General features: G+C 43.6%; 1 protein-coding gene across 1 annotated transcript; it reads right to left on the reverse strand.

Moving 5' to 3' along the window:
• Positions 1-584: 584 nt before the first annotated feature.
• LOC140186499 (nuclear receptor subfamily 5 group A member 2-like) lies at positions 585-109958 on the reverse strand. Its single transcript, XM_072240853.1, has 7 exons — positions 109883-109958; positions 94785-94903; positions 94369-94510; positions 72226-72869; positions 26939-27058; positions 22173-22320; positions 585-1646 (listed from the first exon to the last, which is right to left on the reverse strand). The coding sequence occupies exons 1-7, from the start codon at positions 109944-109946 to the stop codon at positions 1399-1401; spliced, it is 1485 nt and encodes a 494-aa protein (XP_072096954.1). The 5' UTR covers positions 109947-109958; the 3' UTR covers positions 585-1398.
• Positions 109959-117201: the final 7243 nt, after the last annotated feature.

Consider the following 117201-nt stretch of genomic DNA (forward strand, 5'->3'; position numbering starts at 1 on the left):
AAAGATGTGACAGGCTGTATGGAAATACAGTTTTTTGTTTCACTTTCATTCTAAATTCTATTTGCTTACTTTTGTTGTTTGTACAATTTGTTTTTTTTCTCTCTCTGCACATTGGGTGTTTGTCATTTTTGTATGGGTTCTTTTGGGTTTCTTGTTCTGTGGCTGCCTGTAAGGAGACGAATCTCAAGGTTGTATAACCTTACTTTGATAATAAATGTACTTTGAACTTTGAGCTTCATGTAGGCTGCGAATGACATAAAAGTTCCCGTATCTACAGGTTTGGGTAACCTCAGATTTTAAGGCATCCTCAGATTTATGAATGGGAACAGCGCAGATGTAGAAATTTAATCAGTTTATTTCTCTAAAAGGTGAGCCAAACATGCAAAAGAGCAACATACAACTGTTTATGCAGTATAGCTGTTATGGCAAAAAATTTTAAATAGGAGAGAAATAGCAGTTGTTTACATGAAATATTAATTTCCATAAAACAGTTGTTTTATGTTGGTTTATTTTGTACAATTTACCATAATATTCAGAATAAAACAAATTCAAAGCATAAAAATGACAAACACAACTGCTGGCAACTCAATAAAAATACAAGTGCTTTCAATTTTCAAATATTAAATAAGGTACAGATGTGCAGTTCTAGGTACAGGTGTGTGAAGAGAGGATTACTGAAGGGAACACTGTAATTTCTAATATGGTTACAGTTTTCAATAGCAAAGACCTCTGAAAATATCAGAGAACTAACACATTTTATGTTCAGTCTGAACAAGGCGTTCCCTCTCACGCACAGTCATGGGATGATAGGAGTGGCGTGTGGAAAACCTTCACCTTAGGAACCTTTGGATTGTGTCTCTGTCGATGCAGGGCTGGATCAGAGGCCATACAGAGAGTCAAGGTGGGGGAACGCATTTCAAACAACGATTCTACCCTGACCTTTGTCAGCAAAAGCAGAGGTTCAGGGAAACACACGGCCAAACTCCTTCTAAGCTTCTAACCCTCTCCTGTTTCCAACCTTCTAATGTACATCTCTAAAGAATCAAGTGTAAACTCTGACCGCTCATTGCGCTCACAGTGAACAGAAGTGCCCGTTACGCTGCTCGACTTCATGTAAACTCCATTCTTTACACGCTGGCAGTTTCGCAGCCCCGTTGAAGATTGGTTTACCAAAATAAAGCCAACATTTTTACAATGATAGGAAAAACATGGTCAACATCTGAAAATATTGTTCTCAGGTATTCCAAGATTACATAGATCCTGTATACTTAAAAATCATTTTATTACTATCAAATTACAGTGATTTTAGTAATAATATAAAGTAATATAATATATATTTATATATATAAAATGGAATCCACAACCTGCCTTTGGGAGTCTGGAGATCGAGGCTTGGTTCTAAGCTCGCTTGGCATGAAGCATCTCAATCAGCAGGTTGTTACATGGTACCTCACCACCCAGGTGTTTATAGTACAGGTATTCTTCTGCCTGCTTACTGATGGCATGGATTTCGGGTAACCGCAGCAACAGCTGTCCAAACTTTTCTCCGTGCTGGGGGTAGTTGCACATGGTGTAGTCGAGGAGAGCGGCGTGTACCTGCTCCTGAACGCTCTCGATCAAGTGCCGGTTTTCCAGAATCTTCACATCTGTGGGGAGCAAGGGTCAGAGGCACTTTCAATAACATCCGTTCACACAGCCCTCAGCATGGTCAAGGGCTCCTCCCGTCCATCCCACACTCCCACCGTCAGGCAGAAGGTACCGCAGTATTAGAACAAGGACTGTCAGTCTGGGTAACAGCTTCTTCCCCAGGCTGTGAGACTTCCGAACACCCTGTACATATTATTTATGACAGCACCAGTAACAGCAATCCTGCTGCATATTTCACTACCTGTCGTAAATGCACTTGACGTCAATTTGTACATCTACAGAATTTTTTATCTGTTAATAATATTATGTTCATGTTCTTTTACGTGCTGTATTTGAGAAACAATACTGAACAAAAATTTAGGCACATATATATAGCTAGGGTGTCTAAGACTTTTGCACTGTTCTGAAGTAATTTTATGTATTGTACTGTACTGCTGCCACAAAAAAAAACAAACTTCATGACATGTGTGAGTGATGATAAACCTGATTCTGATATGGGTCTCTGTTGTGGACTGAGACCGAGAAGGGGGCAGGGAGAGGGGAATCGTGGTTGGGAAAAGGGGAAAGGAGAGGGGAGGGAGCGGGAAGCACCAGAGAGACAGACTGTAATGATCAATAAACTAATTGTTTGGAATTGAGTCACTTTGCCTTGTGTCTCAGGGCTGGGTGTGTCTGTATCCACACCAGACCCAACCCTGGCACTCCTTCTCTGCCACCTGGTCACACCCCTCCCACAGTACTCCACCCTCACCATTCCCAACATCCTTTTATCCCGCCAGATTTACAAACTCACTCTCTGCTCCTCGTTGACAAATACAGTACTGTGCAAAAGTCTCAGTCTCCCTAGCTATATACTGTATACGTACCGCAGACTTTTGAACAGTACTGTATGTATTGTGTTTGGCACCTTAGTCCTGAGGAACAGCGTTTTATTTAGCTGGATATATGTGTACAGTTGAATGACAATAAACTTGAACTTGCACATCACTTGGTCTTGATGACCTGAGACCGGTTTATGGCCCTGTCACCTCACTCAGAGTAACGCGGACTAACGTATCCATGGTGCCCCCCAAGGTAGTCCCATCCTGCCCATGTTCAGCCCTAATCCCGCTAAACATATCCTATCCGTGTACCTCTCCTGTCTTATAAACCTTGTTTTTATAAGACGATAAGAGATAGAAGCAGAATTGGGCCATTTCGTCACGGACAAGTTATTATCCCCTCAACCCCATTCTCCTGCCTTCTCCCTGTAACGTAGTATGAGCTATCGGTTATAACTGCCTCGACTACATCCTTTGGCAGCTCATTCCATACCAGCCTCTGTGTGAAGTTGCCCCTCAAATCATTTTTAAATCTTTCATGTTTCCTCTCCAACCTATGAACCTTGACTCCCCACCCCTGGCAAAAAGGCTGAGTGTATTCACCCTATCTATACCCACATGATGTTATACACCTCTATAATGACACCCCTCAGTCCCCGCGGAATACAATCCTAGCCTGTTTAACCTCTCCCTATAACTCAGGCCCTTATGTCCTGGCAGTATCCTCATTAATGTTCTCTTCACATTTCCCAGTTTAATGGCGTCTTTCCTACAGCGGGATCGTAAAGTGCAGAAACAAGCCATTCAGCCCCTTGAGACCGTGCTGACCATCAACCACTCATTGACACCAATCACATACCGCTGCATGTTTCCTGGCAAAGAAAGGGGTCTGTTTGACAAACCAAGAGAATGCCAGTTCATGCCATAACCTATCCTCCGCCCTAGATTCCACCCCTCACCCTCAAACAAGATGCAAGATGTTCACGGGAGAGGAGCTTTATGTGACTGGTGGAAGGATTAGAGGGCAGGTGAAGGCCTTTCTCTCCCACATAGCCCTCTGTTTTTCTATCATCCATGTACCTGTCTAACAGTCTTTTAAATGCCCCTAATGTATCTGACATTTCCACCACCCCTAGCGTGAGTTCCATGCACTCACTGCTTTCTGTGTAAAAAACCTATCTCTACCATCCTCCTATACAAAGTTCAAAGTAGATATATGTCACCATATACAACCCTGAGATCCATTGTCTTACATAGAAACATAGAAACATAGAAAATAGGTGCAGGAGTAGACCATTCAGCCCTTCGAGCCTGCACCGCCATTTATTATGATCATGGCTGATCATCCAACTCAGAACCCCGCCCCAGCCTTCCCTCCATACCTCCTGACCCCCGTAGCCACAAGGGCCATATCTAATTCCCTCTTAAATATAGCCAATGAACTGGCCTCAACTGTTTCCTGTGGCAGAGAATTCCACAGATTCACCACTCTCTGTGTGAAGAAGTTTTTCCTAATCTCAGTCCTAAAAGGCTTCCCCTTTATCCTCAAACTGTGACCCCTCGTTCTGGACTTCCCCAACATCGGGAACAATCTTCCTGCATCTAGCCTGTCCAATCCCTTTAGGATTTTATACGTTTCAATCAGATCCCCCCTCAATCTCCTAAATTCCAACGAGTACAAGCCCAGTTCATCCAGTCTTTCTTCATATTGTCTTGCGGGCATACTCAATAAATCCATAGAATAATAACCATGACTGAATCAATGAAAGACCGCACCAACCTGGGTGTTCAGTGCGCAAAAGACAACAGACTGTGCAAATACAAAAACAAATAAATAATAATAATAAATAAACAATAATTATGAAGAACATGAGATGAAGAATCTGAGAAAGTGAACCCATAGGTTGTGGGAACATTTCAATGATGGGGCGAGTGAAGTTGAGTGAAGTTGGTTCAAGGGCATGGTGGTTGAGAGGTAATAGCTGTTCTTGAACCTGCTGGTGTGAGTCCTGAGGCTCCTGTACCTCCTCCCTGATGGCAGCAGCGAGAAGAGAGCATCTCCTGGGAGGTGGGGGTCCCTGACGATGGCTGCTGCTTTCCTGCGACAGCATGCAGATGTGCTCAATGGCGGGGAGGACTTGACCTGTGATGGACTGGGCCGTATCCACTACTTTTTGTGGGATTTCCATTCAAGAGCATTGGTGTTTCCATACCAGGCTGTGGTGCAGCCAGTCAATATATTCTCCACTACACATCTATAGAAGTTAGTCAAAGTTTTTAGATGTCATGCCAAATCTTTGCAAAATCCTAAGAAAGTTTTCCTTAGAAATTTTTTAGGAGCTTTCCTCCAATTACCTTAGAATTGTGGCCCCTGGTATTAGTCATTTCCACCCTGGTGAAGAAGTCTCTGGCTGCCCACTTTATGCATCTTATGCACGTCTAGCAAGTCACCTCTCATCCTCCTTTGCCCTGGTTCACTCAACCAAGCCTCATAAAACAGCGGTCCCCAACCACCAGGCTGCAAAGCATGTGCTACCGGGCCGTGAGGAAACGATATGAGTCAGCTGCACCTTTCCTCATTCCCTGTCACGCACTGTTGAACTTGAACACAGGGTTGCCAACTGTCCTGTATTTGCCGGGACATCCCGTATATTGGGCTAAATTGGTTTGTCCCATATTTCCCCTGCTAAGATAGAGCATTCCTATGAAACCTTTCGTGCCAAAATGGCGTGAAGCGAAAAAGCAATTACCATTAATTTATATGGGAAAATTTTTTGAGCGTTCCCAGACCCAAAAAATAACCTACCAAATCATACCAAATAACACATAAAACCAAAAATAAATAACACTAACATATAGGAAAAGCAGGAATGATATGATAAATACACAGCCTATATAAAGTAGAAATAATGTATGTACAGTGTAGTCGGGAAGATGAAGGCAAAACTGATTTGTGGGGGGAAAATCAGCACGTACGCGCATGCACACATAGGTGCCCGCACAAGGCTTCATGGTCATAGTAGTCCTTCCTGGGTAAGGTGTCCTGGGATTTGACTGCTACTTTTGTCCCTTATTTAGGAGTGAAGAAGTTGGCAACCCTGACTGTAAAAGACATATTCAGGTGAGTTTAACCATACTTGAATACCCCCTCCCCCCGGTCAGCCGGTCCGCAAGAATATCGTCAACATTAAATCGGTCCGCAGTGCAAAAAAGGTCGGGGACCCCTGTCATAAAACATGTTCTCCAATCGGGGCAGTATCCTGGTAAATCTTGAATTAAATTGAAGGACAGTCCAGAACTCCTCCGAGGGGACTACAACCCTGTCATAGGGTTCAGAGACTTGTGCACATCAATGACCCGGAGAGCGAAGCTGGCTGGAGTCAGGGCCTTGTGCTTTGTCTATCGGTACGGACAGACACAGATGGGGGGTCTTCGTTGCTGCCCTGACCACCAGCGGCATAAAGGGCAGTAAGTAATTAAGCAGTCAAAAGCTGGAATTGGACAAGCTCTGTGCTCTGGCAATGTTACATGAATGGAGGAGATGGCAAGGACAGGGAGGGAGGCAAGGCCGGAGGGAGACTGGAACAGGGTATGGATTTTAAAGTCCATTTCTTAATGGAGGACCAAAATGAAGATGTGCTTTTATATCTAGGGGCAGCACAGTAGCGTGGCGGTTAGCGCCGGTAACCCAGGTCCACTTCTGCTGCTGTCCGTAAGGAGTTTGAACGCTCTCACTGTGACCGCGTGGGTTTCCTCCGGGTGCTCCGGTTTCCCCCCACATTCTGAAGGTAGATGGGTTAGTTGGTTAATTGATCACATGAGTGTAATTGGGCATTCCGGGCTCGTTGGGCCAGAAGAACCTGTTACCGTGCTGTATCGCTCAATAAATTAGATTATGAGAACACTCAGTCCTCGTTTATTGTCATTTAGAAATGCATGCATGCATTAAGAAATGATACAATGTTCCTCCAGAGTGATATCACAGAAAAACAGGACAAACCAAAGACTAACACTGACAGAACCACATAATTATAACATATAGTTACAGCAGTGCAAAGCAATACCATAATTTGAAAAAGAGCAGACCATGGGCACGATAAAAAAAAGTCTCAAAGTCCTGATCGACTCCAGAGTCCCCGATAGCAGGCGGGAAAAGGGAGAAACTCCCTGCCATAAACCTCCAGGTACTGACAACTGCTGACGCACTGGAAGCACCCGACCACAGCCGATACTAAGTCCACCCGTCCGAAAACTTCGAGCCTCCGACCAGCCCCTCCAATACAGCCTAACAAGCACCATCCTCTGCCGAGCACCTTCGACCTCACCCCAACCGCAATACTCCACATTTCAAAGACGTACGCATTAGGAATGCTAAGTTGGAAGCTTGGTGACACTTGAAGTCTTCATCCAGAAGATAAAATCATTAGACCATAAGACATAGAAGCAGAATTAGGCCATTCGGCCTATTGAGAATGCTCCACCATTCCATCAAGGCTGATTTATTATCCGTCTCAACCCCATTCTCCTGCCTTCTCCATTTAACACCCTGACTAATCAAGAATATATCAACAGCTGCTTTAAATATACCCAATGACTTGGCCTCCACAGTCGTCTGTGGCAATGAATTCCACAGATTCACCAGCCTCTGGCTAAAGAAATTTCTCCTCATCTCTGTTCTAAATGGGCATCCTTATATTCTGAGACTGTACCCTCTGGTCTAGACTCCCCCACTATAGGAAACATCCTCTCCACATCCACTCTATCTATGCCTTTCAGCATTCGATAGACTTCAATCAGATCTCACGCCCTCCCTCATTCTTTTAAACTCCAGTGAGCACAGGCCCAGAGCCATCAAATGCTCCTCATATGGTAATCTTTCCATTCCTGGAATCATTCTTGTGAACATCCTCTCCAATGCCAGCACATCTTTTCTCAGAAAAGGGACCCAAAACTGCTCACAATACTCTATAGTCGACGTTTCAGGCCAAGACCCTTCGTCCTGACGAAGGGTCTCAGCCCGAAATGTCGACTGTACCTCTTCCTAGAGATGCTGCCTGGCCTGCTGTGTTCACCAGCAACTTTTAAGTGTGTTGCTTAAAATTCCAGCATCTGCAGGTTTCCTCGTGTTTGCACAATACTCCATGTGCAGTCTGACCAATGGCTTATAAAGCCTCAGTATTACATCCTTCTCGGACTATCTTAGTCCTCTCATACTGAATGCTAACATTGTATTTGCGTTCCTTACCAACAACCCAACCTGCTAGTTAACCTTTAGGAAATCCTTACCAAGGATTCCCAATTCCCTTTGCATCTCTGATTTCGGAATTTTCTCCTTATTTCACGCCCTCAGACTGTGTCGATCGTTGATGCAAGTGACACATTTCACTACATGTTTCGACGTACATGCAACAAATAAAACTATTTTTTTTTCTTTCTGTGATCTTGTTAAATTCTATGTTCAACTAGGGATTGCGTCTTTCTGAAGATACGTGTAGCTCCCCAGCACAGTGGTGAAAGTGAATTCACACAAGCCTCCAAACCAGATGGACTCTTCTTCGACGATTCTGTGGCACAGCACCAACCCTAACATTTGTTGACCTGCTTTAAGTTGCTACCTTGTTTTTTTTTGCACCATTCTCGTTGTTGGAGGCTGTCTTTGTTCGCAGGAGAGCTTCTGCTAAATTGCAATCGCTTAAGGGAATGTGTGTGATAAAAGCCATTCCAAGCAAAGGATCTGCGTGATTGAAAGGCAGCATAGGTCAATTTGTTGCAGCTCTATTAAATGCTTCTTTAGAATAAAGCGACTGCATATCCTCTTCACAACCACTGCTTTTTTTTTTGCAAAATTCTAATTTTAATTAAAACTCTTTACCTGCTCAGGAGGAAAATCAATATGGACAATAAATGTCACTCTCTTTTGTAAATATTTTGCTTTGTGTGCCTGTGATCAGTTGAATGCAAAATCCATGCTCTCCTGAAGGTAATTAAACCTCAGAAGCAACATAAAAACCTGCTTCTATGGAAAGCACAAAACGCCTTGGCACAATGTTTTCACATTTTGAAATGGGTGAAATCCGGTGAAAGTGACCCTGAAGGGAAGAGGTGTTGGGGAGGGGGTTGAACGGCATTGTGATAAATGGAACATGGGTAGTGCGCCTTTGGAATAAAGCCATATATCTGCTCTGAAAGGAGATTTCTTGACGTGTATCTTAAGAATAGTTTTTTTTTGCTTGCAATTAGCATTGCCATAATACAGCATAACGGCTTTGCAAATCAAACTTCTGAATTGTTATAGAAAATCCGAATTAAAAACCTACTTGATTTAGGTGAATGATGGTGGGCAACACCCTATTTCTACTCCAAAGAGTAGATTTTGAAATCCATGTTTTGTACAATGATGAGAATAGGGGTTCTTATTTGGGATTAGTCCATTGCTGACATGGTGCTTGACACGTTACAACTGAGAGAGACCTCCCAGGATGCGGAATTGACATCAATCATTCCTACACCCAATGGCTAATTTATTTTGTACCTTCTGTACCTAATAAAGTGGCCACTGAGCATATCTTTGTCTTCTGCTGCTGTAGCCCATCCACTTCAAAGTTCAACACATTCTGCGTTCAGAGATGCTCTTCTTCACACTGCTGGTTATTTGAGTTACTGTTGCCTTCCTGTCAGCTTGAACCAGTCTGGCCGTTCTCCTTTGACCTGCTTCATTAACAAGGCATTTTCGCCCGTGGAACTGCCGCTCACTGGATTTTCTTTTTGTTTGTTTTTGCACTATTCTCTGCAAACTCTAGACTGATACGTGTGAAAATTCCAGGTGATCAGCAGTTTCTGAGATACTCAAACCACCCCATCTGGCACCAACAATCGTTCCACAGTCAAAGTCACTTAGACCACGTTTCTTCCCATTCTGATGTTTGGTCTGAACAACAACTGAATCTCTTGACCATGTCTGCATGCTTTTATGCAGTGAGTTGTTGCTACATGGAATTAAGGTTTATAGGGAAAAGGCAGGTAGGTGGAGATGAGTCCATGGCCAGATCAGCCATGATCTTATTGAATGGCGGAACAAGCACGATGGGCCAGGTGGCCGACTCCTGCTCCTATTTCTTATGTTCTTATATTCTTATGTATGTGATTGGCTGATTAGATATTTGCATTAACGAGCAGGTGTATAGGTGTACCTAATGAAGTGGCCACTGTGTGTACGTCAGTAACGATGTGTCTCTGATTTTGTTTTCAGGTTGGAGAGACAGATTAGGGACTGATAACCCTGACCACTCCCTCCCACCTGATTATTTTCTGGAATATTGTTGGGAATGCTCAGTCTCTGTACATCCTGAGCCAGGGAATGTTCTGTAGCCGAGGGAAGAAAGAACAAATTGAAGATGAAAAACAGTAGTTTGGGACTGAAACATCAACTGGTTATTCCCCTCCCACAGATGCTGCCTGATTTCCTGAGTTCCTCCACCATTTTTTGTGTTTTGTGCAAGTGAGTCTATTCACCTGCGATTTGCAAAGTCGTTTCATGACACACTTTGACGTGTCCTCATGAGCCACTTGTATCCCAACAGGGTAGCAATCAGGTTCACCAGACTCAAAAACAGTGACTTTCCCCAATCAGTAAGGCTGGTCAACACCTCCACCCACTAACGCACCCCTCCACAGCCCCAGCCACCATTACTTCATCATTTCCTGTCAGTCACCTTATGTACAGACACTCCTGTGCCAAGTGTCACTTTATGGACATACAATCAATCTATGTACATAAACTATCCTATCTATGTATACAGTTTTATATACAATACTCTGCAAAGGTCTTAGGCACACATAAACACACGCATATATATGTGTATATGTGTGTGTATATATATAACTAGGCTGCCTAAGACTTTTGCACAGTACTGTAGTAATTTTATGTATGGCACTGTACTGCTGGCGCAATAAAAACAAATTTCATGGAATCTATGTGTGACAATGATTCTGATATGGGTCTCTGTTCTGGACTGAGAGTGGGAAGGGAGCAGGGAGAGGGGAGTCACCATTGGGAAAAGGGGAAGGGAGAGGGGAGGGAGCAGGAAGCACCTGAGAGACATTCTGTAATGACCTATAATCCAATTGTTTGGAATCAAATGACCTTGCCTGGTGTCTCAGAGCTGGGTGTGTCTGCACCCACACCATCCCCACCCCTGGCACCCCTTCTCTGCCACCTGCCCCACACCCCTCCTCACCATTTCCAACATCCTTTGCTCCTACCCAGTTTACAAACCCACTCTCCACTCCACGTTGACACACACAGTACTGTGTAAAACTCTTAGGCACCCTTGCTATCGATATGTGCCAAAGACCATTGGACAGTACTGTAAATTGTACTTATGTTATGATTTTCTAAAAGTTGTTATTGTGTTCTTTATCTTACTGAGCTTTTTTTGTGCTGAATCGGACCTGGAATAATAATGATTTTGTTCTCCTTTTCACTTGTGTACAGATGGTGCCACAGGTTTTGTACAGATCTGGGCGATTTCTTCCAGTTCATCCACATCCTGTTCTCGTGACTCTTTCTCCCTTTTCTCAGGGTGGCTGGGGTCCTGTTGGATCCGTGATCTACAGCTGCACTCGGACTATGTTCTTCAGGGGTGGTGGGTTCTCGCTCTCAGGATCCGACAAGTGGCCTGGCGTTTTGGTATCTCCAGGAGCAACTTGTGGACGACCCGACTCCTCACCAACGTCGCTGATTGAAGCGTCGCGGGAGATCGAAACATCGAGACAGCCACAGTAGGCGGTGTGCGCCACTGTCGGGGGCCTCTGCACTCGAGCGATCTCTCTCTCGATGGTGAGTGAGCATGTGTTGGCCTTTGAGTTGGGGCGGGGGGCTCGGACAAGCAACGTTACATGGAAACAGTGAGCTGTGGGCCTCCCCTCTTACTGTGGCAGGAGTGACATCTCTCTCTACCTCATTAGTGAGACAGAGAACTTTTTGAGATGTTGAGGTGTTGGGAAGGATGGACTCTGGGCCATGGTCTTGGTGGGGAGGGGCTTTGCTATTGCTTGCATGGTGGGTGGTGGGGATTGATGCTTTTGCTGGAGCAGGTGAAGGAGGGTTGCTTCTTCTGCTGCTGCTTGTGTGTGGGAGGGGAGGGGGGCTTCAGGGTTTTAACATTTTTTCTGTCATTCATTCTTTGTGTCTTTTTCTCCGTGTTTCATGGATGTCTGCAAAGAGCCACAATTTCTGCAAAGAGCCATGATTTCTGCAAAAAGTTAGGATTTTTGCAAAGAATTAGGATGTCTGTAAAGAGTTAGGATTTCTGGTTGTATACTGTATACCTTCTCCGCAATTAAATTGAACCATTGAAATGACATTAAACAATACTGAATCTTGAATCACATGTATCTCAAAACATACAGTGAAATACATCATTCACGTTAACAGCCAACACACCCAAGGATGTGCCATGGGCAGCCTGGCCTGCAAGTGTCACCACACAACCCAGCGCCAACAGAACTTACCCACAATGCTTCGCAGAACCACACAGAAACAACAATCTGTCAGAATAGGGTGGGACCCATTCCAGTGGCATGTGCTGAAGGTTCAGAGTGAGATACCGCACCTCACTCAGGAGCGCGTAAACCATTCCCACTTTGAGAAGGACCAATGATGGCGTGAGATGTGCTTCTGTCGGCTAACACTACGACTGCATCTGATGGGCGAAGCTGCAGTTCTTTCAAACGTTCTTAGCCGAGTCCACGGCAGAATGGCCATTCTGTTCAGGGATTCACACCAGCCAAGCAATTTGAGAATCAGACAACCAGAAGTTCTACGCATTGGCTCGGCTCCTCGAAAAACTACAGGAGCAGTACAGTAGCGTAGCAGCTAGCGTTACGCTTTACCACGCCACTGATCGGGGTGCAATCCCCGCCATTGTCTGTACGTTCTCCACCATGACCCCATGGGTTTCCTCCGGGTGCTCCGGTTTCCTCCCACGGTCTAAATCCATACGGGTTAGGGTAGTGAGTTGTGGGCACGCCATGTTGGCACCGGAAGTGAGATGACTCTTGCAGTCTGCCCCCAGCACATCCTCAAACTGTGTTGATCATTGACACATTTCACTGCATGTTTGATGCTTCAATGACAAATAAAGGTAATCTTTAATCTTTAGGAACTTTGATCATCACCTTCCCACCATTCAGATGAATGACAATAACGAAGATGACTGTTCACTACTGAGGATCCCACACGTGGCAGGGTGGAAAATCAGCTTTGAGGGGCTGGAGATATCAAATGTGGAACCACCTGCCTGATTTTGATATCTAAAGTCAACATCTCTTGCCCAATTCTGTTGAAATGGATAGCTACATGGGTGGGAAGGGTTAGATCAAGGGCTCCCAACCATTTTTAATACCTTGGACCCCTACCATTAACTGAGGGGTCCGTGAACTCCGGGCTGGGAACCCCTGGGTTAGAGTGATCCTAGAATAGGTTAAAGAGTTGGCACAACATCATGTGGTACAGTTTTAAATCTAATGTAAGGAAAGTTGGGAAGAAATTAAAAAGCTTAAAAAGATAACTCTATTTGTCATATGTGCATCAAAACATTTAGTAAAATGCGTCATTCGTGTCAAATCAAATCCATGAGGTTGTGCTGGGGGCAGGCAACGTGAGTCACCACACTTCCAGTGCTAACATAATATGCCCGCAACTCACAAACCCTAATCCATACATCTTTGGAATGTGGGAGGAAACCAGAGCACCCAGAGGAAAACCACACGGCCACTCGGAAAATGTAGAAACTCCTTTCAGACAGTGGTGGGAATCGAACTCCGATCGCTGGCAGTGTAAAGCAGTTGCACTAACTGCTACGCTATCATGAGATACTAAACCTGCTGTCACTCAGCCCACACCCCTCTCAGAGCTGAAACTCACTCCCAACCCACCCTCGTGTTGGCGTTGAACTGGTGGATCAAGAGAGATGAAACCCGGTTCAGGGGGACTGAACTGTTTCAATTTTCCAGAGATAAGCCAGCAAAAGTAAAAAATATGTAAATGATGTCAGTCAAAGTCCAAAGTAAATTTTACCATATAATACCTTGAAAGTCATTCACTTGTAGGTACTCACAAGAAAATAAAGAAAACCTACACATAAATAATGACTGATAGCAAATGCGCAAAAGAAGACAAATTGTGCAAAATGTATATATAATATATATTTGCTTTATTTTTCATGTAAGCAAAACTAATATTATTTATATATTGGTTTATTGAGATACAGTGTGGAATCGGCCCTTTGAGCTACGCTGCCCAGCAACCCCACAACTTAATCCTGGCCTAATCACAGGACAATTTACAATGACTAAATAACCGACCAGCCAGGATGCCTTTGGACTGTGGGAGGAAACTGGAGCACCCGGAGGAAACCCACACGGTCACAGGGAGAATGTAGAGGCATCAGTGGGAATTGAACCGGGATTGCCTGTCCTGCGAAGTGATGGGATACACACTACACTACAATGCCGCCTAAAATATATATTTAAGCAAGGCTGAGAGCATGAGTTGTGGAGGCCTTTTGGGTTGAGGATCCAGATGGCTGAAGGGTAATAACAGCTCCTAAACTGGTGGAGTGGGTCCTAAGGCTCCTATCCAATGGCAATAGCAAGAAGAGAGCGTGGCCTCGATGGTGGAGGGGGGGAGCCTTAATGACAGATGCTGCTTTGGTTATTGTAGAGGAGCTCAATGCATTTTGGGGAGAGTTTTTCTTGTGATGAACTGGGCAGCATACACCATTTTTTGTTGTCTTTTCCATACCTCGCCATTGGCGCTCCCATACCAGGTTGTGATGCAAGCACGCTAAGAGAGTAAAGGAGCTGTTGTGCCTCCAAGGTCCTTATGGAGCATCACCTCCTCTCCCCAAAAGAGTTCTGTTTGTTTATTGTATAATATCTTTGGAGAAATGGGTAAATTTACTGTGTCTCTTTACCCTTCTTGTCCATTTGTCCCTCCCCACTAATCTCCCCCCTCCTGGCACTTATCACTGCAAGCAGCCTAGGTGCTACACCTGCCCATTCACCCCCTCCCTCTCCTCCTTTCAGAGCCCCAAACAGTCCTTACAGGAATCTTGCTGCAGCCGTCTATTGCATCTGGTGCTCCTGATGCAGCCTCCTCCACACTGGTGAGACTCGTCATAAGTGTGGGGACCGCTTCGTCGAGCATCTCCCCTCCATCCACCAAAAGCAGGACTTCCGGGTGGTCCAACATTTTAATGCCAACTCCTAGTCCCGTTCCAACATGTCGGTCCATGGTCTCCTCCTGTGCCAAGGTGAGACCACCCTCGGGGTGGAGGAGGAACACCTTATATTCTATCTGGGTAGCATCACACCTGATGGCAAGAATATCGATTTCTCCTTCCAGTAAACAAATTTCCTCCCCCCACTTCCTCTTTTCTCCATTCTGACTTTTTCCCCTTCTCGCCTGCCTATTACTTCCCCCCGTGTCCCCTCCTATTTTCCTTTCTGCTATGGTCCATGCTCCTCTCAAGTCGCATTTTTCCTCTCCAGCCCCTTACCTTTCCTACGCACCTGGCTTCACCTGCCACCTCCCAGCTCGCCTCCTTCCCCTCCACCCACCTTTTTATTCTGTTGTCTTCCCCCTTCTTTCTCCTCCTCCCACCTTTTTATTCTGTTGTCTTCCCCCTTCTTTCTCAGTCCTGAAGAAGGGTCTTGGCCCAAAACGTCGATGGTTTATTCATTTCAATCGACCTGCTGAGTTTCTCCAGCATTTTGTGAGTGTCGGAAAGGACATTGTGTTTTATTCTGATTGTATTCAAGAACATCTTCGCCCTTTCATCCATTCAGTACTTGAATCCACTTGATCAACACCAATCACTACCTCAGTACTATGACCACTTTGCATTACAATAGATATTGTTAATTGTGTTCTTTCATTTATAATTTTGTATAATTTATGTTGTTAATTATCTTTCTCTCGTGAGTGCTCTGTTGCTGATGATCTCTGTCTCAGAGACCGACATCAGGCCCTCTTTCAAGAGAGTGAACCCTTGCACGGTGGCAGGCCCCAGTGGTGTACCTGGTGGAGCTCTGAAAAAGTGTGCCAACTAACTTGCGGAGGCACTCAAAGACATTTTCAATTGCTCATTGCTACAGTCGGAAGTTCCCACCTACTTCAGAAGGGCAAGAGTTATATCAGTTCCCAAGAAGAACAATACGAGCTGCCTTTATGACTGTCATCCAGTCACACTCACATCTCCAGTGATGAAATGCTTTGAGAGGCTGGACATGGCGACAATTAACTCTTGTCTCAGCAAGGACCTGGACCCACGGCACTTTGCCTATCGCCACAATAGATCTACAGTGGACGCAATCCCATTGGCTCTCCACACAGCCTTGGATTGCCTGGACAGCACATACCTATGTCAGGATGCTGTTTAATGTTGCTATGTGTCCACAATGTGGCTGCAAGTAAGTTTTTCATTGCACCTTTGCAGACATTTACAGTACTGTAAAAAAGTTTTAGACACATATATATAGCTAGGGTGAGTAAGGTCTTTGCACAGACTTGTATTTGTCAATGTGGAGCAGGGAGCGAGTTTGTAAATCTGGCCGGAGCAAAGGATGTTGGGAATAGCGAGGGAGGAGCGCCGCGGGAGGGGTGTGGGACAGGTGGCAGAGAAGGAATGCTGGGGCAGGGGGAGGGGGGTGGTGATGCATTTGCAGACCCAGTCCCGAGACACCAGGCAGAGTCATTTGATTCCAAACAATTGGTTTACTGATCATTACAGAATGTCTCTCTGGTGCTCCACATTCCCTCCCCTCTCCCTTCCCCTTTTCCCAACCATGATTCCCCTCGCCCTGCCCCCCTTCTCATTCTTAGTCCACAGCAGGGACCCATATCAGAATCAGGTTTATCATCACTCTCATATGTCATGAAGTTTTTTTTTGTGGCAGCAGTACACTGCAATACATAAAATTACTACAGTACTGTGCAAAAGACTTAGACACCCTAGCTATATGCCTTACGAATTTTCCACAGTACTGTACTTGTCGATATGACAATAAATTTGACTTTTGAAGAGAATTCTTTGAAACATTAACTTCTGCTCAAAACTGCCGACCTTTCACACAGCACAGGTGACCAAACTTCAGCTCAACAGCTATGCAGAAGCAACTGAGACACTTCGTTTATTTTGTCTACGTGGATTAGCCAGGCACGGGAAGACAAAGCCAGTTTAACCAAGGAGTTCCGAGAAGTTGGTTATGCCAAGTCCTCATTCTCAAGACAAGCCTGCATTAGGAAAGCCACTGGGACAGCACAGCGCGACAGACATAATCATCCCCCCGAGGCCGAGCCTCAACAAAGCTGTTTGTTTGTGTTCCACTATCGCTCCCTGTGAACTGTGGTGTCTGGTCAGGTGCTTTGAAAGGGAAAACATGGCTTGCCTTTTAATTTAATTTCTCCATTGCAAAAAATTGTGGCGCTGAATCAGCCATTATTTAATTAAGTAACTGAGCATTTAATACAGAGATAATTACTGAGTTTTATAACTTATTTTAAAAATACAAATCATTTAGCAGCTGACAATTAATTTGCATGATACATATCAATTTTACACACTTTCTTAAATATTGAGGCAGCTGCTTTAGCTGATTGGGGTTATGCACAGACCCCACTGCATCTCTCCAGTAGCACATGGCAGCGCCGACGTGTAGCGGTCAGCGTAACGCTAACACAACGCAAGTGATATGGATTCAATTTCCCCCTTAGGAGCTGAAACAGGGTAAATGTTGGGATATACGGTAGTGTAGTGGTTAGCACAACGCTTGACGATAGCAGTGACCCAGTTTCAATTCCCGCCGCTGCCTGTAAGGTGTTCGCACGTTCTCTCCGTGGCTGTATGGGTTTCCTCCGGGTGCCCCAGTTTCCTCCCACAGTCCAAAGACGTACCGGTTGGTAGGTTAATTGGTCATTGTAAACTGTCCCGTGATTAGGCTGGGGTTAAATCAGGGACTACTGGCAGCATGGCTCGAAGGCCGGAAGGGGCTGTTCTGCACTGTATTTCAATAAATATATAAACGTCTCCACTAGCGGGAGAGTCCGGGCACAGCAGCGTAGCGGTTAGCATGATGCCTCACAGCACTAGCAATCGGGGTTCAATTCCCACTGCTGTCTGTAAGGAGTTTGTACGCTCTACCTGTGGCTGCGTGGGTTTCCTCTGGGTGCTGCAGTTTCCTCCCACATTCCACAGATGTACAGGTTAGAGTTAGTAAGTTGTGGGCATGCCGTGATGGCACTGGATATGTGGCAACACTCGAAGGCTTCCTCATGTACATTTTCGGATTGCGTTGGCCATTGATGCAAAACAACACATTTCACTGTATGTTTCAATGTTTCGATGTACATTTGATAAATAAAGCTAATCTTTAACCTTTAACTGGGTCATGGCTGCCACTAATGGTGCCACAGATTGTCTCCTCCTGTCCCCAACCATATTTACCAGGGGTGGGTACAAAGAGCCAGGGCATGGCCTGATCAGTGGCCTTGACCCTCACAACTGCATAAGGACTGGCAAAATCCTACCCCCAGCTTTGCCAACTGTCAAAGATGTAGGGAGATCTTAATTTCTCTTATTGTTCCTGACATCTTATAGGCCTTTAAAATGTATTAAAAATTAAGTAAATACTTCAGAAAAATGTAAAACCACTACAAATATAAATTTAAAATATTAAGCATAAATAATAAAATCAAAATATTATAAAGATTTTTATAAAGATTAGCTTTATTTGTCACATGTCTATCGAAACATACATTGGAATATATTGTTTTGTGTCAAATCAAATCAGCAGATATTGTGTGGGGGGAGGGGTCAGCCCATAAACGTCACAATACTTCCAGCACCAATACAGCATCCCTATAACAGAGGTCCCCAACCATCGGGTCGCAAAGCACGTGCTACCGGGCCGCGAGGAAACGATATGATTTGGTGATATGAGTCAGCTGCACCCTTCCTCATTCCCTGACACGCACTGTTGAACTTGAAATAACCTACCAAATCATACCAAATAACACATAAACCTAAAATAGCACTAACATATAGTAAAAGCAGGAATGATATGATAAATACACAGCCTATATAAAGTAGAAACAATGTATGTACAGTGTAGTTTCGCTTAACAGAATCGGGAAGATTAAGCCAAAACCGATTTGTAGGAAAAAAATTGGCACATACAGGCATGTGCACGTCATGCATGCGCACACAGGTGCCCGCGCAAGGCTACTTTTGTCCCTTATTTGGGAGTGCGAAAGTCGGCAACCCTACTTGAACCCTGCCAACCCCCCGCCGTCAGCCAGTCCGCAAGAATATTGTCAATATTAAACTGGTCCACGGTGCAAAAAACGGTTGACCCCTGTACCAACCTGTACTCAAATGTCTTTCGAATGTAAGAGGAAACTGTTGCACCTGGAGAAAACCACAGCGTCGCTGAGAGAACATGCAAATTCCTTACAGACAGCGGTGGAGTTTGAAACCTGGTCATTCAGTTGGCATGGCAAAGCATTTGCGCTAACCGCAACGCCACTGTGCCGCCTTAAATGAATCTACCTAAGTGAACAGAAGTATTTTCTTAAAAAAAAGCAGCTGACTTTTGCAATGCTGTCTATTCCACCTGCCTGTAAGCCCAATGGAGTCTTAGACCAGAGTCTAATCCAGCCCATGAATGGGAGCTGATTCCCGGCAGGGCTGCTGGGAATTCTAGCAGGCTGGAGTCATAACTACATGCTGTGTAGAATTCCTGGACGTCCTCCCACATAAATTGTTCAACACCGGCCTTGATCAGCAGGGCTGTGGGCCCCAAGGGCCGAAAGGGCCTACTCCGCACGGTATCGCTAAATAAGATAAATAAATGCACAAATGCTCACACTCTCCTCAAACTGAACGAAGACTGAAGCTAACGTATAACGAATAACACTGACATATATGAAGTGGACATATACACAGAAAGGTGCCAGAAAAGGTCCAGTAACATCGTGAAGGATCCCAGCCACTCTGCTCATGGATTGTTTGTGCCACTCCCATCAGGGAGGAGGCTACACAGCATCCTCGCTGGGACCACCAGACCCAAAAATAAGTTACTTTCCCCAAGCAGTACGGCTGATCAACACCTCCACCCACTAACCCACCCCTCCACACCCCCAACCAATACTACTTTATCATTTCCTGTCAGAGTCACCGTATGTACAGACACCCCTGTGTCTAGCGTCACTTTATGGACATACAAACAATCTATGTATATTAGCTATCTTGTGTATTTATATTTATTTTATTTTTGATTATTGTGTTCATTATCTTATGCTTTTTTGTGCTGAATCAGATCCAGGGTAACAATTATTTCATTCTCCCTTACATCTGAGTACTGGAAATAACAGTAACAGTCTTGTATTTAAATTTAAACATGGGGAGATTTCACCAGTTCTGGAAACCTTGGGCAACACCCACAAAATGCTGGAGGAACTCAGCTGGTCAGGCAGCGGATATGGAGGAGAATAATCAGCTGATGTTTCGGGCTGAGACCCTTCATCATTGAACTGTCTGCCTTGCTGATTTCCTCCAGCATTTTGTGTGTGTTATTGAAATAAAAAAGGTTTTTCAGCCAGTGGGCCAAATGGGACTGATGGCAGCTTTCCGTTAAACAAAATTCCCAGATATCTGTAGGGAATGAGTCAACAAGAAGTTCAGAACATGCTGAGGTTTCTCTGATGCAGAAGGGCCTGACACAGTTTGTATATTGGCCCCCGATCTTCGCCATCCAATGTAAATCCACTCTTCAAAATAAACGACTTCACAGTGGCCCTTAATATGTCACAGTGAATGGTGCAGAGGAAATTTACCAGGATGCTGCTTAGAGTAGCTTAGCAAACTACAGCTTTTCGTTTTGGAGAGAAGGAGGACGAGAGGTGACTTGACAGAGTTGCACAAGGTGGTAAGACTTGATGCTGAACTGACTCCACAATCTATGGACTCTCCTCCAAGGACTCGACAACTCACACTCTCAGTCTTATTTATTTATTTTTTATTTACACGATTTGTCTCCCTTTGCACATTGGTTGTTTGTCAATTTTTGCTTATGTTTAGTTTCTCATAAATTCTATTGTCTTTCTTTATTCTCCTGTTAATGTCTGCAAGAAAATGCATCTCGGAATCGGAATCAGGTTTAGTATTACTGGCATATGTCATGAAATTTGTTGTTTTGGCGCAGCAGTATGTTGCAATGCATAATAAAAACTATAAATTACAAGAAGGAGTGTATATATTTTTAAAAAATTAATTAAGTAGTGCAAAACAAGAGGGAAAAATATTGAGTTAGTATTTATGGGTTCATTGTCCATTCAGAAGTCTGATGTTGGAGTAGAAGAAACTGTTTCTGAAATGTTGAGCGTGTCTTCAGGCTCCTGTACCTCCTCCTAGATGGTAGCAGCGAGAAGAGGGCATGTTCTGGGTGATGAGGGTCCTTAGTGATGGATGTCGTCTTTTTGAGGCATTGAAGGTAGTATACCTCAAGGTACAGTTGTATATATGGTGACATATACCACCTTGACAATAAATTTCTTTGACTTTGACTTTGACTTTGAGATGGAGCCCTTTTCCTAGGGAAGAAACGGCTAATGAGAGGAGGCATAACTTTAAGGGTGATTGGAGGAAAATCCAGAGGGGATGTCGGAGGTAGATTTTTCGCACAGAGAGTGGTGGGTGTGTGGAATACACCACCAGCGGTGGTGATAAAGGCAGATACATTAGAGAGATTTAATAGATTCTTAGATAGGCACAAGGATGGAAGAAAAATGGAGGGCTATGTGGGAAAGAAGGGTTATATTAATTTTGGAGTAGGTTAAAGATCTGGCACAACATTGTGGGCTGAAGGGCCTGTATTATAATGTAGTGTTCTATGACCATGACTCGATGTGGTAGGACAGACAAATTCTGATCTGATCAACTGCTTGTGAGGTTGTTTAGACCCCTTTGTTGTTTTTTGTTGCTTAGTATTTTCTACGTTGCATGTTTCATGTCCCACATGTGACACACATTGGCCACTTTATTAGGAACACCTGTACTCCTGCTCTTTATTGCATATATCCAATCAGCCAATCATGTGGCAGCAACTCAATGCATAAAAGCATGCAGACATGGTCAAGAGGTTCAGTTGTTGTTCAGACCAATCATCAGAATGGGGAAGAAACGCGATCTGGGTGACTTTGACTGAGGAATGATTGTTGGGGCCAGACAGGGTGGATTGAGTTTCTCAGAAACTGCTGATATCCTGGGATTTTCACACACAACAGTCTCTAGAGTTTACAGAGCATGGTACAAAAAAACATCCAGAGAGTGACAGTTCTGTGGGCAAAAATGCCTTGTTGACGAGAGAGGTCAGAGGAGAATGGCCAGACTGGTTCAAGCTGACAGGAAGGCGACAGTAACTCAAAATAACCACACGTTACAACAGTAGTGTGCAGAGGAGCATCTCTGAATGTACACCACATTGAACCTGGAAGAGGATGGATTACAGCAGCAGAAGACCACGAACATACCCTCAGTGGTCACTGTGTTAGCCGCAGGAGGTACCGAATAAAGTAGCCGCTGAGTGTATGTTCTATGTTCTGTGTGTTCTGGTTTCGGGGGAACAAATGTGCTTGCTTACCGGGACTGAAGAGGAGGAGGAACTTGAAGCAGACCATGTCCCTCCGATCGAACTGTAGCGTCTGCAGCTTGGCCGACAGCTCCTGTGCCCGCAGCACCAGGTTAATGAGGGTCGAGCCCGCCTGGTTGGCGATTGTGGACAGCTCAACCTGAACGTGGAGAGGACAGGGTTTACCAACGTGAAGGTTAACTAAGCTTTTCACCTGTTATGCCGAGCAACATACTCCTGGTTTGTTGGGTCCAAAATGGGACAGTTCCTGACACTTCTTCATTGTTTAATAAAATCCTGCCCCTTTAAAAATGAGGAGAAAATTCAAAAATCAAAGCTACAAAGAGACTTAGGAGCCGTTGTGCATGTTTCTCTCAAGGTTAACTTGCAGGTTGAGTTGCTGGCAAGGAAGGCAAATAAAATGTTAACATTCATTTTGAGAGGAGAAGAATATAAAGGGAGGGATGTAATGCTGAGGCTTTATAGGGCATTGGTCAGACCCAGCATGAAGTATTGTGACCAATTTTGGTCTCCTTACCTAAGAATAGATGTGCTGGCATTGGAGCAGGTCAAAGGAGGTTCACAAGAATGATGTGGGGAATGAAAGGGTTAACATATGGGAAGTATTTGATGGCTCTGGCCTGTACTCATTGGAGTTTAGAAGAATGAGTTTGTGGGTGGGGGAGGGGGAAATCGCACTGAAAACCTATACAATATTGAAGGACCTGGATCGAGTGGATGTGGAGAGCATGCTACCTACAGTGGGAGAGTCTACGACCAGATGACACAGCCTCAGAATAGAGGAACGCCCAAGAGGAATTTCTTTGGCTAGAGGGGGCGGCGAATCCATGGAATTCATTGCCGGAGGCCAAGTCAGTGGGTCCGTTTTAAGCAGAGGTTGAAAGATTCTTGGTTAGTCAGGGCATCAAAGGTTATGGGGAGAAGGCAGAAAAATGGGGTCAAAAGGGATAATAAATCAGCCATGATTGAATGGCAGAGCAGACTTGATGGGCTGAATGGCCTAATTCTGCTCCTATATCTTATGTCTAAATAGGAACAGTCATCCTGTCAGACGGTCATCTTGATTCTTCATTTCACCTTTTATCACAAGCTCGGCAATAATTACTTCTGGCTAAAATTAACTGTAGCCTTGTGAACGATGAAAGCTCCTTCCTAAAACACCTGCTGTAAAGACCAGTGCCAAATGCATCCTCTGTGCGGGAAACTAAAAGTTCGCTGATGAAATCCATCACAACTGTGTCTGCCCGTGGTCTGTGGATATGCACTCCGTCTATCTGTAGATCAGTGCTTGCCCCACTACAGAAACAACTGCAGACACAGCACCAGCAACGGATAACCTGACTACTCTTCTCATCTGAGGAAAAGCTTTTAGTTTTGTCATTTCCCCATGTGTCTTTTCATAAATATGCAAAACTCTGAATGAAGCCTAGACACTGTTTACAATGAATCCAGACAATCTAGGTGACCTGTCTCAAAAACAGTTTGAGAAAATGGATAGTGTCTATAAGTTCAGAACAGAGTATGGCCAGAGGCACTGTACTGGAAAACTGGTAAGTTTTGGTTAGGTCTGCCTGGTGAGGTAGGGTCTTATGACCCTCTTAATCTCCACACTTAATCTTGCTCTTAATCTCCTAATTTTCTCCACAGATAAATTGGTAAGTAGGTTTATTATATATACTTGCGGGGGCATAACTTCCGATGCTGACAAGGATGTCAGAGGTAAGTTTTTTTACAGTATGTGGTGGGTGCGTGGAATGCCCTGCCGGGGGTGTTAGTAGAGGCAGATACATTAGGGATATTTGGGGGACTCTTAGATAGGCACATGGACGTCAGAAAAATGTAGGGCTATGTGGAAAGAAGGGGTAGATTGATCATGGAATACGTTAAAGGGCCAGAATGATGTTGTTTTTAGGGATACAGCATGGAGTAGGCTCATCCAGCCCCACGAGCCACATGGCACAGCAACCCCCCCCATTTAACCCCCTATTTAACCCCACTATTTAACCCCCTATTTAATCCCCCAATTTAACACCCCTATTTAACCCCCTATTTAACCCCCCTATTTAACCCCCTATTTAATCCCCCAATTTAACCCCACTATTTAACCCCCTATTTAATCCCCCTTTTTAACTCCCCAATTTAACCCCCCAATTTAATCCCCCCTATTTAACCTCCCCCAATTTACAATGACTCATTTTCCTACCAACTTGTACACCTTTGGAATGTGGGAGGAAATCGGAGCCCCTGCAGGAAAGCCACACACTTCATGGGAAGGACGTACAAACTTCTCAGAGATGACGTCGAAATTGAACTCTGAACTCTGACACACTGAGGTGTAATTGGGTCATGCTAATCGCTGGGCTACCGCGGCGCCCCAGGGCGGTGTGTACGGAGACAGGGACTTAATCAACATGAGCTTATGACTCACACTCACTGGGAATTCCTCATTCTTGGGAAATCACTGCAATTCCCAATCCCAATCACAAATAGAGTTCAATGAGTTACCCGCGCCTGGCGGCGTAGTGTAGACACATGATAATCCATTCAGTGTGGTGCACATGCGCCCCTGGACATATAAGGGGCAACACAGACTTGCGGCTCAATCTCATGTACACCATTTGCCCCTCTTGGGCTGAAGCGCCTGTACTGGGCTTTAGCGTTTGATGTTTGATGTACTGGTGCACTGTGAAAAACTTTGCTCTGCATGCTATCAATACAGAGCATCTCATCATGTTAGTACATTGAGGGAGAACAAGGGAAAAGCATGAACAAAATGCCGAAGGAAGTGTCACAGTTACAAGTGACGTCGGAAGAAAGTGCAGGGCAGGCAATAAGACACAGAGCAATAATAAGGTAGATTGTGAGACCACGAGTCCATCTTATTGTATAAGGGATCCATTCAATAGTTTATAAAAGTGAGGTAGAAACTGTCCAGGTCAGCCAGGGAAATCATTCAAGCTTAACACACTCACTAGAATTTGATACAGGGAAGCAAAATGGAGCCGTTGCAACTAGCAACCACCAATCTACCCGGCCTGTTGTCTCTATATCCCTTCCCAACCTCCACCAACAGGCAGACTTGGTCATAACCTGCCAGTGGTCACATTGTCCACTGCTGAGTCTTACCGATAACTCACTTCAGGGCTAGGCCCACACATCAAGAGACCACCAGGAGATAGCTGCTTAAGGCTATAAGACATAGGGGCATAATTAGGCCATTCGGCCCATCAAGTCTGCCTCTCTGATTTATTTTCCCTCTCAACCTCATCCTCCTGCCTCCTCCCTGTAACTGTTAATACCCTGACTAATCAAGAACCTATCAACCACCAATTTAAGTAATACCCAGTGACTTGGCCACCACAGTTGTCTGTGGCAATGAATTCCATAGATTCACCACCCTCTGGCTGAAGAAATTCCTCCTCATCTCTGTTTTAAAGGGATGTCCCTCTACTCTGAGGCTATACCCTCTGGTCATAGACTCTCCCACTATTGAAAATACCAAGCCCACATCTGCTCTATCAATATTCAGTAGGTTTCAATGAGATTCCCCCCTCATTCTTCTAAATTTCAGTGAGTATAGGCCCAGAGCCATCAACACACTGCTCATATGTTAACCCTTTCATTCCCAGGATCATTCTCATGAACCTCCTCTGGACCCTCTCCAATGCCAGCACGTCTTTTCTCAGATAAGGGGCCCAAAACTGCTCTCAATATTCTAAGTGTAGTCTGACCAATGCCTTATAAAGCCTCAGCATTACAACCTTGTTTTTATATTCTAGTTTTCTCAAAATGAACCCTAAAACTGCATTTGCCTCCCTTACTACCGACTCAACCTGCAAGTCAACCTTTAGGGAATCCTGCACTAGGACTCCCAAGTCTCTCTGTGCCTCTGACTTCTGAATTTGTTGTCCATTGAGAAAATATTCTACGCCTTTACTCCTACCAAAGTCCATGACCATTCATGACCAGCCACCGCCAAGTTGTCTATGAGAAAGACCACTTTAGCGTCCCTCTGCTTTTATAAACTGAGACGCTCGACCCAGGGTAAAACTCTACAAAGAGTTGGCTCCAGGAATGTCCAGAATAGAAAATCAATGTGAAGGTAATCACAACACGTAGATAGAATTATGTGCCTTGAACTTTGAATGATGACAGAGGAACGTATCATAGACACAAGAGTTACTTCAGAGACAGGAACCTATCTTTTACTTGCCAATCTTACAGACAAGGTAAATTGTTGCAATCATTTGAAAGATCCAAACCTGTGCAATTCAGTGGAAATAAGGAAGATGTTTTGAACTCCCTTAAATTTCTTCTCAGCCCTCTCGCTGGGCAGAAGGTATGCTCAGGTCAACTATCACGCTGCTAAAACGGACTTCTTATTCAGTAAGATCAGCACAATAACTTAGCAGCTTGTGTAGCTATAGTACAGCACCAGTGATATGGGTAGAGGGAGAAAGAACCAATTTACCAATTTTCTCTGACAGAAGTGTGGACAGAGGGAGAGACAGAGAGGCAGAGACACAGAAAGCGGGAGAGAGAAAAACAGGGAGAAGAGAAAGAGAGAGAGAGATATGCCTGGTATCAAACAGCAGCCAGGTTGGAATAGTGTATGGGGAAGGTAACTGATTTGGCAGCCAGCTGTCAAGCACCACCCCCAGATCCCGCTTTCCATCTAAGCAATCTCCTGTCAGGGCTGTGTGTCCGAGCGCAGAGCCCGGTCCAGGGAAAACAATGACCACAGCAGGAAGGGTTACCTCTTGTGCAGTCACCAGAAGGATGCTGTTCTCCTTCCCATGGTAGACCTGTCTCCAGATGTGGTCCAGTACCAGCAGGTCACTCCAGCAGTTCTGCAGCAGCTTCATCTGGTCGTCCACCTGCAGGAGGAAGCCAACGTCATCAGAGTCCAAGCTTAAGTGGCTGTCGCAGACCCCAGCCCTCCATACAACAGAGATCACATATCATAGAACAAGGCTGGCAAACCTTTTCCAGTGCAAATGCCGAACTTGGCAATAATCTTCTAAAAAAATTCTTTCCTGCTCCATGATAACTTTGAGTAGAGATTATTATTGATTAATGAATTAGTAACAATAATTATGGACATTTTTAAGGAAATAGGAAGCGTCTTGTTGTTTATTTCTGAGCATTCATCCTTTTACTATTAATAAAGATATAACAGAGTTGGATTGAAATTAATCAAGCCTTTTAGAAAACCTGTGCAAAAATTAACATTAATCTTTTAAATGGACAAAAGAAAAATAATTTCTAAATAGCACTGTTGTTGTAACCATTTACTATCCAAATACTGAGGTGCCACACCAGCTCTGCAAGAATTTCAAAACGTATCATCCAACATCTCGTGTTCTTGCAACCAAACCGTTGTGAGATGTTACCTGTGAAAACCCCTCACTGCTCTCGGTTGTAAAGAAAAAATTCGCTGCTTCATTTCACAGTAAAGATCATCATTAGGAATCTTTTGATCATATATATTTTATTATCAAAGTAGATGTATGTCACCTCATACAACCCTGACATTCAGCTTTCTGTGGGCATACTCAGGAAATCAATCGAACAGGAACTATAACAAGATCAATGAAAGATCAGCCAGAGTGCAAAAGACAACAAACTGTTCGAATGCAAATATAAATAAATAGCAATAAGTTACGAGAACCTGAGATAGTGAGAAAAAAATCCTTAAAGTGAAATCATTGGTTGTGAGAACATCTCAATGATGAGGCAAGAGTGTGTAGTTATCCCCTTTTATCCTGCTGTAGGATTCCCAAGCCCTTTTGCACCACTGATTTCTGAATCCCCTCTAAATCTCTTACCTTTTACCCTAAATCTATGTTTTCTAGTTTAACCTGCCTCTGATTTGGCGGAGAGTTTCCTGCAAAATATCCTATCTATGTTTCAAAGTTTTATACACATCAGTCATGCCCCCCTTAACCTCTTCCACTCCAGAGAGAACAGAATCAACCTCCCCAGTCTCTCTTCATAACCAACATACTCCTTCCCAGAGGTCATGGACACCATCGTCATCAACAAGGTAGAGTGGGCCACAGGCGATGACTAGGCCTCAGGAGGGGGGATCTAGGGTCTCCGTCCCCACCCTCACCCCTCACCTGGTCTGGTGACCTCCAGACGGCTTGGCCTGTCAAAGGTTTCACTCTCTGTTAAATATCTCTGGAGATCAGTGGCACATGAAAACAGCGTAAAAACTAAATACATTTCTAAAAATTTTAAATGTTAAGTAAAAGAAGTAATACATTAATTTGAAAGCATAATTAATTGGAAGAGTCAGTGTACAGAGAGGGGATCTCTGATGATGGATGCTGCTTTCTATGACAGTGCTTCATGTAGGTATGCCGAATGGTTGGGAGGCCTTTACCCGTGATGTACTGGGCCCAATCCACTAACTTTTGTAAGATTTTCTTTTCAAAGGCATTGGTGTTTCCATACCAGGCTGTGATGTAACCAGTCGAAACCCAGGCTACCATTGGGCATACCTACATGAAGCATTGTTGTGGGAAAGCAGCATCCAGCATCAGAGACCCGCACCACCCAAGCCATGCTCTTTTCTCGCTGCTGGAAGAAGGTACAGGAGCCTCAGGACTCACACCACCGGGTTCAGGGTCAGTTACTACCATCAGGCTCTTGAACAGAAACATTAAGGACATTTAAGAAACTCTCAGATAGGCACATGGATGATAGAAAAGTGCAGGGTTATGTGGGAAGGAAAGGTTAGGTTGATCTTAGAGTGGGTTAAAAGATCAGCACAACATCACGGGCTGAAGGGTTTGTGTCATGCTTTCGCGTTCCGTGTTCTGTGCTCTGTGTTCTAAAGCATTCCATCGAATTGTATCACAGCTTGGCACAGTAACTGCTCTGCCCAAGACCGTGAGAAAGGGCAGAAAGTTGTGCACACAGCCCAGTCGATCACTGACTCTATCTGTACTTCCTGCTTCCTCAGCCGACCTGTTCCGGGTCAGAGGTATTCACACAGCACCGGCTCTGTACTCATCAGGAGGGATCGATGGGAATTGGGTCCTGGTGTGGAACTTTTCAAAGGACATTTCTATTGATTTAAACAGCGGAAACTGTGAGCAGTTTTAAACTCCTGGAAATGCACATCTCGCACAACCTCTCATAGTCCCAGAACACACCCTGTATACTCAGGAAAGCTCACCAGGGCCTCTAATTTCTGTGGAGGCCGAAGAGGGCTGGGCTATACTCGCATCATTCAACAGATGCACGGTAGAGAGCATCCTCGCGAGCTATGGAAACTGCACGGTGGCAGACAGGAAGGCTTTACAGGTAATCGGCACATCTTCAAGCCCCGGCTATCAATAACACATATACAGAAAGGTGACGGAAAAGGGCCAGTAACATCATGAAGGAGACCACACACCCTGCTCATGGGCTGTTTGTCCCTCTCCCATTAGGGAGGAGGCTACGTAACATCCACGCCAGGACCACCAGATTCATAATAGTTATTTCCCCCAAGCAGTAAGGCTGATCAACACCTCCACACCCCCAATCACCACTACTTTATCACGAGGGCATACCCGATCAAAACCTTTCCATGGATGGCTTCCAGACCGTTCAGGCTGACCGGAAGTGCACTGAGAGCGGTAAGCGTAAAGGAGTTGGGTGCTTACTGTTCTGGTTAATAACGGATGGTGCAATCCGGGTCCTATTACGATCGAGGAACGTGTTTGTAGACCGGATATTGAACTTTTTACTGTTGGACTCCGGCCATATTCCACTGAGATACAACAGTGGGCAGTCATTCCTGCCTGTGGCCATCGAACTTTGCAGCTCCTCCCGTGGAGGGTCAGACACCCTGAGCCAATAGGCTGGTCCTGGACTTATTTTCCATCTGGCATAGTTTCCATATTGTTGTTTGATTGTTTGTGGTTTTTGTATTGCTATATTTATGCTCTATTCTTCGTTGGTGCGGCTGTAATGAAACCCAATTTCCTTCTGGATCAATAAAGTATATCTATCTATCTATCTATGTATATAGGCTATCTCATGTATTTATATATTTTTTTTATTTACATGTTCTTTATCTCATTGTGTTTATTTGTGTTGTATCAGCTTGGGAGTAACAATTATTCTATTCTCCTTTACACTTGTGCACTGGAAATTACATTAAATGATCTTGAATCTTGAAATGCCTGCCCCTTTAACAAACCTGAATCCTGCGCACTGATTTATTCCAAGCATGCAAAAACACAAGCTTATTAGCCGTGTTAAGTTTCATCATTTTTGGCCCCGCAGCAGGAGAGGTTTTGGGTAAGTGATAGCTTTCGTGTAACATCAGCAGAAGTCCTTGCAGCCTTGGTCAGCCATTACCCGCTGCCTGCCTGTGTGTCAGTGGGATTATGTCTCCAAGACGTTCTCAAATCCTGGAGCTTTGCAGAGACACCAGGGAACAGACAAGAGCTGCATATTTATTGCTTATTTATTATCATTATTATTATTATTTCTTTCTTATTGTATTTGCACAGTTTGTTGTCTTTTGCACACTGATCGAACACCCAAGTTGGTGAAATCTTTCATTGACTCAATTATGGTCATTATTTTATTATGCATTTATTGGATATGCCCGCAAGACAATGGATTTTAGGATTGTATATAGCGACATACATGTACTTTGATAATAAATTTATTTTGAACTTTAAGTCGCTACAGCAGACGACAAGCTTCCCAAATCTCAGATTAATAATTAAGGGGGGTGTTAGAGATACCCATTCTGAACCCAGGCAGACAAAACATGATTAGGGATGTATAAGTAATTTTTGTGTTAAGTTGGAGGTCAACAAATGTTCTCCCACTAGTTACATTCAGTACCTTCTGTGCCTAACAAAGTGACCACTGAGTGTATGTTCGTGTCCTCTCCTGCTGTTAACCCATTCACTTCAGGGTTCAACAGGGTGTGTGATCGGAGAAGCCTTCCTGCCACCACTGTTGGAACATGTAGTTATTTGAGTTACTGTTACCTTCCTGTCAGCTTGAACCAGTCTGGCCATTCTACTCTGATCTCTCATTAACAAGGCGTTTTTGTCCACAGAACTGCTGCTCACCGGATGCTTTTTGTTTCTTGCACCATTCTCTGCAAACTATAGTACAACGGTTCCCAACCTAGGGTTCACAGACCCCTCGGTTAACGGTAGGGGTCAATGGCACACAAGAGGATGGGAACCCATAAGATCATACGACTATAAGAATTAGCAGAATTAAGCCATTTGGCCCATTGAGTCTACTCTGCCACTTCATCAAGGCTGATCCAATTTTCTTCTCAGCCCCTATCACCTGCCTTCTCCCTGTATCCCTTCATACGTTGACCAATCAAGAATCTATCAAATTCTGTCTTAAATATACATAAATACTTGGCCTCCACAGCTGTCTGTGGCAAAGAATTCCACAAATTCACCACTCTCTGGCTAAAGAAATTCCTTCTCATCTCCGTTCTAAAAGGACACCCGTCAATTCTGAGGCTGTGTCCTCTAGTCTTAGATTCTCCCACCATAGGGAACATCCTCTCCACATTGACTCTATCAAGGCCTTTCACCATTTGATAGGTTTCAATGAGGTCACCCCTCATTCTTCTGAATTCCAGTGAATACAGGCCCAGAGGCATCAGACGTTCTTCATATGACAAACCATTCAATCCCGGAATCACTTTCGTGAACCTCCTTTGAACCCTCTCCAGTTTCAGCACATCCTTTCTAAGATAAGGGGCCCAAAACCGCTCACAATACTCCAAGTGAGGCCTCACCAGTGCTTTATAAAGTCTCAGCATTACATCCTTGCTTTTATATTCTAGTCCTCTTGAAATGAATGCTAACGTGGTATTTGCCTTTCTCACCACAGACCCAAATTGCACATGAACCTTTAGGGAATCCTTCACAAGGACTCCCAAGTCCCCTTGCACCTCAGTTTTTTCTATTTTCTCTCCATTTAGAAAAAAGTCAACCTTTTCATTTCTTCTACCAAAGTACAGGGCCATACAATTCCCATCACTGTATTCCATCTGCCATTTCTTTGCCCATTCTCCTACTCTAAGTACTTCTGTAACCTCTCTACTTCCTCAACACTACCTGCCCCTTCACCTATCTTCATATCATCTGAAAACTTTGCAACAAAGCCATCAATTCTATCATCCAAATCCTTGCATATAACATAAAAATAATCAGTCCCAACCCAGAGACCCCTGTGGAACATCACTGGTCACCGGCCAGAAAAGGCTCCCATTATTCCCACTCTTCACCTCCTGCCAATCAGTCACTGCTTTATCCATGCTAGAATCTTTCCATAATATTATGGACTCATAGTTTGTTAAGCAGCCTCATGTGCAGCACCTTGTCAAAGGCCTTCTGAAAATCCAAGTACACAACATCAACCGATTCTCCTTTGTCTATCCTATTTGTCACTTATTCAAAGAATTCCAACTGATTTATCAGGCAAGATTTTCCCTTGAGGAAACCATGCTGACTCTGGCCTATTTTATCATGTGCCTCCAAGTATCCTGAGACCTCATCCTTAATAATTGACTCCAACATCTTCCCAACCACTGAAGCCGGACTAACCGGCCTATAGTGCCCTTTCTTCTGTCTGTCTCTCTCTTCTTGGAGTGACACTTGCAATTTTTCAGTCTTTCAGAACCATTCCAGAATCTAATGCCCCTCGATCTCTTCTGCCACTTCTTTCAGAACCCTGGAGTGTACACCATCTGGTCCAGGTGACTTATCTACCTTCAGACCTTTCAGTTTCCCAAGAATCTTCTTTCTAGTTATGGTAACTTCACACACTTCGTGCCCTCGACAGCTGGAACTTCCACCATACTGCTCGTGTCTTCCACAGTGAAGACTGATGCAAAATACTTATTCAGGTTGTCTGCTGTATCATTGTCCCCCACACTACCTCTCCAGAATCATTTTCCAGTGGTCTGATATCCACTCTTGCTCTCTTTTACTTTTTATGTATCTGAAGAAACATTTGGTATCCTTTTTAAAATTATTAGCTCGCTTACTTTTGTATTCCAACTTTACCTTCTTAATGACATTTTTTAGTTGCCTTCTGTTGGTTTTTAAAAGCTTCCCACTAATCTTTGCTCTATCATATGCCCTCTCTTTGGCTTTTATGTTGGCTTTGACTTTACTTGTTAGCTACGGTAATGTTGTCTTTCCTTTAGAATTTTTCTTCTGCTTTAGGGTGTATGTATCTTGTATCTTCCAAATTACTTCCAGAAATTCCAGCCATTGCTGCTCTGCCGTCATCCCTGCCAGTGTTCTTTTCCAATCAGTTCTGGCCAACTCCTCTCTCATGCCTCTGTAATTCCCTTTACTCTACTGTAATACTGATACATCTGACCTTAGCTTCTCTTTCTCAAATTTCAGGGTGAATTTGATCATATTATGATCACTTTCCCTTAAGGGTTCTTTTACCTTAAGCTCTCCAATGTATTTTGGTTTATTGCACAACACCCAATCCAGAATAACTGATCCTCTGCTGGGCTCAACCATAAACTGCTCTAAAAAGCCATCTCATTGGCACTCTAGAAATTCTCCCTCCTGTAATCCAGCACCAGCCTGATTTTCCCAACCTACCTGCATATTGAAGTCTCCCATGCCCTTTTCAGTTGCATTTTCTATCTCCTGTTGTAATTTGTAGGCAACATACTTGCTACTGTTTGGGGTCTGTATATAACTCCTAACAGGGTCTTTTTACCTCTGCTCTAGAGACTGTTGTGCATGAAAATCCCAGGAGATTGTGGAGGCATTAGCGATGATCTTTCAAAAGTCAATAGATTCTGGCATGGTTCCGGAGGCCTGGAAAATTGCAAATGTCACTCCACTATTTAAGAAGGGGGCAAGGAAGCAAAAAGGAAATTATAAACCTGTTAGCTTGACATCGGTGGTTGGGAAGTTGTTGGAGTCGATTGTCAAGGATGAGGTTACAGAGTACCTGGAGGCATATGACAAGATAGGCAGAACTCAGCATGGATTCCTTAAAGGAAAATCCTGCCTGATAAACCTATTACAATTTTTTGAGGAAATTACCAGTAGGCTAGACAAGGGAGATGCAGTGGATGTTGTGTATTTGGATTTTCAGAAGGCCTTTGACAAGCTGCCACACATGAAGCTACTGAACAAGATAACAGCCCATGGAATTACAGGAAAGTTACATACGTGGATAGAGCGTTGGCTGATTGGCAGGAAACAGAGAGTGGGAATAAAGGGATCCTATTCTGGTTGGCTGCCGGTTACCAGTGGTGTTCCACAGGGATCAGTGTTGGGGCCGCTTCTTTTTACATTGTACATCAACAATTTGGATTATGGAATAGGTGGCTTTGTAGCTAAGTTTGCTGATGATACGAAGATAGGTGGAGGGGCCGGTAGTGCTGAGGAAACAGAGAGTCTGCATAGAGACTTGGATAGATTGGAAGAATGGGCAGAGAAGTGGCAAATGAATTACAATGTTGGAAAGTGTATGGTTATGCACTTTGGCAGAAAAAATAAATGGGCAGACTATTATTTAAATGGGGAAAGAATTCAAAGTTCTGAGATGCAACAGGACTTGGGAGTCCTCGTACAGGATACCCTTAAAGTTAACCTCCAGGTTGAGTCGGTGGTGAAGAAGGCGAATGCAATGTTGGCATTCACTACTAGAGGAATAGAGTATAGGAGCAGGGATGTGATGTTGAGGCTCTATAAGGCGCTGGTGTTTCCTCACTTGGAGTACTGTGGGCAGTTTTGGTCTCCTTATTTAAGAAAGGATGTGCTGACGTTGGAGAGGGTACAGAGAAGATTCACTAGAATGATTCCGGGAATGAGAGGGTTAACATATGAGGAATGTTTGTCCGCTCTTGGACTGTATTCCTTGGAGTTTAGAAGAATGAGGGGAGACCTCATAGAAACATTTCGAATGTTAAAAGGCATGGACAGAGTGGATGTGGCAAAGTTGTTTCCCATGATGGGGGAGTCTAGTACGAGAGGGCATGACTTAAGGATTGAAGGGTGCCCTTTCAGAACAGAAATGCAAAGAAATTTTTTTAGTCAGAGGGTGGTGAATCTATGGAATTTGTTGCCACGGGCAGCAGTGGAGGCCAAGTCATTGGGTGTATTTAAGGCAGAGATTGATAGGTATCTGAGTAGCCAGGGCATCAAAGGTTACGGTGAGAAGGCAGGGGAGTGGGACTAAATAGGAGAAAATGGATCAGCTCATGATAAAATGGCGGGGCAGACTCGATGGGCCGAATGGCCTACTTCTGCTCCTTTGTCTTATGGTCTTATGGTCTTATGGAGATACTCAAACCACCCCATCAGGCACCAACAATCATTTCACGGTCGAGGTCACTTGGATCACATTTCCTCCCCATTCAGATGTTTGGTCTAAACAACAACTGAACCTTTTGACCGTGAGAGTGGTACTGACTGTATAAAGCATCGTAAAAAAAATTCAATTGTTGCACCTTCCTCACCAGCTTGAAGGTGTTTATGGCCACTGAGGTACTTTGATGTGTTTTGTAATGGCCAATCTGTTATAAAGCAGTACAGCGGATTGCTTAGGGTTGTTATAGCCCTGGGTGGTAATGAGGACAAGTTCCCACTACCTATTAAATGCTCCTAATGGTGTGCATTCAGATAGCCTCTGACAGCCAAGTCCAGCTCCTGGCCTTCACGTGAGCCTTAGCTACCGAGCCTGGTGGAAATGCTTCTACTCCCAGGAGAAATGGCAACAGCGGGTTACTGACGCCTTAAAACCAGTTGCCAGGCAGATGCAGCTCATCAGCCATGGTTGGCTGTTGATCGAGGAGAAGGAAAACTCTGATCTCAAACCTCCGCTGCCTTGCGGCTTTGGGAGTAAATCCCGGGGGAGAACTCGGGGCTGGAATCACTAAAGCAGTCCTCCATTGAGTTCAACACTGACTGGCGACACCAGCAACACTGCTGGTACTAAACTGTATCGGTCTCTGCCTTTCCCTTGGGTTTATCTGGTACATGGAGAGGGGGATGTTGCTATGTAGACAACAGCTTGTTCTCCATATTGTACTGCCCTGGACAACTAGGAAGCAACATCCATGGTTGACCTTGACCAATGGAGTCCCCAACAGCACAGAAACAGCCCCCGCTTGCCTATCCATTCTGAACTGACCTGTTTTTTGTCTGCCTAGTTCCAACTAGTTTCCATGTAACCACCTCAACCACTTCATCTGGCAGCTCATTCCACATACGTACTGCCCTCTGTGGAAAAATAATTGCCCGCAGACTCTTATTAAATCTTTTGCCTCCCTCGTTAAACCAATGCCCTCAGGTTTTTGATTCCCCTGAGAAAAAGACTGCATGCTTTCCCTCTGTCTATGTCCATCATAATTTTATACACCTCCATTGGTTCTGCTGTTTATTACTGTCACACATAGAGTGAAAAGCTCTATAAAATCACCTCCCAGTCTCCTTTGCTGCAGGGAATGAAGTCCTAACTAAAACTCACTTCCTCAAGTCCTGGCCACAACCTTGTAGATCTTCTCTGCTCTCTTTCCAGTTCAGAACCAGGTTTAATATCACCGGCGCAGGTCATGAAATTTGTTGTCTTGTCGGCAGCAGTACAAGCAATACACAATAATAGAGAAAAAACTGTGAATTATAGTAAATATATACATAAATAGTTCAATTAAATAAATAGTACAAAAATAGAAATAAAAAAGTAGTGAGGTTGTGTTCATGGGTTCAATGCCCATTCAGAACTCTGATGGCAGAGGGGAAGAAGCTGTTCCTGAATCACTGAGTGTGTGGCTTCAGGCTTCTGTACCTCCTCCCTGATGGTAGGAATGAGAAGAGGGCATGTCCTGGTTGATGGGGGTTCTTAATAATCCTATGCCGATGTGAATAGGAATTCGATAAGCTTTGTTGGGCTGATTGGCCTGTTCTTGTCAAAAACTTTCGAATATTCTAATGACGCACACCGCCTTTTGACACATCACTCCTTGAAGATGTCCTGGATATTACGGAGGCTAGTGCCCATGATGGAGCTGACTAAGCTTACAATTCTATACAGCTTATTTCGATCCTGTGTAATAGCACCCCCCACCCCCTGCCGTTCTATACCAGAGATGCAGCCAGTTAGAATGCTCTCCACAGTACATCTGTAGAAATTTGAATAACACCTCTCTAACAGCAGGGTGAACAAAACTGAACACGGTCTGATTCAAGGGTGACTCAACCTAGAAGCCGTGGAAAAGTGATTCACCCAGCCACAAGCGGTTGGACATGTCCCTTGGTAACAGATTCAGATTCACATTCATTTATTTATCACGCGTAGATGGAACATACAGTGAAATGCGTCATGTGTTAACAACCAGTGGGCGGGGGAAATGGCATGGTAGTGTAATGGTTAGCGTAACGTTATTACAGTACAACCAATGGGGGGGACAGCATGGTAGTGTAATGGTTAGCGTAATGTTATTACAGTACAACCAATGGGGGGGGTGGCATGGTAGTGTAATGGTTAGCGTAACGTTATTACAGTACCAGAGACCTGGATTTGACTCCATCGCTGTCTCCCTGTCACCATGTGGGTTTCTTCCAAATGCTCTAGTTTCCTCCCACAGTCCAAAGATGTACCAGTGAAAGATAGATAGGTCTCATGTGCGTAATTGGGCAGTGCGGGCTCTTTGGGCCGGAACAGGCTGTTATTATGCTGTAACTCTGAAAAATAAACTCTCTAATGATGTGTAGGGGGCAGCCCACAAGTGTCACCACATATTCCAGCACCATCTGGACAGCATGCCCATGAGGAAGGCTTTGGGAGTAAACACCGAGGAAATATCTGGAGCTGGAGACCGTAAAGCAGTCCTATGTTAAGTTCGTTGCTGACTGGCAATCTCTGGTGCCAAACTGTGTTGACCTCTACCATTCCTTTGGATTCATCAGGTGCACAGACAGGGGAGGGAAGCCTGCTACATGGCAGCAACTTGCTCTCCTCTCCATTATCATGCTACCCAGGCTTGAGCCGGACATAGACAGCCAGGACACAACATCCATGGCTGACCCCGTCCAACAGAGAGCTTCTGAGCTTGCCCATGGTGCTCAGCAGAACAACACGGAACACAACAAGCAACAGAATAACAACAGCAAAGCAAGCCCCTCCCTCCCACACTCCCAAACACCCACACACACACTCAGACAGTCCTCCAACTCCAGGGCAGTCCTCCGGGCTCGCAGTCTCCAGTGTCCAGACTTCAAATCCACCCTCGGGCTTCTATCTTCGTTATCAGCCAGGGAATAGCCAATGATGAGACCCCAAACTGCAAGCTCGAATTCCAGGCTTGCCGACTGACCAGCCCTCATGCCTCCTGCTTGCACTGGCATCAGATCCCGATGCCCACCAAACTGGGACAACCCAACATCCATGGATGTCCTTTACCACCTGTCCATATGGCCGGCCTTCAAGTGCAGAGCGGGGGCCTAACCTCTAACCCTCATCCTCCCCCCATATTCCTATCCCTAAAAGTTAACCTGACCTCTAACCCCTCTTCCTTTCAGTGCCAATATACCACGTTTCTCCCCATTGACAAGTTTCCCAGCCTAGCCTCTCTCTATGAAACGACTTCACGACCAACCTGCTGTAAGCATACTTTGCTTTGCCAGTGTCACAGCCCGTGTTTACTTTAAACCTTTGAACACTAGATCCTGTGTCATTAATTGGATTGAAACCGCCAGTTTGTTAAATTGCTGGCGAGCTTGCCCCAAGCAGCTTGATCCAGTAAGGTGCCAACATTACATGCTAAGACAGAGTCTTCAACCCCACATGATGCAGTATAAGCACCAGTGGTCTTGTCTCCCTTTGGCTCCTGTCTCCACATAAGTACACTTCTATCATTTCCAAACACGTGAGATCCCCTACCCCTCCATCACCTTGTCCTTAGTCCTGCAAGGCTCTGGGATAACATCTTTATCTAACCTCCACATTCTTGTATTTGGCTTTCTTATCTCTTCATGAGACACACACACAGAATGCTGGAGGAAGTCAGCAAATCAGCCAATCCAATTGGCTGATTTGCTCCAGCATTTTGTGTGTGTTGCTCAAGATTTACTGGATCAACCATTCTTGGTGGAATCTCAGGTGGTGACAAGAGGGCGTACAGGAGTGAGATATGCCAACAAGTGGAGTGGTGTCACAGCAACAACCTGGCACTCAACGTCAGTAAGACGAAAAAGCTGATTGTGGACTTCAGGAAGGGCAAGACGAAGAAACACATACCAATCCTCATAGAGGGATCAGAAGTGGAGAGAGTGAGCAGCTTCAAGTTCCTGGGTGTCAAGATCTCTGAGGATCTAACCTGGTCCCAACATATCAATGCAGTTATAAAGAAGGCAAGACAGCAACTATACTTCATTAGGAGTTTGAAGAGATTTGGTATGTCAACAAATACACTCAAAAACTTCTGTAGATGTACCTTGGAGAGTATTCTGACAGGCTGCATCACTGTCTGGTATGGAGGGGCTACTGCACAGGACCCAAAGAAGCTGCAGAGGGTCGTAAATTTAGTCAGCTCCACCTTGGGTACTAGCCTACAAAGTACCCAGGACATCTTCAGGGAGCGGAGTCTCAGAAAGGACCTCCAGCACCCAGGGCATGCCCTTTTCTCACTGTTACCATCAGGTAAGAGGTACAGAAGCCTGAAGGCACACACTCAGTGATTCAGGAACAGCTTCTTCCCCGCTGCCATCCAATTCCTAAATGGACATTGAACCCGTGAACACTACCTCACTTTTTTAATGTATATTATTTCTGTTTTTGCATGATTTTTAATCTATTCAATATACATATACTGTAATTGATTTACTTATTTAATTACTATTATTACTATCTTGTTTTTTTCCTTCTTCTATATTATGTATCGCATTGAACTGCTGCTTCTAAATTAACAAATTTCACGACACACACAGGTGATAACAAACCTGATTCTGATTCTGAAGATTTCCAGCATCTACAGAATCTCTTGTGTTTTCCTTCTCCTGTGACTTCTCTCTTAGGAGACACACTTCCACTGTCACCCTGAATTTCAACATGATTTGGTGGCCTGGACTCCCGATATCCTTCATCATTTCGAGTGCAGAGTGGAGGCCTGGGCTTTAACTCCCCCACATCCCTGTCCCCAAACCTTAACCAGACCCCCACCTCCCTCACATCCCGGTCCCTAAACCCTAATCTGACCTCTAGCTCCTCACATCTCAGTTCCTAAACCCTAATCTTACTTCTAACTCCTCACATCCCTGTCCCTATACCCTAATCTGACCTCTAGCTCCTCACATCTCTGTTTCTAAACCTTAATCTTACCTCTAACTCCTCACATCTCTGTTCCTAAACCCTAATCTGACCTCTAGCTCCTCACATCTTTGTTCCTAAACCTTAATCTTACCTCTAACTCCTCACATCTCTGTTCCTAAACCCTAATCTGACCTCTAGCTCCTCACATCTCTGTCTGTACACCCTAACACGACCCCTAACTATGCCATAATATCACCTGCTTCCCCATTTTCGTGTTTCCCAGCCTGCCTCTTTCTAGAAACAACTTCACGACCATCTTTGCTGTAAGCGTACTTTGCTTTGCCAGTGACACTGCCTTTTTTTTAACTAAGTGTCTTTATAACATGTACTATTAATTGTGCTTTTTTTGCCAGCAGAATTATCACTGGCAAAGCTTAGTGATACATTTTGTGAGCATTAAAAATGCGAACCGTATTCTTTCTACATTGAGCATTGAGAAACATTCCCTTTCACAGGTTCTGCAACGTTTTCATCAGCCTCCCACCTCTCGCTGATAATAACTGGGCAGGACGTGGAGGGACTGCTTGGTGTTGGGGTGAACTGTATGTGCTCGGTTATAGGGGGGCCATTGGATTTGATAATTCCAATATCCAATTAGAGTGGGCAAAGAAAGGAGCTTTCATTCCGTGTGGAGGGGTAGCCAGGTTTCTCCCGATACCACCTGCATCTGGCTAAAAGCACATCCCTGAATCTCAGGCCAAGACAATGAACAAAGCACATCTTCTGTGCATCTCCCCGAACTCTTCCAGGCCTCTGCCTGCTGGATGGTGCTGGTGTTCAGACAAGCTCCCCCTCCGTTACAAGGTTATCTATTTACAGCTTATTCAAACAGTCATACAGTACAAATTGCAAATATCTAATTGTGCTGACAGAGCACAACTTTCTTCTCAGTGCTCTCTCCCCACTGCAGCCAACAGGAAGGAGGCACAGGGGCCCCAGGACTCGCACCATTAGGTTCAGGAACAGCTACCACCCCTCAGCTGTCTGGCTGTGGAACCAGAGGGCATAACTTTGGGGCAGCTCCGTAGCTCAATTCTTTGCAGCACCAGTAACCCGGGTTCAATTCCCACCACTGCCTGTAAGGAGTTTGTACGTTCTCCCCGTGTCTGCGTGGGTTTCCTCCAGGTGCTCCGGTTTCCTCCCACAGTCCAGAGACGTACTGGTCGGTAGGTTAATTGGTCATTGCAAATTGCCGTGATTAGGCTCCGATTAAATCTGGGGATTGCTGGCCAGCTCGGCTGGAGAGGCTGGAAAGGCCTGTTTCACGCCGTCTCTCGATAAAAAACGCTTCTCTTGTCCCATCACTGAAATGTTCCCACAACCTATGGGCTGACTTTCAAGTATTCTTCACCACATGTTGTCGATATTTATTGTTTTTTTCTTTTTTTGTATTTGCAGTTTGTTGCCTTTTGCACATTGGTTGTTTGTCTTCTTGTGTGCTGCTTTTCATTGATTCTATTGCGTTTCTTTGTATGTACTTACTGTGACTGCCCACAAGAAAATGAACCTCAGGGTTGTATATGGTAACATGTACAGTACGTACTTTGATGATAAATTTACTTTGAACTTTAAACATTTGAACAGTTGCTGTTCTTCACACACCACTCACAACGCTAGGTGTTAACACCCAGTCACAGCTATTAGTTTAATAATGCAGCTTGATTGATTCTCAGTGTCCACTTCCAGGCCACGGCCCCCTGTGCCCTGCCTCAGTTTCAGAGAAAGAGCAGCTCTGGAACTTGCTGCTGAATGTGCCTAAATCTGGTGTCAGTGCATTGTCCAGAGACCAAGCTTCAGTTACCCTGGGCATACTGAACATAGAACAATCACAAAATTTAAAGTTCAAAGTACACATATTATCAAGGTGTATACATTATACAACCTAAAGATTTGTCTCCTTACAGGCAACCTCAAAACAAGAATCCCAGAAGAACCAATTAAAGAAAAGACTAACAAACAGCCAATGCAGTGTGTTAAACCATATATATATATACGTTGTAACTGGGTTACCCGTCTGGACACACCCCTTTGCTGACTGCTCCTGCGGCTCCTCCCACAGGCCCCTGAATAAAGGCGATTGTGCCATTGCTCCTCCCGTCAGTCCAGGGGCAGATACTCAGCATGGTGGAGGTCACATTTTACTGCCAATAAAAGCCTTTCAGTATTTATTCTACTTCCAGTCTTTTGGAGTTACTGATGGTGCGTCATGCAGAGCGAGAGAAAAAAAATCACAAATCGTGAAAAGTATTAAAGGAAGCAACAGCATTCAGAATGAAAGTGAAGCCACAGACAGGAACCCTGGAGCAGCCTCGGCCTCAGTACTTCACACAGTGGGGCAAATCATCATGGAGCTCACAGACACGAAGCCTGGAACAGGCCCATAGCCTCGGCCTCAGTTCATCACACAGTGGGGCAGATTGTCACAGAGTTCACAGACACGAACCCCGGAGCAGCCTCGGCCTCAGTTCATCACACAGCGGAGCAAATCGTCATGGAGCTCGCAGACACGAAGCCTGGAACAGGCCCATAGACTCGGCCTCAGTTCATCACGCCGTGGGCAGATCGTCCCGGAGCTCACAGACACAAAGCCTGGAACAGGCCCATAGCCTCAGCCTCAATTCATCACACAATGGGGCAGATCGTCACAGAGCTCGCAGACACGAAGCTTGGAACAGGCCCACATCCTCGGCCTCAGTACAGCACAAGTGGGGCAGATCATCACGGAGCTCGCAGACACGAACCCTGGAGCAGGCCCATAGCCTCAGCTTTAGTGCAGCCAAGAGTGGAGCAGAGGTCACAGAGCAACGAGCAGAACCAGTACAATACAGGCCCTTCAGCCCATAATGTTGTGCTAACCCTTTAACCTACTACAAGATCTATCTAACCCTTCCCTCCCACATATCCCTTCATTTTTCTATCATCCATTTTATATTTATATTTTAATTGTAATTTATAATATATTTTATGTGGTGCAATGTACTGTTACCGCAAAACAACAAATTTCCTGTCATATGTCAGTGATAATAAACTTGATTCTGATTCTGACATTGCCTGTTTAACCCTTTGTTGTCATTGGCCACTTGCTGACCAGGAAAGGTCCATGCTAGGCCATACTCACCCCTGCCTAGCCGTGAGAATCAGGTGAGCAGACTGGAGAAGAGGAAGTCACCAGGTGTAGTTAGATAAATGTGGGCATTTGATGGCTCAATTCAAGAGGCTGTAGAACAGGCCGACCCTGTTCATGTTGATTGCCACGTGCGCATCTATACTCTGCGGCAAGAACTGGCAAAACAAGGTGTAGGCAGTGCCATAGAACACGATAGCTGAAGATCCTGGTACCAACCAACAAATGTGTCCAAGAGATGGAGACATTGACAAATTCTACCCCCGCCTCCAAGTCTTCACCATCGAACTTCAAAACCTGGGCCTCCATATCTCCCTTTGTAGCTGGACATCTTCAAGTGACAGTACTTCAAGAAGGCAGCATCCAGGACACACCCTCTTCTCATTACTGCCAGCTACAGGAACCTGAGGACCCACACTCAATGAATCAGGAGCAGCTTCTTCCCCGCAGCTATCAGATTTCTGAACGGTCCACATCCACACCTCTGGCACCAACATAGCACGCCAAAAACTTCTAAACCCTAATTTGTATGTCTTTGGAAAGTGGGTGGAATTAGAATCAGGTTTAATATAACTATATTTTAATAAGATATATATTTATTTATTTATTTATTTATTTATTGGTAGATAGATAGATATGGAGGGACAAGAAGATGGCGGCGCGACGCAGCACGCGCAGTCTCTCTGGTGAAATGATATCATATTTGTTAAATGGGGCCATGCACAATCCTGATTTGATGGAGACGGATGTGAGAAGCATGGAGGAACATCTGGAGAAACTTCTGAAATGCCCGGTTCGCTGCTGCTGCTACTGTGTGATCGAGAATCTCTGGAGGGGAACACCCCAAATCCTCGGCTTTGCCTGTTGCTGGCGGATGGAGCTGGGGTCGAAGCACTTGGCAGAGATGGTTCTCGGTGCTCGGTGTCGGAAAGCTGGTCGGAGGCTCGAAGTTTTCGGATGGACTGAGAGTCGGACTGTGGTCAGTGCTTCCAGGATGCTGCATCGGCAAGTTTGCGGCACTGGAAGCTCATGGCAGGGAGAGTTTTCTTCCTTCTACCGTCTGCGTGAGCTGTTGGGACTTTCAAGAGTCTTTGAGACATTTTTTACCGTGCCCATGGTCTGTTCTTTATCAAATTACGGTATGGCGTTGCACTGTTGTAACTATGTGTTATAATTATGTGGTTTTTGTCAGTTTTTCAGTCTTGGTCTATCTTGTGTTTCTGTGATATCATTCTGGAGGAACATTGTATCATTTCTTAATGCATGCATTACTAAATGACAATAAAAGAGGACTGTGTGTCCTCAAAATCTAATCTAATCTAATATATGGGTTCGTGGGTTCATTGCCCATTCAGAAGTCTGATGGCAGAGGGGAAGAAGCTGTTCCTAAAGCATTGAGTGTGTGCCTTCAGGCTTCTGTACCTCCTCCCTGAAGGCTGCAATGAGAGGGGGACATTTCCTGGTGATGGGGGCCCTTACCGAGGATTCTGTCTTTGAGAAACATTGCCTTTTGAAGGTGTCCTCAGAGCCCCTGGAGGAAACCCATGTGTTCATGGGGAGAATGTACAAACTCCTTACAGTCAGTGACGGGAATTGAACGTCAGTCGCTGGAACTGTTAATGCGTTACGCTAACCGCTACATTATCATGAAACTGAAACAAATCCTGAAGAGTCCTCAATTTGAAAAGTATTTGCTGCACAAAATGACGGGAAGCACAGAGAAGACAGTGATACAAACAGAGGGCTTGAGAAAAGGCATTCTAATTCACAGCACTTCGTAATATCAAGGATCCCACCCATCCATCCAGCATCCTCTTTGACTTTCTACCATCAGGCAGGAGACTCCAATGGATAAAGACAAGAACCGTCAGGATGGGAAACAGTTTCTTCCTCCAGGCCATGAGGCTTCTGAACTCTCGGCCGTGTCGCATTGAAAGTGTCACCAGTTACTCTGTTCTGTACCTGACAATATTTTAATTTATGCACTTTACTTTGTTTATTTATGTGTAATTTGTCTGTAGATTTTATCCTTACTTTCCTAAGTTATTGTGTTATGTGTTCTACTGTACTGTGGACACCCCGGTCTGGAGAAACGTCCCTTTTGATGGTATATATGTATATAGTTAAATGACAGTAAACTTGACTTGACAGAGACAGGAGGAGGTAACAATGGAGAATGTACTTCTCACCACTGACGCTGGACTTGGGATTAATGGTTTTGAGATGAGAATTAGCAGTAAGGTTGGCATTCTGTTTTGTGCATGTGACAATGGCCTCACAGAGCAATGAACATCCAGTCACAATAAACGTTGCACATGTAAACCGCTGCATATTGGTGGACACTGGTCCCTATTTGTGAGGAAGTGCTGACTGAAAGCAAGAGTGCAGCCATACTAATAGTGATCCCTCCTGCTGATGGACACTCTGTGAGCAGCATCAGAAATGAAAGATTTTAAAGATAAAAGATAAGCTTTATTTGTCACATGTACATCAAGACACATAATGAAATGACCAACACAGTCCAAGGATGTGCTGGGGGCAGCCCGCAAGTGTCAGCATGCCTCCATTGCCAACATGGCAGGCCCACAGCTCACCAACCCTAACCCGTACGGCTTTGAGATGTGGGAGGGAACCAGAGCTGCCGAAGGAGACGCACATGGTCATGCAGAGAACATACAAACTCCTTCCAGACAGCGGCAGGGATGAACCCTGATCGGTGATTGCAGGCACAGTAAAGGGATACTACCATGATCGCCCACTTCACCTCAAGCTATTGCTTGCTGTGAGACAGCAGGCAAATGAGAGGTACAGCAATGCTAGAAGTGTAACATGGGGCAGACAGTGGTGGGAATAATTTTAGGAACAACTTCTTCCCTTCCACCATCAGACTTCTGGCACCAGAAGGATGGTGGCGCTTGTGGACTGCCCCCAGCACATTCTTGGCCTGTGTTGGTCATTGAAGACCAAATGACATATTGCACTGCATGTTCCAATGTTTATGCAACAAATAAAACTAATTTGGAGTCTTTAAATTTTTTTTTTACCCCTGTGTGGAAATAACTTTTCATGTGTCCACCTGGTTCTTAAAGTAGTACAAAACGCCCGTGCCAACCATTTAGCCCATCTAGATAATCACATTTGCCTGGATTAGAATTGTATCCTTCTCTGCTCTGTCTATCTCAGTGCCTGTCTAAATGCCTCTGATCCCATCACCTCCTCTGGCAGCAAGTAAAACACACACCACCAATATTGTTCCCTCAAAGATGTGGGTGCACGGCTGCACAGTAACTAAAATACTCCCACGCACATAGCCTTTGTTGCCACACAGCTGGAATTTTCTTTTATGTACTGTTAGTATAATTTTGAAACCTATGTTAATATAATTGTGAAATACCCTGTAATTAAATATGTTAATAAATATAATCCATACATTTTCTAAATAATAAATGCATCACATCATTTACCTTGAAATCTTTTAGAGTTTCAACGTACTTGCATTGTCAGTTTTTCAAGTTCCAACACTGTTACAAATTGTAACAATAAACACAGAATGGAAGTCGATAGCTCATTGTTAATAGACCACCAACCCACTAAATACCAACACCGTCTAAATATTCATAGTATACATATTACAGAAAAAACATTTAAAGTGCCACACAGTTTTCAGCTGTGTAAAAATTTCCTGCTCAGAGCAATGGTTGGTCCCTGCAGCTGTAAGAAAAAATTAGAGGGAACATTGACCACCTGGCTCAAGGACAGCTTCTCTCCCACTATTATGAGATATTTGAATAGAGCTCTTGTACATTAAAGATGAATTCTTGACCTCACAATCTACGTCATCATGGCCCTTTGCACTGATTTTGCCTTCTGCATTGCACTTTTCTCAGTAATTTTGCATTCTCTTTCACTTCAATGCACACATGTTTGGAAATTATCTGCCTGGAGGGCTTGCAAAAGTAAGCTTTTAAGTGTATCTCAATGATAAGTCAATTGCAATATCAAAGATCCAATTTTTTTTATTTATTGAGTGATACAGCACAGAACAGATGCTTCCGGCCCAACTATTCACACCGCTCAGCATTCCACATATTCCTAGCCTATTACAGGACAATTTATGACAACTAGTTAACCTACCAACTGGTACACCTTTGGACTGTGGGAGGAAACCGGGGCTCCTGGAGGAAACTCGTGTACAAACTCCTTACAGAGGACACTGGAATTGAACTCTGAACTCTGACGCCCTGAACTGTAATAGTGTCATGCTAACTGCTACACTACCATGACACCCCATAATCAACAAATCAGATCCCCTTCAACACTCCTTAAATATGCCTGTTTTTGATACCCCTACAAGAGAAAAAAATTTGACTCTCTATTCCATTTTTCACTCTTACAATTTTATTACCTTCTATCAGAGTCTTTTATTGGGAAAACAAGGCCAGCCTAACCAATCACTCCCCAGTACTAAGGTCTACAGATTTCAGTGGAGAGCATTCTGACTAGTTGCATCACCGTCTGGTACGGAGGGGCCACCGCACAGGACCGTAAAAAGCTGCTGAGTTGTAAACTCAGCCAGCTCCATCATGGGCACCAGCCTCCCCAGCATCAAGGGCATCTCCAAAAGGCGATGCTTCAAGAAGGTGGTATCCAGAATGAAGAACACTCACCAGCCAATTCAGTCCCTCTTCTCTTTACTACCATCAGAGAGGAGGTACAGGAGCCTGAAGACATACACTCAACATTTTAGGAACAGCTTCTTCCTTTCTGCCATCATTTCTGAACGGTCCATGAACCCATGAACACTACCTCACTATTTTGCTCTTTCCTTCCCCACCCTTCACACTATTTATTTTTACATATATATATTCTTATTGTAGTCATTTTGTGTGGGCACGTGGCCAAGTGGTTAAGGCATTGGACTAGTGACCTGAAGGTCGTGAGTTCGAGCCCCAGCAAGGCAACGTGTTGTGTCCTTGAGCAAGGCACTTAACCACACATTGCTCTGTGACGAACCTGGTGCCAAGCTGTATGAGTCCTAATGCCCTTCCTTTGGAGAACATCGGTGTCATGGAGAGGGGAGACTTGCAGCATGGGCAACTGCTGGTCTTCCATACAACCTTGCCCAGGCCTGTGTCCTGGAGAGTGAAGACTTTCCAGGTGCAGATCCATGGTCTTGCAAGACTAACGGATGCGTTTTAGTCATTTTGATGTATTGCACTGTACAGCTACCACAAAACAACAAATTTTCATGACATATGCCAATGATAGTAAACCTGATTCTGATTCCGAATCTCCTCTGCACCATCTCCAGAGAAACCATGTCACAATATGCACATGCACAATTGTTGTGCAACATTTAGCACAACGCTACTATAGCGAGCAGCGTTGGAGTGTGGAGTTCAATTCCAGCGTCTCCTGTAAGGAGTTTGTCTGTCCTTCCTGTGTGTATGTGGGTTTTTTCCAGGTGCACCAGTTTCCTCCCACAGTCCAAAGATGTACTGCTTCATGGGTTAATTGGTCATTATGAATTGTCCTGTGATTAGGCTAGGGTCTAATCGGAGGTTGCTGGGCCAGAAGGGTCTGTTCCATGCTGTTTCTCTAAATACTGTAAATAAATACACATTCTGGATATCCTCGGGCTTTGTAACAGCCTCTGCACAGTTTCCAGAACTCTCTACTGAGGAAGGGAGGCTACGTTTGCATTTAAAGGTTGGTGAATTCGGTTCCCAGGAGGTTTTCCAATCCCCCCACAGATCACCCCCCTCCACCACCTCAGTTGCTGCAATTACTCTCGCTGCCGTGTCATTAGGAACAAATGACAAAGAGGTGTCATCTGAAAAACCTTGCAAAAATTCTCCTCCTATACCTTATGGTCTTCTTAAGTTTTTTTTAAGTGATACAGCTAATGTTCCCTCTAAGGTTTGCACGTGTGCGCGCGCACACATCTTTTGTTAATAGCGCACAAAGGAATTTAAACTGCACACAAAACTTGTCACCCTCTACCTCGTTGGCATGTTGAATATATTTCACAATCGTACACAATCACAATTCTTTTTCCAGTTTTTGATCGGGCGGTCTTGACAATGTGGAGTGCGATGATTTGTCTGCAGATTTTAGAACTGGTTTATTTATACTGTACTGTTTTTACTCAGTGTGCACGTGTTGTTGTCACTGGGCAAAACCATTGCCCAGAAGATTTTTGCATACACTGGTCATTACAAATCAGAGGGTACATTGGATATGGTGCAGAGTGAGCCCTTTTGGCCCTTTGAGCCATGCTACCCCACAGGACTCTGCAGAGAGTGGTCCAGACAGCCCACCGCATCTGTAGTTGTGAACTTCCCACGATTCAGGACATTTACAAACGCAGGTGTGTAAAAAGGGCCTGTAGGATCATAGGGGACCCGAGTCATCCCAACAACAATGTATTCCAGCTGCTACCATCCGGGAAACGGTATCGCAGCATAAAAACCAGGTCTGACAGGCTCCAAGACAGCTTCTTCCATCAGGCCATCAGACTGATTAACTCACACAGATTTGAGTGTATTCTATGTCACATTGATTGTTCTATTTATTATAAATTACTATAATTGCACATTTAGACAGAGACGAAACAGAAAGATTTTTACTCCTCATGTATAAGTATAAGGATGTGGTGGGCTTACCAACGAAACGTCAAAGGAGGAGGGTGCCCACCTGATGACCCTGATGACGTACCTACCCTCCCTCCTTGTCACCACTCCAAGCCCACTGCCAACATCGAGAGTGCCGACTTACCATTGGGATTGAAACATCAAGTCCTAGTAGCTCTACTCGTGTATATGAAGGATGTAAGAAATAAAGTCAATTCAATTCAATTCAACCCCTGACAAACCCGATTAACCCTAATGTAATCACAGGACAATTTACAATGACCAGTTAACCTGCCCGGTAGGTTTTTGGACCGTGCAGGGAAACTGGAGCACCCGTAGAAAACCAGGCATTCCACAGGGGGACGTATAGTTTCCTTACAGAACGGCGCCAGAATTGAACTCCGAAATCTGGAACCCCCTGTGTTGTAATAGCTTTGTGCTAACTATTACACTACCGTGGCAGCTCAGTCCTATGTACTTGGATGAAGGCCAAAACTGGACTTGATACCAGTAGAGCCATTTCAACTGACACGGGGCAAAGTGACGGATTAAAACCAGTCGCATCGAGCAGTTGGCACTCATCATCACGGAGGAGGAAAACTCTGATCTCAAACCACCGCTGCCTTGTTGCTATACCCACCCATGGGGAAGCTTCTAGAGTAAACCCTGAGGGAAAGATCCGGAACTGGAGTCCCTAAGGCAGTCCTACGTCGAGTTCAGTGCTGACGGGCAACTCCTGCGACGCCGCTGGTGTCAAACTGTATCGGTCTCTGCCGTTTCTTGGGACTTATCAACCGCATGGAGAGGGGCCGCCTGCTGCACGGGCAACAGCTTGCTCTCCATATTGTACTGGCCTGGCTTGTGTAAGCAGACAGCAAGGGTGCAACATCCATGGTCAACCCTGACCGACAGAGGGCATCCAAATTAGGACAAAGCTGCTGTAGGATCGACTTTGCGCTTGCATTTCCATTGTTGGTTTCAACAGGCGTTGACTAAATTACACGAAAACAGAGTAAATACAGCTGGATGGGCAGGGTGGTCAGCACAGACTGGTTGGGCCTAAGGGCCTGTAATCCATGTGCTATTGCTCTATGTGGGCAAGGTGCAGCACCTGCTTAGCCACCCCCACCAAAATCAAGGTCACGTGGAGCCATGGGGGCAGGTGGTGGATGGTCGTACGAGCAGCCGGTGCAGAGCACAAGTCCTGGTTATGTGAGCACTGACACCGGGCAGGCAGTCTCTGAAGAGTATTGATAATGGCTGGGAGTCACCCGACCTGTAAAGACACTGCCCAGGAGAAGGTAATGGCAAACCACTTGTGCAGAAAAATTTGCCAAGAACAATCATGATCATGGACGGACCATGATCACCTTCATCATATGACATGGCAATGAACAATTGCGCTCTGACTCCACTCCCTTGAAGGGCTTATGTGTGAAATGTTCTGACTAGACTACGTGCAGAAGTAAACTTTTCCCTGCATCTCAGTACATGTGACAATCATAAACCAATCTCTGAATTCCACTTTCCTCCTCGCCTGGTCTCCCCTGTCACCTACCTGCTTGTACCTTCCCCCCTCCCCTCTCTTCCTCTGGCTTCTTCCCCCTTGCTTTCCAGTCCTGATCAAGGGTCTCAGCCCGAAACATCAACTGTCTACCTTTTTCCGTAGACGCCGCCTGGCCCGCTGAGTTCCTCCAGCATCTTGTGTTGGTTGCTCTGGATTTCCAGCACCTGCAGAATCTCTTGTAGTTACACAGTAAATCTCAGGGGAGTTACCTGCAGTGTCCCACCCACCCCCCTCCCCGTGCGCTCGGGTCTCGTGTGTGCGGAGTTGTGGATGCAGCACCCAGAACAAATTAGTCACCCCTCTTGAAGGCCACGCGGGACCGTAACTCTCAGCAGATTGACACTGTATGAGAGCTAGCTGGGATCGGGTAGGCTTGATCGATCGTACGCCAACTGCAAAGTGACAGAATTACTGTCACTTCAATGAAACAATAGATTTCAGGAAGTTAAATCAGCTTCCAATCTGGTTATCGTACATCAGGGTCTTGGCATCGGCTGTGTCAGTCAGTCCATTAACCCACACCTAAGTTCTCCTCTCTGCAGGACAGCTTGCTCCAGAATACCTGTCAGTGCTCTGCGGCTGTCAGCAAAGCAGCAATTGCTGCAGCTCACTAGTGCCCCAGAGCAGCAGGGTGTGTGTGTGTGTGTGTGTGTGTGTGTGTGTGTGTGTGTGTGTGTGTGTGTGTGTGTGTGTGTGTGGGTGTGTGTGGGTGGGTGTGTGTGTGTGTCTGTGTGTGTGTGTGTGTTTGTGTGTGTGTGTGAGACAATTCAGCCACTGACATACAGCAGAGAAAGCAAACTTGGCATCGCTCGCCTGTGTTGGTGAGGCACGTGTACGATTCAAATATTCTGCTCATAAAAGCAGAAAGCAAAGACGGACTGAATTCACTCTGGTTCTGGGACTGTTGGTCTGGATTCACTTTGGGTACACACCTCGACTGCACCCGTTGGTCCGGGTCAGGACAGGGTCAGAAACACCTAGCAACATCGGGACTGGGAGGAGAGACGTGGGTTGTTTGACTGCTCACGCCTGCCATACCGATCGTGGCTCTATGCTCTCCCTATCTTTTCCCCGTAACGACGGATTTGCCGAGTCTGAAAACTGTGTGACTTGTGTCACGTCCTGCACATTTCCTGGCCTGTGTTTCCGCTTTAACCTGTGTTGCATTTTCCTGCGACACCTGCATTTACCCTTCCTTTGCTGGCATCTGCTGGGGACTGCCTAAAAACAAGTCTGTTCCCATTCTGCAGTCAGCGCTATTGCATAACACGTCACCCTTTTCCTGTCTTCTCCGATCATTTGGGATCTCCCCATCCCCCTCCCACTTTCAAATCTCTTACTATCTCTTCTTCCAGTTAGTCCTGACGAAGGGTCCCAGCCTGAAACGTCGACTGTACCTCTTCCTATAGATGCCGCCTGGCCTACTGCGTTCACCAACGTTTTTTCTGTGTGTTGCTTGAGTTTCCAGCATCTGCAGATTTCCTCATGTTTACCCTTTCTCCCTTTACCTTAACGTTAATTTAATAAACATCTTCTGTTTGTAATTCCTGCTGTGGCCCGAGTCCTTTGTGTTACTTGCTAAGAGCTGAAGTTGTAACACTTGGCTACGTGTGTGCTCAACAGTCTTCAGTGCTTTGTGATAGACAATGGGCGCCACAGACACGTAGCAGTTCCTGTGGTGTCGTTACAGATCAGGGTGTTGGAGTTCAGCGTTCATCTCCAGTGTCCTCTGTAAGAAAGTTTATACATCCTTCCTGTGAAGCAGATGGTTTCCTCCAAGTGCTCCAATTTCCTCCCACTGTTCAAAAGTGAGATGTACCGGTTAGTAAATTGACCTGTGATTAGGTTAGTGTTACATCGGTGGAGTTGCTGGACAGCAGGGCTCCTTCGACCAGAAGGACCTTATCCACGCTGTTTCTCTAAATAAATAAATTGTCCAAGGCATTCAACCATACCAGCTGTCTAAACACAGAACAACCACTCTCTGCTGAACATCGACGACTCCTCCGTAGAGATCGTTAAGAGCACCAAATTTCTTGGTGTTCACCTGACGGAGAATCTCATCTGGTCCCTCAACACCAGCTCCATAGCAAAGAAAGCCCAGCAGTGTCTCTACTTTCTGCGAAGGCTGAGAAAAGTCCATCTCCCACCCCCCATCCTCACCACATTCTACAGAGATTGTATTGAGAGCATCCTGAGCAGCTGCATCACTGCCTGGTTCGGAAATTGCACCATCTCAGATCGCAAGACCCTGCAGCGGATAGTGAGGTCAGCTGAGAAGATCATCGGGGTCTCTCTTCCTGCCATTACAGACATTTACACCACACGCTGCATCCGCAAAGCAAACAGCATTGTGAAGGACCCCACGCACCCCTCATACAAACTCTTCTCCCTCCTGCCATCTGGAAAAAGGCACCGAAGTATTCGGGCTCTCACAACCAGACTACGCAACGGTTTCTTCCCCCAAGCCATCAGACTCCTCAATACCCAGAGCCTGGACTGACACTAACCTACTGCCCTCTACTGTGCCTATTGTCTTGTTTATTATTTATTGTAATGCCTGCACTGTTTTGTGCACTTCATGCAGTCCTGGGTAGGTCTGTAGTCTAGCATAGTTTTGTGTTTTTCTTTTATGTAGTTCAGTGTAGTTTTTGTATTGTTTCATGTAGCACCATGGTCCTGGAAAACGTCGTCTCGTTTTTACTGTGTACTGTACCAGCAGTTATGGTCGAAATGACAATAAAAAGTGACTTGACTTGAAATGACTTGGCTATGTGCGTGCTTGACCTGATCTTTACCAAATATAACTATCTGAGAGTGGAGATGGTGCTTTACACTTTACACATTATACTTATGACTGTGAGGCTTAGCTCCATTGCCATATTCGAGTTCACTATCATTGGCTGAATCAAAGGTGGTGATGAGTCAGCATACGGGAGGGAGATTGAAAATCTGGCTGAGTGGTGTCACAACAACCTCTCACTCAATGTCTGCAAGACCAAGCAGTTGATTATTGACCAGGAGGAGGAAACCAGAGGTTTATGACCCAGTCCTCATTGGAGGATCAGAAGTGGAGTGTTATCATTTTGGAGGACATGTTCTGGGCCCAGCACGTAGTTGCAATGAAGCACAGCAGCACCTCTACTTCCTTAGCAGTTTGTGACATCTAAATCTTTAGCAAGCTTCTACAGAAGTACACTGGAGGCTATATTGACTGGCTGCCTCTCAGCCTGGTATGGTAACGCCAATGCCCTTGAATGGAAAATGCTACAAAAAGTAGTGAATACAGCGCAGTCCATCATGGGTAAAGCCCTCCCCACCATTGAGCACATCTACATGAAGCATTGTCCGCAGGAAAACAGCATCCATCATCAGGGACCCCCACCACCTAGGTCATGCTCTCTTCTCATTGCTGCCAACAGGAAGAAGGTACAGGAGCCTCAGGGCAGTGGTCCCCAACCTTCGGGCCGCAGACCGATACCGGACCGCGAAGCATGCAGGGGTGCGAATTGCCTCTGATCTGGGCCGACATTTACGTGCTGGGCGGCACCTAATTAGCTTGTTGATTTCAGCTTTTTACTTAAAGATGTGCTGGGTGCGTTCCGGCTACCGCTGCACCACTGCATTCTTCGCGGCCCGGAGGTTGGGGACCATTGCCTCAGGCGACTCACACCCACCAAGTTCAGGAACAGTTATTACCCCTCAATCATCAGGCTCTTGAACAAAGGGGGGTAAATTCACTCAACTTCATTTTCCCCATTATTGAAATGTTCCCACAGCCTATGGACTCACTTTCAAGGACTTTTCATCTTGTGTTCTTGATATTTGTTGCTTATTTATTATTATTTCTTTCTTTTTGTATTTGCACAGTTGGTTGTTTTTTCCACACTGGGTGAATGCTCAAGTTGGTGTGGCCTTTCATTGATTCTACTATGATTATTATTCTGTTATAGATTTATTGAGAAAATGAATCCTGGTGCTGTACATGATGACTTATACAGATGTTGATAATAAATTTACTTTGAACTTGAATCTTGAACTTTGGTAAGAAAGAAATTCCTCGTCATCATTGAATGGCCAATCTCCTGTTCGGAAAATACACCTCTGAGAGCTAGGTCTCACCACAGAGGGAAAAGGCTTTTCTCACCAAATTCCCTGCCGATGTGATGGGGACAAGAGAGTTAAACACAAGTTTAACTGCTGAGTCCTGTTGAAGGGTCTCAGCCTGAAATGTTGACTGTTTATTCGGCTCCATAGATGCTGCCTGACCTGTTGAGTTCTACCAGCGATTTGTGTGGTGTTAACAACGTTAAGCCCGGTAATTTAGAGTTAATTATCTTTTTAATAAATGCTAAGGCAATATTATTCCAAACTTCCAAACCAGAATGGGAATCAATTCAACTGTGGAGTCTCATTCTGTCAGCTTATAAATGGTTCTGAGGTGTCGGGAAGCACTGCATAACCAGAATCGGGTCTATTATCACCGACATACACACAGTGGCCATTTTATTAGGTACCTCTAGAGACCTGCTCGTTAATGCAAATATCTAATCAACCAATCATGTCACAGTAACTCATTGCATAAAAGCATGCAGACATAGACAAGAGGTTCAGTTGCTGTTCTGACCAAACACCAGAAGTGTGATCTAAGTGACTTTGACCATGGAATGGCTGTTGGTGCCAGACAGGGTGGTTTGAGTATCTCAGAAACTGCTGAAATCCTGGGATTTTCATGCACAATAGTCTTTAGAGCTGGGTTTTCCAACCTTTTTGATGCTGTGGACCTCTGCCATTAACTGAGGTGTCTACGGACCCAGATAGGGAACCCCTGCTCTCGAGTTTACAGAGAATAATGTGGAAAACAAAAAAAAAAACAGCGAGTAGCTGTTCTGTGGGTGAAAACACCCTGTTATTGAGAGAGGTCAGAGCTGAATGGTCAGACTGGTTTAAGCTGACAGGAAGGCAAAAGTAACTTAAATACCCATGGGTTACAACAGTTGTGTGTAGAAGATCCTGATGTGCTCTGAATAAACAACACCTCAAACCTTGAAGTGGTAGGAGGGGGCCACAGGAAGAGCACAGCAAGTTCCACTCCCGTACCTAATAAAGTGGCCACTTGAGTGTACGCCATCAAATGTGTTGCTTTGTGCGTTTTAAATCACTTTAAGTTTTGAAAATACATAAATAGTGCAAAAGATGAACAATGAGGTAGTGTTTATGGATTTATGGACCACTCAGAAACCCCCTTTCTCTGAAATCAATACACCTTCACAAACTTTCTTTCATTTTCTATAGCTGTTAAAAACTAAATTCACCTGGTCTGAAGTGTCCCTCTTCAGAGTTCCTCTGCTTGTTTCAGCTCACGCCTTTGACTGGTGAAGAAAATTTTTGCATGGGATTTACTCAAGCCCTTGTTACCTGTTGCAGGCTTTGATGCCATTAAACCCTCCCGCCAACCCTATTCTAGTCTCAGCCATAGCTCAAAGAGAACATACTTGCCCCCTGAGTCGGGAGGTTGCAGGTTCAATCCCCACTCTGGAGAGTTGAGTCCAAAAATCCATCAACTAGCGAGAATAAGAGATAGTTAATTGCCAATGTAAGTTGTCTCTTTGGTATATATATATATATATATATATATATATATATATATATCTATCGACCTATCTACATACATATGTATACACACTATAAATTGTCCCTGGAGTATATATGTATACATTCATTTTTGGGTGGTGCGGAGGAGATACGTCTCTACTAAACGAGGTAGAGGCGTATCTTCTTCCTTCTGCTAGCCTGCAGGTCACCCTTGGGCAAGGTAAGCACCTTCTTCGCCCCCTGAAGCCATGGGAGCAGCTGGTGGATGGTCGTATGAGCAGTTGGTGCATATCACAAGTCCTGGTTATGCGACCACTGACGATCGCGGATGTGTATTGATAATGGCTGGGTCACACGAATTGTAAAGACACTGCCCAGAAGAAGGCGATGGCAAATCTCTTCTGTAGAAAAACTTGCCAAGAACAATCATGGTCATGGAAAGACCATGATCGCCCATGTCTGACATAGCACATAACGAACATACGAACAGTCTGTATATTTGCACATTATTATATATATATATAAAAATGTAATTTTGTAATATGTACAGGGAAAAGAAGTGAGATGGTTGGGGAAGCTCTGCTAGCTGGCAAAGACTCAATGGTCTCTGCAGCCTCCTCCTATGGAAAGATTGTCAGCAGATGCCGCCTCCTAGTTGCCTCGGGGCCTGGTATGAAAACACCATTGTCCATGAACAGAAAGGCCCACAAGAAGTGATGGATTCAGCCCAGTCCATCACAGGAAAAGCCCTCCCCACCAATGAGAAAATCTACAAGGAGTGATGCCACATGAAAGCCATCATCAAGAACCCCCATCACCCAGGCCATTGACTCTACTCACTGCTTCCAACTGGAAGCCTTGGGTCCCAAAGCAGCAGGTTCAGGAACAGTTACCACCTGTTGTGCATTTAATATTTCAGTAATATTACAGCTATATTGTTTGATTAAGCTTTTTTGTTGTTGTTTACAATATGCATTGTGGGTTATATGCAAAAGTATGTAAATAACATACGTTATTACGCCAGTATGCCATAGGCACATGCCTCGCTAAAAATAAAAATGAAGTCTACACACATCTCTTGGGCTCCCTTGTTTATCGTCTAATTAGTTTTAGGTTTTGGAGTTACAAAACATAACATTACTCCTCAAAAATCAGGCACATGAACCATCGTGGACAATTTCACTCACTCACCTCAATACCAAATTGATTTCATAACCTACAGACTCACTTTCAAGGACTCTACAACTCATGTTCTCAAGATGATTTATCATTTATTTATTAATTATTATAATTAATATTTTTTGTATTACACAGTTGTCTTCCTTTGCACTTTGGTTGCTTTGCTTTTCAGTCTGTATTTGTGTGTAGCTTCTTCACTGATTCTACTATATTTCTTTGTTCTACTGTGAATGCCTGCAAGAAAATGTATATGGTGACATACAGGTACATTGATAATAAATTTACTTTGAACTTTGAAGACATTATATTGAAAAAGGACCAAGTTGGAACAGTTTAACTAGCAGGCCATGGTGTAAGACGAGGTATAGTTACTTCTAGGTTGTCGATCCAGGGACGGAAATGCAAATTCCACCTTGGCAGACGGGGAATTTAAATCAAGTAATTAAATAAAGTTGGATTTTGAGAAGTTGAAACTAGTCGCAATAACAGTCACAATAAAACTACTGGATTGTGATAAATTCCACCTTGTTCACTGATGTCCCTCGTGGGAGCGTATCAACCACCCTCGGCTGCTCTGCCCTTTTTTGTGACTCCCCACACAACATCTCAGAGGCAATTAGGTTCATTGTTGACGCCGTACTGTGTACAGGTCGTTGTTGAGGTCACCCTGTTACAGAAACTGTGAAGAGTGCAGAAGAGACTCACAAGGATTTTGCCTGGACTGCAGGGCCAAGGCTAAGTCTTTATTCTTTGGTATGTAGGAGAATGTTCTATGGCTCAGAATGTTGGACAATATCTAGTAACATGAGGAAACGAATTGTAGCAGCAGAGATGTGGTTTTTGAGGAGGATGCAAAGAATATCATGGACGAAACGAATATCTAACGAGGATGTCATGAACAGAGCAAACAGAAAAAGAGAAATAATGTATGAGACCATGAAAAGGCAACGTAACTTCATTGGACATGTGATTAGGAAGGAGGAGTTAGAATGCACAGAAATTATGGGAAAGATTGAAGGGAAGAAAGCAAGAGGAAGGCAAAGGCAAATGATAATGGAGACAGCAGCCAGAGAACTGGAAATGAATACCAATGAATTGATCCACTTGACCTGAAACAGGAGTGTGTGGGCCATGGCAGTCAGAGCTCAAACTGGGCACAGCACCTGATGATGATGATGAAGATAAAGTGGGTACTTACGGTATTTTCCCCAGGGTAGGGGAGACCACAGCTGAGGGCATTGGTTTAATGTGAGAGGAGAAAGATTTAGAAAGGATCTGAGGGTAGCTTTCCCATTGAGTGGGCGGAGAGTGTAACCAACGAGCTGCCAGAGGAAGTGGTTGAGGCCAGTACAAAGCACCACTTAAGAAACACTTGATTCATGGGGGTTGGGGAGGAGCCGTGGGAGGATGGGGTGGGGAGACGTGGGAGGAATGGGGGGGTGGCCGTGGGAGGATATGGGCTGAGCACAGGAAATTGGGACTGAGGGAAGAGCCTACATCCATGCTACTTGGCTCTACGACTCTAAGGTCATAGCATTTCCAGTGATGTCTACATACCCACATAAATTATACCTAAATTATAGAAGACTCTGAAGAAAACATCTGTGCAAATTAAGACAATTGTGCAAAAACACAACTCGAAGAAAGTCCATGTTAGCGCAAGAGGTGGACCATAATGTCCTTTTACTGAGGTATGGTTAGGGTTGTGTAAATTGATTCAAGAACCTGATGGTTGCAGGAAAGTATCTCTTTCTGACCCTGGTGAGGTGACACTTCAGAATTTGGTACCTTAATTCCTTTATTCAGCTTATTCAATTATTAAACAAACCGTGTAAGTAATTGTTTTGGACATGGCTCTTGTGATTGCAAGACCCTAGTGGACATTAGTAGTGTAGAATACTGTAAGTTCCAGTTCACTAGTTCATTGGCAGGATCAATGGCGGGGGAACTGCATCACCTCGGTCGTTGTGTGGACAAGATCCTCTTGCCCCTAGGGTCGCCTATTGCAGCTGCCCTGAGCAGGATACACTAGAGGCAGTGTGAAGAGAGCTGGTCTGTGGTAGGCTGGTGGGGGGGTGGGGGGGGCGCTGGCCGCTCCCATCAGTGCTGCCCTCTAGTGTTTGTGGATGAAGACAAGCTCGGTCGCACTTGTCTGTGGTGGCATTAGCACGAGATGAGGAACTGTTACGAGCTTGTTCTTGCAGAAACATGGCTCCGGGACAACATCCCGTGCACCATCAATCTACAGGCCATAACATTCAGGGATGGGCTATTTGTGTGACTGTATATTTTTCTGTTATCATAGTTCTATGTATTATATGTGCGGTGTACTGTGTGACTGTTGGTGCTGTGTTTTGCACCTTCGCCTGAGAGGAATGCTGTTTCATCTGGCTATATTCAGGTGTAAATGAAAATTAAACCTAAATCTGAGCTTGAATGTGACAACAAACTCGACTTGTGCAGGGAGAAATCCTGTTTGTGTGAAGTGGATCAAGTAACCCTTACAGTCCATTCATAAAGATACTAGACATTCTCCACACTGCTAGTGTGGGTACCTGTTATCGCTTTGAAGGGTTCCATGGTCTTCTCCCTCTGTCCCTCTGACTATACCCCTTGCCCATCCTCTGGGTTCCCCCCCTCCCCCTTTTCCTTCTCCCTGGGCCTCCTGTCCCATGATCCTTTCATATCCCTTTTGCCAATCACTTGTCCAGCTCTTGGCTCCATCCCTCCCCCTCCTGTCTTCTCCTATCATTTTGGATCTCCCCCTCCCCCTCCCACTTTCAAATCTCTTACTAGCTCTTCTTTCAGTTAGCCCTGACGAAGGGTCTCGGCCTGAAACGTCAACTGTACCTCTTCCTAGAGATGCTGCCTGGCCTGCTGCGTTCACCAGCAACTTTGATGTGTGTTGCTAGTGTGGGTGTTACTTTTCATAGTGAAGCCTGGCACAGAATCAGTCACACCCTCCCCTGACGTTTGACAAATGCAGTAGATGCGAGTTTTGATGCAATTAGCAGTTTCATTCCAAAATATCGTAAATCCTCAACCCCCTCACATTTATAATACTTGGTGTGAAATGTAAATATCGTGCAGATATTAGATTAGATTAGCCCTCATTTGTCACATTTACATCAAAACATACAGTGAAATGTGATATCTGCATCAACAACCAACACAATCTGCGGGGGAGCAGCTCGCAAGCATTGCCCCGCTCCTGCTGCCAATATAGCATGCCCACAACTTAGCCTGTATGTCTCTGGAACATGGGAGAAAACTGCAGCAGTCGGGGGAACGTTGACCCATGCAGCCACGGGAGAGCATACAAACTCCTCACAGGAATTGAACCCCGGTCACTGGGGGGGGTAAGGGGTTATGCTAACTGCAGCACTACTGCGCCACATGCACCATTTAAGCAGAGTGGGCGAGGGTAGTTGTCAAGGGTCACTTGGTCAAGATTTACGGTCCTGACTAAGCAAACATCAGGCTTAAATCTGACGGAATCCTCTCCCTGCAAGATACATACTGTTCCCATGAGTAAATAATGACCTTGTGTGGTCATTTACTCAATTGGACTGAACTGAGTTCTCTCAAAACATAATTACTCACTTGTCAATCATGGATGAAACCAGAATTCATTACAGGTCACAGGATGGGAAACAATCAGTGATTGCCAACACATATCCAAAACAATAGACTTCAACATGGGCACCTTCTATCCGTCCTGTCAGAAAAGGGCATCTTTCCAACCGATCCATGCAAATGAATGGGTCCTTCCACTCCAATACAGGAAATACGCCCTCACAGATCCGGAATTCTGATGCTGACTGTGTGGAGTTTGCATGCTCTTCCTGAGACTGCATAGGTTTGACCCTCCCCCGGTGCCCTGATTTCCTCCCATACACCAAAAGACAAGCAGGTTGGTAGATCAAAGATTAAATTTATTTGTCACATGAACATTGAAACATACAGTGAAATGCATCTCTCTCTCTCTTTCTTTCTGAACTTGCACTAATGTCATTTTCATTAATTTAATATCATAATACTCTGCTTTAAATATTTAATGTTTTATTTTATTAATTGAGATACAGTGAGGAATAGGCCCTTCCAACCCTTTGAGCTACATCGCCCAGCAACCCCAAATTTAACTCTAGCCTAACCACAGGACAATTTACAATGACCAATTAACCCATCAGCCGGTACATCTTTGGAATGTGAGATGAAGCCTGAGCAGCCAGAGAAAACCCCTGTGGTCACAGGAAAAACATACAAGCTCCTTACAGGCAGTGGCAGGAATTGAACCCTGGTCGCTGATACATTGTGCCAACCACCACACTACCGTGCTGCCCCAATGGCTTGGCTATTAGCCATCTAAGGCAATGAATTCCACAGATTCACCACCCTCTGGCTACAGAAATTCCTCCTCATCTCCGTTCTAAAGGACATCCTATTCGGAGGCTGTGCCCTCTGGTCCTAGACTCACCCACTATTAGAAACATCCTCTCCACCTCCACCTTATCTAGGTGTTTCAATATTTGATAGATTTCAATGACATCTCCTCTCATTCCTGTAAATTCCAGCAAGTACAGTCCCAGGGACATCAAACTGTCCTCATACATTAAAACTTCCATTCCCAGGGTGATACTTGTGAACATCCTCTGGACCATCTCCAATGGTAGGGCATTTTTTTCTTAGATAGAGGGCTTATATATCATTCATGTTAACTTGACTTTATATTATCTTACACTCAGAGGCCACTTTATTAGGTACACCTGTACATCTGCTCATTAATGCAAATATCTCATCAGCCAATCACGTGGCAGCAACTCAATGCATAAATGCATGCACGGATTCTGTTGTTGTTCAGACTAAACATCAGAATGGGGAAGAAATGTGATCTAAGTGACTTTGACCGTGGAACAATTGTTGGTGCCAGACAGGGAGGTTTGAGTATGTCAGAAACTCCTGTGATTTGCATGTACAGCAGACTTTAAGAGTAGAGGTTCCCAACCTAGGTCCACTGACCCTCACTTAATGGTAGGGGTTCATGGCATTAAAAAAGGTTGGGAACCCCTGGTCCAGAGCTCGCAGAAAATGGTGCAAAAAAACAAAAAAAAAAAAAAATCCAGTGAGTGGCAGTTCTGTGGGCAAAATCACCTCATTACTGAGAAAGGTCAGAGGAGAATGGCCAAACTGGTTCAAGCTGACAGGAAGGCGACAGTAACGTGAATAGCCATGTGTTACAACAGTGGTGTGCAGCAGAGCATGTCTGAATACAGAACACGTCGAACCTTGAAATGGACGGGCTACAGCAGCAGAAGACTATGAACATACTCTCAGTGGCCACTTTATTAGATACAAGAGGTACCAGATAAAGTGGCCACTGTTTTTATGTTTGCGATGTCCTGTTCTGCTGCTGCAATAGACTCATTTTCATGACAATATACTCCAATCTCACACCACCCGAATGCTATCCCTCCATTCCACAAGATAACGTCCGCCCAGCCACTCAATCATGGCTGATTCATTATCCCTCTCAACCCCATTCTCCTGCCTTCTCCCAGTAACCTTTGAAGTCCTGACTAATCAAGAACTAATCCAGAGCTCCTGCTCTGATTGAACCACACCCATCCCAGTTTACCAACTCCACCATGGACGCCCCAAGCCAAACTGCAAAAGGAGGAGGGTTGGCCATGGGGCTAGCACCCCCGCGCTGTAAAAACCCAGAGCTTCAGAAACACCAGCAGAAGCTCCAAAGACCCCTCCCTAGGTGATGAAGGACACATTAAGAAAGTGGGCTACACCCAGAGACAATGTAAAAGACTGGCCAGGACAGAGGACTTTGGTAAACTGCTGACGGCAACCTATGCCCCAGTAAGGTGATGGGTTTAAGTAAGTAAACACGCAGTTGACAGGACTTTGCACACTCAACCAAGTGGTTGACTGGGTCACTACCACTTCCTTCACGTTGAAGAGGTTGGGTTATCTCCTAGAGAGCAGGATGCATTTAAGCATTTTACTTTATTTTTGTCAAGTTTCCCTGAAAGTACAAGTACTCACTTTAGTCCAGGAAAGAAACAAATTGCAAAGCAGTTATCATGGTGTACCAGCCAAGTACAATAAGGGAAGCAGAGAATCGAACCTCTTTAAACCATTGTTTGGATTATCTCACTTACCTTGCCACCAAAATTAACCTCGCACAATCATATCGCTTTTTAAGTGGGCATCCCTGTGAGAGTCCATTGTAAAAATATTACTTCCTGTCACTGCTGTTTATGCTGGAGTTATTTATTTTTGGGAGAACTTCCACAGCTGCCAGGATTAAATTTCCACCTATAGTTCTGTACCGGGGCCTGATGAAATACGGCCACGGATCAGGCTGCAAGTGGAGGTTGACCTTTGCCTCCCCCGCCTGCTGCTAATGTGACCCAGCAGTGGGAGCATCAATTTCCCCAACCTCCACAGAAAGCATTTTCTCAACAATAATTCCTCAATGAGACATCTTTCAACTACATTTTTTTCATATGACATCTCGCTTCAGACCACTTGTTATCGCAGCAATGCCTAATCTTTGACAGTGATGTAGTTTATGTCATTATCCAAAGGAGATGAGTCAGATTACTTTGTAACTTTAATTGTTCAGTACAGCTGTCTGCTCATTAGACATTACAACATCAGCAATTTAGACAAACAATGCTGTAACTACGTAGGCCTATCTCCCTTTCCTACAATAACTCAACAGAAAGTAACAACAAAGAAAAAATTCATGAGGAAATGAAATTATTTTAAAGTAAAATTCTGCTGTTGCTCTGGTCACCTCATTAGAGGAAGGCTGTGGAAGCTTTAGAAAGGCTTCAGAGGAGATTTACCAGGACGTTGCCTGGATTAGAGAGAGTGTTTTATGAGGATAGGTTGAGCGAGCTCGGGCTTTTCTCGTTGGAATGAAGGAGGATGAGAGGTGATTTGATAGACGTGTGCAAGACGATGAGAGGCATTGATCAAGTGGACAACCTTTTTCCCCAGGGTGGAGGTGGCTAACACAAGTGGGCATAATTTTAAGGTGATTGGAGGAAAGTATAGAGGAGATGTCAGAGGTAAGTTTTTTAACACAGAGTGATGGGTATGTGGAAAGCCCTGGCAAAGGTGGTGGTCGAGGCAGATACTGTATACAGTATTAGAGGCATTTAAGGGATAGGTAATGGATGATAGAAAATGGAGGGCTATGTGGGACAGAAGGGTTAGGTTGATCTTAGAGTGGGTTAAAAGGTTGGCAGGACATTGTGTTCTACGTTCTATGTTCTCTGTTTTAAGCATAGAAAAAGACACAGAGGACTGGGCATTTCTTTAATTTGTGTGCTTCATGTTTAGAGCTGCCACTCTGGTGATTATTGGATGCAGCCCAGCCCATTACAGGTAAAGCCCTCCCCACCATTGAGCACATCTACATGGAGCACTGTCACGGGAAAGCAGCATCCATTATCAGGGACCCCTACTATGCAGGACATGCTCTCTTTTCACTGCTGCCAGCAGGAAGGAGGTACAGGAGTCTCAAGACTCACACTACCAGGATCAGGAATAGTTATTACCCCTCAGCCATCAGGGCCTTGAACTGAAAGAGATAACTCCACTCAACTTCACTTTCCCCACCACTGAACTGTTCTCACAACCAATGGACTCACTTTCAAGGATTCTTCAGCTCATGATCTTGATTTTTATTGTTTATTTATTGGTTATTAATGTTTTGTTTTTTTTTGTTTCTTTGTATTTATTTTGAATGCCCGTAAGAAAATGAATCTCAGGGCTGTATATGCTGACATATACACACATTGACAATAAAGTCACCTAAAACTTTGAACAGAGGATTATGTTGTCTGGCTCTATATAAATAATATTAACCTGGAACGACGAGTGAAACCTTGGGAGATCTTACAACATGAGATCCATCAGTGGGGACAATCGAACAATATTAACGATTGGGAAAGCTGAATGTGACTCTGGAGAAAACCATGACAAAGTCTCTGAATTATGATTGTCTAATGCAGCCGGGATAGAACATAGAACATAGAACAGGACAGCACAGTACAGGCCCTTCGGCCCACAATGTTGTGCCGACCCTCAAACCCTGCCTCCCATATAACCCCCCATCTTAAATTCCTCCATATACCTGTCTAGTAGTCTCTTAAACTTCACTAGTGTATCTGCCTCCACCACTGACTCAGGCAGTGCATTCCATGCACCAAACACTCTCTGAGTAAAAAACCTTCCTCTAATATCCCCCTTGAACTTCCCACCCCTTACCTTAAAGCCATGTCCTCTTGTATTGAGCAGTGGTGCCCTGGGGAAGAGGCACTGGCTGTCCACTCTATCTATTCCTCTTAATATCTTCTATACCTCTATCATGTCTCCTCTCATCCTCCTTCTCTCCAGAGAGTAAAGCCCTAGCTCCCTTAATCTCTGATCATAATGCATACTCTCTCTAAACCAGGCAGCATCCTGGTAAATCTCCTCTGTACCCTTTCCAATGCTTCCACATCCTTCCTATAGTGAGGCGACCAGAACTGGACACAGTACTCCAAGTGTGGCCTAACCAGAGTTTTATAGAGCTGCATCATTACCCTGCGACTCTTAAACTCTATCCCTCGACTGATGAAAGCTAACACTCCATAAGCTTTCTTAACTACCCTATCTACCTGTGAGGCAGCTTTCAGGGATCTGTGGACATGTACCCCCAGATCCCTCTGCTCCTCCACATTTCCAAGTATCCTGCCATTTACTTTGTACTCTGCCTTGGAGTTTGTCCTTCCAAAGTGTACCACCTCACACTTCTCCGGGTTGAACTCCATCTGCCACTTCTCAGCCCACTTCTGCATCTTATCAATGTCTCTCTGCAATCTTCGACAATCCTTTGCACTATCCACAACACCACCAACCTTTGTGTCATCTGCAAACTTGCCAACCCACTCTTCTACCCTCACATCCAGGTCGTTAATAAAAATCACAAAAAGTAGAGGTCCCAGAACCGATTCTTGTGGGACACTACTAGTCACATCCCTCCAATCCAAATGTACTCCCTCCACCACCACCCTCTGCCTTCTGCAGGCAAGCCAATTCTGAATCCACTTGGCCAGACTTCCCTGGATCCCATGCCTTCTGACTTTTTGAATAAGCCTACCGTGTGGAACCTTGTCAAATGCCTTACTAAAATCCATATAGATCACATCCACTGCACTACCCTCATCTATATGCCCGGTTACCTCCTCAAAGAACTCTATCAGGCTTGTTAGACACGATCTTCCCTTCACAAAGCCATGTTGACTGTACCTGATCAGACCGTGATTCTCTAAATGCCCATAGATCCTATCTCTAAGAATCTTTTTCATCAGCTTTCCCACCACAGACATAAGGCTCACTGGTCTATAGTTACCAGGACTATCCCTACTACCTTTTTTGAACAAGGGGACAACATTCTCCTCCCTCCAATCCTCCGGCACCATTCCCATGGACAACGAGGACGTAAAGATCCTAGCCAGAGGCTCAGCAATCTATTCCCTCTCCTCGTGGAGCAGCCTGGGGAATATTCTGTCAGGCCCCGGGGACTTATCCGTCCTAATGTATTTTAACAACTCCAAAACCTCCTCTCCCTTAATATCAACATGCTCCAAAACATCAGCCTCACTCATATTGTCCTCACCATCGTCAAGTTCCCTCTCATTGGTGAATACCGAAGAGAAATATTCATTGAGGACCTTGCTCACTTCCACAGTCTCCAGGCACACCTTCCCATCTTTATCTCTAATTGGTCCTATCTTCACTCCTGTCATCCTTTTGTTCTTCACATAATTGAGGAATGCCTTGGGATTTTCCTTTACCCTACCCCCAAGGCTTTCTCATGCCCCCTTCTTGCTCTCCTCAGCCCCTTCTTAAGCCTCTTTCTTGCTACCCTATATTCCTCAATAGACCCATCTGATCCTTGCTTCCTAAACCTCATGTATGTTGCCTTCTTCCACCTGACTAGATTGTCCACCTCACTTGTCACCCATGGTTCCTTCACCCTATCATTCTTTATCTTCCTCACCGGGACAAATTTATCCCTAACATCCTGCAAGAGATCCCTAAACATCGACCACATGTCCATAGTACATTTCCCTGCAAAAACGTCATCCCAATTCACGCCCGCAAGTTCTAGCCTTATAGCCTCATAACTTGCCCTTCCCCAATTAAAAATTTTCCTGTCCTCTCTGATTCTATCCTTGGGAAAACAGCAGGCTGATGGACAGCCTCTATCTCACTGTTACGACTCTATTGATTAGTCCTTCTTCTTAAGCCCATCTCCCCTACTAGGGCATAGGCTGCCAACAACAGCTCACCAGAGTCTCTGACCTGGGTCAGTCTTTTAGCCTTTCAAGGTGTAATCCATCAAAAATCTTTCCTGTCCCAGGGATGAGGTCTTTGGAGTTTCTGTTGGCATTTCTGCAGCTCTGGGCTTTTATGGGGTGGGGGTTGCTAGCCCCATGTCCAGCCTTCCTCCTTTTGCAGCTGGGCTTGGGAACGTTCATGGAAGAGTTAATTGAACCATTCCCTAGTATGATCATTTGCACTAATGGCCTCACGATCTAACTTGCCGTGTTCGTGCTCTGTTACTCTGGATTTGCAGCACCTGCAGAATCTCTTGTGTTTATGTTGTCATGATTTTGCACCTTATTGTTTACCTGCACTGCACTTTCTCTGTGTATGTTACACATTATTCTGCATTCTGTTGTTGTTTACCTCTGGACTCAGACTCAGATTTAGAAACACGCATACATCAAAATATACAGTACAATGCATAATTTGTTTTAACACCCAACACACCCAGGAGTGTGCTGGGGTCGGCCCACAAGTGCCTTTGAAGAGGTTAGCTTTAGTTGTCACATGTACACCGGAACATTGAAACATACAGTGAAATGCATCGTTTGCATCAAATCAAATCTGCGAGGATGTGCTGGGGGCAGCCTGCAAGTGTCGCCACTTTTCCGGTGCCAACACAGCATGCCCACAACTCACTAACCCTAACCCATACGTCTTTCAGAATGTGGGAGGAAACCAGAGCACCCAAAGGAAACATGTGCAGTCACGGGGAGAAAGTACAAACTCCTTGCAGACAGTGGTGGGAATTAAATGCCAATCAGTGGTCGCTGGCACTGTAAAACTTTGTGCTGACCGCTACACTATCCTGTCATTGTACATTCCCGTGCCAACATAGCATGCCCACAATGTCCAGCAACAACAATAGAACCTAACAAGATCCTTTTCTCCCATTGGTCCACTCTCCTCTCCTATCTGATTCCTTCTTCTTCAACCCTTTACATCTTCCACCAATCACCTACCAGCTTCTCACTTCATCCCACCCACTCACCCAACCCCGTAACCTGGTCTCATCTATCACCTGCCAGCTTGTACGCCTTCCACTCTCCCCACCTTCTTATTCTGATTTCCACGCCCTTCCTTTCCAGCCCTGATGAAGGATTTTGGCCTGAAACATCAACTGTTCATTCCCCTCCAAAGATGCTACCTGACCTTTCGAGTTCCTCTAGCATCTTGTGTGTGTGTGTTGACCAAGATTTCCAGCAAATCAAGCCCCTCCCCCAACCACCACTCACAGGTACAAACAGGTTTCCAGTCCCAAGACAGGCCACCTCCAGGCCTCTAGGCCTTAGCCCCAGACTCTTGGGCTCTCAGACATCAGGCATCCAACCTCCAGTCCCTGGCCTAGACTTGCACGCTCGACCTTCGGGCCTCTATCTCAATGAGGGAACAGGAACAAGGGGCAGAATGTCCACATTCCTGCACCTATTCAGAATGGTGGCCGTATAAGCAGCTGATGCATATCACAAGTAACCACAGAATCCAAGCAGACAGTCTCTGATGAGCATTGATAATGGTTGGAGTCGCCCGTCTTGTAAAGACACTGCCCAAAGGAGGCAATGGCAAACCACTTCTGTAGAAAAGATTGCCAAGAACAATCATGGTCAAGACCATGATCGCCTACATCATACGACACAGCACGTGATAATGATGATGATGCCAGAAAAGAGCCAGTAACATCATGAAGGATCGCACCCACCCTGCTCGTGGACTGTTTGTCCCTCTCCCGTGAGGGAGGAGCATCCATGCTAGGACCACCAGACTCAAAAACAGTGACTTTCCCCAAGCAGTGAGGCTGATCAACACCTCCACCCAATAACCCACCCCTCCACACCCCAACCACCACTACGTTATCATTTCCTGTCAGTCACTTTATGTACAGACACTCCTGTGGCTAGCATCACCTTATGGACATACAATTAATCTATGTGCGTATATAAGCTACCTTGTGTATTTATATTTATTGCATTTATTATTATTATTGTGTTCTTTATCATATTGTGCTTTTTTGGTCTGCATCAGATCTGGAGTAACAATTATTTTGTTCTCCTTTACACTTGTGTACCTGGAAATGATATTAAATAATCTTGAAGCTTGAACATCCCCCGTGAAACAAATGGAAAACCAAAGTCTCAGAGCTGGTGCAGTTATTACCACAAGAGCAACATTAAACGTTTTCAATTGCAGAATATCTCAGCATTGTCAAGTCCATCAACTTGTATTTACATTCCCATCCCTGCCGCTCTCCAACTCTTCAGCCGTATGCCAGTAATTTCTTCCTCCTCCCCTCCCCATTCTCTCTTTTTCCATTCCCCATTCTGGCTCCCATCTTACCCCTTCTCTTCTCACCTGCCCCTCACCTTCCTCTGGTGCCCCTCCTCCTTCCTTTCCTTTCATGGTCTATTCTCCTTTCTTATCAGATTCTTTCTCCTGCAGCTCAACTTCTTTCTTTATCAGCCCTTTATCTCTTAACCAATTAGATTCCTTTCCTGATCAGATTTCTTCTTCTTCATCTCTTTACCTTTTCCACCTATCAACTCCTCCACGAGGACCACAACCTTGTCGTAGGGTTTGGAGGCTTGCGTGCCTCAGTGACCTGGACAGCTACGTGTGCTGGAGTCAGGGCCTTGTGCTTTAGCTCTTGGTAGGGTCACTCATGCCAAACAGGTCAAAGGGTAGAAGCCAGACTAAGAGTGGCCCACCGGTCCTTCAGGTTCAGCGGTTCAGCTCAGGGCTAACAACCCTGACTGATTCAAAAAACATTGTTGAGAAAACAGCAATGAAGAATCCTATATCTTATGTGACAGACAGAGATGGAGGACCTTCATCGCTGTCCTAAACAGCAGCAGCATAACAGGCAGTAACTAACTAACTAACCAGCCTCTTATTTCATCCCTTTTCCCCAGCTTACCCATTTTCCCCTCACCTCATGTCACCTATCACCTGCCAGATTCAATTCCTTCTCCCTTCCCCAACCTTGTTATTCAGGCTTCCTTTCCAGCCCGAATGAAGGATCTCAGCCCAAAACAGCGACTGCTTATTGCCCCCAAAGATGCTGCCTGACCTGCTGGGCTCCTCCAGCATTTTGTGTGTGTTGCCCAGGGTCTCCAGCACCAGCAGAATCTCTTGCGCCACCATTAAATCTGGGTGACCGCACGGCACTAAAAGCACGGTTGACCGCAGCATCAGTTTTTATCAGGGGTGTCTTACCTTGAGTTCTCTGAAGAATATGCAACTCCGCGCCCATTCGACTATGGAGAAGAGGGTTTGGTCGGCCATTTTGCACATCAGGCCAAAGGTGCTAAGTTTCTCGTGTTTGCCTCTGTTGACCTGTTCCTGCTGTAGATGGGCCAAGATCTTAGCCTGGACTTGCGGTTCATCGGGCTCGCACCGCAGGAGTTCCATGATCAGCTGCGGTATGGTAGCGGGAGAGCCGGTCTGGTAGGTGTCTGGGTATGGGTAGCCAACAAGAGACTCTGGAGAGCTTGCATAGTGGTCTGGGTACTCAGACTTGATGGTTCGGTTATGGAACGTGGGGTACTGGTAGCTCGGTGGTGTCCCATGGTTGGGTATTGACATGCCTACTGTTGGAGAGCCATAGAGGTTTCTCTCATAACCTGTCGCTGGTAAAATGACCGGGTTAGGAGGAATGCCTTTGGAAACAGAATGTACATTGTGTACAGCGGTCGAGAGCGAATACTCGTTCTGCACTGACGACACCATTTGAGGCATGGTCTCTAGCTTGAAGCCATTTGCCCGGATCAGCGCTTTCTTTTGCTGTTTTAAGGCCCGGTCGCGTTTGTACATGGGCCCGAATTTGTTTCTTCCCCCTCTCATCCTGTCAGCACGGACGGCTGGTGAAGAAATGGAAAGAACACTCAGCAACTGGACTTGGGCACAAAGCACAATCACACAATTTCAAACACAGGATTATCTACAGTATACCCACCACAAATCTTCAAAGATTCCCAAGTTCAAAAGTCAACAAACTTTTAAGAAGTTGTTTGACTCGCAAATATTTATTTCTAAGTTCATCAACTGATGTCTGAATGGGGATGAAGGAAAATTAATATCAAAAAGAGAAAATATCACTGTTTTCCCCTGCAGCTGAGATAAACCCATTTTCTTTCAGCCTTTCAACAATTTTTGGCAAAACTTCTGAACCATCTTACTTTGTTTCTGTTTCTTTATTTTTTTAAATTCCCAACAAATTGCTGAGTTGCCAAATGGTTGGAGTTATATTGCTGATATGCTGATAAGGTTATACAATCAGTGGCCACTTTATTAGGTACACCTGTACACTTGCTCATCGATGTAAATATCGAATCAGCCAATCATGTGGTGGCCACTCAATACATAAAATCAATGGGGCGGCTCAGTAGTGTGTTATTATAGAAACACAGAAAACCTACAGCACAATACAGGCCCTTCGGCCCACAATGCTGTGCTGAACATGTACTCACTTAGAAGTTACCTAAAGTTACCCATAACCCTCACATGTGTACATAATAAAGAACTGCAGGTGGTTAGCACAATGCTTTACAGTACCAGTGACCCGGGTTCAATTTCCACCACGCCTGTGAGGAGTTTGTACGTTCTCTCCGTGACTGCGTGGGTTTCCTCCGGATCCTCCAGTTTCCACCCACATTCCAAAGATGTGCTGGTTGGCAGGTTAGTTCATGATTGTAAATTGTCCCGTGATTAGGCTAGGGTTAAATTGGGAGATTGATGGACAGTGCAGCTCAAAGGGTTGAAAGGCCTATTCTCCCATGCAGATGTGGTCAAGAGGTTCAATTGTTGTTCAGGCCAAACACCAGAATGGGGAAGAAATGTGATCTAAGTGACTTGGACAGTGGAATGATCATTGTTGCCGGACAGGCTGGTTTGAGTATCTCAGAAACTGCTGATCCCTTGGGATTTTCACACCCAACAGTCTCTAAAGTTTACAGAGAATGGCACAAAAAACAAAAATCATCCAGTGAGTGGTAGTTCTGTGGGTGAAAACACCTTGTTAATGAGAGAGGTCAGAGGAGAATGGCCAGACTGGTTCAAGCTGACGGGAAGGCGACAGTAACTCAAATAACCACACGTTACAACAGTGTTGTGCAGAAGAGCATCTCTGAACAGACAACATATCAAACCTTGAAGTGGATGGGCTACCATGAACGCACACAGTGGCCACTTTATTCAGTACAGGAGATGAGTAATAAAGTGGCCACTGGGAGTAGTTAAACAAAGTTTGGGATGCTTATCAGAGTGAGAAATATAATTAATGTTTGACTAGAAGATAATGTCACTGTCACTCTCCCATCACCACCGGATGTAAGAAATGCCTCCTGTCTTCCATGTAGTTTTCGGAGATTACTAACTCAAAGTAATATTTCTCCAAGCATTCTTGTCAACTTCTGCAGAAAATATCCCAGTTCATTTGATTTTGTTTGATCACCAAATCTATGTATTGCTCAAGATTTATTCTTTTAATCAATGTTCAAAGAATAAAGAATAAGATTCTCAGATATTAAATAAATTTTAATTCACCGATGAATCAAGTTCAAATTCAAGTTTAGTTGTCATTCATCCATGCATACGTACACAGCTAAACAGAACAGCATTCCACTGGGGCCAAAGTGCAAAACACAGCACATACAGTCACACACAGCACACAGCACGTATAGTTACGGCAGCACAGACTGTCACAAAATAATATTAGCACAAGTCCCTGTAAATTGAATTCAGTTTGTGTCCTTTAGCTAAATGTAATCCTTCTGCATTTTCTCTTGCTCACTGGTTGAATATCCAAGCTGGTACGATCTTTCATTGATTTTATTATGGTTATTGTTGAGTATGCCCACAAGAAAATGAATCCTAGGGTTGTATATGTACTTTGATAATAAATTTACTTTGAACTTTGAAATTAAAAAGTTATAGAGACTGACATTTGGGAACACTTTAAAGCTTTTGGTAGTTTTTTGAAGATCACTGACAAGCCACATCAATTTTTTTCAGACATTATTTCCCAAAGTTTTGAAAGTGTGCATCATTGGTCGGAACAAAGGAAGGGAAGGTTACTGTGTAGCACAGAAGTGGATATCAAAAAGGAATGCAATGGACGACCATTGCTAAACTACTCACACATCGTCACTGAATGAAGATGAACTTCTATCCTAAATGGCGTTAGTGTTCACACACAGGGTTAAACAGGATAGACAAGTCCACATTATCATCGCCTGGAGAGTCACTTCAGCGCAGAGCAGCTCTGCTATAAGGCCATAGGACATTGGAGTAGAATTAAGGCATTCGGCCCATCAAGTCTGCTCTGACATACTGTCACGGCTGATTTAGAACATACATGGAGCAGTGCAGTACAGAAACAGGCCATTCAGCCCGCAGTGTTGTATCAAACCAACTAAAAAGTAAATCAAAAACACCCAAACACTAATCTCTCCTCCTTACACCCTGTCCATATTCCTCCATCTTAAAAGTCTCCAATGTACTTGCCCCTACCAGGCAGCCACCACTCTCTGAGTAAAAAACTTACCCCTCACGTTCCCCTTGGACCTACCTCCTCTCACTTTCAATGTATGCCCTCTGGTACTAGACATTTCATCCCTGCGAAACACAAATTCTCTGACACCTCTATCTGTGTCCCTCATAATCTTGTAAACCTCTATCAGATCTTCCCTCAGCCTCTAGCGCTCCAGAGAAAACAACCCAAGTTTATCCAAGATGCTGGAGGAACTCAGCAGGTCAGGCGGCACCTATGGAAAAGAGTACCCTCGACATTTCGGGCTGAGACCCTTCAGCGGAACTGGAGAAAAAAAGACGAGGAGTCGAAGTTAAAAGGTGGGGGAAGGGGAGAGAGAAACACAAGATGTTAGGTGAAACTGGGAGGGGGAGGGATGAAGTAAAGAGCTGGGAAGTTGATTGGTGAAAGAGATACAGGGCTGGAGAAAGGGGAATCTGATGGGAGAGGACAGAAGGCCATGGAGGAAAGAAAACAGGGAGAAGCACCAGAGGGAGGTGATGGGGTGGGAAGGACAAGGTGAGAGGGAAAAGGGGATGGGGAATGGTGGGGGGGGGGCGTTACAGGAAGTTCGAGAAATCAAAGCTCACACCATCAGGCTGGAGGCTACCATGACAGAATATAAGGTGTCGCTCCTCCAGCCTGAGTGTGGCCTCACTGTGACAGTAAGATGGAAGGTAAAGTGTAATTCAGCCTCTCGTGAAGGCTCATGCCGTCTAAACCAGGCAGCATCGAAGTAAACATTTTCTGCACCTCTCAACTCCATTATTCTCTCTCTCAACCATGTTCTCTTGCCTTCTCCCCATATCCCCATATTCTTTTGCATGACTGCAAGAGGACCAGTGCTGGGAAATGAATATTCAAGGGTATACGTCCTATCGAAAGGACAGACTGACGGGCAGAGGGGGTGGGGTGGCTCTGTTGGTGAGGAATGATATTCAGTCCCTTGCGAGGGGGTACATAGAATCAGGAGACGTGGAGTCAGTATGGATAGAACTGAGAAATTCTAAGGGTAGAAAGACCCTAATGGGAGTTATCTACAGGCCCCCAAACAGTAGCCTGGATATAGGGTACAAGTTGAATCAAGAGTTAAAATTGGCATGTCGCAAAGGTAATGCTACGATTGTTATGGGTGATTTCAACATGCAGGTAGACTGAAAGAATCAGGTTGGTACTGGACCCCAAGAAAGGGAGTTTGTGGAGTGTCTCCGAGATGGATTCTTAGAGCAGCTTGTAGTGGAGCCTACCAGGGAGAAGGCAATTCTGGATCTAATGTTGTGTAATGAAACAGATTTGATAAGGGAACTCGAGGTAAAGGAGCCATTAGGAGGTAGTGACCATAATATGATAAGTTTTAATCTACATTTTGAGGGAAAAGGGAAAACCGGAAGTGTCAGTATTACAGTTGAACAAAGGGGACCTATGAGGGAGGAGCTGGCCAAAGTTGACTGGAAAGATACCCCAGCAGGGATGACAGTGGAACAACAATGGCAGGTATTTCTGGGAATAATACAGAAGGTGCAGGATCAGTTCATTCCAAAGAGGAAGAAAGGTTCTAAGGGGAGTAAGGGGCGACCGTGGCTGACAAGGGAAGTCAAGGACAGTATAAAAATAAAAGAGAAGAGGTATAACATTGCAAAGATGAGCAGGAAGCCAGAGGATTGGGAAACTTTTAAAGAGCAACAGAAGATAACTAAAAAGGCAATACGGGGAGAAAAGATGAGGTATGAAGGTAAGCTAGCCAAGAATATAAAGGAGGATAGTAAAAGCTTCTTTAGGTATGTGAAGGGGAAAAAATTAGTTAAGACCAAAGATGGGCCCTTGAAGACAGAAATGGGTGAATTTATTATGGGGAACAAAGAAGTGGCAGATGAGTTGAACAGGTACTTTGGATCTGTCTTCACTAGGGAAGACACAAACAATCTCCCAGATGTAATAGTGGCCAGAGGACCTAGGGTAATGGAGGAACTGAAGGAGATTCACATTGGGCAAAAAAATGGTGTTGGATAGACTGATGGGACTGAAGGCTGATAAATCCCCAGGGCCTGATGGTCTGCATCCCAGGGTACTCAAGGAGGTGGCTCTAGAAATCGTGGATGCATTGGTAATCGTTTTCCAATGTTCTATAGATTCAGGATCAGTTCCTGTGGATTAGAGGGTAGCTAATGTTATCCCACTTTTTAAGAAAGGAGGAAGAGAAAAAACAGGGAAGTATAGACCAGATAGCCTGACATCAGTGGTGGGGAAGATGCTGGAGTCAATTATTAAAGATGAAATAGTGGCACGTTTGGATAGCAGTAACAGCATCGGTCCGAGTCAGCATGGATTTACGAAGGGGAAATCATGTTTGACTAATCTTCTGGAATTTTTTGAGAATGTAACTATGAAAATGGACAAGGGAGGGCCAGTAGATGTAGTGTACCTGGACTTTCAGAAAGCCTTTGATAAGGTCCCACATAGGAGATTAGTGGGCAAAATTGGAGCACATGGTATTGGGAGTAGGGTACTGACGTGGATAGGAAATTGGTTGGCAGACAGGAAACAAAGAGTAGGGATTAACGGGTCCCTTTCAAAATGGCAGGCAGTGACTAGTGGGGTACCGCAAGGCTCGGTGCTGGGACCGCAGCTATTTATAATATACATTAATGATTTAGATGAAGGGATTAAAAGTAACATTAGCAAATTTGCAGATGACACAAAGCTGGGTGGCAGTGTGAAATGTGAGGAGGATGTTATGAGAATGCAGGGTGACTTGGACAGGTTGGGTGAGTGGGCAGATGCAGTTTAATATGGATAAATGTGAGGTTATCCACTTTGGTGGCAAGAACAGGAAGGCAGATTACTATCTGAATGGTGTCAAGTTAGGAAAAAGGGAAGTACAACGAGATCTAGGTGTCCTTGCTCATTAGTCACTGAAAGTAAGCATGCAGGTACAGCAAGCAGGCAGTGAAGAAAGCTAATGGCATGTTGGTCTTCATATCAAGGGGAGTTGGGTATAGGAGCAAAGAGGTCCTTCTCAGTTGTACAGGGCCCTGGTGAGACCACACCTGGAGTATTGTGTACAGTTTTGGTCTCCAAATTTGAGGAAGGACACTCTTGCTATTGAGGGAGTGCAGCGTAGGTTCACGAGGTTAATTCCCAGGATGGCGGGACTGTCATATGTTAAAAGATTCTCCTGCACCTATTGTCTATTGTTTATTGATTATCTATCCTTTGATGCCCTGACTAATCAAGAACCTATCAACCTCCACAACTTTGCAACAGTACCGCAATGCAATACATAATAACTGAAAAAAACATGAATTAGTGTAAATATATATATATATAATAGTTACATTAAACAAGTAGTGCAAAAATAAAAATAAAAAAATTAGTGAGGTAGTGTTCATGGGTTCAATGTTCATTCAGAGGGGTAGAAGCTGTTCCTGAATCATTGAGCATGTGTCTTCAGACTCCTGTACCTCTTCCTTGACGGTAGCAATGAGAAGAGGGCATGTCCTGGGTGACGAGGATCCTTAATGATGGATGCCACCTTTTTGAGGCATCGCTCCTTGAAGATGTCCTGGATACTATGGAGGCTAGTGGCCATGATGGAGATGACTACGTTGAGAACACTCTGTAGCTGATTTCGATCCTGTGCGGTAGCTCCCCTCCCCACCCACACTAGATGATGATGCAGCCAGTCATGACTTGATGATGCCTTCCAGAAATATGCCTATCACAGACTGCGCGGACACCAAGAAGGTGCATCATTCACATGAGCCGGGGAGGATTAGCGCAACTCCAGATCATAAACTGAAAGAAACTTTTTTTGGGACAATGGGGAATGTATTTACTATAACTCCCCACCATCGAGGACATCCTGAAGGACCTTCAGAATCCAGGACATGTGCTCTCCTTGTTACTACCATCGGGGAAGAGGTACAGAGGCCTGAGCATGCATACTCAATGTTCTTCCCATCTACCATCAGTTTTCTGAATGGTCCATGAACCCATAGACACTACCTCACTATTTAGCTCTGCTTTTGCAGTGTTTTTTCACTTTCAATAATGTATATTTTTTATTGTAACGGATAGCATTTTTCTATGTCTTGCTTGCATTTATTAGTCAAGGCATTGAGTTCAATAGTCAGGAAGTTATGTTGCAGCTTTATAAAACTCTAGTTAGACCGCATCTGGAGCATTGCATACACTTCTGGTCACCCCATTGTGGGAAGAATGTCGAAGTTGTGGAGAGGGTGTAGAAGTGGTTAATCAGGGTGCTGCCTGGATTAGAGGGTCTGTGCTATAACAAGAGGTTGGACAAACCTGAGTTGTTTTCTCTGGAGTGATGGAGGCTGAGAGGAGATCTGATAGAGGTTTATAAGATTATGAGAGGTATAGATAGAGTGGACAGACAGTTTCTTTCTCCCAGAGTTGAAATATCTAACACCAGAGGGCATGCATTTAAGGTGAGAGGGGGTAAGTTCAAAGGGGATGTGAGGGGCAAGTTTTTTACACAGAGAGTGGTGGGTGCTTGGAATGCATTGCCTGGGGTGGTGGTAGAGACAGAAACGTTAAAGACTTTTAAGAGACGTTTAGATAGGCGCATGAATGTGAGGAAATGGAAGAATATGGACGTTGTGTAGACAGAAGAGGCCATTTGACTGCTAATTTTATTGGTTTGGCACGATATTGTGGGCTGAAGGGCCTTTTCCTGTGCTGACCTGTTCTGTGTTTTATATACGTACTTTGACAATTAATTTACTTTGAACTTTGAAATAAGGCATGAATGGTCATACAATGAAGCCTGAGTAATTCTCATTGTACATTTACTTAATGATACAGTGCCTTCTTTCTTATATTCTGCACACAAATATTAAAGATAAACAAAATTATTTAAATTCTGCAGAAACAGAATGTTAGCCTAAGTTTTTTCCCTTGGTGATTTTCAGAGCTGCGCACACTGCTGTTTGCTACTTCAGGTCGATTTTCCTAGCGGTAACATGAGGTCACCTCAGACGGCGGTGGGGGGGGGGGGGGGGCCGACAGTGCCATTTCTGACCAGTCAAATGTCTGAGCACAGCTCGACGTGGCTGCAGTCCAAGCTCCACGGAGGAGGGCTTCTGGTTTGGAAAACAGACTGAGACCAGCTTGATTACAAAGCACATCTGCGCCGTCACCTAGCCAAGTGTATATCACCGGTGAGGTGAGGTGCAGGAGAAACATACCGACTCATATCCGAACAAAGCCTGATCACACACTGTGAATATCACCCCTGACCTTCGGTAATGATATCCCCAATGCCATCTGGGAAGGGGTTCAGGAGACCGCCCGCCCCCCCCCGTTCAGGATTGGCAAAAGCTGCAGAGGTTTGTAAACTCAGCCAGCTCCATCATGGGAAACACCCGCCCCAGCATCGAGCAAACCTTCAAAGGGCAACGCCTCAAAAAAGGTGGCATTCATCATTAAGGACACCATCACCCAGACCAAGAAGGCAGCATCCACCATGAAAGATCCCCATCACCCAGGACATGCCCTCTTCTCATTACTACCGTCGAGGAGGAGGTACAGGAGTTTGAAGACTCACACTCAGCATTTTACAAACAGCTTCTTATCATCACCATCAGGTTTCTGAACAGTCAATGAACAGTACCTCTCTACTTTTTCCCCCTTTTTTTGCTACTTATGTAATTTTATATATATTTCTTATTGTAATTAATAGCATATTTTATGTATTGCACTGTTTTGCTGCTCCAAAACAACACATTTCATAACACACACCCAGTAGCCACAGTGCCTAAAAAAGTAGCCACTGGGTGTATGTTCATGGCGTTCTACTGTTGCCCATTCACAAGGTTCCACATGTTGTGCATTCAGAGATGCTCTTCTGCACACCACTGTTGTAACGTGTGGTTATTTGAGTTACTGTCACCTTCCTGTCAGCCTGAAATCATCTGGCCATTCTCCCCTGACCTCCCTCATTAACAAGGTGCTAATCCACAGTTTACCCACAGAACTGTCGCTCACTGGACGTTTTTTGTTTTTTTGCACCATCCCCTGTAAACTCTAGAGACAGTTGTGCGTGAAAATCCCAGGAGATCAGCAGTTTCTGAGATACTCAAACCACCCCGTCTGGCACCGACAATCAAGCTCACTTAAGATCACATTCCTTCCCCATTATGATTGTTTGGTGTGAACAACATCTGAACCTCTTGACCATGTCTGCATGCTTTTGTGCATCGAGTTGCTGCCACATGATTGGCTGATCAGATATTTGCTTTGACAAGCGGGTGTATAGGTCTACATGATAAAGTGGCCGCAGATGTATGCTGTGATAATAAACCAGATTCTGACTCTAACTGGAATTTATCTGCTCAGGTTGTCTATGTCTGACTGTGGAAAAGGGTGATCATTCTGCAGGACAAACATTGTGTATGTCATGGTCCGGATCAGGTTCCCTTTAAATTTACTTTGTTTGTGTTATGATCCGGACCGTTGACTCCCTGTTTCCCTTTAATTCCCTGTTTTCCTGTGCCCCTCAGGCTTGGTGATTAAAGGCAATTTACTCTTGACTGAACCGGCAGTTTATAAGTCTCTGGCTTCAGTTGTTCGGGCGAGAGCGTTATCGAAGTCACCGAAGGTACTGCGAGCCAATGTCATCTGGCCAGAGCCAACTAAGTTTCTTGCCGGAGTAAGCCTAGTCTCCTCCCGAAGCAAGTGCCAGCAAGCTGCCTTCCCTTGCCAGAGCGGGTCAGTCAAAGTTAACCCGCCGGAGTGAGTCAAGAGCTCACCGCTGCTTGGAGCGTATTGGTGCCCCGTTATAGTTCTGTCCATTGTGTGGTCTCCGTATCCATGTCCTGTGTCTAAAAGGGGTCCCGACCCTGTACCCTGGAAGGGTCCTGACCCTGTGTCTTTTTGACCCTGAGTCCCGATTCCATCCTGTATATAAGGAGGATTCCCAGCTCAGTATTTTATTGTCCTGTGTTTGAGTCTGCCCAATGAATAAGAAGGGTCCCGACTCCATCCTGTGTCTAAGGAGGATTCCCAGCTCAGTGTTCTATGTCCTGTGTTTGAGTTCCAAGTCCTGGCTCCAAGGTTGAAGTATCAAGTCCTGGCTCCGAGTTCCGCGTTCCGAGTCCTGGCTCCGAGGTCCCTGCTCCGAGTCCTGGCTCTGAGGTCCGTGCTCCGAGTCCTGGCTCCGAGGTCCGTGCTCCGAGTCCTGGCTCCGAGGTCCGTGCTCCGAGTCCTGACTCCGAGGTCCGTGCTCCGAGTCCTAGCCCAGACCCTGAGTCCCGGCCTAGTCCAGGGCCTGAGTCCCGGCCTAGTTCAGGGCCTGAGTCCTTGTCCATTACTCTTATTCCTGCTTCCGCTTTGCTCTCCTTGTAACGAGTAATAAACTCAATTAAGTTAACCTTACAAAACATGTTTATGTCCTGCATTTGGGTCCACCCTTGCTCCGCACTTGCGACAGTGTAGGATGTAGGGATGTGCAGGAGGCTGGTGCAGCTCAACATTACCCTGGTTAGGCCTCACTTCGAGGATTCTGTTCACTTCTGGTCGCCTCATTGAGGAAGTATGTGGAAGCTTTAGAGAGTGTGCAGACAACACTGCCTTGATTGGAGATCAAATCTTATAGGTTGAGCAAGCTGAGGCTTTTTTCTTTGGAGCGAAGGAGGATGAGAGATGATTTGATAGAGGTATACAAGGTGATAAGAGGCATAGATTGAGTGGACAGATTGAGGCTTTTCCCCAGGGTGGAATGGCTAATTATAAGTAGATTGGAGAAAAGTATGGGAGATGGGTGCTGCAGGTAGTTATTTTTCATGCAGAGAGTAGTTGATGTGTGAAACCCTGCCAGAGGTGATGGTAGAGGGAGATAATACATTTGGAGCATTTAAGAAACTCTTAGTTAGGCACATAGGTGATAGAAAAAAGGAGGTTTATGTGGGAGAGAGGGTTAGATTGATCTTGGAGTCGGTTAAAAGGCCTGTAGTGTGCTCTATTGTTCTCCGTTCTGACAGAAAGGTGGGAAACACTTCAGATTAGGTTTTCCTAAACAGGGAAAGAATTGTGTTGATTGTTGCCCAAGGAATGGAGAGATTTAATCCCACTCTCTCAGATCCACCAATCCTGTATTCCTCTCAGAAAGTGAAAGGACCATTCACGTAATACATATTTGTTGCCTTGGGAATGCAGCCAGTTTAATCACGTGTCCCCCTCCCATCATGGACATTGTCTCTTCTGTCCACTTCTGTTGGGCAGAAGACACAAAAGCCTGAAAGCAAGTACCACCAGGATCAAGGACAACTTCTATCCCACTGTTATCAGACTATTGAACAGACCTCTTGTGTGGTGAGATGGACTCTTGGCCTCACAATCTACGTCGTTATGATCTTGTCATTTATCGTTTACCTGCATTGCACCTTCTCAGTAGCTTTGACACTTTACCCTGCTTTGCTATTATTTTACCTCATTCTGGCTGACAAGAGAAATTAGGGATAGTATCAATTCCAAAGAAGAAGCATACAAATTAGCCAGAGAAAGTGGATCACCTGAGGACTGGGAGAAATTCAGAGTCCAGCAGAGGAGGACAAAGGGATTAATTAGGAAGGGGAAGAAAGATTATGAGAGAAAACTGGCAGGAAACATAAAAACGGACTGTAAAAGCTTTTATAGATATGTGAAAAGGAAGAGACTGGTAAAGACAAATATAGGTCCCCTGCAGACAGAAACAGGTGAATTGATTATGGGGAGCAAGGACATGGCAGACCAATTGAATAATTACTTTGGTTCTGTCTTCACTAAGGAGGACATAAATAATCTTCCAGAAATAGTAGGGGACAGAGGGTCCAGTGAGATGGAGGAACTGAGCGAAATACATGTTAGTGGGGAAGTGGTGTTAGGTAAATTGAAGGGATTGAAGGCAGATAAATCCCCAGGGCCAGATGGTCTGCATCCCAGGGTGCTTAAGGAAGTAGCCCAAGAAATAGTGGATGCATTAGTGATAATTTTTCAAAACTCGTTAGATTCTGGACTAGTTCCTGAGGATTGGAGGGTGGCTAATGTAACTCCACTTTTTAAAAAAGGAGGGAGGGAGAAACCGGGGAATTATAGACCGGTTAGCCTAACGTCGGTGGTGGGGAAACTGCTGGAGTCAGTTATCAAGGATGTGATAACAGCACATTTGGAAAGCGGTGAAATGATCGGACAAAGTCAGCATGGATTTGTGAAAGGAAAATCATGTCTGACAAATCTCATAGAATTTTTTGAGGATGTAACTAGTAGAGTGGATAGGGGAGAAACAGTGGATGTGGTATATTTGGATTTTCAGAAGGCTTTTGACAAGGTCCCACACAGGAGATTAGTGTGCAAACTTAAAGCACACGGTATTGCGGGTAAGGTATTGGTGTGGGTGGAGAGTTGGTTAGCAGACAGGAAGCAAAGAGTGGGAATAAACGGGACCTTTTCAGAATGGCAGGCGGTGACTAGTGGGGTACCGCAAGGCTCAGTGCTGGGACCTCAGTTGTTTACAATATATATTAATGACTTGGATGAGGGAATTAAATGCAGCATCTCCAAGTTTGCGGATGACACGAAGCTGGGCGGCAGTGTTAGCTGTGAGGAGGATGCTAAGAGGATGCAGGGTGACTTGGATAGGTTGGGTGAGTGGGCAAATTCATGGCAGATGCAATTTAATGTGGATAAATGTGAAGTTATCCACTTTGGTGGCAAAAATAGGAAAACAGATTATTATCTGAATGGTGGCCGATTAGGAAAAGGGGAGGTGCAACGAGACCTGGGTGTCATTATACACCAGTCATTGAAAGTGGGCATGCAGGTACAGCAGGCGGTGAAAAAGGCGAATGGTATGCTGGCATTTATAGCGAGAGGATTCGAGTACAGGAGCAGGGAGGTACTACTGCAGTTGTACAAGGCCTTGGTGAGACCACACCTGGAGTATTGTGTGCAGTTTTGGTCCCCTAATCTGAGGAAAGACATCCTTGCCATAGAGGGAGTACAAAGAAGGTTCACCAGATTGATTCCTGGGATGGCAGGACTTTCATATGAAGAAAGACTGGATGAACTGGGCTTGTACTCGTTGGAATTTAGAAGATTGAGGGGGGATCTGATTGAAACGTATAAGATCCTAAAGGGATTGGACAGGCTAGATGCAGGAAGATTGTTCCCGATGTTGGGGAAGTCCAGAATGAGGGGCCACAGTTTGAGGATAGAGGGGAAGCCTTTTAGGACCGAGATTAGGAAAAACTTCTTCACACAGAGAGTGGTGAATCTGTGGAATTCTCTGCCACAGGAAACAGTTGAGGCCAGTTCATTGGCTATATTTAAGAGGGAGTTAGATATGGCCCTTGTGGCTACGGGGGTCAGGGGGTATGGAGGGAAGGCTGGGGCGGGGTTCTGAGTTGGATGATCAGCCATGATCATAATAAATGGCGGTGCAGACTCGAAGGGCCGAATGGCCTACTCCTGCACCTATTTTCTATGTTTCTATGTTTCTAGCTCCGTGTGAACAGAATGCAAGACAAGCTTTTCACCGTACATCAGTACATGTGACAATAATAAACCAATTCCAATACCAATTCCTCCCACCATCCTTGGGGAACATTGTTCTTATTAGATTCAGATTCAAGTTCATTTATTTGTCACATGTGCATCAAAATACGTCCTGATGAAGGGTCTTGGCCTGAAGTGCTGACTGTTTATTCCTCTCCATCGATGCTGCCTGATCTGCTGAGTTCCTCCAGCATGTTGTGTGTGTTGCTTTGGATTTCCAGCATCTGCCGAATCTCTTGTGTCAGTGAAATACGTCATTTGGGTCAACAGCTACACAGCCAAACAATGTGCTGGGAGCAATCCGCAAGTGTCTTCACACTTTCCAGTGCCAATATCTATTGTTTAATTTATAGTAATTTTACGTTATATAAGTCAGTGATAGTCAATCTGATTCCCATTCTGCTCGTTAACATGCAGTCCAGTGCTAAGAGAGCTCGAAGAAAGGATAGGTTGATTTAATGAATTCTGCAGGTTGGGCAGCAGATGAGGAGAAAGAAAACTGAGTAATGTTACAGACTGATTACCTTGTATCAGAGCAGCCTGGTTTATTGAGGTCATTTTTGAGGGCCGAGTGTGACCCGGCTCATAATCAAAGGAGGAGATGCTGTTCCATCAGCCAACTATTTTCAAAGTGTACCAGAGACCGAATTCAGAGGAGGAGTGGATGAGAATTGAAGTGAGTGGAAGCTCAGGGTCACCTCGTAGCCAGAACTGAGATGATCCGCAAAGCAATCGCACAACCTGTGGTTGTCTTCTCCAATGAATAATCAGCAAGATACAAAGCAAGATGCTTAATATCGATGAATATTCATCATCAAAAAGCCCCACCATCCAGGCTATGCTCTCTTCTCGCTACTGTCATTGGACAGGAAGTAAAGGAGCCTTAGGTCCCACACCACCAGGTTCAGTAATAGTTATTACCCCTCAACCATCAGGCTCCTGAAGTGGCGAGGATCGCTTCTTTGTGAAGTCTCCAAGTGGCATCACAAAGAAGGCACAACAGTGCCTTCACTTTCTGAGAAGTTTGTGTAGATTTGTCACGTCACCTCAAACATTGACAAAACTTCTATAGACGTACAGTGGAGAGTATGCTGACTGAGTGCATCACCGCCTGGTATGGAAACACCAATGCCCAGGAACAGAAAAGCGGTGGTTACGGCCCTCGCCACCACTGAGTACATTTAAATGGAGCACTGCCACGAGAAAGCAACATCCATCACTGAGGAACCCAGCCACCGGTGTCATGCTCTCTCCTCACTACTGCCATTCGGCAGGAGGTACAAGAGCCTTAGGTCCCACACCACCAGGTTGAGAAACAATTATTGCCCTTCAGCCACCAGGTTCCTGATCCAGCATGGAGAACTTCACTGAAATGATTTCTCAACCTTTGGGCTCATTTTCAAAGGCCACAACTCGTGTTCTCAGTACTTTGTACACTGGCTGTTTGTCTGTCATTGTCTACATATAGTTTTTTTCATAAATTCTATCACATTTCTTTATTTTCCTGTAAACGTCTGCAAGAAAATGAATCCCAAGTTAGTATATGGTGACGTATACATACTTTGCTAATAAAGTTGTTTTGACTTTGAACAGAAGACCAGGTTAAAAGCAGTGAATATATGGAACCGGAAAAAAATCTAAGTTGGTCATTGTATTCACTGTTCTAATGAAGGATCACCCAACTATCAATTGCTATTTATATTTTTCTCCATAGATGCTGCTTGGCCTGATTTTTCTGATTTTTTTTTTCAGATTTCCAACATGTCCCATTTTCCTTTTTTGAATAACTTACACTTGCTCAGAGAAATCTGCTCCCTCTGATTTGCACAGTAGATCAGTCCGATTGGGCGACAGGTGCCTCTGCGTAAACAAACTGAAATTGGAGAATGTTTTCCTTTTACTAAACCCAAAAGCACAGTGCCAAATTACTTAGAATCAGAAATTATTGAAATCTCCCTGTTTCATGTCAAACACATATTGGATGTTTCTTTATGGAAATCAAACCAAATTTAGTACTTTGCTTTCTGACTTTAAATAACGTGTTTATAAAAGAGGGAAGTAAAACCACACAGACCTATAGATTGTTTAACTCTAAGAAGCACTTCACAATTATTCTTTGTAAGTCCTTCCTCTTGAATGTATCCTGGCTCAAAGAAAACTCATCAACTCTTCCTCTTTATTTCATCAATGATAAGTGAAGGTCCAGACAATTCAATGCCAGTATTGATTCAACGTGGTCATCCATGGAGTCTAGTCAATGGGCAAAGTGAATCATATTCTCCAAGTAATCTATTTCCTTAACACTTGGCATTGTATCAGTTGCATGATTTGGGGCTTGAGCATAAAATTATCCACTGTCTCCAAAACCAGGCCCATTCTTTCCCGGTGTTTCTTGTGACCAAGGCTGCATTTTCATAATATATTCAGAAGCGCTCGGCAGAGATGGTGCTCGGTGTCGGATGGCTGGTCGGAGGCTCGAAGTTTTCGGACGGACTCAAGAGTTGGCTGTGGTCGGGTGCTTCCAGGGTGCTGCATCGGCAAGTTTGCGGCGCTGGAAACTCATGGCAGGGAGAGCTTTTCTTCCTTCTATCATCTGTGTGAGATGATGGGACTTTCGAGAGACTTTGAGGCTTTTTTTTACCGTGCCCATGGTCTGTTCTTTATCAAATTATGGTACCGCTTTGCACCGTTGTAACTATATGTTATAATTATGTAGTTTTTGTCAGCTTTTTCAGTCTTGGTTTGTCTTGTGTTTCTGTGATATCATTCTGGAGGAACATTGTATCATTTCTTAATGAATGCATTACTAAATGACAATAAAAGAGGACTGCGTGTCCTCATAATCTAATCTAATCTCATCTAAATTATACACTGGATTTAGAGTAGCGGGGTGGACGCACATCTCTACCAAAGGAGATATGAGGTGTTCCTTCCCTCCACTAACCTGTAGGACACCCTTGGGCAAGGTGTAGGATCTGCTTAGCACTGTCCCCACCACCTCCCCCTGATCGGGGTCACGTGAAGCCATGGAGCAGGTGGTGGGTGGTCGTATGAGCAGCTGGTGCACATCACAAGCCCTGGTTATGTGACCACTGATGTCTCTGAGGAGTATTGATCATGGCTGGGGTCACCTGTGATGTAAGGACACTGCCCAGGTGAAGGCAATGGCAAACCACTTCTGTAGAAAAATTTGGCAAGACCACGATTACCTACATCATACAACATGGCACATAATGAATGAACGAACATGAGATTTACATTTTCTGTTATTAGATTATTAATTACTTTAGAACATGGAACTACACAGCACAGTACAATGTTGTGCCTATCTTTTAACTTACCCTAAAATTATTCTAACTCTTCTCTCCCACATAGCCCTCTGTTTTTCCTTCACCCTGGATCCTATCTAAGAGTCTCTTAAATGTCCCCAATGTATCAGCCTTTGCTGTCACTCCAGACACCACTGGATTTACACTACTCACTGTGTAAAAACGCCTACCTCTGACATCTCCCCTATACCCCTTAAAATTAGTCATTTCCTCCCTGGGCAAAAGTCTCTGACTGTCCACTCGATCTATGCCTCTTATCATCTTGTGCATCTCTGTCAAGTCATCTCTCATCCTCCTTCACTCCAAAGAGAAAATCCCCTTCATATGATTTTAAGAAATAGTTCTAATAAGTAAAACCTCTCCTCCTGCTTAGTATTGGTAATAACCCCATGAGGTCAATTTGTGGAGTTATTACTGTGGCTAACTGATTTGTCTAATTGTAATTGCTTGAACATAAGAACAGGGGAATTAGAAACAGGAGTTACTTATTAATCCTTCATACTGACCCAGTAACCCATGCACACTGTATGACTCTATATCATTCTGCAAGATTAGCTCCATTGCCATGCATGAAGTCATAGACCAATACAGCATGGATACAGGCCATTCTGCCCAATGAGTCCATTCTGACCACAGTACCCACTCATCGACTTTAATTCCTTTATCATCCAAAAATCTGTAGATCTCTAATCTAAATTAAAATCTTCATTGCACCTGTGCATACATGCACGTGCACATTTGACAATGAACTTGACTTTGAGTTAACTTATAATCTTGAGATTGACCTTAAATGTGATGTTATAAACTCTTTAACCCAGAGAAACGTCATCCCTATTTCAAGTCAGCTGAGCTCAAAACGAATCTTGTAAGTTTCAATAAGCTCTCCTCTCCTTCTTCCGAATCATGTTTATTACCACTGACACATGATGTGAAATCTGTTGTTCGTGGCTACAGCACAGTGCAGAACATAAAATCATTACGATATGTTAACAAAAATAAATAAATAGTGCCAAAGAGGAATAATGATGGTTAATAGTTAATGACCTAGTGCTGGAGGGGAGGAAGCTCTGCCTGAAATGGTGCGCATGTGTCTTCTGGCTCCTGTATCTCCTCTCTGCTGGTAGTTGTGGGGAGATGGTGTGTCCTGAATGCAATGATCCTTAATGACGGATGCTGCCTGTTTCAGACTAGTACAATCTTTCTTAGATAAGAAGACCAAAGCTATACAATAGTTCAGGTACAGTCTCTCTCATCTCCTGTATAACTGCAATAATGTTAAAATCCTCTCCTCTAAGTAAATTAACCACTTCATCATCCAATAATTATCAAAATAAACATAGTGTTTTTTATTGGCTCTAAATCACAGAACAATGGAAACTGTGAACTCCACAAACCAGAAATCAAACAATCCGGGATTCAGAAATTAAGCGTTCTGCAATTTATAAAGAAGATCAAATGGGAAAAGATTATATCAAATAATAATTTAAAAAGCCATAGCTATGATATTCACATAAACTCCAGAAAGCCACTTTAAAACTTATCATTTTATTCATTAATAACTATCATCAAAATTTTACTGAGACAGAAACATCTAAGATAAGTTCATTGTTGTAGATGGTCACAAAAAGATATTTATTTTATTTGCACAATTTGTCTTCTTTTGCACATTCGTTGTTAATCAGTCTTTATTTATGTATAGTGTTTTTTCATAATTTCTATTTTATTTCTTTATTTTCCTGTAATATCTGCAAGAAAGTGAATCTCAGGGTTGTATATGGTGACGTATATATACTTTGATAATAAAATTTATTTTGTCTTTGAATCAAATTAAATACTGATTCTAAGGTGGATTTAGAAGACTGCAGAAATGCTGTAAATATTCAATATCATCTGTGGAGAGAGAAGAGGGGTTAACTTTTCAGTTCCGAGACCTTTCTTCAGGACTGTTAAAGGGTCACAGACCTGATAAACTCCATTTCTCTCTGCACAGATGTTGTCTGGCTCCATCATTTTTTGCTGGTTTTATTTTACTATCCAAAATACTCTGCACTCCACAAGAATTTTTGATGCACCAGGCAGAAAATAATAGACGTATAAAGTAAATTGAAGTGAAGCAATATCGCCAGCTGATTTAATCTTGCCTTTTCAGAAGACAAGCCTCACTACCCTCCTATGATTAGATCTAGTTGCCCCTTCAAGATTTCGTCTGAAACAATCCGGTTAGACCGAGCAATCCTGTAATGAGCAGTAATGTCTCGAATGGTTTAGTCCTGCTGGGCGTCAGATTCATGTAAAGGCTTCGTTAGCAGATTAAGGGACTTTAGAATTAGAATCACATTTAATATCACTGGCATATGTTGGGAATCTTTTTGTTTTGTGGCAGCAATGCATAAAAACACTATAAATGAGAAATATATACAGTACAGTAAAAAATTAAATTAAAAAAAAGACAGCCAAAAAATTGCTCAGCAAGATACTTCTATCATTTGAATTTTGGTTATGTTTGTTTTTCTCACTGTATATTACTACTGAGCAAAATCGGCTATTAAAAAGTCAGTGAAGTGTCACATCAACTCCATAACGTGTAACTAAATGTTCTATAATGCTCTACGCTGTAATCTTCTACAGAATGGTCTATGCAAATTGGAGTAGGATTTCTATGTATATTGCAAATTATGATAATACATACATTGTCATAATCCGCAATATCAATGTAGTTATATTTACTGTCAAATGAACATTGACATTTACGGAGTTAGCAAGTCACCCCATTGCACTGTTCCTTAGCACATCCAATGAACAAATTGGCTCGACCAGTAATCTAAATGTTCATTTCCAGAGACAAGTGTAGTTTTCGTAAAACAATCTGAATGAAAATGTCAGCCCCGAGAATTTACATTTATTGCTGGCTTGGAGTTTATTGGTGAAACAGGGTAAATCAATTTTTTTAAATAGAATTCAGGGTTTTTTCTCATTAGTTAAAACAGTAAAAGTCAAATGCTAATTATTTACAATTGGTTGGTTTCCTTTGCACGGGAATTGAATTTGTGTGTGTGTGTTTGTGTGTGTGTGTGTGTGTGTGGTTGTGTGTGTGTGTGTGTGCTTGTGGTTGTGTGTGTGTGTGTGTGTGTGTGTGTGTGTGTGTGTGTGTGTTTGTGTGTGTGTGTGTGTGTGTGTGTGTGCGTGTTTTTAATTTAACTCTGTATACAATCTACAATGTACTGTAATCATCAAACTGTCAATAGATTAACATCGACAGCTACAAAAAGAACACACCAGGCCATAATTAAAAAAAGAAAAAGAATACTCTGGAAAGACTTTGTGAATAATAAATACCATGTGGTGCTAGTGTGTTTCTCACATGCCAATAACATAGCATTTTGATTTATTGTATTAACACTACAACAACACTTCTCCTAATTCTCCAAAACTAGTCAAATCTTATCTCATTTTAAAGCAATCAGGGATGGATATCTCACCTCATATGATGTGCATTTATATGGTTTGTTTAGTTTGCATTCATTATAGGAGTTTTTTGGTATATAGTTTCATAATTTCATTAAAAAGTTGATTATTTCAAAGGTAAGGTGTATAACAAATTCAAAATTCTGATGTAGAACAATTCCTGTAAAAAGTAATAATATAATGGCTCTATAATCAAAATTCGAGTTTCTGTTTTAGTTGTTATATTATTACAGTTTATGGTTAAATTTAAGACAAAATACATCCCAACTTTAAGGATGAGAAGCCTTTGTGTTGTTATTTCTCTGAGTACTCGAATATCAGGAAAGTTGAAGTGTTTTTTCGATGTGCAGTTTGATATAACTTCCCATATAGAGAGCTGCTGAGTTCCTCCAACATTTTGTGTATTTTTTTTAGCTATTTCTGCAGCTTTTATTTTTCACTGACCACCTGCATGAAGAGTTATTATTTCCATTCATAGATTAAGTACAATTATCTGTGGATTTCAGGTAAAGCATTGAAGATGTTGATTGATCTCAGATGCTGTAATGTATAACTAACTGCTCCTGGACTGTTTGTCCCACTCCCAGCAGGGATGAGGCTACGTACCGCAGTATCCACGCCAGGACCACCGGACTCAAAAAGAGTTACTTTCCCCAAGCAGTAAGGCTGATCAACACCTCCAACCGTGAATGCACTCACCACTGCTTTATCATTTCCTGTCAGAGTCACTGTATGTTCAGACACTCCTGTGCCGTGTGTCACTTTATGGACATACAATCAATCTATGTATACAAGTTATCTTATGTATTCATATTTATTGCCTTTTTATTGTGTTCTTTATCTTACTGTGTTTTTCTGTGCTGCATCAGATCTAGAGTAAGAATTATTTTGTTCTTCGTTACACTTGTGCACTGGAAATGAGGTTAAACAATCTTGAATCTTGAACAAATGAATCAAACATTAATCTAATTTCAACTCTAATCTAATTTCAAGTCAATGAGTATGTCTGAATCACACGAACCGTCCATCATGTTATATTAACACCCAGAGTGTATTTGCTGTTTCATACATTGAACTCACTCTGGTTTTGTTTGCCAAATGAATTAAATGAGAGCCAATAACGGTCATCGTGTGAAAGGCCGTCTATTGGCATACGGGTTTGCCAGAGGAATATTCAGTGGTTTGAGCACGAAAATAAAGCCGCATTAAGGCTCAACGAATTAGAAATAATTGTGGCCGTCTAGAAGGCGCAATATTGAGCAATAGGGTAGCTTTGAAATGTTTGTTTATAACCATGGCCCGTAGCACTTTGGTTAATACGTGTATGATAATATGTTAATATTTTGAAGTTAAAAATACTATTTCTCGCCACGTATCCTTCAATGTGCAACACTTGCGTGGTAACCATTTCCAAGGTACCAAGGTGCCCTGACCACTGGTGAAGACAAATTTCGGAGTTTTCATTGCTTCCTGAACTCTTACCTTCTAATCTCATGCCCACGGTCAGGCACTTCTGAAATCTGCAGTACGGGCATCGCTTCCTCTGGGTTTTGTCGATTTTGCAGTTTTGATTCTCCGTACAAGTGTAGCGCTTACTGTTCTGCACAGTCCTCTTGAAAAATCCCTATGGGGGGGGGAGAGAAGGGGCGAAGTTATTGAAAAGCTCAGAAAAAAAAGAACTCTGCCCCATCATGACGGAAAACAATCCGACCAAGTAGCTTCCTCTACATCTGGTCCCCAAACCAAAACTCTAGACATTTTGTAGAGACTGTAAATATGATTTTAACTGTGCAATTTATTTATTACACTGGGGTCGATTTTGAATAGGAATTCGGCCTGAATTTGGCCAACTTAGTTATCGTTTCTAATAAACCGGAACGGACCGTCTCTACACTCACCTTGCAACTTTCGCAGGTCAATAGTCCATAATGATAACCGGATACTTTGTCTCCACACACTGGACACAGTTCATCAAGATCTTCATCATAAACGTAGTCCATCGCCTTGAATTGAAGAGCTGAGCAGAAAGGAATGGGAAAAAAAAACAATAAAAAAGGAGGAATATCGCGATGGAGATGGCGAGGACCAGACAGAATCAGACCATTCAAAGGCACCTGGATATTCAAATATCTTTCTGCTTCTGACCCTGTCTGAAGCCAGCAATTTATAGAAATCTCTCAGTTACACACCAGCTCGCCATGGAGACGGGGTCCAACCCACAGACGTAACGGAGAAATGGCCCTATCGAAGCAATCAATAACAAACGATTATTTGAAGACCTAGCTCACTTTCGCCGCAGTCTTGTGTGACACTATTGCGCCTCACTTTTAAATAAACTAAATCTGAAATTCCTCACTTGTTAAGTAACTGAACATCGCGATTTTAAATTCAGAAGATGCAAGTGATGTTAACCTTGCAATAATCCCGTTTGGAAAATAAAATTCCTTAACACAAATAAATATTACTGCAAACAATATCTGCAAATTTATTGTATTAACATACAATTTATTGTCTTACATACGAAATTCTGGAGGAACTCAGCAGGTGAGATAGCATCATCGGTAGGGGTTTCCAACCTTTTTTATGCCATGGACCCCTACTACTACAGGGGGGATTTAAGAGGTACGTTTGTTAAAAAGAGAGAGTTTGGGTGCGTGGAATGCACTGCCAGCAAAGGTGGTGAAGACGGATACGATAGGGTCTTTTAAGAGACTCTTAGATAGGTACACGGGGCTTAGAAAAATAGAGGGCTGTGCGGTAGGGAAATTCTAGGCAGCTTCCAGAGTAGGCTACATGGTCGGTACAACATTGTAATGTGCTGTAAATTTCGATGTTAACCGAGGGATCGGATCCCAGGTTGAGAACTCCTGATCTATGGAGAGGAATAGCCAGTCCCGATGAAGGGACAGTCTCGGCAGGAAATATCGGCTCTTTATTCCGCTCCTTAGATGCTGCTTTGACCCGTTGAGTTCCCCCGGCTTTTTGTGTGTTACAAACACGAGGAGATCTGCAGATGCTGGAAATTCAAAGGAACACACGCAAAAAGCGAGAGAAACTCAGCAGGCCAGGCAGCTTCGAAAGAGAAGAGTAAACAGTCGACGTTTCGGGCCGAGACCCTTCTTCAGGATTGGAAAGCAAGGGGGAGATTTCCCTTCCTTTCCAGGAACAGCGTTACTCTGGATTTCCAGCATCTGCAGAATCTCTCGTGTTTAAAATTTCCTGTACTCACGCATATGCAGTGACACTTGCAATCAACATATTCCTAATGTTAAAACTGGAATCATTCAATACATGTATTAGTTAGAATGTTCCGTTCTCAACCACGAACTACAGGCTTTAAAACCTACAATGATTTCCTTTCAAAGTTGCTGGTGAACGCAGCGGGCCAGGCAGCATCTCTAGGAAGAGGTACAGTCGACGTTTCAGGTCGAGACCCTTCGTCAGGACAGATGCTGCCTGGCCTGCTGCGTTCACCAGCAACTTTGAAGTGTGTTGCTTGAATTTCCAGCATCTGCAGAATTCCTGTTGTTAATGATTTCGTTTACTGAAATGACTAAAGGGGATTTTTCGAGGAGCGGAAGACTCATCATGAATTACAGCCCGGTAAGTTCTAATGGTGTGTAGAAAAACAAGTCAACCCACACCAAACGGCCTGAATTCAGGAGACTGAAGAAAAGGGTCTCGGCCCGAAACGCCGACTGTTTATTCCTCTTCATTGATGCTGCCTGGCCTGCTGAGTTACATGGAAACATAGAAAACCTACAGCACAATTCTGGTCCTCCAGCATTGTGTGGGTGTCCTGGAATTCCAGCGTCTGCAGAATCTCCTGAGTATAAGATTCATCACTTAAGATGTTATTTTAAACTGAGGGTACGTGTTTCTGAAAAATAGAATTAATCTTAGCTTTAACTGTATAACTCAATGGGCATAGAAGAGCTATTAAAGTTCTATGTATCCATTCCACAATGAATTCCCCACCAACTCGTCATATGTCATCGACCCCGTTCAGAGTCCGGTTTAAATCGAGCTTGAATGGCAACACCAGAACCAATAACTTAAGCGGCAATCTCCAGGAACTCGCCGGGTCGAGAAACAGCTGTGGGAGGAAAGGAATTACCGTCGTCTCGGGACGGGGTTTCGACCCGAAACGTCCACATTTCCTTTCTGCCCTACAGACGCTGCTCGACCCGCTGAGTACCTCCAAAGGGTTGGTGAACCAGATTCCAGCACCTGCTGTCTCCTGAGTCTGCGAAGTAATAACCGAAGTCCAGTTACGGCATAGTCCTGTAACAATTAACTTCTGACGAATACGGCGGGTGTGTCGTAATTTAACAGTGTTAAATTGACCGGACCCGCCGTACACCACGTCATTTAATCGGGTGGAAAATGTTAACACCCCGTTCTTTCATCGTAGACATTCAGGCCACTGTATGGATGAAAAATATGGGTTTTAACGTGTTTTTTTTTCACTTAATGGTCTTCATGAGTGGTCTAATAATCACACAAGGATGAGCCCCCAGAAATCGGTTTCTATTTCTGTTCAGAGATGGACAGGACAACCTCCGTTCTCCTGTCCACTCCTTGGCTGAAGGAAAACTGAGGCCAAAAAGGTTGTATTAAAGAGTCTCATTGAATCGAGGTTCACCTGGTAGCGCGGGAATAGCTCAAGGGCGAGCCGCCGCCGCCTCTCGCTGTCTCGCCGCCTGTCCTCGCTCGGGCTGCCCCGCTCAGAGCCCGCAGGGTGCAGACACCAGCGGATTTAACGGGAGTAGCCGAACGCTCGATGGGTAATTATTGTTGTCACTTATTAGACGTAGAAAGAATTGGAATCAGAACAAGGCTGACCATCGCCGTCTTCGATGACGTGAAATGCGTTTTGCTTTGCGGCAGCAGTGCAAAAACATGGAATTAGTATAAATTACAAAATAAGTAAATAGTGGAGAATACACGATTAAAGAGTGAAGATAGGCAACGAGAGACTGCGAGGAAACAGACCATCAAACGGTTGTTGCCTGAATTTATTTCGATAACTAAATAGGAAAAAAAGCTAAACTATACGAGAGTGACGTTAAAGTGAGTTGTTGCGAACGGGAACCTCGCCAACTCTGTAAAAGGAAAGGGGGAACTCAGTGACCGAGACCTGTCATAAGTGTATTTCCAAAATTCCCTCTCCCAATTACAGGAGCATTTTATGGAGTCCCGGAAAAGAGTAAATGTGTGCGAACGAATCTCACGTCTTAGGCAATTATATTTTCGAAGTTTAAATAGTCTGAGGTATTTAAACAGGGTCACACCCGCCGCAGTAACCAGGGTGTTCTACGGATTCCGAATCTGAAGTCCTCCTCTCAATCACTGGGAACTCTAAACAATTTTATTTCCAAAGTTTAATTTGTTTGTCTGGCCGAGACATTTCACTGGAGTAATAGAGGAAGACTGGGTTCACATTTATCAGGTTAGCAAAACCTGTCTAATGAAATCGATAAATTCAACACTAGTGTTTCAACAATCCATGTGAAAGAATTTCAGAATGTATATTGTATACATTTCTCTGACATTAAATGTACCTGTTGAGAGACTTGCGATAGGTAGGAAGAACATATAATTGGATTTGCATTTGCTATACCAATACTTTAAGCAGCCGTCAGTAAATCGGGAGCCTCCGACAGCCTCGGGGTCCCCTGCTCTCAGTTCGCCTGTAGATTACACTTTACATTTCTAACATTATAGCAAAGAATAAAACGCCCAAGGACGCCAGTTTAGTCCCCGTTAGTGAGCTTGTATTTTGCATTATGTCCGCTTTTTACGCAGTCTTTTGTTCTCTTGTATAATTTATATATAATTTATGTTTTATGTTTTCTCTGAGTCTACGGAGCTATCATGCTGCGTATTTTCATTGTGCAGCACACACACAATGCTGGAGGAACTCAGCAAGCCAGACAGCACCTATCGAGCAGAATAAACACCTGTCTGAACATTGACATGAACATTGACTTCTCAAACTTCCGCTAATGCCCCACCTCCCCCTCGTACCCCATCCGTTATTTATTTATATACACACGTTCTTTCTTTCTCTCTCTCTCCTTTTTCTCCCTCTGTCCCTCTGACTATACCCCTTGCCCATCCTCTGGGTTTTTCCCCCTCCCCCCTTTTCTTTCTCCCTGGGCCTCCTGTCCCATGATCCTCTCATATCCCTTTTGCCAATCATCTTTCCAGCTCTTGGCTCCATCCCTCCCCCTCCTGTCTTCTCCTATCATTTTGGATCTCCCCCTCCCCCTCCCACTTTCAAATCTCTTACTAGCTCTTCTTTCAGTTAGTCCTGACGAAGGGTCTCGGCCCGAAACGTCGACTGTACCTCTTCCTAGAGATGCTGCCTGGCCGGCTGCATTCACCAGCAACTTTGATGTGTGTTGAATAAACAGTCGACTTTTTGGGCGGAGAACCTTGACTTGCTGAGTTCCTCTTAGCATTGTGTGTGTGTATATGTTTGTGTGTGTATGTATTTGTGTGTCTGTGCGCGCGCGTGTGTGTTGCTTGAGAATTCTAGCATCTGCAGAATCTCTCGTGTTTATTTTTTTCATTTTGCATGTATCTCTCTGGATTTATGCACATGACAGTAAATTCTTCAAGCTGATTCATGTTGATTATAAATAAAATAAGGGGAGTTTGAAATTATTGTTGGTTAGAGAAGAGGATCCTGACCCGGATCTGGGCCAGACCCTCCAAATATCCGGACCTTTCTCTCGGTTTTTTTGCACTACCTTACTTTCCCTTTTCTGTTTTCTACTTATGATTTATAATTTAAATTTTTAATATTTACTATCGATTTGTACTCCAGGGAGCACGAAGAGCAGAATCAACTATCGCTGTGATGATTGTACGCTCTAGTATCAATTGTTTGGCGACAATAAAGTATAAAGTATTATTTTGGATAATATGATTTTCTTGATATTCCCCTGTCCTGACAAGAAGCTGGAATATTTTTGGATGCTGTTTAGCGCTCGGTCTTTACAGCAGTATTTGTTATCCTTAAGGCTGCAATTTATCCACGAAACATTCCGCCATGTGAAATCCAGACAGTCCTTGTCCGTCAAACATTGGGGGCTCAATCATAGGCTGACTCGGACCTCCGAGTCCCACCCCTCTCAGTCAACAAGGTGGTCCTGCCGAAGGGTTTCGGCTCGAAACGTCAACTGTACTCTTTTCCGCAGATGCTGCCTGACCCGCAGAGTTCCTCCAGCATTTTGTGTGTGTTGCTCGGATTTCCAGCATCTGCAGATTTTCCCTTGTTTGAGCAATCATTTCCATCGGCAGGTGTGCCATCCGCTGCGGCCCCGCCTCCCCTCCCAGCCCTCGCACCTCATAGGATAACCTTTGATGGGCAGCGCAGACAGGTAACCAGGAGCTCGCCAGGCCGGGCCGGGGGGATCAATCAGGGTGGGCGTGCGCTCCCAGTGGTCAATGAGTTCTGGAGCTGTGACCCGACAACTTTTAGACCGAAAGGCGCCGGACTCCGGGGATGGTGGCGATAAAGGTGGAAGATCTGAGGAGATTAGTTTCTTGACGTGACACAAGCAGGTGACAGTTTTTTCCCCCTCTCATTTTTCTGCTGTGTTTTTGTGGGAAACCATGCCCAGTCTCCAGGCTCCATGCCGTGGTCGCGTTTGACCTAAAGCAACACCTAGGTAGAGCATGCAGTGCAGTACTGCATTGCCGCTTGTACGACTGAGTCCGGCGACCCATGCAAGACAAAACCGGCCCTTCGGCCCTACTCGTCCATGCCGACCATTCAAGCTAGTACTGTATTCCCACGTTTGGCGCATATAAACCTTTCCTATCCGTGTACCTACCCAAATGACTTTTAAAAATTAGGATTCGCTTTGTTTGTCACATGTACATCGCAACATACAGTGAAATGCGTCGTTTGCGTCGACGACCAGCACAGTCGGAGGGTGGGCTGGGGGCCGCCCGCAAGCGTCACCACGCTTCCAACGCTAATAAAATAATGTAATAACTGAAGCCTCAACCACTTACTGTGGCAGCTCCTTCCATAAGCTTACTGAACTCTGCTTTTAAAAAAAAGTTGCCACTCAAGTTTATATGAAAACTTCCTCCTCATTTTAAGCCTCTGTTCTCCAGTTGATTCCCCAACGTTGAGGAAGAAGACAGTGCATTCCCTTGATCCAAGCCTCTCATGATTTTATATCTGCCAGAATCCTTTGCATCAAGGGAAAAAGGTCCTAATTTGGCCAACCTGTGCCAGTAACTCTAGCCCTTGAGACTTGGTGACATTCTTGTGAATCTTTTCTGCGCTGTTTCCAATTTATATTATAGTGACTGGCTACATCACAGCCTAGTATGGAAACACCAATGCCCTTGAATGGAAAATCCAACAATAAGTAGTGGATGCAGCCCAGTCCATCACAATAAAGCCCTAATATGAGGAATTCTGCAGATGCTGGAATTTCAAGCAACACATCAAAGTTGCTGGTGAACGCAGCAGTTCAGGCAGCATCTCTAGGAAGAGGTACAGTTGACATTTTTGGCCAAGAAGAAGGGCCCTGACGAAGGGTCTCGGCCCAAAACACCAACTGTACCTCTTCCTAGAGATGCTGCCTGACCTGCTGCGTTCACCAGTAACTTTGATGTGTGTTGATTACAATAAAACCCTCCCTACCATTGAACAGATCTACAGGAAGCATTGTTGCAACATCCATCATCAGTGACCACACACACACACACACACACACACACACACACACACGTCATGCTCTCTTCTCACTGTTGCCATCAGAAAAAAAGGTACAGGAGCCTCAGGACTCACACCACCAGGTTCAGGAACAGTTATTCCCCCTCAACCTTCAACCAAAGGCGATAACTTCACTTAACTTCATTTGCCCCATGTTGCATGGACTCATTTTCTTGGGCACTTGTTCTCGATATTATTTATTTATTCTTGTTATTTCTTTTTTTTTCTATTTGCACAGTTCGTTGTCTTATGCACAATGGTTGACCGCCCAAGTTGGTGCAGTCTTTCATTAATTCTATCATGGATTTACTGTGAATGCCTGCAAGATAAACAATCTCCAGGTTCTATATGATGACATGTATGTACTTTAATAATAACGTTACTTTGAACATCTTTCCTGTAGCAGAGTGACCAAACCCTAGTACAATATTCCCAGTGTGGTCTCAGCAGCACCTTGTACAACAGCAGCATAACGTTCCAACATCTCTACTCAGTACCAGCATGCTTAAAGACTTCTTCACCACTCTATCTGCCTTGTCTTCATTGTCAGGGAGGTTTGTTCCTGATCTCCAAGGTCCTTCTGTTCTACAACACTCCCCAATCCCCCACCCCCTTCTGCTCTTGAAGGTTGTTAAATAATCGACAATACTGAACAGAAGAAATGATTCCAGGTAGAGTTACCCCTGTTATCCTGACCAATATACATCTCTCACAACTATTGTAAAAGCAAATTATATGGTCATTATATTGCAATAGGCAGTTCATTGGCTGCTACATTTCTTACATCTATAACATTTATCAAAATGTGTTTTTCTAACTGTAACCTAAGCTGAGAAGCCTTATGAGGACATTTAGAAGAAAATGCTAATTCCTCAAATTTATCAATGTTCATTTCATGACTTTTAATCATTGACCTTTTAGATTCTTCATCATCATCATCACTATCATTATGTGCCATGCCGTAAGATGTAGGTGATCATGGTCTCATGACCATTATTTTCCTGACAAATTTTCCTACAGAATTGGTTTGCTGTTGCTTTCTTCTGGGCGGTGTCTTTTCAAGCTGGGTGACCCCTGCCATTATCAATACCACTTCAGAAATTGTCTGCCTGGGGTCAGTGGTCACATAACCAGGACCAGCTGCTCGTAAGACCATCCACCACCTGCTCCCTAGCTTCACATGACCCTGAACAGTGGGGGGGGGGGGAATTGTGGTTAAGCAGGTGCTACTCCTTGCTCAAGAGTGACCCACAGGCTAGTGGAGGGAAGGAGCAACTTGCACCTCCTTTGGTAGAGATGTATCTGCACCCTTTAGGTTATGGTTTATTAACAAAATGGAGATATAAGAGATGTCAGGTGCTGCATTATGAAGGATGAAAACAAAATTTTGGAGGAACCCAGCAGGTCAGGCAGCGTACGTGGGGCTAGAGGATTTGTGGATGTTTTAGGTGGAGACCATGCATGCATCAAGACTTCTGCCTGACCTACTAAATTCCTCCAGCAGTTTGTATTTTGATTTACAAAGCTTCTGTCTTGCTGTAAGAAACACTCGTGCTCTCAGTACACAGGAGTACTGTATATTATACCAACATTTCCAAAATGTGTTTGCTTGGTCATTTTTAGTCAGAATTAAGTTTATTATCACTTGACATATGTTGTGAAGTTAGTTGTTCTGTGGCAGCAGTCCAGTGTCATGCATAAAGATACTACAAATTACAGTAAGTGTCTGTGTTAGAAATTAAATTACGTAAGAAATCTATGAATTTTCCCATCATAAACTATTTTCCTATACATGGTTTGGATTAGGGGTTCACAACTGTCTTTATGCCAAGGATCTCTACGGTTGATCAAGGGGTCCAAAGGGTCTCAGGTTGGGCACTCCAGGCTTAGAGAGATATTGGTCAAACCTGTGCAAATGGGATTGGCTTAGATGGACCATTTGGGCCACAGAGGCTACTTCCCTGCTGTACAACGGTGACCTCTTGACCCACTCATACTTTTTATAAATTGTACATCCTGATTTCAGTGTTCCTGTTCTTTCTGCATCTAACAAGCATCATAGTTCGGTATGGACAGTTCATAATAATAGTTTAGAGGTTGCATGTAATGAAGCAAATGTCAGGCAAAGTGGTAATGTTTAGGTATTTCCTTGATAACCATATTCTTCTGAGCTGCTCTTACGCTCAAGATTTATAATCATCTTCCACTTGTTGCTTTTTCTCGCTGCTTTTTTCTGCTTTGAATGGAGAGAAATTGCCCTAGTTTCTTTATTTCCCTCTAAACACAAGGGAATTGGCAGATGTTGGAAATCCAGAATAACACACACACAAAACTCCTAGAGAAATTCAGCAGGTCAAACAGAATCTATGAAAATGAATAAACAGTGGACATTTCAAGCCGAGACCCTGCATCAGGAATGGCCAGAAACATTGACTGTTTATTCCCTCCGTAGATGGTGCCTAATCTACTGAGTTCCTCTAGTTTTTTGTGTGTGTGGCTTCTTTTTTCTCTATAGACTGTAATACCATACAAGATAGGCCATTCAGCCCTTTGCACCTGTCCCATCATTCAGTAACATCATGTGAGGTCAAACTTCCTACTCTCTCACCAAAACCCTTGTTATCTTTAGATTCAAAATTGTTTAATGTGTACACAAGTGTAAAGGAGAACAAAATAATTGTTACTCCAGATCTGATGCAGCAGAAAAAGAAAACACAATAATATAAAGAAGACAATAATAAAAAAAACACAATAAATATAAGTATGTGTCATAAGTGCGCTCTCTCTCTCTCTCTTTCTCTCTCTCTCTCTCTCTCTCTCATACATATAGTATGTTCATAAAGTGACAATAGGCACAGGAGTAAATGTACATGAAGTGACTGACAGGAAATGATAAAGTAGTGTTGGTGGGCATTAAGATTACAAACTTAATTATTTCAGATCTGAATATACTCCACAATTTATACTTTATTGTTGCCAAACAATTGATACTAGAACGTACAATCATCATAGCGATATTTGATTCTGTGCTTCCTGCTACCTGGATTACAAATCGATAGTAAATATTAAAAATTTAAATTATAAATCATGAATAGAAAATATAAAAATGGAAAGTAAGGTAGTGCAAAAACACTGAGATGCAGGTCCGGATATTTGGAGGGTACAGCCCAGATCCGGGTCAGGATCCGTTCAGCAGTCTTATCACAGTTGGAAAGAAGCTGTTCCCAAAATTTCTGGGACAAATGGCTCCCTTCCCTCTGAGAATGAGCCTAACTTTTTAGAAAAGGTTTAAAGCAGGGGTTCCCATGGATCCCTTGGTTAACGATAGGGCTCCATGGCGTAAAAAAGGTTGGGAATCCCTGGTTTAAAAAGATATGGACCAAACGCACATTTGGCTAAGTTGTTTACTCACCCATCCTCCAGGTGGCTGCCCTTTTAGCCCATCTTCACTCCTTTGTAAACAGCAATGCATCAATACTTGTTTTCCTTATTTCATTATTGAGATGTGGACATTACTGATCTATAATGCCCCTGCTTCATTGGCACACAAAGGTAGCATCAAGTTACCCTGAGATCCTTGATACAACCAAGTAACACCCTTGGGTGTTTTGGTGTACTGTTGCATACGGTAAGCATAACGTTTTAAAGTCCCAGCAACCAGGGTTCAATTCCTGCTGTTGTTTCTGAGGAGTCTGTACGTTCTCCCTGTAACTGCATGTGTTTCCTCCTGGAGCCTTGGTTTCCTCCCATATTCTAAAGATGTTACTGTGTTGTATCTTTAAATGAACAAGACCAGGATGTCTCAGAGCAGCAGATTTCCTTCATATGAACTCAATTAATAAAATGTAATTTTGTGCTAATTGTAATAAATTACTGAATTATTTTTTTAAAAATTACAAATTAATTTTTCTATTTGAATTTAAAAATAACTAATTTTGCCTTGAACTAAATTCGAGGTTAATCAGCAATCAGTAAAGTTAATGTGAATGGCTTCCAAGTGAACAAATGCTTGAACTTATAAGTGAGATTCAGCTTTTGCTTCTTTTAACTTGAGTGTCTGAAGAATAGTTTGCTTCATTTGTTTGTGAAATGTTTAATCTCCTATTCTTTTGAAATTGATTGCAGGGGTTCCCAATCTGGGGTCTATAGACCACTCGGTTAATAGTAAAGCTCCATGGCATAAAAAGATTGGGAACCCTGACTTTTGTAACATAAGATATAGGAGTAGAGCGAGGCCATTTGGCCCATCAAGTTGCTTCACCATTCGATCATGGCTGATTAAATCTCCCTTTCAACCCCATTCTCCTGCCTTCTCCCCATAACCTTTGATGCCCTGACTAGCCAAGGAATCTATCAACCAAAGCATTAAGTAATAACTTGGACTCCCCAGCCTTGTGTGGCAATGAATTCCCCAGATTCACCACACTCTGGCTAAAGAAATTCTTCATCTCTGTTCTAAAGGGATGTCCCTGTATTCTAAGGCTATGTCCTCTGGTCCTAGACTCCCCCGCTACAGGAAATATCCTTTCTGGGTCCACTCTATCTAGGCCTTTCAATGTTCAATAGTGGAAATATGGTATAGAGTTTTGGAATTCATAAATAAAATAATTGATGCTGAATATGCAGCCAATGCAGAAGAAGTGTACAGTCAGATGACACTCTAATCTCTTTTTCTTTAAAAGATTACATTTTTATTTATTTTATGCTTTCATTCAGTTTTTATCCTGGTAGCAAGAATGCATTTCCTTTCAAAAGGAGTTTCACTTGTTTGTTCATGAAAAATGCACAGTTTAAGTTGAAAAGTCAATAGAATTGTAGATTAGGTAAAAGGGATTAATAAGGGAGGGGTATGAAGCAAATTATTCTTAAGATAAGGCCAGACTATATTATAATTAAAATCTAGGATGTCAAATTAATTTCTGCTTGCCTTTTAGTAATGCTTTAATGCAATTCTTTTATAAGCTTTCAATTTCTATGCATTTCTGTTTGTCAATTTCATTCTATTGTTCCTCTTTTTCCATGTATTTTTCTTTTTTTAAAAAACCTATTTCTCATTAATTCCCTTTCTTTGCTTTTTACCGTGTCCTTTTAATTTTGTCTTTCTCTTGTTCTTGTCGTTGAATTGCTTTCAATCAGGCATTTACATTTTTTGATTTTGCTGACTCGGTAATCTGCTGAGCTTTTGTTGTGCCATATCTTTTGGCTTTGTTCCTGAATTATTTGTTTCATTCCTGGTTCTGTATCACTGGCCTCCCGTCTATCTTTTTTTTGTGCGGAAGATCTACAGGCAGGCGTTACCTCCCCAGCACAATATCATGGATGTTTCTACCACCATGGCTGTCATTACCATTTCTAGGATCTTATTTTTACTAAAATCTTAACTGTTTATATTTATTGCAGCTGATTTGAAAGCCCAAGAAAGGATAAAATGAGCTATAATCTTCAACAAGGTAAATTTCAGCCAGTTTTAAATAATCTGGACATGATGAGATATTTGTATGCAGTGTGTAAAGAAAATTACATATTCCTTAATGTGTTTAATTATCCATAAAACAAATCTAATCATATCGTTTATAACAAATAAAGATGAGCCAGCATGTTTGCTAATAACTTCAGTTAAGTCTTTGTGTATATATTGCCAAAAGAGTGGCTTTAAAAGACATTGTTATATTGTGAATGGCGATATATGTAAGCAACGAACATTCACCTTCCAAACTCTGTTTTATATGCAAGTTATTATTCTAACTAAAATGGGCCATATTTCAGTTTAAGTGCAAAAGCTTTTCATGCGATAATACTTTTAAAAAAAAGCAAATCATACTTGTAGTAACAATTGTGTACATTGACCTGAATGAGAAAATCTCATTGTTAAGTCAAAACATGCATTTATTTAAAAAGAAAACTTACTTAAATGCTTTCAGTTTGCTAATCTCATAAAAGTTAACTACCGATGTCAAATTATAAATACACATTTCTCCTTTAGAACAAAAATTCCTTTAACGATGGAAACTGACATTACTTTATCAACAAGATAAGGAACAGTCATGAACTTGTGGCTTGGACACTAAAATCTGTTATCTCATTGAGGTGTTGATCAACTGTCACTTGTATCATTATATATTAAATGCGCTGTTTTCATTTCAGTGTGGCCCTGTGGTGATTCAATCATAAATTATACTTAAGTTGCATTCCTCTGCTTTAAAACCTTCAAAAGTTACCTTTCCAGATTAATTCTGTTTATTTGTCAAAATATATTAGGAATTTTTATAAACCAGTGATTCTAAATCAGATACATAGACTGGTATTTTAAGGAAAAATCACACAGACAATTGACTACAGTTAATATTTTTACTGGACAAGAGTAACATTTTGAATTTGCTGGGCAGTCATTTGAATATAGCATTAAACTTAGCTAAATATGAATGTATGTTATAATAAATGTAAAAATTAAATGTTGAAGAAAGATATATTTGAATAAAAATATTAAGATTTACTCCATCAGTTACTCCTTATTTGTCATCTTACAAAAAATTAAGTAAAATATGGATATATTGGAGCAGAGAATAATGAAATGCATTTTGATCTGAAAACAATTATTTTTTCCAGCTACAACACAGTGTAATATGCCATGTATGTAGCTATGCCGAGCAAACACAAAAAACACCAATATATCCATATTTTGCTTATTTTGTGGAAGATAACAAAAAAATCACCTTCCACTGAAAGCCTAACAGAAAATGCCATTTTGATTATATCTAAAGTTGCAATCAGAATGGCATATTTCTCTTAGTCTTTCTGTAGATCTGTGTTACCGTGATTTAAAAAAAATCTCTCTTTACCAAACATAAATAGTCTGACTTTAAGTCTTCACAAAACATTAATAATCAGTTCTACTTTAAGAAACATTGCTACGCAATAACAGGATCTGGAAAACATGGAGCAAATTGTACTGAATAGTGAATTTGTGTTTATGTAGTAGTTAAGAAAATCTAACAATGTATCAAAGTTGTAGCAGTCTTTTAAATGCAAACCGAAAGATTCCAAAAACACAAGTTCTTTTCTACAATCCTGGGAGGGGCTCTGTATGAAATAATTGACAATACTATAATATAGCAATTGGCTTCTAAACATTGCATTTGTTAGAACGTTATTTTAAAATGGTGATCTCCTGTACGCTGTTCTCTTTAGATTTATTTGTTTAACTCCAGTAGAAGTACCTGAAACTTATTTATAATTTTCCTAAATATTTTGAAGAATTCCTTTGAAGGAGTACATTTGTAACGATATTTATTAAACAATGTATTTGCCATTTTATAACAACATTGTTTAAAGTATGTTATTTCTGGGTGCTGAACAAGTAGTTCCCTAACAAATGTACACTGTTAATTTTTTCAGAATATAGTGTGTTTTCTTGTTGATTCATTTTGCCTCTGCTATCACAGTGTAGCTTCCTTGTTATCAGAACCAGCAAGTAGCAAACTTCTACCATTTTACAAATACAAAAGTGGTTGAAACATTCTAAAAAGTTGCAGCTTTTAAAAAAAACACCCAAGTTCTTCTCACTACTAAAACATCCTCTGAATTTCTATGCATTAATCATAACTATATTTTTATGTAGACACCATTGGATGCAGCATAACATTTAGAATGGATTAGAATTGCTAATAGATATTTTGCAGCAGTTTTTATATACAAGCAAAAATCAAACTGAAATAGACCACAATTCTTCATGAGCAATGTGAATGCTGTAAATCAGACTAAGCTGCAATAATTTTGCATGCCACCAATCTAAAACCAAGCTTTCTAAGATAACGTGATGCATTCCCCCAGAAACTTGTCGATTCTTTTGATCATTCTACCACTGACTTTATATTTTCCTCTTTTAAGGTTCACATTTGGAAAACAGCAGGTTCTTTCGTAATTAGACGATTTGCATTTTTCCAAGTAACATTGAAGGGATGTCAATAAGTTATGCTTATGAGTAGTTCTGATATATTCTTGCAGTATAAAATGTTGTAATGAAGTGAGCAATCTCTATGCATTTGCTACCAAACATTACAAATCTCAGTTATATGTGTCATAAGTTTTCATGAGCTTAAATCTAAAACAATCTTCAATTCAAAGATCCTCTTCCATGAATTGATATAAAGTTATAACCACATTATACATGGTACAGTCCTCTATTTAATCCATTCTCTCTAATAATTAAATTTTGCACGTGAATAGTCAAATATGTTTGAAAATACTTACGTGTGTCTGGAAGGGTTTGTTTGATGGATTTGCAAGTTTCAATCACCGAAGGACTATCAGACATTACTGCTTTAAGAGAATCCGCTCCAAACAGTTTCACCTCTAGCCTAGTTAAAAGATCTTCAAATTTAAAAAAAATCAAGAGAGTTAGAAAACTAAAATGATATACTTGCTACTGAACTCTGATCAGAATGTGTGTGTCAGTACGACAGTAAACTGCACCAGCCAACTCATGATGGGGCTAATAACGAAATGAGGGTCCGGTGTAGAAATTTGATTGGCTCCTCTGGTCAGGTGACCTCATGAGAGATAAGAAATCCTAGTTACAAAATGACAGAAGTTTTTTTTTGAAAGAACAGATAATACGAAAGAAATAATTAACCAAGTCTGGTAGACAGAAAATGGATGGGCGATGTTTTTGTCATAAACCAGAGGGGCTGTACGGGGCTGGAGTTTCTGATCGCTGTTGTTTTAAAAGCCAAATATTTGTTTTGAGTAGGAATCTATGTCTTCCAGCTAGTTTCAGTTTTGTTTGCCACCTCATGTGGAACAGATTTCCCAATGAAATGTAAAATGGCAATCTGGAATCAAATAACGATGTGATTTAGCAAGAGGTGTAGATTCTCACATCTACAGTTGTCAAAGGATCTTGGCCCAAAACGTCAACTCTTTCTCCCCTCCCATAGATGCTGCCTGGCTGGCTGTAAGTTTCTGCAGCATTCTGTGGGTATTACTCTGGGTTTCCAGCATCGACAGAAATCTCTTGCGTTTTTAGCTTTTCATATGTTTGCCAAAGTTATTGCATTTCAAGTTTGTCTGTGTGTAATTTTCCCGTTATGTTGATCAAACCAAATAGTAAGTATGAATTGATGACATAAAAGATTGCAGATGCTGGAATCTGAAGTAACACACGAGAGGCCGAGGAACTCAGTGGGTCAGGCAGCATCTGTAGAGAGGAATGGACAGTTGATGTTTTGGGTCAAGACATTTCATTTGGGCTAAGTATTAATTGGTGTCTGAAGAAGTGAGAAATCCATTAAGGTGGATAGTGCAGGAAATGAACGCAACAGTGAAGATTTCTCCACAGCAGTAAGTTAGAGGTCACTGGTGAGAGTGGTTGCCACCTGTAGTTTGGTTTTGAGCAGAGCCTTATTTATTTACCTGCCCATTTGTCCATCATGGAGCATGCCACCCAACAATCCCCCAATTTAACCCTAGTCTAATCACAGGACAACTTACAATGACCAACCAGCCTATTAACTGGTACGCCTTTGGACTGTGGAAGAAAACTGGAGCACCCGGAGGAAACCTACGCATTTACGTGGAAGGTGTATAAGCTCCTTACAGAGGATGCCTGAACTGAACTCCAAACGCTGACGATCCGAGCGGTGTTAGCGTTGTGTTGACACTGCACTACCATGGTGCCTCAAGACCTTTGAAAAGGTGAACAAGGGGTTTGATATCCAAGCATTGGGAACCAAGAAACCAGTTGAATGAAGCCAAGATGGACCAGCTGAACAACACTGTGACACTGTACTTGGCTAAGATGGATCAGCTGAACATCACTATGACACTGTACTTGTGTAAGATGGACACGCTTTTGGATATTTTAGGGACAGTGGCCTTTGGGGTTCTATTAAATTCAGCACAGGGCTTTAGTCAGATGACCACCCAGCAAGAAGTTGTAGATCAACCCTGTAGTTGACCAAGGCACAGTCACTTTCAACAATGCTACGCTGATTTGTGTCAGTAAAGTAGCCTCATCTTGGTTGCATATAGATGGGCTTTCCTGTATATATGAACTGCACACGTGTGCATTATGAAAGAATAACCCTATCAAGGTCAGTGCTCAAGATCACCAGGCCCTGCTACCTTCAGGTTTGATCGGTTTGTGATTTCTGGGAGGCAACTGTGTACTGTGCTCATCTTCAGATGCTGTATGAGCTTATTGTCTTAACTTAAGCCCTATGCATACACTCACTGGCTACTTTATTAGATACCTCTTGTAACTAATAAAATGGCCACTGAGTGTATGTTTGTGGTCTTCTGCTGCTTTAGCCCATCCACTTCATGGTTCGATGTGTTGCGTGGTTGGAGATGCTCTTCTGCACACCACTGTTGTAACGCATGGTTATCTGAGTTACTGTCACCTTTCTGTCAGCTTGAACCAGTCTGGCCATTCTCCTCTGACCTCTCTCATTAACAAAGTGCTTTCACCTACAGAACTGTCTCTCACTGTATTTTTTTTTTGTTTCTCACACCATTCTCTGTAAACTCTAGACATGGTGCTGTGTGTGAAAGTCCCAGGAGGACAGCAGTTTCTGAGATACTCAAACCACCCTGTCTGGCACCAATAATGATTTCACAGTCAAAGTCACTTAGATCACATTTCTTTCCCATTCTGATGTCTGGTTTGAAGGACAACTGAACCTCTTGACCATGTCTGCATGCTTTAATGTATTGAGTTGGTGCCACATGACTGGCTGATTAGATATTTGCATTAATGAGCAGATGTATGGTGTACCTAATAAAGTGGCCGCTGAGTTCAGAACACGGACAAGTATAGCACAGGAGTATGCCCTTCAGCTCACAATGTTGTCTTGAACTAGTTGAATTAAAAGTCGACCAAGTTAGTGCTTTCTGCTTCAAATCATCGTCAAAGATCCCCACCACCCAGGCCATGCCATCCTTTTACTATTGGCTTTGTGCTGGAGGTACAGAAGTTTGAAATCCTACAATTACTTTCCTTCAGTTGTTTAGTTCTTGATCCAAGTGGCACATCCCCAATCATGATAGTTTAGCAATACTGTGATCACTTTGCACTAAAATTAACTTTTTAAAAAATTCTGATTGTGTTCTTTGTTGTAAAATTGTTTGTTTTACTTTTTCTTGTGAATGCTAATAATGTGATGCTCTGTCCCTGCAAGTAGGTTTATCATTGCAGCTGTGCACAGATGAACCTGTGTACATGACCGTACACTTGACTTTGACTACAGAAGTCCATGTCTGACCATTCTCTTCACATTCGTGTACTTATCTTACTTACTGCCCATGACACGGCTGATGTTTGGGCCTCCATTCTGGTGGTGTTCAGAGCTTCCTTCAACATGCCCGTAGCTTCCTCTCGCTTTCCACTACTGTGTGCCACGTAAGTCCCAGGTGGAGACTCAGAAATACTACCACACTCAGATGTAGAAGGATTCCTCATTGCTGTTTCCATAGCAATTTTGTTTTACCAGTCAGGATTGTTAGCCCAAGCTGAAGCTCCAAACCTGGAAGACCGGTGGACCACCCTTCGTCTGGCTTCTACCCTTCGACCTATTTACCAAAAGCCAGAGTATGAAGCCTTGACTCCAGCCAGCAATCCATATTTATAAAAAAAAAGTTGCGAAGAACAATTGTGGTCATGGATAAGACCATGATCGCCCACATCATATGACATGGCACATCGTGATGATGATGAGTCTATGGTCTAACGTCTTTCCAGTCCTGATGAAGCCAAAATATTGATCGTTTATTCCCCTCTATAGATGCCCCTGATCTGAGTTCCTCCAGCATTTTCTGTGTTACCCGCCATTCTCTGTATAAAGAAAAACTTGCTCGGCACCTTACCTTCTCACTTAAATGCACGCCTTCTAGTTTTGGACATTTTGACCCCGGGGAAAAGATACTGACTCTATCTCTGCCTCATATTCTAATAAACTTCTGTTAGGTCATGTTCAAAGAGAACCAGGGGGTCACTATCCACAAGCCATCCGTTTCCACTTCCAGTTTAGCCATGTCAGCATCTGTTCTTTCAGCTGTGCCCTATCTTCCAGCACTCGGACTTGAAAGTGCCTGTTCACATTTTCAAGCCCTCTCTGTGTTTTGTCCTTGTTCTTGATTTCCAGAAATTTACTGTGCAGAGTGTTGTGTAGTAACTGCTACAACAGGCTCATCCATTCCGAATGATGTTGACCCACAAATAAATGTGACATTTACAATGGTATCTGCCACATTTCAAAGTGCCACAAACAGTTTAAATCTCTTTCTACCTTCTGGAAACACTATAGGGCTATTAAAACAAAAAATTCATGCCATCTTATAAGTTTCTTCCCCAGGCAGTAAATCTAAACAATCATTCCAGTTAGCCTCCCCACCACCCCTCCTATCTATTACCTCCATCACTTCACCTACCCCCCTTCTCTATCTACTTCTTCTGTTGCTGCACTACACTGTAAACACATTAAAACAGTTTATATGAAGAGGTACAGTCGATGTTTCAGGCCGAGACCCTTCGTCAGGACTAACTGAAGGAAGAGTGAGTAAGGAAATCCCTTACTCACTCTTCCTTCAATTAGTCCTGACGAAGGGTCTTGGCCTGAAACGTCGACTGTACCTCTTCCTAGAGATGCTGCTTGGCCTGCTGTGTTCACCAGCAACTTTTATGTGTGTTGCTTGAATTTCCAGCATCTACAGAATTCCTGTTGTTTGCATTTTTAAAAACACTTTATATAATGCTGTTTACATTGTAAATACATGCCAGTATTTATGTATTTATGAACATTTTATTCCATATCTGTACTTTAACCTCTAATGTATTTTTATAAAATTATTTATTCTTTGTAATTGTTGAATGTCGTTGTGCTTTGTTGCGTGTCATGCCAACACACCAAAGCAAATTCCTAATTCAGCGGATTCCAGTTAATTGAGACACATCAGGACCAGTACACTCTGGCCCAATTAAGTGCCTGCCCCAGTTAGATGAAGTTTCATGGAAATAGTTACAAAGGTAGACTATCATCTAACTGTGTAAGAACTTACGTACTTAAATGAAATGCAGAACAAATTAGAACACTACCAATGCTGCTACAGCTCCTAATGGCTATTGATGGAGAAATTCATCTGGTGTAATTTTGTTTGAATGTAAACGAACAAAATCCGCGCAGACATCTTCATACAATGCTTTTCATGATTGCATCTTCCAAATCTTCATTTTCATTGTAACATTCAAGATGATTGTCGATACCTTCAAATTATTTGTAATTCCTAATTTGTTGAAATAGTGAAACCGTTTCATTTCCTGGCCATTTCTGGCATCTCCTATCTTGAATGCTTGAAACTGCAGTGAGCAAGACTTGTCTTTCTGCTTGTTTTTCACCAACTATCAGTGACAAAAATCACAGCTTTTGAGCACACACAAACACAACTGATGCTAGCTAAAAACTATTTGCTGTAAGCACAGTTTGGTGCTTTAATGGCCACACAAGTTCATACAACTGCTATCACAAGAGGGCACAGTTTTAAGGTGCTTAGAAGTAGGTACAGAGGAGATGTCAGGGGTAAGTTTTTTTTTAACGCAGAGGGTGGTGAGTGTGTGGAATGGGCTGCTGGCAATGGTGGTGGAGGCAGATACAATAGGGTCTTTTAAGAGACTGGATAGGTACATGGATCTTAGAAAAATAGAGGGGTATGGGTAACCCTAGGTAATTTCTAAAGTAAGTACATGTTTGGCACAGCATTGTGGGCCAAAGGACCTGTATCGTGCTGCAGGTTTTCTATGTTGCTAACTGAAGTTCGTTTGGCAACAATTTCCTGTCCCAATTATACAGCATCATGTCCCAAGTAAATAAAGGGAATCCTGGCTATTTTCCTGATTAGTTTTTGTTAAGTGTTGTATCCCAAGTAAGCAGCTGCCCTTGTTGACTGATAGCCCAAATAACTGGAATCCACTGTCTATGTAAATGTGTATGGTGAATGCTGGTGATCCCTGATGAAAGGCAGTGAGACGGCAGAACCCATACCACATGGAAATACAAAATTGCACGAGACAATCCTTTAAAGGAGATGATTTCACAAGTTACATGAGTGAGGGTTATGGGTTAAGTTTAGCATACTGGTTGTGAAATTAATTTTGAGCGAATGCACACTGAGTAAATTTTGAATAATTTGTTCAATTTGAATCAAAAAAGAACATATTGTGCTGCTGGTGACTGTTATTGTGGAAGTCTCTTAAAAAAAATAGATGTTTCAATTCCACAACACTTGCTGGTCAAAGGCAAAAGGCGGGACACGGAAGATAGGATGCTTGAAGGCATGTCACACTGTAGATATACATTTATTGTCCATTGTATTTCATGCTCCCCCATACCTTTAAAAAGTGGCCACTGACTATATGTTCATGGCCTTTGGCTGCTGTAGCCCAACCACTTCAAAGTTCGACGTGTTAGATGTTCAGAGATGCTCCTTTACACACCACTGTTGTAACTCGTGGTTATTTGAGTTACTGTTCCTTTCCTGTCAGCTTGAACCTGTTTGGCCATTCTCCTCTGACCTCTCTCATTAACAAGGCATTTTTGCCCACAGAGCTGCTGCTCACTGGATGTCCTGTTGTTTTTCCACCATTCTCTGTAAACACCAGAGCCTGTTGTGCATGAAAATCCCCGGAGGTCAGCATTTTCCGAGATACTCAAACCACCCTGTCTGATGATGCTAACAATCATTCCATGGTCAAAGTCACTTAGATCACACTTCTTCCCCATTCTGATGTTTGGTCTGAACAACAACTGAACCTCTTGACCACGTCTGCATGCTTTTATGTGTTGAGTTGTTGCGATATGATTGACTGATTAGAAATTTGCATTAATGAGCAGGTGAGCTGCTTAAAGCGGCCAGTGACTGTACAGTATATCCCTCAAATCTCAGTGAGTCCTCTATGGGAGAATGTTTCTAGAACCAGACACAATAATCCTTTGCCTGACAGTTTGTGCTGGGTTTTCAAACACCTCCATGATTTGCAGTCAGAATCTCTGGGAAAATGGATCATCTCTACCAATGGTAACCAAAGTCTTGGTAGTCACGTTTGATGAAGCAGTCTGGGAGCTCTAGAATAACACGACACAAGATGCAGACACGGGCTTGGAGAATTGATAACCATGTTAATGCAAGGATCATAAAAGGCATTTGATGTACAGAGGAATCTCCAAGTCCATCGCTCCCTGAAAGTTGATAGGGTGCTGATGAAGACATATGGCATGCTTGCCTTGATTAGTTGAGGCACTGAGTTTAAAAGTCAGGGATTTGTGTGCAGTTGTATACAATGCTGGAGTACTGTAATTCTGGTCAAGTTTCAGAATTGTTTAATGTTGTGAGCAATTTCAAGTTCCCTAAGTGTCAACATCTCTGGGTTTCTATCCTGACCCAACATATCAATGCAGCTTCAAAGAAGGCATGACAGCGGCTATATTTCATTAAGAGTTTGAAAAGGTTTGGTATGTCACCAAAGTTGCTTGCAAATTTCTGCAGCTATACCTTGGAGAGGATTCTAACTGGCTGTATCA

Source organism: Mobula birostris, chromosome 22 (genome assembly GCF_030028105.1).
Source record: "Mobula birostris isolate sMobBir1 chromosome 22, sMobBir1.hap1, whole genome shotgun sequence".
NCBI lineage: Eukaryota > Metazoa > Chordata > Chondrichthyes > Myliobatiformes > Myliobatidae > Mobula > Mobula birostris.

What these genes read in the sequence shown, in the direction of transcription:
- LOC140186499 (XM_072240853.1), bottom strand. Translation starts at nt 109,946, where the DNA reads ATGTCTGATAGTCCTTCGGTGATTGAAACTTGCAAATCCATCAAACAA. An exon ending in ACAAACCCTTCCAGACACAC is followed by an intron (nt 94,904 to 109,882) that starts GTAAGTATTTTC and finishes CTTTCTGCTCAG; the next exon opens with CTCTTCAATTCAAGGCGATG. An exon ending in TTCTGGTGACTGCACAAGAG is followed by an intron (nt 22,321 to 26,938) that starts GTAACCCTTCCT and finishes CTCCACGTTCAG; the next exon opens with GTTGAGCTGTCCACAATCGC.